The sequence below is a fragment of the Poeciliopsis prolifica genome, unplaced genomic scaffold (genome assembly GCF_027474105.1).
Source record: "Poeciliopsis prolifica strain line A6 unplaced genomic scaffold, Auburn_PproV2 SCAFFOLD012, whole genome shotgun sequence".
NCBI lineage: Eukaryota > Metazoa > Chordata > Actinopteri > Cyprinodontiformes > Poeciliidae > Poeciliopsis > Poeciliopsis prolifica.
The window spans coordinates 13,573,860-13,717,472 of NW_026562387.1; the positions used below are offsets into that span (position 1 = coordinate 13,573,860).

General features: G+C 37.6%; 8 protein-coding genes across 15 annotated transcripts; 4 read left to right on the forward strand and 4 right to left on the reverse strand.

Moving 5' to 3' along the window:
• Positions 1-2,002: 2,002 nt before the first annotated feature.
• LOC129364833 (transmembrane protein 236-like) lies at positions 2,003-4,861 on the reverse strand. Its single transcript, XM_055037733.1, has 4 exons — positions 4,590-4,861; positions 4,325-4,397; positions 3,682-3,805; positions 2,003-2,800 (listed from the first exon to the last, which is right to left on the reverse strand). Exons 1-4 carry the CDS (start codon positions 4,859-4,861, stop codon positions 2,052-2,054), a joined length of 1,218 nt encoding a protein of 405 aa, XP_054893708.1. The 3' UTR covers positions 2,003-2,051.
• A 1,432-nt stretch (positions 4,862-6,293) lies between these two features.
• hacd1 (3-hydroxyacyl-CoA dehydratase 1) lies at positions 6,294-19,838 on the forward strand. Its single transcript, XM_055037936.1, has 7 exons — positions 6,294-6,473; positions 9,072-9,189; positions 9,274-9,292; positions 9,394-9,482; positions 10,318-10,439; positions 15,288-15,466; positions 18,641-19,838. Exons 1-7 carry the CDS (start codon positions 6,355-6,357, stop codon positions 18,721-18,723), a joined length of 729 nt encoding a protein of 242 aa, XP_054893911.1. The 5' UTR covers positions 6,294-6,354; the 3' UTR covers positions 18,724-19,838.
• A 141-nt stretch (positions 19,839-19,979) lies between these two features.
• On the reverse strand, positions 19,980-56,146 carry LOC129364968 (collectin-12-like). The gene is made up of 10 exons (XM_055037926.1): positions 55,899-56,146; positions 52,922-52,972; positions 30,205-30,327; positions 25,623-25,709; positions 24,492-25,535; positions 23,916-24,413; positions 22,965-23,101; positions 22,761-22,870; positions 21,905-22,050; positions 19,980-21,812 (listed from the first exon to the last, which is right to left on the reverse strand). The coding sequence occupies exons 1-10, from the start codon at positions 55,903-55,905 to the stop codon at positions 21,802-21,804; spliced, it is 2,214 nt and encodes a 737-aa protein (XP_054893901.1). The 5' UTR covers positions 55,906-56,146; the 3' UTR covers positions 19,980-21,801.
• Positions 56,147-59,725: 3,579 nt separating this feature from the next.
• On the forward strand, positions 59,726-64,408 carry LOC129364971 (clusterin-like protein 1). 2 transcript variants are annotated; one of them, XM_055037931.1, is made up of 9 exons: positions 59,726-59,788; positions 60,302-60,393; positions 60,481-60,629; positions 61,622-61,792; positions 61,879-62,317; positions 62,399-62,527; positions 63,300-63,514; positions 63,767-63,947; positions 64,146-64,408. In XM_055037931.1, exons 2-9 carry the CDS (start codon positions 60,303-60,305, stop codon positions 64,154-64,156), a joined length of 1,386 nt encoding a protein of 461 aa, XP_054893906.1. In that variant the 5' UTR covers positions 59,726-59,788; position 60,302; the 3' UTR covers positions 64,157-64,408. The 2 variants fall into 2 exon arrangements, with proteins under 2 accessions (XP_054893906.1, XP_054893907.1); XM_055037932.1 differs by having other exon boundaries at positions 59,740-59,788; positions 60,382-60,393.
• Positions 64,409-64,825: 417 nt separating this feature from the next.
• tyms (thymidylate synthetase) lies at positions 64,826-67,782 on the forward strand. Its single transcript, XM_055037935.1, has 7 exons — positions 64,826-65,320; positions 65,867-65,940; positions 66,032-66,206; positions 66,722-66,823; positions 66,907-67,082; positions 67,161-67,232; positions 67,316-67,782. Exons 1-7 carry the CDS (start codon positions 65,089-65,091, stop codon positions 67,451-67,453), a joined length of 969 nt encoding a protein of 322 aa, XP_054893910.1. The 5' UTR covers positions 64,826-65,088; the 3' UTR covers positions 67,454-67,782.
• enosf1 (enolase superfamily member 1) lies at positions 67,451-74,211 on the reverse strand. Its single transcript, XM_055037934.1, has 15 exons — positions 74,031-74,211; positions 73,837-73,939; positions 72,587-72,702; positions 72,151-72,237; positions 72,033-72,059; positions 71,884-71,956; positions 70,844-70,882; positions 70,600-70,682; positions 70,398-70,520; positions 70,182-70,316; positions 69,693-69,734; positions 69,470-69,599; positions 68,612-68,711; positions 68,459-68,540; positions 67,451-67,864 (listed from the first exon to the last, which is right to left on the reverse strand). The coding sequence occupies exons 1-15, from the start codon at positions 74,109-74,111 to the stop codon at positions 67,772-67,774; spliced, it is 1,314 nt and encodes a 437-aa protein (XP_054893909.1). The 5' UTR covers positions 74,112-74,211; the 3' UTR covers positions 67,451-67,771.
• A 57-nt stretch (positions 74,212-74,268) lies between these two features.
• On the reverse strand, positions 74,269-99,584 carry LOC129364969 (tyrosine-protein kinase yes-like). 4 transcript variants are annotated; one of them, XM_055037928.1, is made up of 12 exons: positions 99,087-99,584; positions 89,147-89,453; positions 86,287-86,386; positions 85,232-85,330; positions 84,895-84,998; positions 83,673-83,822; positions 83,233-83,388; positions 81,705-81,884; positions 79,835-79,911; positions 79,475-79,628; positions 77,693-77,824; positions 74,269-76,910 (listed from the first exon to the last, which is right to left on the reverse strand). In XM_055037928.1, exons 2-12 carry the CDS (start codon positions 89,442-89,444, stop codon positions 76,702-76,704), a joined length of 1,659 nt encoding a protein of 552 aa, XP_054893903.1. In that variant the 5' UTR covers positions 89,445-89,453; positions 99,087-99,584; the 3' UTR covers positions 74,269-76,701. The 4 variants fall into 4 exon arrangements, with proteins under 4 accessions (XP_054893903.1, XP_054893902.1, XP_054893904.1 ...); XM_055037927.1 differs by lacking the exon at positions 99,087-99,584 and adding an exon at positions 98,055-98,236; XM_055037929.1 differs by lacking the exon at positions 99,087-99,584 and adding an exon at positions 96,420-96,664.
• Positions 99,585-105,287: 5,703 nt separating this feature from the next.
• On the forward strand, positions 105,288-112,911 carry adcyap1a (adenylate cyclase activating polypeptide 1a). 4 transcript variants are annotated; one of them, XM_055037740.1, is made up of 7 exons: positions 105,289-105,609; positions 105,777-105,881; positions 106,290-106,424; positions 106,972-107,076; positions 107,633-107,767; positions 108,281-108,401; positions 112,473-112,911. In XM_055037740.1, exons 2-7 carry the CDS (start codon positions 105,784-105,786, stop codon positions 112,479-112,481), a joined length of 603 nt encoding a protein of 200 aa, XP_054893715.1. In that variant the 5' UTR covers positions 105,289-105,609; positions 105,777-105,783; the 3' UTR covers positions 112,482-112,911. The 4 variants fall into 4 exon arrangements, with proteins under 4 accessions (XP_054893716.1, XP_054893717.1, XP_054893715.1 ...); XM_055037741.1 differs by lacking the exons at positions 106,972-107,076; positions 112,473-112,911 and having other exon boundaries at positions 105,288-105,609; positions 108,281-108,565; XM_055037743.1 differs by lacking the exons at positions 108,281-108,401; positions 112,473-112,911 and having other exon boundaries at positions 105,550-105,609; positions 105,780-105,881; positions 107,633-108,204.
• Positions 112,912-143,613: the final 30,702 nt, after the last annotated feature.

Here is a 143,613-nt window from a genome sequence, read left to right on the forward strand (position 1 = left end):
CATTTGCAACTTCAAAAGTGGAAAACAATCACTTCAGAGAAGATTTTCTTCCAGGTGTGACCAAACAAGAATCGACAACATAGCTAAAAATGTAACTAAACAGGTAGAAGTATTAGACAAAGACATCTTGCTATGTGAGGCTAAGAAGACGAAATTGCTATTTTATCATCATTGGTATCCACAAATTTATATATAAAATAGCGCAGAATTTTATTTAAAGTATTTCTGTATGTCTATGTTTCACTTATGTTTATTTCTCACATGAACCAATTTACGATTACTGCTCAGTTATGTATATTAGAGATGTTGGAGAAACATCATGTAGCAAAAACTGCTACATGATGAACCACAACACACTTTGCAGGTGTATTGTAGCCATGCCCTCTGTTGCTCATCTGTGTGGTGGGAATGTTACCAGGAAGAATGGCAGGAAACCTCTTCTCTCGGGTCGCACTTGGGAAAAAATGGTATGAAGTCCAATGTAAAAGGTTTGAGTGAGGGACAAAAACAGGCAGTACAAAGGGAAAATCTATGCTCTACATAAATTACACAAAAAAAGTTAAAATTTCCAGAGTTTCTTTAATAATCTTACCAAAATAAATATATCTATATTACAAACTCACACAGATGTTTTATGGATATTTTAAAAAAAATCTCATGTAAACAACTCTGTTTTATTATATGACACATATTCACAACAAATTATGATGGTTTAAAACACATAGCTTACAGTCATAGTCATACAACCATTTTTGCAAAAGGAGTAGAAAGGGGTACAAACAGTATATTTGCACATGGAGTTATTGCAGCAGTTATTTGACACTTGATGTGTCTGCATTGCCTGAGAGCTCCCATTTGGCCTGTGAAAAGTGCTATTTGATTTTTTTCAGCAAAACATTTTTGATTAATCAAATGCAAACTGTTTGGTTCCACCAGCTGTTCTGACATTTGAGCACAAATATTTTCACTTTTCTAAAACTATTATCTCAAGAAAATTAATGTGTTATTTTTCAACTAATGGGGAAATCACTTTTTTTAGGGAGCAAAACTACATGCTTTTTCAACACTTTGCAATTGAAAATTGTGTTTCAAATTCTTGCAAATTTTTCCTTACATAACTTTATTAAAAACAGAGCTGTTCACGGTTAAATTTGATTAGTTTCCCTTGTAAAGATATCCAAAGGGGCTCTAAAGAAGTTAATCTCTAACTGCAGTGGCAAAATATCAGTGTTTTTTTTTTAGTTTTTTTTTAAAGAAATCCAACCTATCATTTGAGTAACTTATCTACTTCCCTTCTTGTACAGTTTCTGGATCGCCCAGAGTTCTGGTTGCTCTATCATGATGTCTTCTCTTCAGCTCAGTTGGTGGCAGTTTCTGATATGAGCAACATTGGCAACTGCCCAGGGTGGCACCTCATCAGGGGAAGAATCAGACCACCTGATACGAGTAACATTTTTTGTTTTAAAACTACTAAAGAACAACATCCCATCTGTTTTCTTTCATTGCCCCTTTATCTTGCCTTTCCCTTTTCAAAAAGTGTTCATCAAATTAGTCACCTATATTGTCATTTTTAAAGGGAAGAGGTAGTGAACCAATTTCTAGTCACTCAGATCAAGTTAGCAAAATAAAGCAAAAAAAGTTTAATTTTCTAAAAATAATTCAGTCTAGATTATGCTACTAAAATAACATACAAATGTACTTTAAAGCTTTATACAAATCTGTACCAGGGCTGATAAGAAGTGTGGAGCCTTATAGTTGCTACATTGTCTCCAGTGTCACAGATTTCATTCAGCTAAACTGAACTTTTGCCTCCCTAATGAATCTTATTATTTAAAAGATCATTCAATTTAGTCCTTTTAGTAATTTATTGATATTTCACTGCTATGTAGTGGCTAAGTTAGAAAACTCTATGATATATATGGTGTATTTGCATCCAATTGTGATTTGCCTTGAATACCATTGATAAATATGAATTATAAACTGGTGGAACCCCTTTCTGAATGCCATCAGGATGCATTTCCTGACAGTGTTCTGTCTTTCCATTCATGGTCTCAAAAAAACATTCTCTCTGTGTTAAATACTCTCAGCTTGGTCATGAAGTTAAAGTAGACAAATGCCAGACAGACTAACAGATTCTTCATCAGATAGAGTACGGGCGTGACAAACCCGAAGAGGGCTATGAGGCCAACACGCACGAAGAAGAAAGGTAAGTCCTGCAGAGCGACTCCTAGAGAGGAAAGGAGTGGGGTGTTGGGCATGATCACCACACGTAAGCAGGACACATAGCTGAAGATGTAGATGGGAAAGACCCAGCCGGAGTAGTAGACCAATGGATGTCCTGCCACCCTCACCATCTCTACCGTATCCATCCAAAACATAAAGCTATCAACAAACACATCTGCTCGGGCATCACTGACGGACAGAAACCTCAGAGGGCCCGTGTAGGTGTATGGAGACAAATGATAAGCTGGTCCACTCATTGATGGTGAACTCAGTTCAGGAGAAGAGATGATAAATGGCCGGCCAGGCGTCCCATTTATTCCAGGTATGGCACCATTGGTTTCTGGACGTGTCCCTCCCCCATTGTGGTTCCTGTCACTTATCTGACTTGTTCCAGGCTGAAGAGGATTTGGCATACCTTGCCTGTGCATTGATGGCTGCAATACAGCCGGGCCAGGCACAGCTGGTCCTGAAACGGCAGCTCCTGACACAGCTGGAGTGATGGGGGATACTGGTGTTATTGGTTCCACATGAGTTAAGACAGTGGAGGGGATTTCAGCATCTCTTCCCATTTCATTATCTGCAACAAAAAAAGGCTAAATGAGAAAAATGTGTTGAAAAAGAATTCAACCTAAAGTCATACAAATGAAAAAAAAAAAAAAACACATGCAGTCATCTCACTTACAAAGACATGAAGGCTCTATTCACATCACTGAGTGAAATAACTATTTGATCATACATGACTTAAAACTTCACAGAAGTATCTTTTGCAAAGCTAGACTTTTTTCCTTGTTGGTCACAACTAAGTACACATTTCAGAACTCTACTTCTCTGTACCTTTAATACTTCTCTGAATTCTAAGGTTACTGCTTGGAAACGACAGCTTTTTAGGTCCTAGAAAAGATTTTCCAGAGTGAGTCTTAATTGATAGTCGCTGGTTACCCATCTTCAATTTTCTCAATGAAGGAGGAAATATGCATAAATATGCATGGTAGTCATATTTGAACTTTTCATGGCCAGTAGCGTGTTTGTTCTGGATCTTGAAAGTTCCATAAAATTAAAGCTTGTTCATATTTCAAGTGAGCAATCTCACAAAATCATGACGTTCCCTGGAAACAATCTGTCAAAGAGCCTCTCGATTAGCAACATCGCAAGACCATTTGATGACATCCCCATCAAAGGCCTGCGCTACCTTTCTCAGTCCATAGACTTACTCAACAGAACCAATCAGATCTGTTGAGATGTTCAAATAATAACTTCCTTCACTGTACTTTGTCCTGATAGGATTATAAGGGATGCTGGGGCCAATCTCCAGCTGTCAATGAGTAAGAGGCAACATACACCAAGGACAGGTCAGTAATCTATCACTGTATTCCATTCTGAAAAATCATCTAATATCAATAGGAGTTACCTCTAAATGGGCACATGACTGGGTATTAAAGGAGCTGGTTTTGCTCTCACCCTGTCCGGTCAATCTGCAGTGTCGGATCCTCTCCACAACATCAATGCAGATTAAGGAGAAGAAGACCAAAGACACGGGGATCTCCGTAAATGTATCATGTTTCATATTGTTGTTTATCTGAACCTGGACAAACAATGAGATGACAATAATGAGTTAGGGTTAGGATTGGTAATTGAGTTACAAATGACCCAAACCTTTTCATTTTAAGTCAGCAAGAATGACCTTGATGTGCTGCATTATATCTCTTGCACCTATGGTATTTGCTTGAGTCAGTAGTTCACATTGATGGAACACAGAACAAAGTTGACAAAGATGGCCATCTTAGCAGAATTTATGGCATTTTTGGAAAAGACACCGGATAAGAAAAAGGCCATAGGGTCAGTTCAGACTTTTGAGAAAACTTCACAAAACGGCAAATCAGGCCTGGACTGTAGCCAACAAGGAAGTGAGAATAGGCCTCATGGACAGATGATTTGACAGCACAGACAGGAAGAGGAACCAAGCTGCTTATCAGTCGTTTCTTAACCGTTAAGTTAGAAATGATTCCCCTGAGAACAAGGGGATTCTTGCTAATGGTCACCTTTGCTCCAAATGCCTCCAAACCTAAACAGATGTATCAAACAGTTCTCCGCGTGTTTTTACCTCAGAACTGGCAATGAGAAAGGCAAAGCACGGTAACGTGGACAGGATTACATATACCAGGGCCACAGGCCTCCTGAAGTGAGGACAACAAAAGATAAGAGAGCAGGACAGAGGCAGTTACAGGAGTTGCTAACTCATGGTATTTACATGAACTTAAAACCAGTCACTGGCCTGTTTTGTCTCACACCAACCAGTCTTGTTCCAGTCTGGGCTGCACTATGATCCAAGTTGATGACTACAAACAGTAAGAACATTGGAAACTTACCATTTCTTCCTCCCAACAAGAAACTTCTTTTTTATAAACACCAAGTACTTCATGGGTACCCACACCAGCAGGGCGGTGGAGGTGACATAGGCGATTGAGGAGGCCACAATCAGCCAGTAAGCTGTGCTGGTGTCGCTGGGGGGCTGTGCAGAAGCTTTGACCTTTGCCACAATGATGGCAAATCTCTGCATCACGATGAAGAGTGGCACACACAGGCCAGCAAACTGCAGCACCTCGCAGAGAGCAAACTTCAGTGTGCTCCCTGATCCCATCCTGTGGCAGATCGCAAAAAGAGAAGGAAAGGAGGGAGACGGTGGGGGGCTGTTGCCGCAGTGAGGCGACCCCTGCCCCTCTGAGGGCTGGTCAGGCCTCGGACTGTGGCATTGTCTGCCTCAACTAGCATTTTCCATACACCACAGCCTGAGCTCTCTGCTCAACCAACTGCTTACACTGCAGTAGGTATTGTGAATCACCAGAGTGATGCGACTGGCATTTAGTCAGTTTTTATATAGAAAACAAAGTTAATCAATTTCTGCACCTTGAAGGTTGGAGTTGTAATGCACCTAAAGGTAAAGATTTCATATACTTATAAACTATAGTAGACATCAGTGGATTTGAGATCTTTAATACAAGATTCCCAATTCAACAATAGCAAAAACAAATTGGCTCTCTTCACTGATGCACTGCCATCTAGTGGGAAAATCATATTAATGGTGAGCCATTAACACCTAACATGATCTGATGAACACGTTTTTTCTAATTAAAAATGATTTAAGTCTGTCACCAGAAGTGACATAGTGTGTTTTAATAAAAGCGTTTTCTTGTCATTCGAGGGAAACGAGAATATGTTGCTGAATGTACAACTTAGAGTTGACAACAGGGTTTCCCAAGTCCAGTCCTGTTTATCCTGCAACCTTTAGATGCATCCCTGCGTCAACTCACCAAAATTAAATGACTCTCCTCAAAGCTCTGCAGAGGCTTTGTAACAAAACATTCATACAAATTATATCTTGATTTGGAGACAGCTGCCTTCCAAACAGTAACAACCTCTTAGTCGTGACTTAGTGACTCGGGATTATTATTTTGCCTCAGGATATCAGGAGTCTTAGTAGACTTCATGTCTGCATGTTTCAGTTTTTACCTACTTCCACCTTTGAATGCGGTTTTTGTCATTTTTAAAAAAAAATTATATATACCTTCCATTGAATCCAGTATCTTTATTTAGGATTATGTTGTTAGCTGAAGGGGAAATTGCTGAATAAGTGAAACCTCCACTATTTATTTTCCTGACTCACCTTAAAATGTGCAAAAATGCCAATGCAAGTGTAATACTGAGTGTCAAGTCATGTATGTACAGTGCCATGAGCATCCTCCTCATGACACTGTTACACAAGAACATAGTGTTTTCAGTCAGAAGCTTCTTTAGTTCTCCGTTACACAGACTGCTACAGAAGATCATTCCTACCCACAGCCATCAGGATCTACAACGTTTGAAGACACTTTGATCGTCTGAGTTGAAGCATTTATTTCCCCTGTGGAATTAATAAAGTATAAAGAAAGACCCAAATGAACCCTCATGCTGTCGGAATCTGATTTTAATTACGCGTCCAGGGGCCCACCAGCAGGCCACGCACTTGCCCCATAGAGAGAGAGAGAGAGACAGAGAGGGGGGTCTCTGTGGGTGGCTAGATGGATGGACGACCCCACTGCTCCCCACCCCAGCTGTCAGCTCCCTTCCTGACTTCCCCACCCTGCCCCCGGTGCCATGGCGTCCAGCGAGGAGGACGGCACGGTGGAGGAGAAGGAAAACAACAACAAGAAGAGAACGAAAAGCGCCCTCATAACCGCATGGCTCACTTTCTACAACATCGCCATGACAGCCGGGTATGTCCCTTTATTCCACCCCCCTCTCTTCCTCCTGCTACCTATTAATAAGAAAGCCGGATAAGTTTGCCGCTCCCTAAAAAACTGTAAGCGTGTGTTGCTGTTTATAGGACTGAGCCTGTGTGTGTCAGCCTGAAAGTGCCTGTTCAGCTCGAAGGATTTAGCAGCTGCTTGGCTGCTGGAGTTGGTAGAAAAATATTTTATGGCGGCTGGTTCTGAGAGTAAATGACGAGGTTACAGAAAAGCCAGACGGGAGGTTTCAGAGAGAGAGAGAGGGGACAGAAAATGAATGAACAGTGGCGGGTTTAAAGTGACAGGCTGGTGTTGGAGCTGTGTCCAAATAGGGCTGACTGCATGCGGTCAGCGTCAAGGCCCACTGTGAGTCCCACGGTCGCAGTGATAAGTATAGCTGGACTGAGCTGCTGGTGACACTGGAACCCAGTCTGGGACGGGAAAGTGCTCAATGAGCAGATTTTTAAAAAACAACACAATATCTGTCAGGCTAAAGTAGGCTATGGTGTGTTTATAATATCAAAGCATAAAAGCAAATTACAATTGGTTAACTGGTTATGGAACAAAATAGTCCCTCACTTAGATGGTCCTGAAGTGTTTTTTTTTTCTTCCATTCAAAAGCTGTATATAGTGTATGTACAACCACAAACTTAAGTTCTATGTGGGTTCTATGGGCTCTCCAGCAATTTCACTGCAATGAGTAGGTCTGCAAAATATATCATCACAAATAGCAGAAACAGTAATTGTATTTTTACTGTACAGCATGCATATCACAAGCATACAACCACCTGGACTGCATTTAAATTTGCCGATGATGTACTTAGTGACACTCTACTGAGAAACTACAAATTATTTCACTGCCAAAACTGCAAAGGTTGGTTAGAAGCTTTTTGTTCAATTAAAAACCTGTTGTTAAAATAGAAATATATGATTCTATTTTTCCCAGAAGCTGGGTACTACTCCAATATTGAGTATATATTTGCCTAATTTTGGGCAAATATATAGCCATAATTTTGGGTAGGGTAATTTTTAATTCATAACACTACTTAAAGAGTATCATAAACACTTTTGAATTGTGTTTATTTATTGTGAGTGCATTGCATCATATAAATATATCACATTTTGTATGTTTATAGAATATATATATTACACTTGATTTATAGGCCCCACCCACTATCTTTTACGAAGGAAAATAAAAGTGTTCATATAGGTCAGACTTGTCTATGAGCCTCAGGTGTCCACATCATAACCTGAGATATTTATAGATTTTTAATGAAATACGTGATGGTAACTTCAATATATACCGCTGCAAACCCCTTTTTCTGAACGGTGCCTATGACACTGCTGTCCAAAAAAGAATGCAATACCGTAGCCTAAAAAGTCTTTGATTGTATTTTCCTCCTGCACACTAAAATCACAAAAGGGACCTTCTTCAAGGTCTGAATTGAACAGCTTCAAACACTCTTCCTCAGTTTCTCTTTTGCTGTCACTCAGATCATCTGGTTCTAGACTGCTTTTCATCCTCAGAATCAGAACCAAACATGGAGAAACAGTATTCTGTTTTTATGTTTTACTAATCTGGATCAAACTTCCAGAAAACTGCAAATATGCTGAAAAACAGAATTTCTTTAATTCAATGATAAAATCCCACCGTTTTTTTAGAATTGCATTTGATGAATAATTGGAATGTTATAAGGTGGAGTCAATTTTTCAACCTGCCATCATCTTCCCTTAATTTTCCAATGCAATGTAATGTGTTTTGGCTAGTTTCTTGCTTTATTTTTCTTCTAATTATGCACTCTCTGAATTGTGTTGTTGCTTTAGATGTGCTATACAAGTAAAATCGCCTTGCTTTAAAATTTTATATCTAATTTTGAATTCTGCAACAAAGGAAAACATCAGGCTTATGCAAGACTATGGAAACAGTCTGAATGAACCCAGCATGTTTTTGGAAAACCAAGAAATAATCACTGTAGTTTGAAGCTTAATAACTAAAACAGACTAAGAATAGGATCAAAAACTCTCATTCCATCAACAAGCTTGTTAAGAGAAAACTGTATTGAGGGCTGTGGAGAATCTTGCAGACAAATTTAATTCCAATGTATCTTTGTCTTTGTAATAAATTCCTTGATTGAGTTTGTATTTATGTGATAAGACAGCCACTCCTTTCCATTATTCCCCGATCAGCAGGACGTCTGTAAATGGGAAACATTTTATTAACTCACATTTTAAGCTGAATTTGACTCAACTGTATCACAGTTACAATTGAATTGGAATGTCTATTTATTTTTATTGAATTTGCCTCTATGTTTGGAATGTTTTGATTAAGTAAATCTGGAAACTGTAATATTTACTGAACAGCATGTCTATAAAGACAGTCTCTGATTTACATTAAGTTTTTGTTATGCAACACATTGTGATATATATCCTCCAATGCTAACTCATTTCAGAAGCTGCTGGTTGGGATCTCGTTCTTTATTCCAAATGTGTAAAAATGCCATCTGCCCTTAACAGATTGTTGTCTCTGAGGAGCACCATGGCTTTGTCTGGACAGGATTTATAGATTTGGGCTTGTTTTTTCTCCAGGTGGCTGGTTCTGGCAATCACAATGATGCGCTTCTACATTCAGAAAGGCACACATAAGGGTCTCTACAGAAGTATAGCAAGGACACTGAAATTTTTCCAGACCTTTGCATTAGTTGAGGTAAGTGTTTGTAATATAAAAAAAGTTTTATTTAATAAGTGAAAGACATTGTTAACTCCAATTGCTACCGTCTTTGTCATCCAGGTGGGGCATTGTGCCGTTGGTATGTGAGGATTGACTTCATATGTTTATTTATTTCTTCCTATTTCATACACTTTAGTATGTTCCCAGGTTGTGAATGTCTTTCCTTTGCCTCTGCTTCAGGAATTGTGAGGACTTCTGTGATTGTAACTGGGGTTCAAGTGTGTTCAAGGATTTACATGGTTTGGTTCATCACCAGTAGCATCAGACAGGTAAATATTCATTCCAATCAAACGATACATAAAATTTACTTTTCAGATCTTTGGGTTAGTGTCTCATCTTATCTAGCATACAGTCATAGCTGAACGTTGAACAGTGGCAGAAAAGCAATGTTTTTGTTGCTATGATTAAAAAAAATATTTATTGCAATGACACGTATGCAAAGAAGCAATACTTAGTACCTTTTCGAAACCTCTGCTGTTCACTTTGGCCGGTTCATAGCCTTTTCCCAATGACGTGTTGCTTTTAAATTTTCTTTGAGGAAGAAATTAAAATAGTGCTGAAATTGTAGTATAATACTAAAAAGAAACATTTTGCCTCTTATGGATTAATTGAAAACTTATATGTATACAGTTTATGTTCATCATTCTTTCCCTACTGGTCCATCATTCCTTCCTTCCTTCATTCCTTTTGTATCTTTCTTTGTTTTCCTTCTTTCCTTGTATTCTTTCTGGTGTCCCTTTATTCCTACCTTGTGTCCTTTGATTTTTTCTTTCCTTCCTGTTTTGTCTCTTTCCTTACTCTGATATATACTGCCTTCTTTTTTTCTCTCCTTGTAAATCCACATTTTAGCAGCCTAGACTCATAATGCTTAAGCATTATTTTAGTTGTTTTATTTCTGAATGGCTGATTATCAATCAATTTTAATAAACTTTGAATTGTTGGTGTATCTCTGTTTCCTGGAGGTGCATCAGTTGTAATTGAACATTTTTTAAATATTGCCTTTAGGATTATCCAGGAAGTATCAAAGTATTTGCAGTTAGCATAAGGTGTATGGAGACAGCCCTTATTACTGTATTGGACAATAACTTGTAAATTTTGTTGAAGATCCAGAATGAAGAAAGTGTGATCCTGTTCCTGGTCGTGTGGACTGTGACAGAGATTACCAGATATTCTTATTACACATTCAACCTGCTCCACCATCTGCCGTACTTCATCAAATGGGCCAGGTGGAGACACCGTCTCTAATGATTTAATATTGTAGTGCTGCATACTTTCTGCAAGCATGTTGGTCTGGTTTGGTAATGGTACATTCGTGTGTGTATTACTCATTAACTATCTTTCACAAAGAAGTAATGCATGTGTTTGTTATTGCATTTCATTTGCAGCAGCTATCCAACAATTGGGAACTAACTGCTCACAATGTGTAGAAGAAATAAACTGCATGCATTTTAAATGGACTATTTGCCAACTTTGGACTTTGCATCCCTAACTATCAGCAAGTACAACCTAAAATGTAGGAATGCTTCCAGTTGTAGAGGAAAGTCATGCTATCCTCCTGATGTATGTGATCACTCATGACGAGGTGATCCACCCTCACAGTGGCTAACCTGAAACCAGAGACGTCTGAGGGAACATCAGACGCAGACATTAGTGTTTTGACACTGATAGCAGTCCAAGCACACATGTCTTACAGAACAGAGAGAGCCAACAACCATCTGGCATAACAGTCTACCAAACACTTTTATATGATTTGAACCTTTCTGCATTTTATTATGTCACAGCCAAAAACTTGAACGTATTTTATTGCGATTTTATATGGCCGACCAGTACATATTAGCATAGCATAGCATGACCTGACAATGAGAATGGTAAAGACTCAGAGGTCTTTTAGGGTGATGATTTAGGGTGATGAACGTACCTTTCATCACTCTAAATCTTTAGCTCCCCCCTCAGATTCTACATCGAATTCCAGTCAAAAATCCAAAACGTTAACTTTACTCCCAGTCAGCAGAAACTTCCTGATGAAATTAAAAGCTTGGTTTAAACCTAACTCTGCCAGGGTATAATTTATGGCTAAACTGTATCTGACGACTTGCAGTTGTATTTGCAGGAAAAGGTGGTTGGATCTACAGAACATCGTTTTAAAAGGGCCAAATACAAATATGCATCATTTTTCCTTCAATTCACAGTCAAGCACTACTTTGTGCTGAAAGACACTGTGTGTACAACTCATTACCACAGAGAGATGTTACTCTTTGCACACCCTCTGAAGTTGTACCTGCTGAAGTTGTACCTGCAGGGACCATCTGCTTTATTATTTTGGGGGGACTTTTTTTCTCCCTTTTGCTCAGTTTCTGGTCTTGATTCTCTCTCTCTGAGAAAACCTCTCCTCTCCCCTGCTCTTCACGTCTTTCTTTAAGCGTGGAAGAGCCTGGCCCCCGGAGAAGGGCTCATGTTCAGCTGCTCCTGTTTTTAAGACCGTCTGTTTTGGTCATGGAATGTTCAGCCGACGTTTCTCTCACATCCGCAGAGACGCTCCCCTGAGTCTTTCTGCTGTCTCCACTAATCTCCGCTGTCCTGGCTCATACCATAGTATACTGTCCTATAGTACAGTGAAGCAGGAACTTTGGGCTGGATGTACGAACATAGTGACAGGACAGGAAACATCTTGTTTCTGACCATCTGAGTTTTGCATAGGCACTTTAAACCACCAGTAATGTCTCTATATTTTGCTTTCAAGGAACCCAAGTGCATTGTGGGGCTTTAGAGCTCTCTAGGTTTTCTAGAGGTCATTTAAAGTTCTTTGCATTCCTGACCATTGAAGAATATTGAGCAGCCTTTTCTTAAAAAATAAGAAAACTCTTATCACTAGCAGACAAAGTGTCTCACAAAAATATGTATAACTTTACAACCTTTTCACTTTTAACATGTGATACCCTGTACCACTGCACTGTATTTTACGGGGACTGACACAAAGTAGCACATGCCTGTGAAGTGAAACACAGGTTATAGAAGGTTTTAGAGCTAAAAACCTTTAAAATGTGTTTCTTAGTCAAAGCTTCTCAGAATCACACCTTCAATTCAAGCGTTTTTGCTATGTTTCTATCACCTTGCTCATCTCAAGACTGATTTATTTTTATATTCTTGAGAAAATCGTTCAAACTCAGACAGGATGGAAAGGATCTGTGCACATCAGTTTCTCAATCTTTTTACAAATTTTTAATTCAAATTTAGTTGTGGTCTTTGACTAGACTAATTCCAACTCTTGAAATTTTTTCAAGTTCTGCCTGTATATTTAGGTTTGTTGTCCTTCTTCCAGAATTACATCTTTTGACAACAATCCAATCACTTCCCTGTCTATGCCAAGGGAAAAAAAAAATTCAGTTCTGCGGAGTTTACAACAGTGTTTCACTTTCTGCCACATTCATTGTTTTACATGTGAGCCATAACGTTCAATAATGGTCTCCCCTGACAAAATCACCTTTGTTGTCCAAACTTTCAACTTTTATCAGAATTTCAAATGTCTTGTTTCTTGCCACATTTCTCTAAAGACCAGATCTGTTGAGTTTACAAGCGTTTCATGTTCACAATTGAGTGCAAGTTCGAGGGGTTTAACTACCTTGCCTAAAAGTTACCTTAACACCCAACAGATGAATCAGCTTTCAGTTGATCATCTTCTGTTATACAAGTTTCAAGCTGATGGTTCTTTGGAGGCTCCCTGGTATACATTTAATTTGTCGCAAAGTAGACATATTTGGTGCTTTTCATTAGTGTTGCTAAAATGATTTGAATAGTGTCATTGTGACAGGCTGAGGGAAAAGAAGCATATAAAGAAAGTTTAAGGGACATTTCATAACAGTAAGTCCCTCATGTTCTGCTCAGCAGTGCCAAACTATTGATTTGCAACAACAGTTTTAAAAGTGCTTTGTGTAAATTCAAGTGTCACTATGTTAAATACTCAAAGTGCATCCAGTCATGGTGCGGTTATTGTTGTGAACTGTTGTCCGAGGTCAAATTACAGCCACAGTCTGATCCAGCGGCTTGAGTTGCTATAAAACAGTGCCAAACCAAATCTCTGTCCTGCAGCTTCCTGTTGAGCTGCTGGTCGGCTCATGTGGGGCACAAATTATATTTATTACACTCTAAAAGAGATCAACTTACTAGCTTTTTTATCATTGCTGACCTGGCATGCTGATAAGCATCACACCAACAATCAAACCTTGATTAATTTACTTTAGTTGCTGAACTTCTACTGTTGTCTCATATAATATTTTATGTCTAAATACAAACAATAATGTCTAATGACTAAATGGTGAGATTCACACTGTGTTTGTTTGAATTTGCTGGAACTTCACAGCCACAGGACAAATACTAAGGAAAACAAGTGATTTTTTCAGCTGTTCCACAAAACACGTCCGTTTATTGAACAAGTTTGGTTAAATGTTGTTAAAATGTATGTTTGAATTTGCATTTCTATAGTTCTCCACAACTTGAACTTGCCGTTTCAAGTTGTGGTAGTGTTGAAGTACTGTTTATCTGCACTACTTGATTATTAGCTCCTTTATCTGTTAATGAAATTCAGTTTATTATGGGATGAAGCTGTTGATGCACTCAGCTTTGGTGTGAAAGCACAATGTGCCCAGATTACAGCCACAATGATCTAAAATGATCAAGCAAAATTGTATGACTGCTGTCAGATGTAGGGAAATACAATGGCTATGTCCTCACTGTAGTACCTGTTAGAAGGTAGGATACAACAGATAGGATTTGGATTTGAGGCTTGGCTAGAGCCTCTCCAAAACTGCTGCTTTTGTGGAGTTTTCCTGGTCTGTTGAGGTCAGTACTACCAAAAATGCTCCAAAGAAGGTACATCAGTTTACAGAGGACTTACTGATTGGTAAGTTACTGATTGGTAAGTCCTCTGTAAACTGAATTAATTCAGTGAACTAATTCATCAGTTCACTGAATTGATGAACTGATGAATTATGTTGATTTCAAGGTGTGATTGCGTCTTTACCTTTGAAATACTTTTTTTTTTTTAATATTAGGACCTGATATCCTTGTAGTCATTGTTGAAGATCATGTACTCACTTTCATGAATGCAATATTTTCTGTTTGGTCTGGTCTCTTAAGCACTACACTTCATCTTTTCACAAAGAAAAAGGCTTTGAGGAGCAAAGCAAGTTTAGGTTGTAGACTTAGGCTCTAAATTTTACCCTGTTCTCAATCTAACGGAGCATCTGTAAAATATCCTGAACAAGTCAGATCAGTGAAGGCCTTATGTCAGGTTTTGAGAACTAAAATGATCTGCTGGGAACATATTTGTGCCAGTTACCTTAGCACACCTTCACGGTTTGCTAGGTAACTGGAGGTCTATGTCACATTGTGACACTGGCGAGAAAAACACATTGTTACATATGTATATACAAAATAACAAGTTCTTTCAGTGCACTCTGCCATGCCATGTAGACATACAGGTCGTTCCAGTTTCATGCACACAGTCTCCAGTTGCCATATCACTAATTGGAGCAGATAACTTGGATCTAGGTCCTCAGCTCCAACTACAGAGCACTTTCTTTAATTTCATGACCCGCTGGCTGGCTTAATGTGCAGCAGGTTCAAGCACAGATAAACATTGACAATTCTCGTTCACAATTTAAGCTGCACATTTGAGTCCCTGGATGGCATAAATTAAAGGTTTTAATTATATAATTGGGTAAAGGTATTGGATGCATGCAATTTTTCTACATTTCTCTCTTTCCAGTTCCCCCAAATAATTAATCAAATAATTCCCATAATTACTATAGAGTGTTTTCAACAAAGCTTCACCTTCCATGCAAATAAAGAAAGTAGTGACAAATATTGAAATGTATCATAAAATATCAATGCCCTGTAGTTTTCTTTTTAATGACAAGTGGCTTTTAATCAAAAATAAATTAACCTATGAAAGACGGGGTGGTGCTGCATGCCAGTGTGTTCAAGTCTTCTGTGTGTTTATCTTTCTGTCTTCAGCTGGATTTGCTGATAACTTGTACTAGAATTGAAAGACATCCTGCTGTTTTTCTGTTCTGCAGATACAACTTCTTCATCATCTTGTACCCATTGGGAGTCGTTGGAGAGCTGCTCACCATTTACGCTGCGCTGCCATTCGTGCGCAGGTCTGGAATGTACTCCATGAGGCTCCCGAACAAATATAATGTGTCGTTCGACTACTACTACTTCCTCATCATCGTCATGCTGTCCTACATCCCACGTAAGGAGAAGTTTCTCTCTAATGCTCTGCACCTTTAAATTTGCTAATTCTACAAAACATGACCTCATTGAAAAAATGCTCACAAAACTAAGTCTAAACTTAACAAACTGGATCTCAAGATTGTTTTAGATTGTTCTGTTTACATGTAAAGCTTCTGAAACTACTGTGTATTAGAAACCACTGTACAACCAGTACTCATGATAGACATCAATCAAGGCTATCTAAATGTATTGAATTGCACTTTGTCATTACAATATCAGTGAAAGAATTCAAAATATCAGAAAAAGATCAAGAATTTTTGATCATTTTCTGCCTCCTAGAAGGCTTGTAAAGATTCTTTTTTGGTAGTTTGCTATATTTTGAATGTCATGCACTCAAACCCTGCATATATATTTGGCCAGTTGCAAGGACTCTTGACTCTCTGAAAATAGTAGGGACATTGTGTTGAGAAACAGGGAAAATAGTAGATTTTATTCAGCAGCAGTGTTACAATTACATATTTTCCTGGCGACATTAGTAATAAGTAAGTTTTTTGACATACATTGCAAAAGTCTGAAATTTTATTTCAGCTTTTTCCAGGTCTGGATAACTACGGAAAAAGACAGTAGAGAAAAAATCATTGTATTTCCAAACATTGTTTCCTGTTCCCATTACTATTGTGTCCCTCCCTGCTTCCTTTTGTTCTTGCATCCTTCCTTACATATGTCTTTTTTCCTTCTCTCCATCCTTTATACTTTTCTTTCCAACTCAGATTTTTTAAATCCTTGTTTCTCCCTTCCTTCTTCAAAGTCTTTTGTTCATTTTTTCCTCTCTCCTCTCTGTTTTCTTAATTTTTATTCGGTGCTTAGTGTATCAATTCTCTTATCTCCTTTCTGTCCAACTGTCTTTCTTCCTTGTGCTCTAGTTGTTCTTTGTTGTCCTTTTTTGTTTCATTCAGTCTCTAGTTTTGGCAGGTTTCATATGTAAAGCATGCCCCTCTGTCATCCATAGTCATATTTTAAAATGGGCACAAAGATGAGTAACTCACAAGTTTAAGTCCAGATATGGAAAATGTTTTGAAACCTTTATTAATGTAATCAGCAGCTCAAAACATAGAGCACAAGATCTTGAATGGAGTGACAGCACCACCCTCAGACAGGAAGAAGCAGTTACAGTCAAGTTGAAATGATGACTCAGGATTATTCCAAGACTATCTGTGGAAACAAACATTGAAACTGAATGTATTTCACAAATGGCCTTGCTTTTATTGGCAACATGACGATGTGTGTATATCACCATAGCTTAACTTTGATACGTATCCTTAAAATATTCACACCTTCTTTAAATTTTGACATATTTTGTCATGGTAAAAATGCAAACTTCATTGTATTCGATTGGCATTTTTTGGGATTGGCCAAAATAAAGTAGTGAATATTTACAATATTGAAGAGAAATTACCCTTATTTGTAAAAAAGAAAAAAAACGACCCTACATAAGTTATCTTTAGTTATCTCAGATTTTAGTTTATAACTACAACAATATAACAGCAATTCTTCTGCAGTTGCTTTAGATACAGTGGATTTCAGAGGGCTCCAAAATATAATTATATTTACCAAAGAAGACTTCAGTTTTTTAATTGTATGGTTCAGTGACAACATGTAACAGTATTCGTCTCAGCATCTCTTTTTAACTTCAGATCTATGCATTTAAATGCTAGTTGCCATTTTAGCATAAATAAACTAAAAATGCATTCTTAAATTTCAGTACAACTTTAACTCAAGCACCACTAGTTAGACCAGAAAACTCACTGTATAAAAGCAAAATAGAGTTACTATAGTAACTCTATTTTGTGGTTTTTGGAAAACCGATCAATAAACAGCTGATTCAATACGAAGTAGTCCCAGATTTTTTAATGTCTCTTCAGTTACCTCTGACATAAGGTAGAAAAGTTGTGTTCACAAGTTGTAGTGCTCACTGGGATTGCAACTGTTATCTTGCGAAGTCTGAAAAGCATTTCTTATATGGCTCAAGAACCAGAGTTAGAATTGCTGGAGTAGAGGGTCTTTGTGAATCGCAACCCTTTCTGCACTTTACTTTCTAAAATAGCACTTAAATGAAGAAGTTTGTTCCTAAAGTAATGAAGATTTAAATCATACAGACGATCAAATGTAAGCAAGTTTGTTACGAATGAATCAGTTTTGGGATTTAAAGCTTGTCTGAAAATAACTTGTTCAGCCTACTGAGCATTTGATCTAATGACTGGGTTGTTTAAAAAAAGTCCTGGTCTTGTTTAAACTCTCTCTGACCAACACTTGTTCAAACAGCTTTGTCACAAAATTTGTAGCCAAGCTTTTTTGATCATTTTCTGCCTACTAGTGTTACCTAATCACTACCATATATAATCAAAAAATAATTCCTGCCTGAAGTCATTCAGTGACTGAACTAAATCTACTACTTTTGAACAATTAAGTATTGTTGACTGGAGTGTGTTAACAGGTGTGTCAACTTATTTGCAGAAGTTGTGCTTCTGCAAATAGTTACAGATAAATTAACAGCAATTAATCTGTCTCCCAAAATGTCTGACAACTTGTATCTGACTTTAACCTTTTCAAGGTTTTCAATAAGATTGTATTTCCTAATCATTTCTGACAATATACCTTTACATGTTCTACTGTGTTTTCCTAATCACAAAAAGTCACAATTTCCAGTGTCATTTTTCTCAGTTTTAAATAATGTTGTGTTTCTATTGTGTCCCAATCGGAGTCTTGAGAGTATTGTGTTTTCTCTGCTGCTTTCTCCCACCTCTCATATCACCCACTTTCCCTTTTGTCTTATAGAACCATCCTCCTTTTCTTTCCCAGAGTTTATTAGTCAAAGTTATTTCTGGAATGCAGGGCAGATTCTTCCACCTGAGCTGTAGATCTCTAAAGCTGATCAAGTTGTCATTATCCTTTTGGCTTTCTCTTGTAAATTCCCTTCTTACTCTGCCTCTTTATTTAGGAGGAAACATATGTCCTTGTAGGTTTGCAGTGTCATAGTCTTTCAAAGGATTTAGGAGTAATAGAGTCAAAAGGCTGAATACAAATTTACACCAAAAGTAAAAACACTTCAGCAAGGTACCGTTTAGATGTCCTCATGTCAAATGTATTGTGATTTTTCATCAGTTTATGTCTGCACTGTGTTTTTTCTTCTTAGTCTTTCCTCAGCTCTACTTGCACATGCTGCGGCAGAGGAGGAGGGTGCTCCACGGTGAAGTCATAGTGGAGAAGGATGACTAGATGTGCACCATCCGTAGAGCCAGCCTGCCTCCACACCACCCTCACCTGACCTCCCTCCACCCACTCACCCCCAACACATCTCACCTTTTCTTTTTGGCTGTTGGCATTCTTAACTGCACGGGACCCGAGAATCAGCTGACAACCTGCCTGACAACCAGCAATGATGATGATGATAATGATGATAACGAAAACTTGGATAAATTCCTGTTTGAATGGTTATTTGGCAAGATGTTTACAGTTCTGGAGTTGTGTCTCAGCTCTGAGAGATCTGGATTCCTTCATTCACCCACTGGCTTTACACCATCTCATTGCACTGAAGAGAAACTGAGCCACATCACTGCGTCATGACAGGAAACATGAGAAGAAACGTGGAAGGAAGATTGTACGTTGTGTGCTCTGAATTGTCCCTCAGCCCAAGTAATTGGCAGATTTTAAAACAATGTGGCTGCACAGATCATGGTTCAAAAAGTTAAATAATACCTCAACAATAAATCTACATTTAGACAAATGTGCTGCTGCTTTTGTGTATATTTGTTTTACCTTTTGTGTAAATGATGCAATGTGAAATCTTAAACCACACACCGTCTCACTTCGAGCAAGCACAGCTCCAACTTAACTGTGGCTGCTTGGATCAGCTAGTGCTTTATTTTAATATTTTGATGTTTACTATATCCGCAAGACTTCCTAAGAGTCTATGCAGAGGTAATAGTTTGTTAAAGAACATTTTTAGATTTATGTCAGCGCTCTGAGTCATCGTTCTGCGTCTCGTTTTGTGTTTTAACATGTCCATACTCATAGAAAGGTAGCTAGCCTCTATCCTATTAAAGGTGCTATTGTTAAGATCTTTTCAATCTTCTGTGCAGCTGAAGGAGTAACTGTGATTGGAGTTAATCTGAAGCAGGAAAGCTGGATGTGAAATGACCCCAAAGAAAATGTTGGTCAATGATCTGCATGGACTGTGGTTAATCAAAGCGAATCAACACTTTTTGCTTATCATCTGGGTTAAAGAGGAGAAAATAAACACCAAATGTTAAATTTAATGGAAAAATATTTAAAAAGAAATGTGAAAATACCTTTTTGTGCAAAATGAATAAACTCAATCCTTCAACAGCGAAGAGAGTTTGTGATGAACTTCGGTTAAGTTGTGCAGAAATCAAACAACCATTACGTTTTAATGGATTTATTGATGAGGTTTTCCTTCATTGTTTTGTGATTTAAACCTGAGTGCAGAAAAAAGCACATTTTCTACAAGTAGAAAGGCTCAACATCTGTGTTTTATTGACACTGACAGTCCGAGAGATCCACCAATCAACTGGCTTGAGATTAGGATCAGCCAGTTTGTCCTTTATTCTCTATTTTTTGTTTGGCAGAGCAATTATTTAAAAATAGGTATTTCTCCCCCATTCAGTAATAGCATTTAAACCTTTTTTGGTCTTTAAATGCATCATTCAACATGTACAGGCACATTTCAGTAAATTCAAATGCCATTATATTTATTTCAGTCATAAAATACAGAACTTGATACTTTAAAATATAGATTCATTACAGAGAGTGGATTATGTTTCAGGCAATTAATTTAGTTAAATTTATACTTTTGGTTTACTGATAATAAAAAGGATTTTAACTGAAATATTTTATGAAGTCCTGATATATAGTCATTCAGAAAACTGCTGACTTGATAACTGTCCTGCAAATAGTAGAAATCCTTTGGATCTAGACTGAGAAGGAAGGAAAGTATTGTATTCCATTATATTACTGGAAAGCTGAGTGAAAGGAAAAACTGGTAGAGTTGAGCAAGCAACAAGGTTAACTACAGCTTACAGAGGATTCTAAAGCAAAGTTTAAAACCTGTTTGAGTCAGATTTCTGGGACGTGGACTAAGGCTGGAGTTAATGCTTCAAAAACCACCAGATCCAGACATCCAGGAAACAAAGTAACTCTTGAAGAACAGAAAAAATATCAGGATTGCCTTACATGGGTCAGGGAGAAAAGTGACAAGACTCTTTCTCCAGAGCCAGCAACGCAACCATCAAAGCTGCATGTGCTTTCATTACACCTCATCAAAACCACAGGATGATTACCTCCATGCCACACTGGATTGATGTAGTATTTTGTGCAATAGCAGCTGGGCTTGAGTACTAAGTTCAAAACTCTAGGAAGGGGACAAATACATGTGTGTAATGTTTTTTAAGTTATTAAAATAATTATAAAGAATTGCTTGAAATAAACCACTTCTGCAATGAATCTGCATGACCTTCATATTTAAACCCTATAAGTGAAACTTGCATATCACATTCTAATATATTGGGATGCAATTTTACCATGATGCTCTTTTTTGAGTTCAATAACAACCAGATAAAGATTTGGTACAAATGCTTTTATGCCCAAATAAAAAGAATCTTATAATTACTTCTTATAACATTCAGAACTATTAGCTCCAGCAAACAACCTACAGCTTTTTTCTCTCATATGTGCTGCAGTCCTCAGATTCACAATCGGCACATGAGACCTTAAAGAAGAAATCAATGCCTGACTGAATTAGGCACCGATTAATTTGATTGTGGCATTTTCCTTATACATGTACCTTCATTATATTTGTATTTAAATGAAAATAGTACATACACATTCATGAGGTTAGATACATGTTTCATTGAAAACAGTATGTCTGCTATGTGCTTTTTTTTACTTATCTTGCACGTTGTAATCTCTGAATTATACAAAATTACAATCCTTTTCACTTTTATAGCCCTTATACTTCCCTATAAAACTTGGCTAATGAAACAAACATTCAGGTGTTTAGTTGTACAAGTACAGGTATATAACATGTTTTATATAGAAAAATCAGTTGCTGATTATTTTTTTAACAGTTTCTCCTCCATTTGGATGTCCTGCTGTATTGCACTTGCTGGTAATGATGCACTCGAGTCTCCTTTGAAGACACAAGGAAAACTGCAGCCCCCGGACTCCTTTCAAAATCGTCTCTTTCCGCGCTCTGTCCAGACTGTCCACAAGCCCCTTCAGTCAATCAGTGCTGCAAGGATGGAGCTGAGCTGCTCACTGTGCTCCTTTATTTAACTGCTATGATTTTGCTGTAAAGACAAAAACAAGAGCAACCTTTAAAATTACTGCTTAAATGCAAGTTGGGCTGTAAACACAAGTCCAGACTCTGAAGCAGACTTACAGGTTTCCAGTTCTTTCTCACAGATATAGCTAATGAGATCTTCACAGAAGAAATTGTTCCATAGACCTTCGTGGATCAGACCTACACAGTCTTCCCCCAGCTCATGGCTGTGGCCCCAATTGTCAGGCTGTCCGGGCTTCCACTTCCTGCAAGTAGACAATAGGGGGCCACCACACATTATAATTACACCAGTATTTATTTACAGTAGCTGTACAGTGAGAGGCAGGTGGAAAAAGAGCACAAGTTTACCTCCACCAAGAAATTTGTAATGACAAAGGGACATTTTTGGCTTCACATTTGCGGTGTTAACAAGGATTTTTACATCACTACATTAAGCTTGAATATGTTTTTAGGGTCTTCTATATATTTTTATCATCCTTTATTTTTTTTTACATGTTGCATGTTAAGAGAATTGAATCACATTTTTAAATGGTTTTGATCTATTAATTGAACTGTTTTGTAAAGAAATGTATCCCAATGAATGTATCTTAGTTGCCAGTGAATAACATAACTCTTCTTAAATGTATAAATCATTTTATTGTGGTTTGTACTGGAATAAATGTTTTATCCCAATACAAGTCATTTGTATTGGGATATTTGTGAAATTTCAGTTTCTTATATTGATTAAAATGGACTTAAAGCTAAACTTGAGAAGGTCACTTTAAAAGCCAACGTAGGAGTGTCAGAAACATAATAAATCACAATGCTTACCTAGTAAAGATATAAAAGTACAATGGTGTTGTGCTTTCATGTACACCATTTGTACATGATATCAATGCAAAAACACACTTAATTAATTGGGATAACATCATTCTGGAAACAAATAAGAAACTCTGAATGATGATTTAACACTGACGTGAAAACAGGAATCGTTCCATCCAACCAGCGCCACGCATTCTCTTCTTCCCTGTCTGTCAGACCAATCCAGAAGAAGCCCTTTCCAACTATTTGCCCCTCCAACCATTTCTACATGAGGAAAAATAAAACAGTCAGTGACAAGTTGAACTCAAAACAGCAGCTTTAACTGTTTTTACATCTGTTGACCACATATACACATCACCTGTTCTTCTTTGTCACCGATGATCAGTAATGTTGCTAGTTGTGATTCACAGATTGCTTTTGAAACATCAAAACTCTCCAGGTCTTTGGAAAAGTAGTAGCACTTGTTTTTGTAGTTCACCCAACCAAGAGGGCAACCTGAAAAACATTAAGAGGTTCCATAATTAGTTCATAAGAAAATGCACCAGATTATTCTCTGATGAAAAAGTGTGCTACCACGAATAATCAAATGTTACCGATTTAATTTTATTAATTCAATTTAGTTTTACAAAGTGCCACTTCACAAAACAATTAATTTTGAGGAAAATTATATAGTAGATTAAATACAGACAAAATGAAAGATTCAAATTCCATTACATACATTCCAACTCCACTCAAGTTATACAAAACAATGCAGTAAGAATTAGTTTACTATACCAGTAAGGAAGGTTTTTTCTTGTTTTGTTTTTCTTTTTTTATGGAGCACTTCATTAAGCTACTAAATTTAGAGCAGCCCCTCCTCCAGAAGGGGCATGCGGCCAGTTGACTGCATTGCATCTTTGATGTTTACATACTGCGAATGTAGGTGGCAACAGTGGAAAAGAAAACTTTCTTTTAGCCTTGGATTTGTCTCCAAATAATGCTAAGGGAGTAGAAAAGTTGGCAATTACCTTCAAGATTATCATGGTAAATATTAGAGATTCATTCTCAAATAAAAGCAATAACAACCTCAACATCGTAGACTGAGTTTTGGAGAAACTGGGTCGTCGTCAGCAAAGAGTTTCCTTTGACTAAATCTAAAAATAGCCAACTGCATATTACAGTTCACATCTAGTGCAGGAGCTTTCCTACCAGGTAAGTTCTTAGCAAGTAGAAGTAACTCTAGGAAAGATTTACATATTAATCTTCATAAGCTGGCCATCGAAGAACAAGATAATGTTTGGAAGCATTTAAAGAAGAGAAAAGGTTTTACCTGGGGCTGACAGTGCACGAGGAACTGCCTCGTCCTGCTGTGACACTGGTGGAAAAGGCATTGCTGGACTTTGAATGGGGATTCCTGGCAGCCCTGGTGGTCCCACAGGCCCTGGGGGCCCAACTGGTCCAGGTAGACCTCTTGGGCCTTGCTCCCCAGCTGGTCCAATTGGTCCGCGGATGCCCGGTGGTCCTTGCAGTCCCGGTACACCAGTCTGGCCATCTCTTCCAGGAAGACCAGCCTGTCCTGGTTCTCCTTTAGCTCCTGGAGGTCCAGCTCTGCCTCCTGACCCTCGAGAACCTTTCGGTCCTGGACTTCCAGGTACACCCGGGAGGCCCTTTAACCCTGGGAGACCTGGTGGTCCCGGTGAACCCTGCTCTCCTCTAGCTCCTCTGAGTCCTGGAGGTCCTTTTTCACCTCTCTCCCCCTTGGATCCTGTCTGACCAGGTGGTCCTTGAGGTCCTCTGTCCCCTCTTGGTCCTCTTGGACCAGGCGGGCCTTCATATTTAAAAGGTAATTTTAAGTCAGGAAAAATTCTCAAAAACAGTTCAAGAAAGACTTCACCCGATTACTCACCCTGTAAAATAGTGAAGTTTGTTATCAGCTGTGAGTGCTTGGTGTCCACCAGCTTCATTTCCTCCATGACAATAGAGAGACTGGTGACCTCCTTATCCAAGCGGGCTGCCAGCTCCTCCTGTTGTGACCTCAGGCTGGATGCATCCATCCTGATGTCTGATACGCTGTCGTTAAGGTTCTGCAGGACATCTGAGTGACGGCCGATGGTTTCTGAGCAGCTGCGCAAGTCATTGAGGTTCAAGTTTATGGCTCCCAGAAGTTGCGTGGTGTGGCTCATGTTGCCCGTAACACGGTCCATAATTTCCTCCAACTCATCCACCTGCATCTCTACCCGGTCAAACTTTGAGGATGTGAGGTTGCTGAAGTCCCTCTGTCGGTCCATGATCTCCCTGAGCGTCTGGTCATGACCCTCAGCCAGCCTGCTGGTGTTCTGCAGCTGGCTGGTCATAAAAGCAAGTTGTGCCCCCACATCTTCCAGGCTGTCATTGTTGGCTTTAGCCAGAGTCGAGGCATTGCTCGCTACGACCTGCAGATTTTCCATTTTTCCACGAAGCCAATCTACGTCAGAGCGTGTCTGACGCGCCGTCTGCTCCAGGTTCTGATAGTCGTTGCGCATTTTGTGAATTGCTTGGCTGGTTTCATCAACGACCCGCTGCAGCGCTGCAATGAGGCCTCTCTGCTGGGCCTGCGTGAGGTTCAGGTTGCTGATGCTGAGAAGCGCCTGGCTTTGCAGTTTCACTTGCTGTTGTAGCTCCCTCTGGAGTCTGGCCGTGTCCTCCTGCAGACTCTCAATGATGTTGCCGTAAGACTGCAACGTGCCATTTACCGAACGCAGGGCGGCTGTGTTGCTGCTGAGACGCCCCCGAACGGTGCCCTGGCTGCTCTGAATCTCTGAGCCAATACTCTGCAATTGATTCAGCTTGACCTGATCGCTGTGGACGTGTTCCTGCACTGCAGACAGCTGCCTCTGCAGGGCCCAGATGTTGCTCTTGAAAGCCTGAATCTCTGTGGTGGTGTTCTCGGACTTCTCTTCCGTTTGATCATCTGAAAATGACCATCAGCACATTGAAATGCAGAAATCTCTCGCTGTCTCACTTTTGTATTCTTATATAACTTCTAGTAAATATGTACCAAGCTTTTTTAGATCTGTCTCGACCGCAATTATCTTTCCGCCATAGCTTGCAATACCTTCAGACACACTGTCGACTCTTTGCACCACTGCAAAGAAAACAAAGGGGGTAACATAAAGTTGAGTGTTATAACAAGATCATATTTCTTTAAACAGACCACAAAAAAAGGCAGAAGGACCTCCAGCTACAGACATCATCATATAAAAGAGCTCAGAGAAGGAACCAATGAAAATATCTTATTAATACTACAGGAATTCATCTGCATGTCTTGTAGGCATGTAATAAAGACTTTATTAAAGTCATCGCTTACATTAAGCAAAAAAAAAAAGACAAGAGGTTGATAAAAGAAGTTAGAAATTACACAACACATGTATGTGTTGAGGAACAGACAAATAGAAGAAAAAAATGACTCATCAAAAATACTGGGTGGTCAATGAGTTGGACCAAGGCTGAGGCTGCATGGAGGGACACAGGCCAGGGCCCTGGGGGACAGGCGCTGACATCAGGGTGTGGGGGTGAAGGGAAATTCTTCAGTAAACAGACGGATCAAAGACAACCCACTGGAGACAGACACTGTTGCTTGGGAGGCTCTTTGCGCCCCCACAGGCGACACCAGCGTTCATTTCCTCAGGAATGTGTCTGAGATTCCAGGGAAGCAGCCCACTTCTACCACCAGCCTCTCCAGGGGCACACTTCCTCCAACTGGGAGCAGCATGGGTTTTTCAACTGGGAGACTGTGTGCCCCAGCAGCCAAGAAAGACAAGATGCTGGGATGAGATGATGCTGATGCACGCCTAGCTATAAGTTGTGTTTGCAGTCCTACTGACAATAATGTTGCAAAATGAGTTCACTTCCAGAGCTTAATCCTTAAGGTAAATAAAATGCTGATCTTCATAAATCTGAACACATTCACAGAGCCTTGTAAATCACTGCTGTTCAAATTAAATGGAGTGTGTCTAACAGTCCACACACCCCAATTAAAATATTGGTTTGTTTGAAAATCAAACCAATATCTTGTTTTTTGTACACAGAATGAGATCAACAGCTTTTGCATATACAGTATACAGACTAGACTAAGAAGCAGAGTTTAGAGTCAGTTCTTTTATTCCAAAGAGAACACCCACTGGCAAAAATCTTCCAAAACTTTGTTAAAGAAATGTTCTTTTTCTTTGGGGTAATTAAAATGAACTTTTGGGTATAGTTTCAAACATTATGTTTGGCAAAAAAACTGAACACTGAGTTTCTCCAAAGGAACACCATGCTGACCATGACATGGGATTATATTTCATCAGGTGCTATTATGGTTTTTGCAAAGATGGATGAGGTTATGAATTCTTCCCAACACCATTCAGTTTTAATCCATACCTTCATTGGAAAGCACATTATTTTTTTCAGCATCACAGTGAGTCAGAGCGTACATCAAGTTGTGCAATGGGCCAGTCAGATTTCTCTATATAATCCATAGTGTTATGTTTGGGATTCTGAGATATTCAGCATTTTCCTCATGTACCTTTAGGCATACATTGACTTTGCCAGACCATTGCTGTGTACAACACATGACAAAATAATGAGGTTGAGAAGATTTCAGAAAGTACAAAACTTTAAAACAAAGTCATCGTAACAGTACTCATGCGTGAAATTAACCTTTTAGAGAACTTTTAACTGAATGAGGAAGTTTTTAACACATAATTATTTCACAAGGCTTTCTTTGAGCGTGAATGAAAAATTGCAGATACTTTGAACTTAACTATTCGCCTTCTTCTTTCTTTTGAATTTAAAAATATAAACTGGAGGTTAACGCCTCAACCATCAACACTGACGCAATGAACAACTTTTTTTCTTATTATTTATAATTAATAATTTTAATTAGCTATAGTTTCTGAAGATGGGTCTTGGTGTTTTAAAAATCATTAATCTGCCATAGAAAAATGTAAAGGCATATTATTTATTTATTTTCTACTTTCTTGTTTGATTTTTCAAGGTTTTGTGATGGGAGAACATCTTTAAACTTAGAGGATAATGACCTTTGTTTCCTTACATGTAATGATTTTCTTCTACTATGTTGTAAATGTGAGAGGTCAAACATATTAGGTTTCTCATCATGCAGCCAAGAGCTTTGGTGTTCAGTGAGCTTATGATTATAATGAGACCTCCTGTTTGCAGCTCTTTGTCTCACTAACGGCCTTCACGGTGGCCAAGTATGACATGACCGTTCTGTCTCAGCACTTCTTCATACACTGTAAATCATGACTGGAAATTATGACTTCAAATCTGTTAGAGTTACAAAAATAACAATCGCAGGAATCATTTAAGGGGATGTACCATTACCACGACTCACTGCGCCTTACTGGAAATATAACCTTCTAACACTGATGAATCTCCAGGACAAACCAAAGTGTAAGTTCTATGTTCCTTTTCTCAGAAGTGTACAATATGAAACTGTTAAGCCCACCCTGGTTGTGTGCAGCTATGCAGGCCCTGTAGTCATGCTCTTCTGGCTGATTGGTTTATATTTGTGTACCTACAAAGCTAAGGTCTACGTGTGAAATGTTTGCCCATGCTGTAAAACAAATTAATCAAATATCACCTTCAGTAAAAATGAAGTCACTTATTGATCACATTCCAATCACATGTACCTGTGAGGACTGAGCCCCACAGTGTGAAACTTCGCTGTTTTGTTTCTTGGGTTATGGATTTGGTCACTACAAAATTGTTGCCATTCTGTTAGAGGGACTATTTTTACAGTTATAAGGAAACGGTTATGATATAATGTCATTTGGCCAATTTGGATAGATTTTGAAGGTGAAAAGCCTGTAAAACATTTGAGCTGGACATCCAAAAACTCCACTTTGTGTAATTTCAATACAAATGCATTTTTTGAAAGTGACTTTGCAACAATTTGCAGACTGATAGGCAACTTTGTTTCTCTTCTGTTTCATTCAATAGAGCACGATGCGTTCCTTTTTTACCTACTTCATGTTGTTTAAGCTATGTCTTATCCAAATTACCTAGTAAACTGTCATTGATTTGACTAATGAACCAAAAAATTACCTTAACCACATTTATTTATGATTCAGCAAGGGGTTAATTATTTTCTCACATTTGTGTTGATTTGTTTAAATTGTCTTTTGTTTTATTAAAAAATTAAATGTTAATGTGAAAAAAGTGAAAATCTGTTCACAATACCATGTTTCCTTTTCATGTGTTGTACTGTCTCTAAGAATTTCAGTATAATTTGTTTGAAAAAAATTACTTGCTTCCCTCCTTCAGCATTTTTGTGCAGAGAAGAAAAATCCTAGACCCCCGCATTCTATTCAAGTTGATCTCTAAAACTAGAAACCTCAAGAAGTAATTGAATTCTTGTAATTTGTGCGAGCAGGCCCTTTAAATTTCAACTTTGAGTGACTGCCTTTCTTTCTTTTTTTTTTTTTTTATTCAGCTCATTTGTCTCCACCCCGTAACCTTCTCCCAGTATTTTTCCATCACCCCCCCAAGCACACACCTCTGGAGAACCTCTTAAAGGCTTTGTTGGGCTGAATGTCCTGATTCTGTTTTTTCCAGTTCAGAAATCAGTTCTGTAGTCTTTTTCCAAGTTTGAACCCGTAATGTCCCTGCTGCAGTTGTGTTAAACATTCCCATATGTAACCCTCATTACTTCAATTGGTGTAAACGGCATGAACTTAACATGTTTTAGAGGTTATCTCTGTGCCTTGACCGCCTGTAGGACGACAGTGCCCTACGTTTTGAGCAAAGTCAGTCTTTCTTGTTCCACGCTGCATGTTGTCATGCAGGTCTAATTGTTGCCAGATGGGCATCGGGTGAACTGAGTGCAACTTCAGCAGAACCCACCAAAATTGAGTTTTCACTCGTACAAAAACGCTGCGCTGTCAAAGGAACCACAGTTCAAATACACTTCAACCTCCAGATGGTGATGTCAGCAAGACGCAGACCCCTCTATGCACTTAACATGTGTGCTTCTCTCTGTTCTCCATCACTGACCCACACAAAGCGTATTGGTGCGGCTGCTTTGTTTCGATGCAGCTTGACCTCAAGTATAGCTGGAATCCGGAGACCTCCGTAGCAGATGTAAGCATTATGTGCCTCACTTCATTTGCTGAAGTTTTGAGTCTCGAAGACCTGCTGTATTCCAGCCTTTTAGGCCAGCTTATACTCATAGCTGGGCAAGTCACCAACCAGTTGCTTCATTGCTATCTTGAATCACACAGTTTTATTTTATAAGTCAGCTAGGAAGGAAACAGTGTTATATAAACCACCCCCAGGAAATCTAGACACATCTAAGACTTAACACAAAACAGGTCATTGTGCTAGACTTTTAAAGTTTTTGTCCGCTGTGATTTAAGCTTCCCTGTTGGTGAGCTGGATGAACAGAGCCTCTGTGGAAAAGTCTCAAAATAGAAAACATGCAAAACAAATCTTTAAAAAATTATAGACTATACAGATTTTGGTGACAATTTACTACATGATCAGATTTAGATTTCACTGATATTATACATAAAATGATATGATATGCATGAAAGGAAAAACTGTCAGAAATAATATGAAGAAGAGAAAACTTGTCTTACCTTTATATCCAAGAACAGCAACAGCAATAGTGAGTAGGGTGCACAGCACATAGAGCAGAGCTATGGAGGTCTTCAATGCCCATTCATTCTTACACTTTGTGCATTGGGTGCCCTCCTGGATCCCTGGGCGAGAACAGTGAATACCACATGATTTTGTGTGTTTCATACTGGAGCAAAAATGTTTATTATGGACATATTGTTAGAGTTCGAAGGCTACTAGGGGAGCTGGAAGTTCCACATCTGGATAAACAGAACTTGGGTCTACATTAAAGAGAGCAATGGTTCCCTCTGGGAATGGGTAGTGAAGGGAAGGGGACACAAAAACAGCCCCCCGCTCCCCAACACTGCCTTGTTTACACTCGGTAACATGCTTGTTTCCCCAAACTCAAGTTTCACTCAGCAAAGTCCCCGTAACTTCACAGTACTTTTGTTCAGCACCAACTCTGGCCCCTCCTCCTCGTCGCAGGATCAGAGTCAAATCAAGGTCCTTCGTTTTACGAGGGCACCAGTGGAATATTCCTCTTTGAGGATATTTTTCATAACAGATGAGTGGCAAGATCCACAGTGCTGCCGGGAACACAGCTGCATTTCATTTTCAATTCAGGAAGTGTGTGTCTGTGTGAGTGGAAAGGTTGGGAGGGCAAGTGTGTCTGTGTGTGAGTGCCAGCAGGGCGGAGGGGGGTGTTCCAGCTTTTATGCACCTGGAGTAGGACTTCCTGACAATTCTTAGATGTAGTATAAAGATATCAGTCATTCAACATTTGAAAACAGTGGAGCCAGCAGGAATCATACATCGTGCACATCAATTCAAGAGTGATGAGGTCGTGCTTCAATAGATTACACTCGCAGCACTGATTTGGTTTTGCTAGATCCCACTGGGACTTTAGATGCCAAAGTTAAAAGCATGACTAGTTCTGATAGGTGTAAAGGGACTGTTAATGGTCACTGAGAGTTAGGACTCAGTTAAGCTCCCGCTAAAGCAGGACGGGAAGTGAAGATTTATGGTGAAAGGTTGGGGGTTGGACCTGGGAGACACAGCGACGACTCTTTTTTACCATAAATCTTCCACAGATAATATTACCAACATAATAGGTGATTTTATATTTATTGATATTGTTTTTCTTCTGATGATTGACTGATATACAGTCAAATCCATCAATAAACAATTTACAGATTTGGGTCAAGTAATTCATTAAGAGCTGGTCCTTACCAGGTTCCGACATTATGTAAATCTAAACTCAACATTGTAAAAGCTCAAAACGAACAAAGTAAAAAAAAACAACAAAAAAAAACAAAACAAATTAAAGATCATGTTTTCTCAGGTAAACTGCAAGATAATTTGAGACCTAAACCTCAGACTGCAGTTTATGACTGCATTTGGGTTCTTTCTAATCTCAAACATGACAGAAAGAAGACATATTTAATTTGCTGCTATAACCACTGGTTGGGTTTTACTCTGTTAATTTGTTCTTATTTGCAAACACTAGCTGAAGGGGTTGTGCAAGAGAATACTTTCTGTACATTTAAAGTCATGTTACAAATGTCTGAAAAACTGAAAGAAGTTCAAACCAGAAAGTTAAGCCAACCACCAGAAAGTGTGAATTTTTCCATCTCAAAAAATTCCATTCATCTCAGTCATTTCTTTGTTTTCACAGAAACTTCCTTCAGGAGTAAAATCTCAGAAATCAGACTTATATAAAACTGGTAATAGCTAGTTTGCTATGTTAGTTAGATGTGCTCAAGTGGCACATGTTTACAAGTAAGTTGTCAAAAACTGGCAATTAAGATGATTGCCTTATTATTTAATATCTGTATTGGCCACTCATGTATGTTGACCTGATTTAAACTATTTAAAAACCCCATGTCTGACTGGTCTGAGTAGAAACAGCACAAACAGGAACTAGTTTGTGAAGTTAAACAAAAATACTCCAATTTGCTATAGCTAATACAATTTAAATAACTCAAATGCCACTAATCTACCCAGTTTATTTGGCAATACATCCTGATTTTTTACATATTTTGTCTGCATGTTGTGAACAAAACCTTCCACCTTGCTGCTCCACAAGGAAATTAAAACAAAAATATAGTGAAATACAGTGATTTCATTTTTGGCCACTTTGCCCCTCTGTAAATCAACATGTGAAGATTCTTTGGCAATTACGTCAGAAACAGTTTATAAAAGCGAGGGAAGGTTTTTTATCAACATCAGGCTCCACTATAGAAACATCTGCTACAAATGTGGGAGTGGGGCGAGTTACTCAGCAGAAATCTTTACTGCAACCAGAAAAGTAGATGCTGGGAATACAACCACAATAAAATGACTCCATTTTGGAATCATTCATATCCATCTGACATATATGAGGAGTTCTTTTATGCACACTTCACAATGAAGCATGCACATCAGCTCATCACCTCACAGAAATCAAGGCGCTTCTGTCCAAAGCTGCTGTTTCAGAGTAAACAAGCTGACAGTGTTTGTTAAATCTGTGGAGGCAAAACGCCACAAACACACTTTGTTGGTTATAAATGACATTTAGATGCTCTGTAAAAAGCTGGATACTTTTGGTCTGGCAGTCAAATACAACATGTGGCTGATAGATCAGAGATAAGGTCACATTACCAGATACAGGAAACAGACATAAGTAGAAAATATTTAGAAAAGGGGAAACTTTTTTTTTTTCTGGATGGGACATTCTGTTTTGATTCAACTCTAATAACTTCATGATCTCTCAGGTAGAAATACTAAGTACTTGAAAAGACCGTCAAGAGGTTTATTTTGGCTCTGGAGGAACTGCAGGGATCCCCAAATCAGGTGGGAGAATCTGATTAGAGGATCGCCTTAGCGCTCTCACAAAAAAAAGAAAAACAAAATTTGACTGTTCTTCAGTTATTTTCTAAAACTATGTGACGACTCTATACACAAAGACTTGCAGTTCAAACTGCACCAAATGAAAATGGAAACAACTTTGATTGAAATGGATTGAATGCATATGTAAGCCACACTTTTCAGATTCAGGATTTCTTTTGAAATTTGAAAACTATGTGTTTTTTTTTTTTCTTCCACTTCACAAGTATGAATATTTAGGGCTAGTGTTTTAGTCTATTGCATAAAATCCCCCAAGACTTAACGGAGATATGCTTTGGTTGCAATGTGAAAACCTTTGTGAACTTTCGCAAGACACTCTAATTACCTTAGAGGTCACATACAATGCTATGAATAACTACTTTATATAAAAATGGTAAAGATAGATTATACGATGACAAATCACCAGTAACTTATCATGAAATGAAAACAGAAACTCTGAAAAAGGCTGAGAGAAACCACAGCTTTGGTTTTTCATCGGCTGATGCTGACCTATCATCTTTCGCCTTTGCTTGCACATGCAGATGAAGTCAGGTCACACAGGCAATGACTTGAAAAATAACCAAGGAAGTCAAGCCACAGGCTGACAGCCACACTTTTACTCCCTAGCAAAAGAAAACAAAGCTTTGGAAATGAAGGGCCTTTTCTGTAACAAGGACACTGCAAGAGCTGGCTTTGACATGTTACTAACCTCACTTTGTCACTATGTTCTTTGGCTCATATTCACTCATTGTTTCTGCAAAACCACGGCGCTGGTGTGATTCAGAGTGTTCACCTTTGTGCTGTAGATGTATCTCCAAGTCTGTGTCATGCATCAGCCTAATTTCCCTAAAACAAAAGACTACCCAAACACCAACCCTCTGAAATGCCAAAACAAAGTCCATGAGGTCACAGTGATACATGAGCCTCTTACATTTAAAGGCTGTGTTTATTTACAGTAAACAGCGGCAGGAACGCTATAGAAACCATGGAGAACACAAAGCCGTGTGCTGCTTAGGTCACAGAAACTGTGATTTGGACTTCAGCCTTGCTAAACACTTTCAAGAAAGCAGAGAGCAAATCTACTAAGAGATTGGTAAGAAAATTACACCTGGCACCAAAAAGAAACAGCAGTTTAACACAAATTGCAGCAGTGGAGGAAGAGTTTATGACCGGAGAGGAGGTAACAACACCAGAGGGATGTAGAAGTGATGGATGTATGGTTATATAGAAATTTACACTAGTGAAGAAACATTCGTCTTTGGTTTTCACCGGTTCTGTGCAGGGTTTCATAGAAACAATGAAAGATATTTAAAAATTCCCACAGCTCCATTTCACTTTCTCTTTCCTTTTAAATTTCTCATTAGATCCGATGAGTTCATGCCACTTATTATGGGGATTAATAGCATAACAAATTTTGGACTTTAAAGACAAATCTGAGCCGTTAGCGAGGCGATTCTTTTAAAAACAATAATTAGGTACACATGTTTCAATTTACTATTAATTCTCTCTCATCTACGCAAATTTGGATTAGCACACATAGCACAAATATATTTAAGCTTTTGCAGCTGTATGATTCTGGTTGAGTACTGGAATACTTTTCTGATCAGCAACGGAAGAACCTACCAGATTTGTTGGTTTCCCAGAAGGAACTAAATTGAAAACAGAGTCCATGCATTTTGGGCAGAAGTGAGATCAGGAGTAATTCAACAATCTTAACATTAACCTGATTTATCTGTTTCAAATCCAATCCTGTTGTGTGTTTGGGATCATGTCAATGCTGGAAAAGCCAGGTGTGGCCATGTGTTCACCAAATGGTCAAAAATGTCACCCTGAAATTTGAGGTATTCAAGAATAGCCCCACATCTTGTCCATAAACAAGAATACACAATAGGAATCAGAATTGATTCTTGCACGTCTTAGAGTTCAGTATCAGTGTTTTTTCTTCTGAAAAATAAAAACCCAATGATACTGGACTCAAATCTACAGCCAACACTGTGGCATTAGTGCATAAAGATGCCTTTGTTTACAGGACAATTTCAGTTTCAAAGTCTCTCTGAGTGAGCAAACATCTTTATCCATGCTACAGATGTTTGTTCTTTAAAGTCTGGAGCAGAAGAATGATTGAGTTTCTGCAGGGATTTCAGAAAATGAGCAGAACATCATATTTGGCAGCCAGAGAGAAAAATGTTTAGATAAAAATCCATCATAGAGTGTGTCATACACTCTATCAGATATACACCATAGAGTGTATGTATCAAGCAAAGTAACCCCAACTCAAATTGTTCACTTCTTTTCTAATGTGTAATTACTCTTAAATTTATCTGTAATTTTGAAAACATTTTTTTATACTGCATCGATTTGCGTGGGAAGTGAATAACTGATCAAATCTAAAACTAATATAAAGTTAAGATTTGAATATAAATAGAAAATGTGAAGCACACTCAGAAATACCCACAATGAAAAAACACGCAGGAGCATTTAGCTGACTAGATTTTGTAGAAACCATTTAATATCGAACCAAAATGACAACCATCATGATGCAGCAGAACATCAAATTTGGATGTGTAAGAAATTCACCTGGATTTCCCTTCAAATCCAGTTTGACTCTTTCCCCTCATAAAATAGACTCCACCCTGTTAAAAAACCTCTATTGTCTATGTACTTACTAATTCTTAAACTATTGTGTTCACACTACTCCCAAGGAAAATAAAGACATGTTTGTCCTTTTGACAAATCTAATCTTGTGATGAGTCATCTAAAATTGTGTAATACATAGATCTTGCACACAGCACTGCCAAATCTCAGCGTGTCTGTTTCCTGTTGTTATTTTCCAAAATCTTGTAATATGTCAAACCATCTGTCCTTCGTTACTAAGATGTTTTACAGGATCTCTGACATAATGTAATCTGGGCCAAGTTGTTTTACAGTCAGAAGGCAGATAACGGCCCAGTAAATGAGTCACCCGCTGCTCAAATTTCTCAGTGGGACGTTAAAGGATTTTGCACTAAATCAGGTGGGGCCCCTGTTCATGTTTTTGACAAAAAAAATGGAAAACATTCAGGTGCTGGGTTGAGTGTCAAATTAGGCACTCCATGAGAATATTTACTCTGAGGAGGATTTTGTTATAGCAGTAATGAAGAGGAGAGAAAAATGTAGTTTTATGTCTTGAGACAAAACGCCTGTGAGTTCCTCTGAGTGTTTTGCTCAAATGGAGGCAGCAAATGGAAATATTGTGCATCCATGCTAAAAAAACGTCTGCTGGTAATATATTTTTCTTTCGCAGTGGAGGTCCTGGCTCTCAGGATACTTCCCCTAATAACTGTTTAGCAGCATGGTGAATGCATTATGTCCTTTCACATGCCTACTGTGCTCACTTCAAGGTTGTACCTGGAAAGTGACGCAACCAGAGGAAGGGCAGAATTGAGGCCAAAGTTCTGGGTCCCTCTCTGAGTTCATCGAAAAACTTTGGCGCTTTGGTGGGAACTAACACCATCCCAGCGTCTTGTGTGGTCCGGTTCAGGCTCGGTCTCTTGTATTGGATGTTATGGAAAACATACGCCTTCATCACATGAGACAGTCAGACATAAAGCCCAAGCCTGTCAATAAAGGAAAGAAAAGTAAGAGGTGTAAAGACAAGACAGCCAAGTTTAGCTACAAACAGAATGGACTGGGAGAAAAGCTATAAATTAGAGAAAGAAAGCAAAGAAAGATCTAAGAGTTGGACAGAGAAACCGATGATGGACAAACTGTGAAATCCATTCACTTCTGTTAAAAGAATTAGCCAAGAATCTCTCCAGCACCATAGCCACAAGTCAGACCAATCATATAAAAATTTAAATATCAAGAAAAACTTGGCACTTCCCTGACAGGAGATCTTTCAATGTGCCTCAAATATCAGAGCCAAGGTGAAAATGTAAAAAAAAAATTAAATAAAAAAATCAAGCTTAAATTATTTTACAATCTCCCACAAGTCCAGCCTTCAAGCACCTCTGTAAAATATGACATGAGAATAAAAGATGTACATGAGAATATTAAAAAAAAAAATCTATAAGGCCAACAGAACTAACCTGATAACTTAAACCTTTTTACTTCCTTTAATGTATCTCCCAGAGAGTCTGGATTGTTTATGTTTTTGCTAACTGAAGTCTCATTTGCCATATCAGTAATACTCAGCACTTAGGTTGAGGTGTTTACAGTTAGATTCACTACTTGTATCTAACAACCGGATAGCCCTTTAATAAAAGTGTACAAATTCAAAGCTCCAGAAAGCCAATGCCATTTTGTTCCCCACATTACAAGATACTGAGACTGTTTTTACATGGGAGGAGTCCAATATGAGATTGTAGCTAAAAAAGCATATGGTAAAGTTGTATCTTAGCTTACCAATAAGATAATTATCATACAAGTTGCAAATAAACTTTTAGTTTGATAAATAAAATTATTTACATATTATTTCAAAACTGAGTTGGTCCCCCAAATTTGTTGTGCACAGCATAGGCCCTGGATAAAAACATAGACATTTGCACCACTACTGAATAATGGTGCTAAAGTTTACATTAGATTTTCAGTTTCATATCCAACTTATTCAGTGCAGTTTGATGATTGTTTATGTCCACCAAACAGTTCTGAAACTCATGGCCATCGCCCACAGGTCACTTATTGGCCAGGATGAAATAAATCCGGAAAAAGATCCATGAGGTGTTAACCTAAAGTCCTCATTTTCTTTCAAGAAACTGTAATTGTATGTGCTGCAGCATTTGCAGACTGCAACACACAGAACATAAATTATTAGTAAGCCCAATGTTGCCGTAAACGTCCCTCTTCTAATGATACTGAAGTTGGCATCCGATCTATTGTTTCAAAATCTTTGCCAAAGTAAAGGAACATTTCACTTATTGTAAGGAATCTGGGCCCTATGTACTATCTCTGGTTTAAATAAATCAAGCCTGGAACAGTGATTCTTTAATATGTTTATTGAGATTTATTAAGCCTTTGTTACCTGTACAAGAAAATATCAACACAGTTCAACTTAACTGCCTCATTTAAGAATTATTCTGTAAAAAGTAAACATCAGTGATTACCCTGTTATTACACAGCTGAACAAAAACAACATGAAGCAGCATTACAGGAGATCCTGTACGATAAAGTCAGTTTTCTATGGTTGTTACTGAGGTGGTGCACAACAAACGTATCACAGCTTTTTGGTTCCCGTTGCAAAAAGCTGCTGAAGTTGGACTTATGAGGGCAGATTTCCACGGCTGTCAATCCAGAACAACAAGCTAAAAGATGGCAAAACTTTCTGCGAAGCCAAAGTCAACACTGAGGCTTGGAGTTTGATATCTCAAATCGATGTAAGAATAATCCAAAAACAACTTCATTACAAAATTACTCCCATTCAATTTTCAGAAGGCTGTAACCCAAATGTGTCTTACTATATAACCCAGTTGATATGAAAGGTAAAGAAGTCTTTGAAAAATAGTTTTTAGATGCTGCCTCCTCAAGGCTGCAGCAGCATCCAGAAATGTTCCTGCATTGCTTTCTCCACTCCCCTCCCACGAACTCCAAGGCCCCCACTCAACTCTGAAACTCAGCGCTTGCTGCAGTTAAACAAATAGTTCATCTTTCCCAAAAAATTTTTATCAACAAAGCAGTGGGCAGTGGGAATGGTCTTACTCAGCTCTGAGATTTGGGGCCCAGAGAGTGACTTGGGTTTTGGTTTCAAAGCAAAACATCGGAGCTTAAGCACTCCAAAAGTTCTAGTCCTCGAGTGAGTATGTGTACGTGATGTCCTTTGGTTTTGTGTGTGTGGCCCACTGCTTAATGACCATCACATTAGCATCCAAAACGTGATAGCCTGCCCACACTTGGCTTTAAAGGAAAAACAAATCTGTCAGCAAGGAGAAAAGTTAGTCTGAACTGATTCGAGGAAAGCAGGAAAGATTTTGATCTAGGATTCAAAACACAATTCAAAGGTCATTTAAAACTGCCAAAAAATTTAATCTTTGCTTAAATCACTTATGTCATACTCTTCATAATATCTCTAAAATTACAAAACAATATAAATGATAAATCTTTAACTGTTTGTCATAGCTTTGAACCCGCAAAAGCACAAAACACAAATTCTGGCTAGTTCTATCCGACCTCCTGCTGTTCGCTTCCAGTCTAAATGTGGAACCAACTACAAAGACCCCCCTTGCAGATGGAGCACTGGAAAGCAGTTCAAAGAAAAACAAACAGTGAAATGTCACTAATCGGAGAAAACCAGAAATAAAATAAATATAGTGACGTCCTCCCTCCGATGAGCAGCTGGAATAATAAGCCCCAGAATGGTACTTGGGGTATCGTTCAACTTGAGCGTTTTATAAAGGACAGTCTCTTCAAATGACAATTTACTATATGAATGTGTTTTTTAAATTTGAGAGCTTTCTTTTTTTAAAGTTGTTGTCCATTGATTTCAACATAATAAAAAGCTTTAAAAGAACAGTTTGTAACACTGAAAGTAACAACAAGGTCACAAGTATAGTGAAGATATTTTGAAAGACATGTTTTAATTACAGAAAAGGACAAATATGCTGGCCATTCTTAGCAATTTAGTCATAACCACAACGACAAAACAACAAAAACAGCTGAAAATACTTCACTATGACATCTGTCTTATTTCAATCTATAACTTTTATGAAAAAGTTAACTTGTGAGGAGGGGAAGAAAACTGAGAAACCGTTGCTGATGGTGCAATAATAGAGATATAGCTACATGAAGCTCTAAGAATCTGATTTTTAATGGACACTATTATGCAAAATTGAGTTTAAATCTATAGCTTAAGCCCAACCCGGACCAAAATCATATGCTAGATGGCTTTTAAAAAACCTACAATACATACAGCACAAAGAAAATAAATGAGAACGTGTGGTATAAAGTTGCATTAATCTACTTATTCACAAGGAGCATCCAAAGTAAGATGAAAAAGTTCATTAGACTGTAACAAACACAGCGCATTGCACAACTAATGCCATCACAGAACCTAAAAAAATTGCATTTGACTCCTCCCACATTTATAACAAGTCACAAAGTGGAGATGGAAGATACTAAACAAAAGCTAAAAACAGGAGAAGTAGCACTACTGAGCCAACAGAGTGAAAAGTCAGAGATCTGGAAGTATTTTAAACTGGTAGGTGATGACAACAGACACTGGCCACGTGCCTCTAATTAGAGTTAATTAGTCATGTTGAGTCGGGATTGAACACAATGTCTATGGCCTCAGGTCGTGATGGCTCTTTTAAGCCTCATGCAAATGACATAAATTTATCCAGCTGGATAAAATCAGTAGCAAAATTATAAACTTCAAAATCCACGTTTGAAAGCCCAATTTGACAACATCTAAAAAATAAAAATAAAAACATAAAAAGGGAGAATGTCTTCCTCTGCCATCCCAAAGCAGCCTCTGTTCAAAAGCACTAAAACACACTAACTGTTCTGATGCGATGTTGCCACATTAAACCTTGAACAGTTGAAGGAGTTATGTGTGTCTCTGGAAAACATGCCAGGAATGTAGTGGTCTAACAAACTGCCCCCCTCGAAGAAAAACGTGTCACCACATCAGCCCTATCCACCACAAACCCTGCCACCTGGACAAATAAAGTCCTCACCCGAAGTCTTCATGGATAGACTTCTCTATCCAATCCAGCGTTCTTGAAATTTTACCTCTGCTGTCATTTGTGGGCAGTGACTATATAACATTATGGTCACGGTGGAAGAAACCGCTCTGTGATTTTAGGGTTTTGTGTAATATCATCCAACAGCAGCAGTAAAATACGGATAAGACTGTGGTCTGGGTGCTTAAGCCCAACTGAATTTTAAATATATTTTCAGATTAAAACTCTATGGTGTTTTATGACGTGATAGATCAACACACACTTCATCGTGAAGTGGATGCAGCAGGTTGTATGGTTATCAAAACATTTTACAAATAAGAGGCTAAAGAGTGGTGTTCAGCCCCCTTTATTTGAATACCTTAAATAAAATCCAGTCTAGTTGCCATTGGAAGACACCTAATGGAAAGATAATTGTACAACTGACAAACTGCTCTACATAGCTGAAGCTATACATTTAAACGAGACAAATTTATATGAGAAAATATCTTTGATTTGATTATGATAATATGACAAAATCTGAAAAGTTGAATGACTATAAATTCTCTTGTGAGGCACTCTACAGGATGACAACACAAATATAAAGTATCACAAAGTGATGGTTATTTTTTCCGTTAAGGACAGTCTCAAGGAGGAAACCTCAGAACAGAAAGAAAATAAATAAAATCATGTATGATGATGTCACCACAAGAATTCATTTAAGGACACAAACATTTTTAAAACCCACATGCAGAATGTTAATTTACACAATTATGCACATTTTCCAAATGCTGTTACACCTCCACAATCAACAAGTCAAAACACAGGGAAAAAAAAGGTGCTAATCAGTTGAAACATAACCTTTTAATGCAGCAGGGTGGGTTTTTTACTGGGTGGGCCCTCTGACTTCTTCTGTGGTCTGATGCTGGTGTGTGGCAAGTCGGTGTGAAAGACAACAAACTGTCCTGCTGCTGGAAGAAGCGTCCATTCAGAGAGCCACACTCCAGACGTGAGGGCGGCACGCTCCTCCACTTCCTTGCAGTCAACATGAACCCTCTCAAGGCAAGAGGAACTGCCTGACATCTGGTTTCTGAATCATACACAAACCACACACACACACACACACACTGATAGCAATAATCAACTCCAGACAACGGGATTCAATTACTCCACATCACAGTTTGTTTAGAGTTATTAAGAAGTGCCAGAGGACAGACCTCTATCCAGAGCGGGCGTTTAAAATCTGAGTTTCAGCCATAGGTTGGAGACAAAAGTCATCTGTTGTCACTGTCACTAACAATACTCATGCTGCTGCAGTTTTGTACAGAAATCAGCAGCAAACATTTTTGATTTAGGAGAGATGCAGAGATCAATTTCAGGAACATTTTCAGAATAAAAAGAATCTCAGGATCAAATCAGTAGCAGAGGACATAAATCCTTGAAGGAAGGAGTCAGACTCATGACTGAAATACATTTTTCAGTCTCAGCAAGGAAATCTTGGCAGGACGTTAAAGTGAAATGCAATTCCATTCATACCACAAGAAAGACAAATATTAAAGCCAAAATGTCACTGCAGTCCTAAAGATTGCATGCATAAGTATGATCTTTTATCTGCTGATTTATTAATATTTAAACAAAAAATTTCCAAAACTGAACTAGGCACTTGGTGTAACTATCATGTTTCTGTTTTTTTATTCCTGGTTCAATCTGTTAAAATGGGAATATGTCTTGAATTGGGTTTACATGTGTGGTGAATGTTATATTGAGAGCCATACAACATCAACAAGATGATTTATGCAAATTTGTTCAGCTGTCTTCTCAGTTAAAACATTAATACACATACAAACAAAAACACACGACCTCTAAACATGATAGTGGAGTCATTTTACAAAGTCCTGCTTTAACTTAGATTGATCAAGAATTTTTTTTTTAAAATGACATTCTGTTTTTCTACTGCATAAATATGTCAAAACACAAATTTTTAGCCTCTATTAAAAATGGGGACCACGTGAGAACATATCACTTAAGTAAGACAATTGTTTTTTTTTTTTTGTTGTTTTGTTTTTGTTATCTTAAAAGGCAGGAAATGGCTGCAAGAGCATAGTTTTTCACCCTAGTACCGTCCAAGAAATAATTAATTGTGTAAAGGTACTGAATATGTTAAAAAAAAAGGTTAGACCTACATATTGCAACAAATCATAAGATAATTGTCAGCAAGGAAAGATATCTGTTAGATATAAACAGTGGGGATATTGGGATGATCAGTCTCCATAGCATCAATTAAACGCTATGCCAGGGGCTTGCTAGTAAGATGCCTTTTCAGACCTACCATAAAATTGTAAGCATGTTGAGTTTGCTAATAGCTACTGGCCAAATGAAATTGAGGTTGAGTTTGCAAACACACCATAATCTGTGTGTTGAATAAACTGACACTCTTAAGTACAACCAAGGATCAGTCAGTCGTTTTTTTTTTTTTTTAAGAAAACGTCATTCTGCTCGTGACCTTCATTGGCAGTAGTCATTCAGAAAATAGGCAAAATATGAGAGGGAGCAGCAAGTTCAAGAGTCATTAGGCTGCATCAAGGACTTATATATATGGAGGAACTGACTGCATTATAAATTCTTCAAAATGTCAGAAAGTGTCTTATAACAATTTGGTGGCCTTTGGATCTTTTAGCAGAATAATGATTTTTAACAATTGGACAAACAAACAGTTTAGAGACCTTACATATAAATCATGCTGTATGTTTCAAATGTATAAAAATGCATGAGCAGTCATATAGCAAACACATGAAACTCATCCAAAGGATTCTAAAGTATTCCAGCTAATCCTTTCATGGCTTTCAGAGCGAATTAGGTCAGATCCTAAAGTGCTGTTAATGTGCACACCGGCTGCTATTTCTCCACAAACAAAACTAAACTACCAGATTTGGAAACTTGGAAATGTTGAACAGATGGAATCACAAGACACAGACCTTTAAAAACTGAATGTTCAGAGATTTTTTTTCACATCAAATTATGCTGAACGGTATCAGGTATGGCATCTGCAATATAACAGAGATGTACTGTAGATTGAAGGATGTTTTTATTCATTGTTATTAAACATATCTGTATGATAAGAGCTGCGGAATGGCACCAGAAAATCAAACATAGTGAATTCCATCTGTCTGCAGTCTCATGCACATATGGAAAATGTGATAACTATTATACAACTGACAGGCTTTTGGAGTCAAACATTGCTCCTCTCCGCTTCAACTCCCTTTCTCCAAACCAGGAAGCAGTGGGTTGATTTTGGCAACCCTCAGTTGCCCTTTTCTCCTCCTTTCATTAACATCTTGGAGCATGAATACCAGATTTTGAGTTTTTTTATTGCCTACACTAAAAGAGGAAAAAATTAGAATCCCCAAACTCATTGTAAAAGTGTGCCTGTGTGTTCTGCAGCTGGAGGTGTTTGTGAGCACGAAAAAGTACCAGTTGGTTCGACAAAAAAGTGATGCCGTGTGCTTTTCTTGAGCTTAACTCACACATGTATGTAAAAGCACACACCCTCCAGGGAATACCAGTATAAGAGCTAAGGTACAAGCATGTTTCTTGCAGTACAGAGAACTGCAGCTTGCCAAAGCAAAGCATAAGCATTCCAACTGGAGGGGTTACAGAAACACAGGTGTCTTGGCAAACCTTTGCTGTTTTTTAATTACTCATTCAAAGAGTCAAGCCCAAGAGTTTGAAAGACACTTTATGGAGGCATTGCTGAACTTCTAAAACTCTCCCCTGACATCTGTAATGTGGGTCACGTCACGGACACCCGGGGTATTCCTGAGGAGGAACACACAGACTTTGCAGGTTTTCTTCACTCTTAATGGAGAGTCAGAATAGCAGGTGACACTCAGGGATCACAGGCTATGTTGAAAACAGCAGCTAATTAATAGCACATGCGTTCATCTGGCAAGCACATCACAGATCAACGCCTCCTCTTTATATGTTGCACCTGGAGTTTCTCTATGATGTTTTATATAGCCTAATGAAGCCATGCCAACGAGAGAAACATAAATGAAGTTAAAGGACAAAAAGGTTTATGGGACCTCTTGGAGCTCAAAAAGATGCTAACACCATTGTTCCCTCGCCACGCAGTCAAAGCTGTTTTTAGAAGTTTAATGATACATCAAAGTTGCATAACAAACCATAAAACGAACAACTCAACTGAGGTGTTTTAGATCCCACAAGAGAGGCTTTCTTAGGCCTGTTATTACATTATTCAGGTCATGGGTTTTGTCATCTTGAGCTGCAGAGTTGGAAAGGCCAAAAACACTCTCTGTCTCACTCTGTTGGGATCCTAGCGAGTTCTCTGGCCAAAAAGGTTGAATAAAGTCGCTCCAACAAGTTCTCTACCAGTCCAGGTTGTGAAAGACGTACAAAGGATTAATCTGATGCATGAACCAACTCAGCTAACTCCTGTCAATACAGTAAAGCTGTGCCTCCTCACTGCTTTACTGGACTAAGCCCCGGTTTCACCATGTGTACCTGATGGAGGCCCTCCAGTCAAGACTCTATATAGAAATAAAACTTTGAGTAGATCGAGACAGTAACCCAAGTTTATTGTTTAATATTTTCCTCATGGAAGAAAATATTGCTATCATTAACCTCTGGGTTCTCTTTGCCTTATTTTCTTCCCATCTTAGTCCTGACTCAGTGTTTCTGTGTTGAACGTCATCTTCACTGGGCTGTTCCACTAACAGACCTGTAGTTACCATCAACTTTGAGTTCTCATTGTTTTTCTTCCCCATAGAAAGCAAATAAACACTTCTATCTGGAAACATTCAAGCTTTGCATTATCGTCTAAATAACTTATCTCTTTGCAACAGTCCCTCATACTCGTCCAAGCCCATCCAATTACTCCCTGTTTCTTGTTTTTAACCAGCTGCCTTTTTTTTCCACCTCTCACTTTCCTGTTCTTTCTCCTGGGATAAAATACCATGGTGCCAGAACCTCTTACTCATCTTAAATCTATGAGATACGTCTCTCTATCCTGGGGTGTGAAATACTCCCAAAAAGCTTCCTCCTCTTTCCAGACATAATCTTATTGTTTATCTACAAGTCTGACACTTTACTGTCCAGCAAAAATAAAACAACATCCCCTAAGTGAAACTGAGATGCAAACACAATGTTGGACGTCTGACATTATTTATTTCAACTCACACTAATTCAGTGTACTTGGGTGTTTCTGTGGGAAAATAAATTGGTACCATCTGCTTACATTTGTTTTTGCTCTGTCTCGTAAAAGACAGAGCACAAAAGACAGTGATGACATATATTTGTCCTCGCTGTCCTAAAACGAACAACTCAACTGAGGTGTTTTAGTTAATGTCACAACATTAACGTATACATCTTTAGCAAAGTAAATGAAGCAAACAATACTGTTTATCTTATATGTATAGAGATACACAGTGAGCAATGTGTGCAAATAACAAATCAGGTACAAGTGCTAGTAATACACTTGTTTTAGTTCTTTGTAAGCATCAAAATTCTAAAAATAACGAAAATAGTTTTTCTGTAAAAACAAAGGCAATATTTCCATTAAAAGAACTGATCCATCTTGGTTGCTTAGTGAATTCTAGTTTGCGTGCCACCTCTGCAAAAAGGCCAGCCATTAGATTGTCTTGCTATTAATACTACTGGTATTAAAATGGAACTGATTGAAAAGAACAGCAACTCGGCCACAAAGTTCTTGGCCACATAAAATGACAATTTAAGGCCAGTGTGTTACCAGTAAACTTGTTTTTTTATGATTTTGGCCACTTTAAAAGCAGGAGGACCAAACTAAGAGCAAATATATTAAACACATATTCATTCTAGATGCTAAATGTCATAAATAATAATACTAACATATCTAAACATTAACCTTAAGTTACCTAAGGTAAGAAAAATAGATTATGACAGTTTTATGTGTGAACTGCATAAAGAGAAAGATAAGTGATCAAAGAAAATGAAGATCATCCTCACAGATGATTAATGTCTTTGCTGAGACATGCTGACTTTGAATTCTCAAAGCCAATGGAAGAAATTGTGGCATGGCATGCAGTGAAAAGGGGAATTTTACACCTCACAGATGTATTAAGCGCTCACAAGCAGCCAGAGGAAGAAGAACATGAGAATACAGCAGGAACCACACAAAAGGGCATAAAATCCTAATATTGCAGTCTGCAGTAAAGATGTCAAAGCATTACAAGTGCTCATGTTAACATAAGCATGTCTAAATTCCCATTAACCAGAAGGGATAAGGTGATGGGTGAGGTGTCAGTGTGAAGCAGGGGGTCCTCCCTCAACCACAGAGACCCCCAGGACTGATCCGAGCCGGTCTGTGCTGACACAGCTGGTTCAAGGCACAGACACCCCTCCAATACCGAGAACGACTGCAGGAATGTTCCAGAGCCTTGCTGGAGAAACCATAACAAGTGCAGGAAATAGATACAGTGCATTTGGGGTCCTGCGCCAGCCACAACCCTCCTGAGTCCAGCTTTTCCAAATCCACATGTGTGGGAACAAGAGACAGCGCCGGGAGTGAGACCTCCGACATCAATGCACATCCCATAGCTCTCGTTTCTAGTTACACTCTAAAGTAAGAGCATCGGTTTATAACTGCATCAGCCATCATGGAATTTATTGCTTATATTGGGCTTATCGTAATTTCTCTTTATTCGTCTTGACTCTTAACAGGATAACCTTGTAAGATTTTAAATTCACAATACTGCCCTGAATAAAAATGTTCTCATTCCACTTTATAAATATGGATACTCATCTGTTTAACAGAACTCTCAAAGCAAATTAAGTTGTAAAAACAGAGATGCTGCACTGCAAATACAGGCAACAGCAGGGAAGGTGGTGCTTGACCTTAGATGCAAGTGGTGCTTGGAACTTGGAATTAAATACAATTCATCCACAAATTGGATGAATTGTATTTAATGAATTGTATTTAATGCCGTTTTACGGTGCTCGACATAAAAATAGTTCTATGTTTTACGGTACCGTTGAGCACCGTAAAACATAGAACTATTGTTTTACGGTGCATTCAGACTAGCCATGTTTGGTCTGCTCTAAGTGAACTATAGTTTGTTTGCCTAGAATGTTAGACTGGTTTGGGGATTAGTCTTTTCTTTTCGCAAAAAGAAACAATTTTGACATCATTCAGTCATTTGTGCACATCACAGTAGCACTATGTTTAGACTGAAAAAGAAATGCACCAAAGAATGTCAAAAACTGTAATAAAGGAACTAAAGGTGAATATGAACCAATTAAAAACAGACAGTGTTATGGTTGCTGTTGCAGAAAATAAAAAGCGAATGGCAGTGTGGCATTTTGCAGATTTATTTCTGGGTTCAGAGGCACGATCATTGCATGTCTAATGAGACATACAAGAATCCCGCAACAAACAAAGACATAACTAGAACTTAATTGCTATAGGAAACAGATGAAGAGAATAACGGATCAGGAGACACAGGCGAAAAAGCTACATTAACAGAGAGAATCAATTATCTACATACATACAAACAAGAAATAAAACCTGACATCAAAGCGATGACTCAACCTATGGAACATAAAAAAAACAACAAAACACCCCAAAACATTAACATTGTGACAAAGTGTTATGTCAAGTCATATACAAACAAACGCACACATGCTCCCATCCCAATATGGATTCAAATATGTGACTTTTCAGCACGCCTGCATACTTGCCTCAGGATTGGACAAGCCAAATGTCCTGATTGGTGCAGTAGATGACTCACGTAGGTTCTTTGATGTAGTGATTTTAGATATAAAACATTTATAGACATACAATGTGCATAAGTGACATTACCATACTTTCTCTTTTTGGTTAGTGGTATTACTGCTGAAAGTGAACCACACAAGGGTTAACCAGTACCAGTATATTGGCCAATGACTAAACCAACCCAATTGGGCAGGAAGAGTTCAGCCAAAGCTGAAGGAAATTTGTTTTTGCCTAATTGACCTTTAAATGACAAACCCTCATAGAAAAATAAATATATTTCAGCCTCGAGTAGCATGGAAACAAGTCAAGCCTGACTTTAGCTTGGCAGGGCGGACAATAGAATAATCATATGAACTTGATCAACTTGTATATCAAACTGTGTGTCTCAAGGGAGCTGAAAAGGCATATGCATGTATTTGCATGTATTTGTGTACTTTTAGAGAATGTTCAAATGCCTTCAGGATGACGAGTGAGTCAGAGCGGTTCAGAGACATCTCATTGCTTTTAATGAGTGTGTGTGTGTATTGGTCTAATGGGCTCAATCTGAGTTCAAGAATCTGGCAAGTCTGCATATCAGTAAAACCGCTGAAGTCCCAAATGTACCTGTAAACATATTTCAGCACCTGGTCACATTGTGTTACATGTACATGTGTTGATGTTACACACAGCACATATTTCACAGGAACCTTTTGGGAAACTGGGAAACATGCCATACTTTACTAGAGTGTATATTTTATCTTGACTAAATAGAGGCCATGTCAGTAGGCTGCTTTCTATTACAAAACAAATGAGAGCATCACATCACAGAATGAATGCACATGATGTTCTCAGCAATATGTCTAAGATCTGTAAATCTATATAGATAGATAGATAGATAGATAGATAGATAGATAGATAGATAGATAGATAGATAGATAGATAGATAGATAGATAGATAGATAGATAGATAGATAGATAGATAGATAGATAGATAGATAGATAGATAGATAGATAGATAGATAGATAGATAGATAGATAGATAGATAGATAGATAGATAGATAGATAGATAGATAGATAGATAGATAGATAGATAGATAGATAGATAGATAGATAGATAGATAGATAGATAGATAGATAGATAGATAGATAGATAGACAGACAGACAGACAGACAGACAGACAGACAGACAGACAGACAGACAGACAGACAGACAGACAGACAGACAGACAGACAGACAGAATATAAAAACTGCGACTCTTCAGATATTTGGTTCGAACCAGTAAAACATTTTCTGAAATGTTTTTTTGTTTTAGAAAAAAATGTTTGTTACTTACATTTCAAGATTACCAAGTTAAGCATTGAGATTAATTGTGACTAATGGGAGCTGGAGGATTCTGCACACAGTAGATGTTCCTCGAGACAGAAGTTATTGTTCGAATCTGCTGCAGCCAACCCTAGAGGTTGTATTTTGGATGTGTTTGTGTCTGCTATCCAAAGTAGGAACTAAGTAGCAGACCAGTTTGTATACAAGAGGTCCAAGTGTGCAGCTGTATTTATTGACGGTGAGAATGTGGACTATCTTTTGGTTAAAGCCAGAGTCACACAGTTGGATCTATTGACCATTACAGCTTACTTGGAGCGCTGCCAGACCGGTGAGGTTGTAGCCTTGGCATGAGGCTAACCTCTACAGTCCTACATGACATTCTGTAAGACTAAAGTTTGTACAGGGCCTTCTTCTGATGCTAGCATGATAATTTAAAAGCAAGGAATTAACCTATGCGACAAATCTAATGTCTATATGTCAGTAGCTAAAACTGATCAATGTTTGCCTTCATGGTTACCAAACAAATCTTCTGGAGTTATTCACAAAATGTCCCGTATGGGAATATCAAGATTCATAGGAACTCTTTTTTGTTATCCACCACATAAAACAGTCAGGATGAATTGTTTGGTTTTTCAGAACTGAGACCTGACTGTAGAAACATTAACAGTTTTGACATGTCTGATCATTTTAAACATCCTCAGACCGTATTGAGGCTGCAATGAATTAATACCAAGAATGTCAAGAGGAGCTAACTGTTTGATTTCCCAAGAGAACTGACGCTAATAGCAGAAGAATGAAAGCTTGTGATGGTTTGCATGCATGCAGCATTGTTGTGCAACAAAGCCTCCGGAGGGTTGAGGCAGAACCTTGGAGCCAGCTCACCCAAACAGCTGCCCTGTCTCTTGTAGGACACACAGCAAAGAGTTCAGCGACTTTCTGCCTCTGCTTGTACAAACACGACGAGTTCATCTGAACAGAGTTTTAAAAAAATTTGCTGGATTGGGCTCCCCCCCCCACAGATCTTTAATGTAATACATTCACAGGACTTGCACATGCTCAGAGAGAAAAACAAACAGGACGCCTCTACTCGGATGACCGGGATGAAAGAGATTGCGTTCCAACACAGTTTAAATCCATCTTTTCCGGTGCTGAGTTGAGCAGATTTGGTTGTTGCTTTACATGGTCTCTGTGGAGGACCTTTGTCTGAACCTTGGTCTGAATGACTTACACTAAACTGTAACACCCTGCACACAGAAACACAGAGTTCTCCAAACCTGTGTTGAATTAACAGAATTACAATGTGACAATATCGATATGTCAGAAAAGTGGATAACATGTTTTTTGTGTGGTATTTGTGGTGAAGAAGAAAGCAGTTATGAGGAAGTTGGTGACGTTTGAGGGCTCTTTCCAAGAACTGTAGCTTTCTAGGGAATTACACTTTTCAGCTTCAGGGTATAAACTAGGGATGCACCGATTGCAGTTTTCTGGCTGATCACCAATTACAAATTTATTAAAAATCCTGACCTGCCAATTCCGATCTTGGCTGATACCAATTTTTTTTTTTTTTGTCTAAAATGTTGCTAAATGTAGCAAGAAAGTTGACAAGTAACCAATAGTGAGATGACTGTTGTTAACTGCAAACATATAGACCTGATCTGGTGGGACGGTCTGCTAGTCAAACCTCTCTCACAGCGGAGCAGAAGATAATAGTTGATTTAAATACCTTTGCCGAGGTAGATAAGATTGGTGGTTAAGATTGACTTCACGTATAAAAAATTGGAAACGGACACTGATAAATCGGCTGGCCGATAAATAGGAGCATCCCTAGAAAAAACAAATAACCCAGGTAAAAATTTACTTGAGAGTTTATACTGCCGGTAATGTGGAGAGGTATCACTTCTAATATTTTTCTGAAGCTTTGGATCAGGGTGTGTTAATAGAAGCATTTCAGATACAAGAACATTAGTGGAAAAAGAAATCAAGTGAAAAACAAAACTGAAAAATTTTGGCTGCAGAAGACCAACAAGAAAAATAACACCAGCGCACATGACAGAAAGTCAATAAATGGGACAAAAAAACAGTCCCCTAACTTTTGAACATGTGACTGATTAAAGTTTTAAGCATCTCTTTTTCTAGCTTCTCGCAACAGTTTGCTGTGTTTAAGTGCTGAAGTTACTCTGAATGTAATGAGTAACAACAAGGGAAGATTGTTTTTACAGCTGTAGTGTCTCTAACTATGGGCTTGTTTATTACAGCCCTGCAGAAACAAAAATGTGTTACCTTTGTTGCTTAAAAAATCCTTTGTTTTAAAACCGGTGCGTGTGTAAATTACTGCGAATTAATTGCTTCTTTAACAAACACCAGGGTAAATGTTGTCCTAAACATCAAAACAGACCCATAAAATTTTGTTTAAGCAATCTCGTTGCTTTTTTTGTCCCATTCCTATTTGGGTGAATCACTGGGCTTAATTAGCGTTGTCTACATGCACAGAAGAAACCATTTTTAAAATGTCTTGATCTGGTTAGCCCCATTAGCAGACTGAAGACCTGCTGTTAACTGAGCAGTTTCAGTCTCATTTAATAGCTAGCATCATAATCAGCGTTAGTACCAGACACAGGGCCTCCTGTTAAAATGAAAAGATGTATTACATTTTAATGAATAATATTAACGTTTGACTAAATGTGACATATCTTGTATAATTGAGGTGCAAAACATACTAGTTTATTGGACAAAAACTGCTATAAGCATGTTGCTGAAATATGCATACCTTATACAAAACGTTTTTAAAGCACCTTCTGTTTTCAGCTTTCAGCAATCATTCTTCTTCTCCTCAAGTAACACTTCTATGACCTTCAACAACTGCAGTACTCCGCCTGCAGTGAGCTGGACCTCACTACATTTTGGGATCATATCAGGTGATGTAATCGTCAGCATTCATGTTAGATATCTTTTGAGGTTCAGGCATACGACAATTTTTGCATCGTGTTTCTGAATGTAAAGTATGTAAGTAACTGTTTAATATCAGAAAAAGTTAAGCCCACACACTTAGTGTCTGTTCCTGAGGGCAGCTTCTTCGAAAAGCCATAAAAGTTTTATACTCGGAGCTCCAAGTGTGCTTGTTTCTCTCCACTACAGTTTTAAGACACACTTAAAACAGAAATCAGTTCCCACTCACCGAACCTCTTGTATCCAAAAGACTGTACTTCCTCCTCGTCTCCAAAGTCGTCTGGGGGACATAATGGGAAAAATACAGCAAAAAATTAATAGAATGCTGTTGTCATAAAAAATAAATAAAATAAATTAAAAATTTTTTAAAAAATTTAAACTTGGATAAGTTCATGAAGCCAAATAATTAAGATTTTTATCTTCAAATTAAATAATTTGTGCAGGAATGCACGGAAAACTTCTTGTCTTTGTGTTTGTGTTCATGTGTGGGGTTCAGTGGTCCCAGGAATGCCACCAATTGTGGTTTCTCTGGTTTGTTGACGGTAAACTCTAATTACACAGTGCCACACTACAATGAAAACCAGGACAAAAACATGGAGGGTAATGATAGGCAGATGGAGCAGAGGGGAGAAAGACATGGGTGAGAGGGGAGAAGTAAAAAATGTAAGAGGTGATGATCTGGGATGTCAGAGGGGATGAGATCAGATGAAGAGACGTGGATAATGACTGAATCACTTATTTGCTTGCGTTACTTCGTGGGTCTCTGTAGCAAAAGTTGTGGGTTTGATTCCAGCTTGCCCCTGTCATGTGCCGGTTTGCCAGCAGGCAATGAATTAGCAACTGAAGATGTAGAGTAAAGTTATTGATGTGCTAAATAAAATTCGATCCACTTCATAGTCACTTAGCGTCAGTGTCTTTCACATTGGCAAAGGTTTGAAGTTTCAGCTGAAACAAAGCAAATGGTGGTCAAAACTCTTGATCCTTGAATAGTTTCTTGTAGCATCTAATTGTATCTTCTCTTGGCTGCCTGTTCAGTATTTTGATTTAATTTATAATGATTTGATATAAAAGTTATATTCATCAAGTCCCTATACCCACTTATGCATGCAGGGGTCATAGGAGAGCTGTTGTCTATCTCCATTGGTCACTTGGTGAGACTGGTGTAATAGTTCTCAAACTTTATTGTTTTTATTTTATTTTTTTTACTTGTGGAGGTGTGCAATATAATTAAGACACCAGGTCTCATTTTATAAGAGCCATGCTTTAGAAAACATACTAAATAAAAAAATGTTAAAATTCTTCAGTTCAACTGAGATGTGCAGCCACAAGTCCTGCAAGTGACCATTGCAAGAATTGGCATTTTGTTCAAGTTCTGTGTCTAATATATTAGTCACATGTTTAGTATGAAGTTTCTTGAATCGAATTAAATAAATAGCAACACACAAAAAACAAAATATTTTGTGTTGACACGACAGCCGGAAAAGCGGCAATCATTTTCATTTTGCTTAAAATCAACAAACTCTTTGTTTTATTGACATTAAGTAACATGTTGAGGTGGAACAAATGTGATGCAATGACATTGAATGCAACTTGTAGACTAGACAGTCAAACTCCATCACAACAGAGTTTATATGTATGTAAACAACTGTGTCATCAGCTTAGAAATGGTGAGTACCATTAGATTCATTTTACCCCTAAATAGCAATGCAATTTACAAAAACTGTTGACTACGATACAGACTCTTGAGAAGCTCATTTTGTGACATTGAGCTAACAAGAGAATGAATCACAGAGTTAAACAAGCTGTTAAATACGTTTTACAAATCTATAAAAAGTGCAGCACAGTGGTCCTTGACACTCAAGGCTTCCACAAAGTCACTGAAAGTTTAGCTGAAGCAATGAGAGTCCACTGTTGCATCCTGAAACCAGACTAATTGGGAGACAGACTATTTAGTTGGCTATTTTATACGTACAGACTTCTGGCCAAACTTTTACAACAGTAGGATTTGTACTTGGTTGTCATTTAAACTAGCAAAAAGTATTGCATTTCACTTCACAGTTTGTTGAAAAGAGTCATTTCAGCCACAACTTTTCATGTCCATCAACTTATATTGATAAGAAACTATAGAGTATAGAGAAAGTCATTTAGGATAACGCCAGTGTGGCTTGGGCCAGAGTTAGGGAATCAGGAATTTAATAATCAATAAAAGAACCATGAACAATCCCATAGGATGTTTTTTCCCCTTAATTTTCTGGAGGAGCTGGTTTTGCAACTTTACTAACGTTTGCACTAACATTGCTAGTGGGTGAGTCCGATTATTTATGTTTCATTCTGTACCGTAAGTTGGTACATACCAGTTCTGCATGATTGTACAGTTGAAACCAGACATTTTTCCGATTTTCATTCACAGCCTGATTTTAAATAAGACTAAGTAAACTTTTCCTCTTTTAGATCATTTAAGAATACCCAAATTATTTATATTACTCAATGCCAAACAAAACGAAAGAGATGGATATTTTTTTGTTTTTTGTAGGGGTTTAACCCTCCGCAAGATTCTCAGAATAGTTTGCTGGAATTATGGTCTTTGCTTATAGATAAATGGATTGTTCATTGCTGAGTTTGGTGGTTGATATCCACATTTCATACCAAGACGTGCTCATTTGTGGGACAAATAGCTCAGCTCCTTCTCTATGTGAATAGAGTTTGCATAGTTTGAACATGTGAATGAGACACTTTCAAGAAATAGAACCCAAAATGATCCAAACATAGATCATCCTTCTGATATCTTCACTTATTTCCTTTAAATTTCCAATGTTGTCATTGAAAAAAACAATGTAACTCAGGTAATATGTTAAAGTTCATCCACAGGTATGTCTCTATTTTACTCAAATTCTGCTCATTGATCTGATGTTGACAAGTCTCCCACATCATCTGAGACTTGACAAGTTGCTTTAAGCCATTTTACTGTAAGCTTCCGAATTTAAAGTGAAATTATATGTCAGCCTGACTGTATGATTAGATATCTGGAATAAAAAGAAAAAAAAAGAACGAAAGAAAGAAACGTCCCCAGTCATCTAGAACTTCTTTACCAAAGAGCTGGTAAACATCATTACACAAACATATTCTCAGCTCAAAACAAAAATTCTAACCACAAATACATTCTAAAGATAAATAATCATGAAGCTGCTCCGCTCCGCAGTTCATACCTTTCATGGCGTTTCAATTGCTCGTTGAGGTTTGTAGAAGCGATGAGGATCTCAATCACTTTCTGCGCATCTCCGCATCCAGTGCAAAGGAGTTAACTTTTTCACGCTGAGAGCAACACCTTCCTCTCTGCCTGACACTCTGCACAGTTATATGCCTGAGCTCATGTCCGGCTCTGCGTTTAAAATTCCATCGTCTCCGATTTTCCGCTCGCTGGGGTTCAGAGGCGCTCCGGAAGCCGCACCGATGATCTGAGAGTCTTATCCTTCAGCGCTGCGCCGCGCGGAGCCCAGCAGTTTGCGCGGAAGCAAGTTCACCGAAGTAAGGCCCAGATGAGGGTCTCTATTGCAGCTGATAGTTTCAAAATAAAGCTCAGTCTAGCGACCACGTCAAAAAGAAATTTAGTGAATTATATCGTATCCTTTTTAGCCTTAGTTTAAAATTTTAACTGTTTGCTTTTAACAAACTACCTAAAAATCTCTCATGAGATTATTAGATTGATCTGTTATATAGACATATCAAATTCTAATCTTATACATATTTGTATAGCCTATAAAATTCAATATTTTATATTGAATTTAAGTTTTTGTTTTTGTTCAAATGATATAGGCCTAAATATTTTTAGTTTTATTATTTTAAAACTAAAATAATAAAACTAGAGTCTGTGGGTTGCCGACCTGTGGGTGAACCCCGCCCCTCGGCCAGTGACCCCTGGACAGAGGTCATGGACCCTGCAAGGAAAAGTGAGCACAGATGATGGGTGGATGGATGAAGTGTGTGCGCAGCAAATTATTGATTATCGCATCTGGCCACGTGGAGCATACTGGGGATCATCCACTAGAGGGCGTAACAAAAAGTAGCTTCAGGTCTGGAGAAAAAAAAAAAACTTTGCTAGAGAGGCAAATTATGGTGTTTGTGTATGTGGTTAATGTTATTGGGACAAAAAGCACCAGTCCACTGACTAGCTCAAAAATACTCATCTGGTTGTAATTTTGAAAGAGTAAAATGTCCAACGTCTGAGAAACGTTTGTTTTGTTAGCGCTTCCCTTTCCGGTGTTTTCCGCGGTATTCTCCAGAGCTTGACATGTTGCTTCGACATTGGAGTCCAGCAGTCTCCTGTTGCCCTGTCTCCTCCTGTTGGAGGACGAGGCTCCAGCGAGCGGGACTGCAGCATAAAACCCATCCGGAGATGAGTGGAACTGCGGGGGGGATGGCCGTCATGAATGTCCCCCAGGAGAAAACCTGGTACCCATTACTGTGTTTCAAGGACAACATTTGATTTGTGCCGAGTTCCTGTTTTTACATCATCTTATTTCTATACTTAAAAATGGCACATGAACTAATTAATAACCAGGAGGAGTAATAAATGCAGTCTACACATTTTGTAACTTTTTTTTTTTTTGACGTTTGCTAATATTCTTTCTGTCTTTCTGTCTTTATAGATCAGAAACCTGAAAATACATACCTGTCACACCTAATCTAAATAGATGAATGAAAAAGTTAAATTTAAAAAATCTTTGTATCTTGTCGATAACAATGTTAATAAAATTGGTGGAATACTTGTAATAAAAAGTGTGTGTGTGTGTGTAGGTGTGTGTGAGAGAGAGTTTTTTTATAGACCTAAAAGCCTGCAAAAATAAACACATTTCAATTATTCTTAATATGCAAAGATGATTTCTCTTTTTTACCCAGTAATAAATTTTATTGAATAACATTTTCGGGGACAGACAGATGACCTCCCGAAAGCAACCGAAATGATCCCCGTCTCATCACGGTTATAAAATGGAGTGTCCACCAGAAACCACTTTTCTTTAATTCTTCCAGGTGCTGTGATAATTCCAACACTTCCTGCGTCTGCAGTCTGTCCGGCCTGCAGAGGCAGCTCAGTGATCAAAGGTTGAATGCCCAGCTGCATCCCTGCAGGCAAATAGGAAGCAGTACAGCATGCATGCTGTTGTCTTAATATTTACTCATGATAATTCATGTTGACAAAAGTTCAAACTAATTAATTTAAAGTTAAGGATTTAGAAAACTTGCTCCCATTTATTCTTTATTCTATTTGTCTTCATTTCTTTCTCCAAGAGACAACAAAGTATGCCATACATCAGATTCCAGTCCAACCTCTCAATGACAAATACACTAATTGCTTGTTTTTCAAAAGGCTTCAAAATTGTTATTCCACTGTCAGTTATAATTGCAGCAGCAGGTTTGTGTTAGGGCTCAAAGATTGTGCTGAGATGATGAAAAGCAGATGCAGGGTCAGATATCTTACAGGTTCCTTCTGCTGGCTTTCACTCAAGGGTCTCGGATCTCATTTGCTGGGTCAAGGCTTTTCAGCAGCGGATCCGGATTAAAACAAGGCTCCAAAATGGCAGAGGAATTCCACATTAACCATGCAGCTTACAGAGCATGCAGAGGATATTCTGAATAGAAGTATGTCAACTAACATTTCTGAGCTGGTGGAAGGAGAGGGAAATTGATGCGGCAGGCTTGGATGACAGGAAACAGAAAAGCACCTTTCAAATAGGATTTCTAAACTATTTAACTCCAGATTTCTTAAACTGAGTCCAGTTAGTATCTTTGGGTTGCACATGGGGAAAAAAATGGTTCATACTCCAAGAAAAAATTTTATAGGTCTTAAGAGTCCAACAATTTCAGCTATGCAGCACGGGAACGTTGTGTGTGATAAATTGCTTGTGGCTTTCCAGTTATGGCTGCACAGCGTTGCACAGATCAGAATACATTTTTTCCTTGTGGCTGATTGCATGGCTCCATCTGTATCTGAATTCCTGTCCACCTTCTGACAAAAAACAAACAAACAAGCAAAAGAAAAAAAATAATTCAGGTAGAGTAGATGGAACTGAAATGAAATCACACATGTTTAAGGTCTTGTCATGATTATTTGGTGCACACATTGTTTGTGTCACCAGTATGGACTGAGGCTTCCTTGAGCCTGAGTAGTGAGGCAATTTGAATCAGAGAAACTGAATCAGAGAGAGACTCTACATAAATCTGCAACAAGTCCTACCACAGCTGTTCCCGGTCTTTTAAATTGTTCACACTGGTACTGGGTCAGAGTTGATGCTTGAGCTGATCCCACACAGATGATGTTCAAAGATTGGGGGACTCTGTATAGCACTTTGAAGGGCTTCAGAATTATGCAGGTATTCCATGGACACACATCCCATAGTAAGCTCAGATAAACACTTAAATGTGGGGACTGTTGCTTTCTGATACCAATCTGAAGACCTCTTTACAAAAAAATCAACCACTAACTTAGTTAATAAAAATGGTTTCTGTGACTCTTTCTGATGCCCACAAATCTCACTAAACATCCAGGTCTAGATCTAACTCTCTGTCAGAGACAGTAATGTTTGCCCAGAGGATCCAGGATCTGGGAGCATGCTAGAGAGAGTTAGAAAAATACTGGCCAACTGATGAACATGAGTTTACAATAGACATGTTTTATGCTGGAAATTAAATAAGTTGTTTCCTTGTCTCCCAGTGACATGTCTCTCTTGTCCTGCACATGTGGTGGCCTCTAAAGTAGAGCTTAGCCCCAGTCTGAGACAAAGGAAGTAGGTGCTGGGTCTCTGCAGGAGGTTGAGGCTCTCCATCAGTCTGTTGGAGATTTGACCTGAGGAAGGTCCTGCAGTCTGTTACAAGCAGGTATGTGCAAGAGACATGCATGTGAACAACTGAGCCTCGCAACTGCGTATTAATGCCGGTATTACGTTGATCTCTGGGTACGCTCCACACATAATGCAAATACATTAAGAGGATCTGTGGTGCTGAGTCGCTCCACAAAAATAGAATACAGGAGGCAGACTCTTCCACTCTTCCATCCAAGAGGACCTGGAGCTTTCACTCTAAGTCTGATTTATTCATCAAGGTAAAAATCTGGTCTACTCTGTTTCTGGTTCTGTTTTGCATAGCATTTAAATGAAAAAAATAAGTAAATTACCAAAAGCAGCAGCTAATAATATACAGGTGCTCCAAAGGAAATGGAATTGTTTGATTTAATGACTTCACACACATTATAAAAACCTATATTTTTGCAATGTTCTCTTCCTGCATCACTAGCAATGCTTAATAGTTATATGTTGTAAATTTCCAGAATACTTATGAAGTAATATAATTAGTCACACAAGTTGCATGTATTCCTACTATGTTGCAAATTTTTCATGTTTTGAAGGAAAGGTTTGAGAAATGGCGCCACCTTGTGGCCTCCCTTTCAGTATTCCTGCAATTTTGAAACAGAAAAATTCCACGTTTTTATCAGTTAAATGTCTCCCAAGGTTTATGTACATGTTCCCAGATTTATGTACAATGTACATAAAAAAGCTTTGCTTTATCCAACAAAAAAATAAGTGAAATTTTGCATTTTTTGGATGTTTCAAAACAGGATGAGGAGGCTTCTAGTTCAAATCCTGTGCATCACTAACATTTTCCTGTGTTCTGCTAATTCTCCTTCACTGAGTGAAGACATCCTGACAAGTAAGGTCTCTCACTTCAGCACATAACCTGACTGTAAAAAGGGAAAGAAAATCAAGAAAAACTTGATTGCTTCTCTGATTTGTGTAGATCTGTCTGCAGCTGGTGAGAAGTATGTGACTGAAGAGATAAAGGAGTCTCTACTCAGAGTGAAACAAGTGAAAGAAAAAATGGAGAAAGAACAAGAGAAGCACAGGCACCTGATGGAGGAAGTGAGGCACAGTGGAGACAAGAAAAGGGTGTGCTATTTTTTAAAATTATTTTTGTAATTTAATAACAATTATGCATGTTATTAGTGGATTGAAGTATTAGCTTCTGATGATAGGTTGGAAATTAAAGAATCAATTCTTTGTAATGATCATTGAATGCATCATAAAGTGAGAAATTATTCCTATAGGAAGAAGACTTAAAGTAGTCTATTTAATCTATTTTCTATTTCAGCAATGTGTCTAAAAAGAAAACAAGAACAAGCACAAAATGTATTAGTAGCCATTTAAAGGAAATCCGTATTTTGGCATGTTGTCTTTTCACCCAGAATGTTCCAATAGAAAGTTGGACTTCACCAGGTGCAGGTCATTTTCCTTACTTACCATTCAGTACTTTTGCAGTTTTAGTTATTTCACAAAATTAGTTATCGGTCACAGAGAGTAAACGTTGAAGAGACAAGTCAGCCTGCTGCCTTCAGCAGCTAACAGGAAGGCTAAATGTATTACAGCAGGTCAGTTTCAACTTCCTGTATTGGAACATGGAAGATGTCAGATTTAAAGTTTCAAAAATGTTAAATATATATATGTATGCATGTATAGAATTCTGAGATACAAATCTCACAATTATATACATATAATTCTGAGATTTAAGTTAGAATTGTGAGATTAAAGTTGGAATCCTCTAATTTTTTAGTGTTCTTTATCCTCCTTCATTTCTGATGCATACACTCCTAACAAAACTTATGATTTGTATCTTGAAAGCTTTGCCAGAGAAAGAGCATTACAGTTTTACGCTTGTCTTTTTGCTTCTTATCAAAGAAAATTATTATTTTCTGCCTCCTAAACAGCAGAGCCACAGAGAAACCACAAAGCAGTCAGAGAATCATGAATGTGGGAGCACAGCATGTGTAGGATAAATGAACCGTCTACAGATTTATATGTTTGCTGTTCTTTTTAGAAGAACAGGCTTGGCTGCATGCCAAACTCCTGGCTTATTAAGTGGTGTCTGTTGGGGGTTGTTTTAGGGGGCCATGCAGCTGGCCAGGGAAACGGAGCAGAAACTCGAGGAGGCCGAGCGGCAGTGTCGAGATTTAACTAAGTCTTTCTTTGGGGAATGTCGGCCTTGTCTGGAGGATTCTTGTAAGGCCTTCTTTACCTCTACATGTCGCCGTGGCTACGCTTCCTTTGTTTTTGAGGTTTGACTTCACTTTTAAAAAGTCTGGCTGAAAGTGACGATGAGGCGTAACAGGTGCTGACCTGAAAAATCTCTCTTTATTTACAGGTTGAGGAATTTTTTAGGAAAATGGCCTCCCAGGTTGATGCCACAGAGCTGAATTCAGATAAACTTCAGTCTGGTTCAGCTGAGAGCCAGATTAAAAAGGATGAAACAGACATGGAGCTTCTTCAGGCTGATGCTGCGTTCACTCAGCTGCTGTCGAACATCAGTGACTTATATAACCAGAGCATCAGTCTGATGAAGAATTTGCAGCATGTGCTTGGACCCTCCCTTCTCGAAGCCTTAACCTCAGAGCTCCAGTCGGGGTCTATCTCTGCATTGCCAAATGAATCTGACAGTCTTTTAAAAAGTTGGGGTTTGGATCGCATCTTTTACTCAGCATTTGCGTTTGGGAAAGATGTGCTGGAGGAATTGAGCTCCACGGTGGAGGATGTTTTCGAAGAGATTCAAGAAGCAGACAAATATTTTCACCACTCAAACAGAGGTATCTGACACATCCTGATGCACTATATCTGTATCTATTTTATGTGAGCAGAAATGACAAATTCCTTACTAATGTCCAAAGATGCAGAATCGCTTTCTTCATTTGGACAGCATCCAAATGGGTATCTGTGCCGAACGCTCCGCAGACAGGCATCACAATGTTGGCAACTCCAAAACCTGTGTGAGACCTGTGGAAAGAATCTCATAAAAGGTAAATAAAGTGCTGTTTCCCAGCCCTGTGTTGGCTTAATAAGTTAATTTAACTAAACTAACTAAAATTCTACTGCTTTCTTTTACTATAGAGGATGTAACAATAACCATGATGAAAAGAGTTATGATAACTTTTTGATGTAGCTGCCCCTTGACCTTTTATCACACATTTTTCATGTTACAATAAATGTACTATGTTTTATATTCAAATTTGAAGTGGTGGGTTAACAGAAAGCAGAGCATGAAGTGAAAAGAAATGACAAGTGGTTTTCAAGATGTTTAAAAAAAAATCTTAAAAGAAAATGAAACAAAAATTGTCTCCTTGAGCCTTGTGCTTCCTGTGAGTTGGTTCTATGTCAGGTTTTTATGTCATGAAGCTTATATATAAATGGTAAAATTTACGCAAAAGGAAAAATAACAAATATGAATATTGAAGGAAAGTGGAGGTTTTATGATGCTGCTGGGTTTGAGCTGAAAAAAAAACTTAAATAAGTTCGCTATAAACTTCATACAATTTTTATTATATTGGTTGAATTGTGTTTTTATCTATACAATTATAGTTTTTGCACATCTGTGGGTGTTGTTAAGTTTGAATCATAACAGCACAACCTCAGTCCTATTCATTAGAAAAAATACACAAAAGTTCACAATGGTATAAATAAGATGGACTTAAAGATCCCAGAGATGTTTTGAACATTATGACCCATAGGATTTAATAATAAAGTTTGTTTTTTACCTCAATTTTATCCTTCTATTAACATTTCTGCTCACAGAGTGTCCCCGATTGCAGCAGCTGCACTCTGAGATGGAAGAGATGCACACCCTGCTGAACGCCTCTCGTCTTCAGTATGACGACAGGCTGCAGCTCGTCCACAGACACACAGCGGACACACAGAGGTGGCTTGGGGACACCAGGGACAAGTATGGCTGGATCAGCTGGGCAGCCAATGACTCAGGGGCTCAGAGCAGCAGCTTCAGGGTGATCGCAGTACGTCTGCAGAATACTTAGAAAAAGTATCGCTTTTCATTCTCTCTTTTTGGATTGCAACATCAATTCTGGAGAGATTTGCCGTTTATCAAGGCAAATCTCTCCAGCTAATTCAGTATCTGATGTTTTTGCAAACATATTAATAATACACAAACATATTAATTATGCACAGTCTCTTTATTAACAGAAACCTAAATAAGCTGTTCTTATTTAAATAGTGAGATGATGCAGTTGTACTCTGATTATTTTCAGGTGAATCTGCAGCAGCAACTAAGGACTAAGAGCCATGGAGCTGACATCAGTGTGGTTGTGTCCATATTGGATTCAGCTCCTCTAACTGTATCAGCCCCAGCTGATCTAATGGTAGAGGATCCTGCTTTCATGGAATATATTGCTGACCATGCTCTGACACTCTATAAGCAGCAAATAAGTGGTAAATGTTCTTTAATTAATGTTCTTAATTCCCATGATGCACCATGTGTCACCTTAGAAACCCCTTAAATCAAAATGAAAGCACTGCGATTAAAACCTCTTAGAACTTTAGATTGTTTGATGCTACGATTGATTTTTCAGTATCTCAGTCACATTGAACAGAAATCAGAAATGTTTGTTTATTTATTTTTACTTACAGGAATGAACTGACCACCTCCGCTTCTGAACAAAATTCCTCTGAAATGGAAAAATATCTGCAGTCAAGTCCACTCATCTTGTATAATTTGAAGTTTATGTCACTAAAACAAATTGGGAAAGCTTTTCAGCTTCTTGCCTTTCCATTGATAGATTTTGAATTGCTTTACAGTATACTGTCTGATGCACTGATGGCTATTTTTCCTTCTTTATCATCAGCATGATCCTCAACAATGACATACGGAAAATAAAGAAACTGAAGAATCACATCTTGAGTCACTAACCTTTATGCAAGTTAAAAAATAAAATGGAAATAAAATCTATCCGTTTTGGGGTTGTATGGAGCACAGTGAGGGATTAGTAGCATTCCAGAACTGAACTTGGGCACCACCTATTTTCGCAATAGCACAATCACCATCATACAACTTCCATTTTTGATGTGTTTTTATAGTGCCACACTAACGCAGCATTGATAACTTGTTGATTATTAAATAATGTGTTGTGTGAAATGCTATTCTGTAATACCATGTTCATAAATTATTGGGCAAAAAATACTAAAACATAGCAAAAGTTTGTTTTCTCTAGTGACAATTTTTATTTATTTATTTGCATAAATAAATGCAAATAAATATTTGCTTTTGTTTATACAAATGCAAATAAATAAACACTTATTTATTTATTTGCATTTGTTTGCAAATAAATGCAAATAAGGCGAGCTCTCTTAGGTCAATCAGAGCGATGTGGGGGGAAAAGGACCTCGGGGCAGGGAACCCCACTTCCACCTTCTGGCTCCTCCCCTTCTTGTCGGGCCAATAGGAAGCCCTGTATTGCCCGGCAAATTTCGCCCGGGAAATACAGACAAACACCCGGGTTCTTGACTGTTGGTGACTGAGGAGGCTCGGACTTTGCTCCACTACCGAAGCAAACCTCAACTTTAATCTGTAAACATGCCTGCAACCTCTGAAATACACACCGAGGAGCTGCGCAGAGACGCCGCCTCTTGGACGGACGAGAAGCCAGCAACGGAGAAGGACGAGAAGAAGTTCGGCTTTCTGTGCGATGAACGCGGATATTTGAGTCTAGCAGAGTACATCATGGAGCACGGCTGCAGGAAGGGAGACCGAACCGGGACAGGAGTCCTGTCTTTGTTCGGAGCTCAAGTCCGATACAACCTACGAGGTACAGACCAGCTTCAGCCTATGTGCGTCCAAACATAGTCGTGCTATGAATGAGTGAATGAATGAAAATGCTGCACAGGTACAGAGATGCAGTACAGGGATTAGGACATTGAACTTTGGTGATTTTTGTTCAGTTTTCCGAAAAGGTGATAAAATTAGAGTTTATGGGAAGATAACCAAGGCGAGGCTATTACAGACTTGGAATGACAAAGCTGTGCTCTACATACCCAACTGTGGCTTTTACTGTTTTTTGGTACACCTGGCCTAGTCAAAGTCCAGACTTGGACTAGGGCTAGGCTAGGCTCGCTGGGCCTGGCGAGTGGGGATTTGAAGAAAAAAAATCCCCACACAATATTTTGTTAATGATGTAATAAAGTCAGAAAAGGTTAAAGGTGTGTGAGGATTTTATTTTATTCAAAACACTAGAGTTCCCTTAGGTCAATCAGCGGTATGAGCTGCAAAAGATCTTAGGATTGTGATGTCAAAGGCATTTTTGAGCATTTGCATTATTAGCAGTTAATCTGTTTTGTTTTTGTTTTCTTTGCAGACCAGTTCCCCTTGTTGACAACGAAGAGAGTTTTCTGGAAAGGTATCCTGGAGGAGTTGCTGTGGTTTATCAAGGTGAAGATGATGTGAAATCCCCACTTGATTCTTCATTTTCTATGTTTCACCAGAGCTAACGAGGCTGTTGCATTTGTTTTATATGCTGCAGGGATCAACAAATGCCAAGGAGCTGTCAGAAAAAGGAGTGAAGATCTGGGACGCCAACGGGTCCCGTGACTTCCTGGACAACTTGGGCTTCACAGAAAGGGAGGAGGGGGACCTGGGGCCTGTGTATGGTTTCCAATGGAGGCACTTCGGTGCAGAGTACAAGGACATGCACACAGGTACTGCACTGTTGTAAAAAGCAAAGCTATTAGAATGTCTTCAATGCGATGTTTAATGTTTGACTCATAAAGTCCACAAAAGCACATCATATGATGATCTTTTTTTAAGTAAAATACATTTTCTCACTTTGATTGTTTAACTTTAATGACATATTTAATCTAATTTGTTATCGAAGCACTTTAACAGTCAACAGTCTACGAAAAACAGAACCTGCTGCTGTTATGGTACACTGCAGAGAGCTGAACTGGCCCATCCTTCAGTTTTTGTTCTATTAGATATCTATTATAAGCCAATCAATACACACTTGTTTTTTTTTTAATGAAACATAAAGGTAAAATAACTAAGTCCATGAACTGTATGAAAATATCCCTTTTTCAAAATACCTACCATTACTGTATGCCTTGAATTAACCTTAAACCTACAGTAAACCTCTTAAGAACTACAGTATGTCTGCTGTTATTTTTAAATTACAGCTTTTAGTCTGAATGTGTTGATTCCTCCGCTCTTTCAACAGATTACACAGGACAAGGTGTCGACCAGCTGCAAAACATCATTGACACCATCAAGAAAAACCCGGAAGATCGACGGATCATCATGTGCGCCTGGAACCCCAAAGGTAAGTCAAGGTTACAGTTCTTGTTTTTTGTTTTGTTTTTTCTGCTGTTTGTTTTCTGATATGAACATCCTCGGTGTCTGCAGACCTCCCCTTAATGGCACTGCCTCCCTGCCACGCCCTCTGTCAGTTCTACGTCTGTGACGGGGAGCTGTCCTGTCAGCTGTACCAGCGCTCCGCCGACATGGGCCTGGGGGTGCCTTTCAACATCGCCAGCTATGCACTTCTCACCTACATGATTGCACACATTACAGGACTCAAGGTACGAGCGCTGCACAAGCTTCATTTCTGTTCAATCTACAGACGTGTTGTCTAACGTCTCACATCTCGTTCCTTGCAGCCCGGTGACTTTGTCCACACCCTGGGAGACGCTCATGTCTACCTCAATCACGTCGAACCTCTGAAAGTGCAGGTGGGTTAGATCAGTCAGTTCAGCTAAAACATTTCTTCAGTTGCGTTTGATTTCTGATTTATGCAATCTGTTCAAATGTGCAGGTCCAGAGGGAGATTCGCCCTTTTCCAACACTAAAAATCAAGAGAAAAGTGGAAAGCATCAATGACTTCCAGGCGGAGGACTTTGAGATCTGTGGCTACAACCCACACCCCACCATAAAGATGCAGATGGCCGTGTGAGACCTGAAATTGGCCGTGTGTGCCTTTTAATTTTGAAAGACTGTAGTTCACACAAGGCTTTATTTTGCCTAATTTAGGGGAAAAATGTTTTTTTTTTGTTCCTGAAGTTTTCTACTGTATGTTTGTACTTGTCTATTTTTTTCTTTCCTGTATTTTAACTGATAAATTATCTAATTCTGTAAAACATTTGTGATCAACCTGATAAGAAACAAACAAATCAAAAGAACCCTCCAAATTGTGCGTTTTACAAAGATTTGGTGATTTGAGAGAAATTATTTAGAGTGAATATTTAACAGTGAAATGTTGATAATAAAGTCCTTATTTGTTGATTTGTAGTTTCCAAACGTCTCCTTCCGGGTACTCGTGTCTCTTCACTGATGATTCCAGCATCTCACAGGAATAGCCTGGATCCTAAAACCAACAAGAACCACACAGATTCAGTGACTTGTAAAAGTATTCACACCTCTAAACCTTTCCACACATTTTGTCAATTTACAACTACCAGCCTAAATCTATTTTAAGTGATAGACGAGACCAGAAAATAATAATGAAAGATTCGTGTCTTGGTACTCAGCCACCCTGAATCAATGTTTTGTAGAACCACCTTTTGCTGTGTTTGCACCTGCTGTGCCACTGCCTGACAGAAATTTTTAACCAATCTTAGCAAAATTGCTCCACTTCAGTCAGCCTGGACAGATTAATTAGATTTAGGCCAGGACTTTGACTGGGACATCTTTACACAAGTATATGCTATGAGGTAAATTGAGAATGGATTTGGTTGCATTTTATTTACACTAAAGGGGTCTGACTGCTATTATATGTCAGTTTTTTACTTTTAAAATATTTTGTAAACCTTGCCACATTTTTCTTTCCCATTTTCAAATTTGCAGATCATAGTCTTGGTCCATCACATAAACAAAATAAACTATGCTAAAGGTAGCACTTCAGTATATTTTCATTTTTCAGTCAAACATGAAACAATGAGTTTTGTTGTGATTTCTTTACCTTCGGGGTCAGATAGTGGGCGTTTTGTACCACCGCAGGACTGGTGAAGTGTTCATGGAGATGGTCAACATATTCACACATTCTGCAAAGGCACCAAAGGTTTTTGAGACGGTGCCGGTATTCATGGCAGCCAGTAATTAAAACACCTCTCACCGGCCGCTGAGATCCGCCGACACGCAGATGTAATCAAACAGGATGAGGTGCTGAACCAGTTCACACAGACCGACCCCTCCAGCATGAGGGCACACAGGCACTGATAAAAAACAAACAGTTGCACAATGCTATTTAAAAACATGATAGATCCACTGATATGAAGAAACTGGAGCAGACAAACACAGTTGTACAATTAATAGTCTTAACTTTGTTATTCAGTAACATTGCAAGATTATTCAGCACTAAATAGCTACCATATGGATGGAATGATCATGTTTACACAGTGTAATTATCAGTTTGTACAAAACAAGAATGATTCATCTCGTTGACTGTAATACGCTTCTGCAGAATGTAGCCTTTTGAAAAAGGTATTTAAAGCATATTTAATACTTGTCGATTTGCAAAAATTACTGTTCATCCTTTAATCTGGCAAATGTGCCTCATCATTTTCTAATTTATTGGAAATTACCTGCTTCAATGCTCCTCAGTTGTGACTTTGTGCCCTCATTGTTTTTCTCTCCCATTTAAAGTTGTCCTTGTTGAAATTAACTTTGTGCACTCTACTTTTTTTTCCATTGAAAGTAACTCTGGTTTGGGGATTCTGTATTTAGCTAGACGAACTCTTTCACAGAGTAACTGCTGCCGCTCTTGCTTCCTACAGAAAGAACTCTTTTATTACTGCCTCCATCTTTTCCTCTGTCTGCTTCCTGTTCTCTTAAGCACCAGTCTGTCACTGCAGATGGGTACTGCTGGAGATGTCCATCTCTCATCTGATGCCTCAAATCAACAAACTGCTACTTGAGCTTTGCTAATTGCACTGAATGATCCATGACTGAAGACAGCTGTCCTGCTTTTTACCTTTGAACTTGTGGGCCATCAGCAGCACAGCCAGGTTTTCATTGACGCTGCCCAACCGGCAGCTGTCTATTTGAACAAACTGCAGCGCTGAAGCTTGCAGGAACTGCTTGAACATCACTCTGTTGTGACACTGCAGAATAAAAAAACCCAAATTGTTATACTGAGGAACAAATCTAGTTGCTTCACCTAATTTTAAGTGCATAGGAAACGCTTGAACTCCAACCTGCTCGCCTGAAGCCACTCCAATCCCAAGTGGAGCCAAAGCCTGACAAAAGAATTGTAGAGATTATTCACTTCTGATCAAAGAGGCATTAATAAAAAAGACATGTTAAAGTTCTGACCAAGGATACTAGGTTTTCATAATGTTATTTGTAAATTCTTGTATTTGAAAAATATATGAATTTATATCACATTTGTTCATATTTATTCATTTTTTAAATTATATTCAGTGATTTTTCTAAATGACAAAACATGCAGTCTTTAAATTAGCTTAAAAAAAGCCCAAATTGAAACCGTTCTAGAAGTGCATGGCCTATGCTAATATTGCATTTCAAAGCATTCCAGACATAACTAATCCACAAGCAAGTTAAAAACTCTTGAAAAAATAAAAACAAAAAGTTTTGAAATAAACTTAGAGACACAGCTACAATGAAAAACAATCCTATCTGGTTTAATGTGCTGTTAAATATATATTTATGAACATTTCTCTCACCTTAGAAATAGCAGCATGACCCAGGATGTCATCCGGAGAAGTGGGCTCCTCGATCCACAGAGGTCTGACCTCTGCCAGTCTGGCCACCCAGCTGATGGCCTCGGCTACGTCCCACCTCTGGTTGGCGTCAATCATCTAACACAAACATATTTCGAAATTAAACAATAAAACTTCACTGCATCCTTAATAGTGAAATGAATAAATAAATAGCCTTACCAATGTGTTACTAGGCCCAATCATCTGCCTGATGAGACGACACCTGCGGATATCGTCCTCTAGGTCAGCGCCAACTTTCACCTTAAACCGGGTCCAACCGTGTTGAAGAGCCTCTGTGCAAAGCTGGAGAAACAACATCATCACAACATAAAAACGAGACCCTCCAATGTGTGGAGACGCAGCAGGTTGTTGTGCGGTCCACCTGTTTGAGCTGTTGGTCTGAGTATCCCAGCCAGGCGCAGGAGGTGGTGTAGGCAGGATAACCCTGGCTCATCATAAGGTCCTCTAGCAGGTGAGAAAAGTCATTGCAGTTAAAGAGTTTTGCTCACAACAAATCTTCGTGAAGATATTTACATTAACTAAAAGTGATTAAGTTGGAGCCAAAAGAGGTTTTTCAAGTGAAATCCAATTTAGGGGCGAAATTAATGGCTCTTCTGTCTGCTCACCTCTCTGCTGCTTTCCCTCCTTTGCATTTACAAGTATGTCTGAAAAAGCAAAAGGGAGCAAATAAAGCCGACTAGTCTCAATAAGAAAAGCAGTGAAGAGTTTACTGCCTCTCGTTAACAGATATAATGACTTAGACATTTTAAAGACACATTTACACACTATTTTTTTTTAGGTTGGACTAATTTTACAGCATAAAACAACTTAAAATGCACAAGTTAGAATTTGAAATTATGAACAAGGGACTTTGAGTGAAATTTTTTGAAAAATCAAGGGAATTCATGTTAGCTGATTTGTCCCTCTTTACTCTAATTGTGACGCATGTTTAGGACCATAGTGCTATAGGACCATGCAGCTATGTTGACATCATCAACCATCTGACCCAAATAATCACCCTCAGAAGGAAAGAAATCCAGCAACCACCCAGGTGCAGGCTTTGCTGTTTTTCTCCCAGACATCTAAGTGGATTGCAACAAGTGAGTAAAATAATGAAAATCAAGGACAGTTTATTCAATTTCACCCCAAATCCACCGCGAACTGGTTGGAAATTGGACACAGCTAAGTGCTTCAACAAGACATTGTGGCAAACAAACATCAAAAGCGGATTTTTGAGTCAATAAAGCAGGTTAACATTATTATTCAGGAAAGTTCAAACCCCAACTACATTGAAGATATGTGGGTTAGGTTTTAAGGCAAGGTCTGAACAAGAAACCAATCAATGAATATAAATTTAGTAAGAAGTGTGGTCAAAAATCCAACAGGATTACACTGGATGCTTCTTGGTGGTAAAGAGGTTGTTTTGTCTCTCTGGATCTTTGTATGGGATATTTATCCAGATATCAAGGGACATAAGTTTGTATACTTTAACTTTTATGTGCAATTTTCAACCTGTTTGAATAAGAGAAAGTCTACAGCAAATTCAACCTTGTGAATCCAAATATTGTATTTTGTCTTTAAAATCCCCAAATCAGTGCAGATTCCTGTATATGACTGGATGAAAAGCTCTGACCAAAAGGCCAAGTAGTCCTCTATCGTGTCTTACCAAGAGCTTCCTCCTCTGTCAGCACATCGGTGATGTATCTGAAGTCAATGCAGGAGATTATCTGTTTCGGATCCTGGATCGACACACGACACAATATTTGTTCCCGGTGATCACATCCTGCATGCCATTCAAATTTATCTCACACTCACCATGTCGACCAGCAGCTTCCACAGAGGCTACAGGAAAATAGCGACAGTCGGCTGTGAATCTTGAGCCTCATTGACAAACTGTGAATGTTATCACGAGAGCCTGATATGAAAGTCCCACCTTGCCCTCCACCCGAGCCCACAAGTCCCAAACAGCATTCAGGACAGCAGCGGTGGCCAAGTGGATCACGCCTTTCTCTGGACCCAGCTATACCAACCAAGATAAGGTATTGCAGATGCTTTAATGAAAGCAATACTTTATATTTGATCTCCAATAGGGTGTTGTTTAGATTTTACAACAGATGTGAATAAAGGACAGCCTGAGTCCCCATAAAAGCAGGAACATTTATGACTAATTTTTTACCCGTTTGAGATCTCATAGATCAGAGTTACTGTTTGATTGGAGACAATAAACTGAGAAATCAATAAACTATTTCTTGAAAAGCTGCACCAAAATCTCCTTGGTTACAGCATTAATCCTCTATGAAATCTGAAAGCGAATTTCATACAACAACCAAATTCAAAATCTAAAAGCCTTTATGTGTTTAAGCCTTTACCCATCTTATTTGGCCATCACTCGTCAGCAGCCGGTAAAACCCCCGAAAGTTGCTCACAATGTCGTGCAAAGATTTCCCAACAACCAGTCCTGCCAGAGCCCGGACGGCACACACCACTGCAGGAGTTCAAATGGAAAAACACTGCATTAGAATGCATTAATGTATGTATAAAGGCTACCACATTCTGCAAAGCACGTTTAAATATTTTATCCAAGGGAGATCTAACAAATGCACGGACTGACCACAAGGTGGCACTGTTGGTTTTGACAAGAGAACAGAAAAGCTTTATTGCAGCAATGTTGGAAACACACCCATTCAGAACCTGTTAGTAAATTAGATTTTTAAAGCCAGTACATCATGTCTTTCATCAATTAAAGCATTATTTAAACTCTTCTTAATAACCAGTGATAAATAGTATTGAATAACAATTATCAAATTTGAGGTTTTCCACATATGTATTATATATTACTTGGTGATGACCTCCAGGTATTGGAGGTTGGATGGCTTCTGAGCCATTATCCTGATCTTTGTCCTACCTGATACATTTGCTTTCTGATTCAAGCCAATATTCTACCTGGACCACAGCAAAATTTTCAGTCGGGAACAAATTGCAGCTGAAAACAGTACAGTGACTCCAAATCTGCCACTGGTACAAATATTGTGGGTTCACAAGTTTTTTGTCTCACAAGGAAAGAGAAAATTGTGGATTTCTAAATAAAAGATTCAAACAAAAACTAACTTGAGAGAAATTTTATAAAGTTTCTTAACTTATTTTGAATGAGTTGTTAAGGTTAATAAATCAATTGTTTCATCGGTGATTTTGAGAGATATTTCTTCTCTGAATACTCAAATTAAATATCTGTTTTTTTCCCCCCCTAAAAGTAAATTATTTTATTTCAATGAAAAGGTTCACTCAAAAAGAATATTTGTCAAAATAATTGCCGAAATATTTATTATACGTTTCAGAAAGGGTGCATATATTATTTCAGTTTAAATGTCACAAATAAAAAGATTTTATATAAAAGCAGATAGATCAGACTTGTGAAAATTCTTATTCGTATCTTATATGTTATATATTTTTCTTGTTTTTTCAGTAGGCCTATTACTTTTCCATACGATCTCTCAATCTTGCTGAAATCCAAAGAAGTTTAAAAATCCGAGCTTCCTGCAAGCACTTGAATGCACCACAAAGTTAAAGCTCTGGTCACGTGCAACGCCGTGACGGTCTGCAGAACCGCCTCAACTCTTACCGATCTCTGTTCCTTTTCCTAAAGTGAAGGTGAGCCCGAAACCTTTCAGTCCACTGTCCGTGTCCAGAACCACGTAAGCGGCCGAGTAATCCGGGTCCGTGTGCTGCAGCGTGGACAGAAAGCAGCGCACAAAGGCCTGGTCTGTAACTGCATCTGAACCTGATCTGCTCGATGTTTGTGCATGAACTTCTCACCATCGCATCTGAGCCGTGCTGCTCCAAAGACGTAGGAAATCTCACGTCCCTTACAGTCAAATGAGTTATTTTTTGCAACATTTTTGCACTCAAATGAACAAAGTCTATGACAAGGGTTCACTGTCCAGTCACCTGCAAGTTATAATCCCACCCACTCCCTCGCCACATCGCCATTGGTCAAAAAAACCCACAAACCACGATTTAAAGAAACATATCAAGTTGTCTCAAGACGGGCATATTGCGTGTAAAATCAAGTTTTTATTCTACAAATTCCACAAATGATTTCCCACAGGTTTACTCCTCAAAACGCATTCTGATTTTATGGTACAAAGCCCTCATTGCAAGGCCTAATACAATCCTGCAGAGTCCATGAAAGAACATGAAGAAAAAAGAAGAAAAAAAAAAAACATTAAAAACATCCATTCAATGTCTTAAATATAGTGTTTGCAGAGTCCTTTTGGTTACATAAACAGGCAAGTCCAAAGGTTTCTCAGCAGTTACAGTTTAGTGGATAAAAGGCTTTGCGTTCTTCAAGACAAAGGGTCAGCAAAGATCTTCATACTTGGCTGGAAGCAATGTTTTATGTCATGATGACTTGACAGAAAGCCTTAGTCCTTCGGTTTCTTCAGCAGCTCTTTACTGTAAAAACCCAACTGGTGAGACAATATATAGAACGGTTGTAAAGACTGAAAATTCAGAACACAAATTACGGCTTGGTTGGGCGGTGAGCAAATAGAAAGTCTCCAAATGACATTATTAGACACTAACTGTAATGTAAGAAAATGTATATTATAACAGAATGTGAAAATGGAGCACAGAAAACACACAAAGGAGATAAGATTCAGTTGTGTAAGATTTCCTTTAAGTTTTATCACCCCGAAATGAATGAAAATGCATGAGATTATCCCCCTGAGAACTTCTACCAACAAAATATATTAACTTGTTTCTGAAATTGCTAATATAACAAGTGGTACATTTACGAAATCTATGGTTTAAAACTTGATCACAAAGGCTTTTACTGTGATAATAAAAGTGATAATAAACAATTTTTTTGGCATCACATCTGTTCTTTGTCACAGAAACATTGCTATGAAAATAAAACCTAACCTTCTTCAAATGGGCTACTTTCAAACACCAATTCGATGACGCAATAATACGGCTAAAGAACAAACAGTAAATACATTTAGTAGTACTTTAATTACATTTATATTTATCAACGCTCTCATGGAGTGGAAAAACGCTGAAACAGCAAACCTGATCGGAGTTTATTATCGTTACTGTAAATCACACTCAGAAAACGAAACAATTATTGCTTGTTCAGGATTTTAGGATCACAGTTTTCTACTGTGATGTAACAGCTGAACAAAGCAATTGTATTACAAGTTGTAACGTCTGCAAAACTGCATCGAGGTTGTTCACATTATTTTGTCAATCTTACAAATCTGGGTGTTCCTTATCACTCAAAAAGTGTTTCATTCTTTGAAAAGACCTTCACTGTGTAACAGAGCCGGGCACAGATCATCTTAAACACAATCCATTAGATTTTCTGATGTTCAAGACAAAATTCTAAGTTGATGAGGCAGGAGGATATCGTCTGTATGTTATTTCTATGCATTATAAGCCAAATGATCAAAGAGTGATATCAAAATACAAAACAAACTTAGCCTACCGTTTCTGAAAACTGCTCTGATGTCAGCATAAAGTGAGAAGGGGTTTTATTGAAGACTATGGTGTAGAAGTAGTTGAGTCACAGAAATCTTTAGAAACATAATGTTGTCCAACAGAAAAATAGTTGGGACTAAACAGTGATTGCTGTTGAAACAAAATGCATGCTGCATCATGAAAAACGCCACAGGTGAATGAGTTAAGTGGCGCACAATCAAAAGTGGACCCTGTAATACTGATTAAATGCAGCGAGTTACTTTAAATTGGATTTAAATTGTATTTTGGGTGTATAAATGGTTTTGACGTTGAGGTATATCAGCCTGGGTAAAAAACGAATCATAAATGACTTGTGTCAGGATTGGGGACTAAATATTTGGATTCAAACATTGCTACTGCAAAGACTGGACACTACAGCTTTTCCTCTGGCCTGTTTCTCTCTTTACCACATACTGAACTGGCTACTGCACTTTGCCCCTTCTCTTCCCTATAAGTGTAGGGAATACCGACTAGACCAAAAAAAACAAAAACAAACAAAAAAAAAATGTGCACTTTTTTTTATCTAGAACTGAAATAACATTCCATACCTTTATAGTTGTTGTGAACTGAGAAAATCAGGGCGAATATGTTCAACAAAAGGAGGCAAATTGCTATAGTAAACCATAGAAACTTCAAAATTATTTCAATTAGATTTCTTTGTGGTTGTTAAATCACAGCTTATTTCACAGAAACATAACACTGTGTGTGGCTGGTATTTAAACGTGAATGTGTATGCCCATAACTGCAATCATACATATTGATAAAATCTACAAAGGTAAAAAAAAATTCCCTCCAATAATTGTACCAGATGTGAGAAGTTAAAAAAATCACATAAAAAAAAAAATCTGAACAGATAATGGAAGAACAACAAAAACAAACAGACAAAAAAAAAGACAAAATAAAAACAATGGACACAAATTAAGTAGAGTTGTATTTAACAGTCTTTAGCAAAGCCTCTTCCTCCTTATGGCTATAGGTTTTCTCCAGGCTGGTACTGAGGCTCTGTGGAGGTGAAGTAGTCCTCCAAGAAGGATTGCAGGTACTCAAAGGTGGGCCTCTCATCTGGCTCCTTCTTCCAGCAGAGCATCATCATATCGTGCAGAGACTCAGGGCAACCTGGTGGGCAGGGCATGCGGTAACCCCGCTCCACCTGCTCCAGCACCTCCCGGTTCACCATCCCTAAGAGGAGCGCCGTTAGGATCAGAGATCTGGACATCCATGACAGATGCTTATTCAATATCATTAATAATCACAAACCTGGACGTAAGGACAATTCTGGACAGTCTAAATGTACTTGATGCTGATAAAAAAAAATTGTGTTTCTTTTATTCGAAATACACAAATTAATTAACATAATTAATTCCAGACATTCCTGAGAGGTTTTAGAATATTTCAGCACATCTTTGGTATTAATACAAATGTTTATGAATTTTTAAAAATGTTCCTGAAGCTCCTTCTGCAAATTGTACTTTTTGCAATAATGCAACATTTTCTTTGCTATATATCAAGCTTGAAACTTGACATACAACAAAGACATTTCTAAATAAAACGTGTAGTTTAAACATCTATTTTGTGTGTCTGAACTAATCTCCTCAAAACGCCACATTAGACACTTGCGAGGTGATCTGTGACTGTACTGCGGGAAAACGAGATGCAGAATGAGTCCGGCAGATGGCCATTAATAACTGAGCTGTTCGGTCCCCTGATCGCCTCCCACCAGATGGCCTCATCTAATCTAAAATCTGACCATGTGTGTGTCAATATCCCCTCCTCCTCCCCCCTCACCGCCCCAGTGCCCTGCAGAGCCATAAACAACCACCTTACACAAAATATGGGACATTTCACTTTGTTGTCTGACATTAATAACAGCAGCATGACAACACCTGACAGACTGGAGTCAATCTGGTGCAGTCATAAATCAGAAAGCGACTGTGTGTATGATGGAGGAGTGTGTTGCTCACCTGGATAGGGCACCCTGCCTTTGGTAACTAGCTCAGTGAGGAGGATCCCAAAGGACCAGACGTCTGACTTGATGGTGAAGCGACCGTACAGAGCAGCTTCAGGGGCCGTCCACTTGATTGGGAATTTGGCTCCTGTGGTGGTTATGAAGAGGTGTAACATCAGAGGCTGTCCTCAAAAAATATATTGCATAATCCGTAATATATTGCATATTTTACTTCCGTCAAATTTCGTCATGACTCGACAAAGGTTGATTTATACAATGCCTTACAAAAGCAGTCAAATCCGATTACAAACACAGGATTAATGCATTTAATTAAGAATTTAACCAGAACAAAGTAGCAAAAAAAAAGTGCAATAGAAGAAGAATTTATGTTTTATAAATGTTTTAAAGCCATTATTCACTCAAGGGACTGAATATAGATTCAGTCCCTTGAGTCAATATTTGAGGTATGTCTCTGCCAGTTTTGCACATCAAGACAGAACGTTTTGCCCGTTGTTCTTTGCAAAATTTCTCAAGATCAGTTAATTGTATGAAGAGTTTTAAAACAGTCAAATAAGGTCTGAACCACAACAGGATGCTTTAGTTTTGCAGCTTAGGGTTGTTGTTGTGATGGATAATAAATGAACATTTCAGTCTTTTTGCAGGTTTTTCTCCAAATCAGGCGAATTGTTTGTAGAAGTACACTCAGCTGTTGGCAGCAGCAGCTTGTCTGACCAAAGCATCTTCTCCCACAATTGTTGTGAGAGCCACCATGAATGTCTTGGCTACTTTTCTGTTTAAGGCTCTACTTGCCTTTTGTGTCATTTGAGGTCTACAAAGTTCTAGGAAAAAATGTTATTAGCATCCCAAGGCATTTTGGCTTGTGACCTAATTAGGGTTTACAAATAAAGTTGTTTTCTAGTTCTTGAAAGGTTCCTGGAGTCTTGGCCTCACCAGATCTTTAACCTTCACTTTCCTCTCTGGGAGTCAGTAAAGTTGTGCCAGAAACATTTGGATCTCTGAGTTGAGGTTTTTGGCCATGTCTTAGCTTGTGTGCAGTTGCTCCATACTTTTTCCTTTTCTAGATAACTGGCTGAACATGTCACTTTGAGGGGTTCAAAGCTATTGGAGTTACTTCATAACCTACCCTAACTTTAAACTGACCCGTCTGCATCATTAAAACCGCAGCATCCTCGTTTTCATGATGCTGTTTCATTAGTAATGTTCTTTGACAAACTGTTGGGGCTTTCAAAGAACATTTGAGCTTATAAAGTGAAATTACTCACAGCTGGACTATGTCTATAATTCAAATGACTTCTGATAGATAATTGGTTGTACTGGACCTTATATGAGGGTCTCAGATTAGGAGGGGATGACTACAAATACACAACAGAAATTTAAAATTTTTAGTTGTGAAATGTGTTTTAAACATTAACTTTCTTACTGTATCCTACTTTGTGTTTGTCTATTACATAAATTAAAACATACTGATTCCAGGATACAACATGACAAAATATGGAAAAGATTAACAGTGCAGCACTGCACAAAATTTTATATGGTGATCTTAGAATGAACAAGAAAAAAACATGTAGAAAAGGAAATGTCTTCTAACTGGTGCCAGAAATACTTTATTTCACAGTGTGTGAAAAGTGCAACTAATCAGAGCAAATAGCAGCATCTGGTTTCCACTATTAGCCTAATTCACCATGATGGGAGACCACATACAGCTCTCCTGTATTTTCCATTCCTACTCCACACACACAAGCTGCTTCTCTGCGTGTGTCTACGTGAATGTACCAACCTTGCCTGGCTGTGTACTCGTTGTCTTCTATCAGCCTGGCCAGACCGAAGTCAGCAATCTTACACACCAAGTTATCGCCCACGAGTATGTTTGCGGCGCGCAGATCTCTGTGAATGTAGTTCATCCGCTCGATGAAAGCCATCCCGTCTGCAATCTAAAAATAAAATATCTGCGTGAGTCATTTCAGCTCCAAACAATGTCGGACATAAAACACACAAAGCAAAGGCAAAAAGGGAAACCTGACAGGCTTGCCTGTTGTAGCGGTTCTTTTTATAAACGTCTTAAAATAAAGCCCTGAAATCAGCCATGCACAAACAGAGGCTCTTTATTTAAAGCGGAAACTGTAGGTGTTTGTCTCACCTTTGCAGCCATGTCCACCAGCGTGATGAGCGTCAGGAATTTGCCATCACCTTCTTTGACGAAGTCAAGCAAGCTTCCTGGAAAAGCAGCAAAGAAGAGAAGCTGTAAAAAGGAAGGTGTTGATGTGACTGCGTGAAATAATCCTCATGCTACAGCAGAAATATTATTTTTGTCAGCTTTGTTCTATATTACACGAGCCCATTATTGAGTTAATGCTTAGTGAAAGAAACTGGAGGCGGAATTTTTTGTTATTGGAAAACAATTTTTCAATTTAAAAGTGGAGTAGTTGAGCTACAAAGTGCAAATATGATCTTATTTTAGAGTGTGTGTGTTTGTGAAGTGTCATTTGGTAAATAAGGAAACTTTTAATGCAAAGTTCCCCTAAAAGTTGCATTGAAAGTCCATTAAAAGTGCCAACTTTGCATTAAAATATCATTATTCATAAATCAATGCAAAGTTTGCACTTTTAACGGACTTTTAATGCAGAAAATGAGAATGCAGCAGTTTCTTGTTGCAATTTGCTTTCTAGCAAGCAAGACTATTTCTCACACAGAAATTACAAGCTTTTGAAAAATTATTTTACTTTGAGTTTTTGTAAGTATTTCAACATTTCGAGCTTAAAGTTGCATTTCGAGCTTAAAGTTGCATTTGCACTTAAAGTTAATTATTAGATTCCTCAAATAATTATTTTCAATGTGTCTATTGGGAAAAGCTGATGAAATACTTTCCCTGTATTTTATCAGCTTATCAGTTTTTTGTCTTTTTGTTTCAAACCGTACAAGACTATACACAGTCTGGTGTAATACGAATGAAGTATCATTTATTTTTACAATGTCTTTGCCGGTTTTTGATTAGAACACATTATAATCCTGCAGTTATAATGTCCAAGCATTGCTTCTAACCCTACTCACAATAATTAGCTACACTGGCGACTCTTTTCTTCTTGCTGTCAATAATTTCATTCTCGATCCAACCACCGTATACAGGTGGTACTGGAAAATACTTCTTAGGTCCAAATCACAAGCTGTGTTGGAAAAACTATCTGTAGTCCATATATTCTTTCCAGTAGGTAAGAAAAAAAAGACATTCGTAGTTTAACACACAATACATATTTAGTCATGAATTACTTATCAGTCATTCTGAAGCTTTCTGGATATTAATTCAAACTATTATGTTGATTTAACTCAAATTATTTGAAAATTCAAATAAAAGGAAGCCTGTTTATGCTGTTGTAGGCATAAAAGTCTGGCAAAGCCTTCTGGGAAAGTATTTAAATTAGGCAGAACTTCTGATCTTAAATGCTGTGAGCACCACAAAATCCAGTTCAAAAACAAAGTGGATGTGACTCTGATTTAGAATCCAATTCACTGAGAGTAAAATAAAATATTTTCCCATAATCTGCAACTGAAAGTCTGAAAAATATTAATGCAGTTTATTTCTCACATTGAAAACACACAATAGATGAACAAACTGTATCCAATTATAGAGTGGTGTATGTAAAATGATAACCATTTACCCTCATTTAATCTAACTAGCTCTAACCCCTCCCCACCTCCACTTAAAAAAAAGTGCTGCTGCAGCTGAAGGTGCAAAAACCTCCAACAAAACTGCTGCAGTATTCAGTTCCAGCCTTCAAGGAATCACAGGGGGCTCTCAACCAGAACAGCATATCTATTAAAATGCCTGTAAAATATAAATTCTTCCTTCAAGGAAATCTCCATGCATTAATCTCACTCATGCTGTAAAGATTGGTTTTATGATACTTCTCTTTTAAAAGAGAACTCAGTAGAATTGCATAAAAATAAAGCCGGGTTGTGTTTTTTTTTTCAGCGGGGGAAACACCCGATGTTGTCGGGTTTGTTCCGGTTACCTTTGGACATGTACTCTGTGACAATATAGATGGGCTCCTCAGACACAACAGCATAAAGAGGCACTAGTTTGTCATGTCTGAGTTTCTTCATGATCTGAGCTTCCTGCAGAAAGGCCTCGGGCGACATGGTTCCCGGCTTCAGCGTCTTTATGGCCACTTTGGTGGTGCCATTCCACGTGCCTGCAGAGACAAAGACAGGAAGCAAAGTAATGGAAGTCACAGGGGGAATCAGTGTGAATAATCGGTTGGGAGAAAGGCTGTATCATTAATTAGGTCTTATAATTGCTCAGACGTGTGCTGTCATGCAGCTTTGAGCAGATTCAACCTCAGTTAAGAAAGTGGCAGAACAAATGGGGTACAAAATTCTTGCTTCATCCCTTATTTATCTTTTTCTCCCTCTAAGCAATCACACTGTTTTGTTGTCACATACAGTATAATATTTTTCATCTACATTCTTCCAATCTTTCCAAAGCTCTTCTTTTAGCAATTTTCTGTCAAAGATTATTCTCATTTTAGAATAATTATTTAATCTTAACCTGATTATTTAATCTTTAATTATTTAATCTTTAAACTGACCATCTATTGGACATCTTTTGTAGAAACGATTTATTTCATTGCTCATCTAACGACTTAACGTCACCAAATATTTATCTCTCTTTTTTCTTATAATTATCAGTCTTGAGTCTGAGGTAAATATTTGAAGACAGCAGATAGGGGTGTTCTAAATTGTAACAGATAAGCTTCAATCCTAACAACCTAGCAAGGTCATGAAAACATTATCTGTCTGAAATGAAAGCTTATGCAACAAAATTTTAAAGTCACGATGAAGGCCTTTTCAGCAGCCTTGGTCAGTGTGTGAAGTGTGTATTCTTGCAATGTCTGTAATGCTGCATCTCTTTTGTTGCTTTTTCAGGTTGCTCATGTATTGCCTTTATTTAGTTCGGAGAAATATCTTAAAAATTGGATCTTTTTTAGCCCATAAGTCAGGTCTAAACAAATAAGCTTAGAAAACTAATCCGATCAACTCTTCAGCAACATTGTATTCATAAATGGATCTATTTGTCCAGATGTTTTCAACTTTTGACCCTGTTAATTTTTTTCTGACAGAAGAAAACATCTTTTATGCTAAGGCTTACTGATTGTGTATCCCCAGGAACTGAGTTAGATGTTTGATTGATGTTAATGACTGTACAGAAAATGAGTAAAAGCAGTCAAAGATAAAGCAAGAGAAGTATCTAAAGTATCAAATGTACAACTAATAGTTAGGGCCAATTTAAAATGAGCAAATAGTCGGCATCCCTGGATTCCACACGTAAATGCAGCAAGATGGTTTAAAAGTTTTGCACAGGTCTGTGGCATCAGCTAATCTGACAAGAGGCAAAATGTTGAGATACAGAGGACACAACAAACAAAGGAAGCAACTGCAGGAAGTGGATAACTCCCCAGTTTTGACACCAACGGAAATACACTACAGACACAGGGTCTCCTTATTATCTACATCCACTGCATGTACAAGCTTTGTTCTTACCCATCCACACTTCTCCAAAGCATCCCTGGCCCAGTTTGACCTCCAGCTGCAGCGACTCCCTCGGGATCTCCCAGGCATCTTTCGCGAGCCCCTGAGTTTGAGGCTTGACCGTGGGGCAGACCGTGGTCAGCTTGTGGCAGAGTCCGTCTGCATGCTCTGCGTTATGGAGATAAAAACTGCTACAAGGATGCACCGCTTTCACAAAGCTTTTTAAATCACAGGAAGAACCTCTCTGGGGTCAGAGTGAAATCAAGTGGAATCACAGAGACTTAACCGGAGGCGTCCTCAGGCTGAAGATGCGGCAAATCTGACGGTAACATCGACTATTATTAAAATTAAAGAGCATTCATCTCCCTTGGCAACACAGCGAGATCTGTGGCACAGAACAATTTTCTAGATAATTCTCCAAGGTCTGACTGCAAGGAAGGACAGGACCATACCTGTGTAGTGTTTGACGAGCTTCGGCAGGGTGTCAAACTGGGCTCGCGTGGTTATGTAGTATCCCCCGCTATCCAGCTTGCGGATCTTGTAGTGCTTTACATTGTCTCCTTTGGCTTCATCCCAATCCCGTATGGACAGAGAATAAGCACCTACGGGGTGACACAGGAAGGTCAAAGACCAGTTTGAAAAGTTTTAAACTGGGCTGGGACAGTGGTATTCTGGGATTCTTTTCACAAGTGGAGAATGAATCAGTGGATATATGCCAAAGATTTATGAAAGACAATTGTTCAAAAATTTATTTCTAACCTTCCCAACATACTTTAAGTTGGAACGTACCTGTTCTGCTCCAGAGTTCACAACCTTTCCTCCAAGATCACCTGGCTTTAACACCATTTTAATGAATACAGTTAGCTGCAACATAGCTTACTGTTGCAGGTTTCAGCAAACTATTGTGACATCCCTGTTTGTAAGCTAAACTTGTTCACTTTTTCTTTCTTTTGTCACGCATACATGTTTCAGATTATCAGAAACAAAAGACTCTTTTGAAAATGATGATTTAATTTTGTATTAAAAAAAATCTATCCAAATAATCCAGGATCTATGTGAAAAAGTAACTCCCTCTAAACACAATAACTAGTTTTGCCATCCCTTAAATTCTTGTGGAGGGCTTTAAAAATGAGTGGATTGTTTTAGGTCATGCTACAGCACCCCAAATAGATATAAGACTACTGTGCATGAGCTTAATATCACAAACTTATAGTTAGACATTTTTTTTTTCCATGATGTTCTGGTAGAAAGCAGAATTCATTGTCCCTTCAATTACAGCAGTTATGCAAGTTCTGAAGCAACAAACCTTCCTAGATCACCTCACTACCTCCATTATGTTTCAATTTGAATGTGAATGTCTTTTTCTGAAATGCTGTGTTGGTTTAATACCAAAACACATCTTCCAAATTGGTTATTTTTGTCCCATCAGTTTACAAAATGCAGAAATTGAAATTAGCTGTTCAACTGTATGACAAACTAACTACAGCTGTTGACATGCTGGCCATCCAAACAAGTTGATCATGAGAGCTAAAATAAGTCTCTAAAAACCTTAAAATGTCATCAAGAGGCTTACAGTAGACTTTTGCTCTTGTTGAGATGAGAGCACATACCAGTAAAACCAGAAAGAATCGTAGACATTGAATGAAAAATGTTCAAAAAGAAGGAATGACTCACCTTTAGTTGTTTCACTTTCCCGAACCAGGAAAGTCCCTCGATTATTCCCAGGGTTGAGCAGCAGCCTCTCAGCATCTTTGCGCCCCATTTTGCCAAAGTACCACCTGTGAAACAAAACAGCATATGAACAGAGAAGAGACTAGAAAAAAAAGAAAGGAAAAGAAAAGAAAAGGAAGCCCAGCAGATTCTGTCTCACTATGACTGGAAAGCTCACAGAAAAGGGTGTGAAGTCAATAATGTTGGACTACACTGAGACATCCACACTCATGCTACAGCCACTACTCTCTGACACACACTCTGCAGACAGAGGATAGGAGAGGCAACAACCGAGTCTTACTCTTCAGCCTGAATGGAGTCGGCGGGGGCCACATAATTGCTGGGGATGTAGCCCTTTTTCCCGGTGTTAATGGAGCGAGCCTCCCACCAATCTCCTTCGCTGATGGAGAACAATGACACGGGAGAGAGCACATAGACAGTTTGTTCATTCAACTGGCAACTGTCAGGACTGAGGCTTATACATATATATTGCAGACTGACTGAGAGCAGCAATGAAACACTGGTAATGGTAGTTAATAATTTCCTGTCCAGCTCTATAATGAAAGAGGTTCTGGTAAATCTAAAAAACTGGGGCATGAACTTGGTTCTGAAAAGACGTTAAAGAAAATGAAATAAATCTGCTTCTCATTGAAAGTGTGCAGCTAGTTTTGCTGTTGGAGCTTTGCATACAATGTTATACAGCATACAATGTCAATGTTTTTGGTTGGACAAGTTTGAATTTGTTGTATGCATACATACACTCCTACAAACATCTGACTAAGGTCCCTTTGTTGGTCTGGTTTACTTCTACTAATTGTTTTCTGCAGAAATCTAAAAGTGGTGATTTATGACCTGTGTTTTTATGCCACAGGTTTGGCCTGTAGGAATCTTAGCTGGTTTTAAAAATTTTATTTCAGAATCTTGATGACAGCAGACATTTTTTATTGCAAAATCAGTTTTGATGTGTTTAAGATGATTTAACGTATCTTCAAGTTTCAACTGAATAGCTGTTGATTTGAGGTAAGCAATTTCCTTTCACCTGAGAGTCAAATTTTGGGTCAAATTGTGAAAAGTCAAATTTGGGCCTGCATCAACTGGTGAAAATCCACATTCAAATTCAAACTTATGCACCCAAAAATAATTAATAAACTCTCCTACATGAGTTAGTTGTTTAATCCATCCATTGTGGAAAAAGAGTAATTCAAATACATTGTTAAAATTTTAAAATCATAATAAACTTCATTTCTATGATGAGTGTATGTAGACTTATGACCACTGCAAATCATTTATGAACGCTAAATAGAGCCAGATCTTCCATGGAAACAGTTACTGGCGAGAAACTGAGGAGATTCTTACGTATTGTTGATGATCTGAAAGCGATCCCCCTTTTTAAATGTAAGATCATCTGATGTTCTGGCTTCGTAGTCATACAAGGCAACAAAGAAGGTGACGCCACCTGAAAATATGAAAACAAAACCCACAGTTAAAACCCACAGTGGTTTCTATGCAACCACTGTGTGTTTGCATAGAAAGCATTACAAAATATGCCAGTGTAAGACCGCTGAGACAGATACAGGCACATTTGGCTAAAGTGTCAGTATTTGGCTTTTTGTGTAATTTTGCTGTATAGGTACCAGCTCTACATCCACAGTTGAAACCAGATATCTATATAATCTGTATATATAAAAAAAACTAATGACATACTAAATTTCTCCTGTTTCATGACAGCATAGATTAACATTATTTGTTTTAGTTAAAGACCAGAAAAGAATATTAAGATAGCTTTATTACATTCTTAAATATCCAAAGTTTAAATAGACCAAGTATACTAAACCCTTAAACAACTTGGGAAAGCCCAGATGATGAGAATGAGTCAAATCTATGTTAACTTTACTCAACATTTGACAAACATCTCATATGGGGTTCCTCAAGGTTCAATTCTGGGGCTCATCTTATTTTACATTTACATGCTCAGATTATAACAAGTAGCAAGACAAGTCCCCATTATTGTGCTCTACATTACAATATCACCAGGTGACAATTAAGCATTGAGTAGATGCATAAAACTAATCAATGCACAGATGTGCTACAACTTTCTTCATTTGAATAGAAACAAAAGTGAATATTTTTGCACCTAAAGAGGAACTATCAAGAGTCAGCACACAGCCTTGGTTATTACAGCTAGAAACTTGTGATCAGGCCCAAAATCTGTGTGTAGTGATGGACTCATACTCAAACTTCAGAGACACATAAGGACGGTTACAAAGTTGGCCTTCTATCGCCTAAAGAATGTTTCCAGGCGAAAAAAAAAAAATCAAACTAATATTCCTGCAAGATTGCGACAAACTCGTCCATGCAATTATCTCTAGTTGAATTAGTTACTGCAATTGGATCTTCAGAGTTGTGCCCAAAAAGTCAGACAACTGCAGATGATCCAGATCGCTGACAGCCTAAAATAGATACAGTTTAGTCAGACAGTGAGGGAGAAAAAGTAAGTTAATTTATATTCAGTGTACGTAAATATCTGGCATCAGCTATAAAAATGACAGATTGAATCTGACAATACCATTGTTACATAAGTCAAAGAAAATTCTATATATATATCCAACCTGTCTCCAGAAATATGACATTTCTTTGAGTCATAATTCAGATCAGGTTGGTGGCTTTGATTTATTAGAACATGACCTCAAATGAACCATTAAAAGCCACCTGTCATTATTACACAGTATAAATCAGCTTTTTCTTTGCATCCCATGACAACATCCTGTAAATCAACATGCCCACTGTGCAGCAGCCTTCCCACATGGAGGCCTTTCATGACAACAATGCTGTCAACAATAATCCTATTATCACCTGCAGAAAGCAAACGGCAACCCAGCGACACGTCTAAGAGCAGATAATCCAGCACCGGGGAGGATTACAACCGAAATCCCATCTAACAGGAGAGTTTGATCATCAGGTCTTTTCTCTGTGGATGAAGGCTGACAGAAAGACTTGTATAAAAATGTATCAACGTAAAATAACAATGACACAGAAGCAGGAGGTTTCGGTACGAAACAGGATTAGTTGCTTGTAAACACCTCATTCAGTATTCTATGAAAAAAGGGCCTAAAAACATAATGAATAACCCAAGTAACAGTTAACTACACGTCTAAAGACACAGTTCTTCATATTTCTCTGGGGACTCCAGTCTTCACCTCCCCGTCCAGGTCAGTTCTCTAAATTGAAATGTACATGCTGATTGGCTGTTCTGAAGCTGATGGGAACTAAACACTGCCTCTTCTTGTTAGAGACAGAAGGTCTCTAATAATGTAGGGAGTCCATACATAAAGGGTTTGAAGACAGAAACAAACGTCCAGTCCTGGCTGCACGTTCTCCAATCCTGAAGAAAACAAACCTCAACTTTTGGGTCAAAAATTCTAGAGAGAAGCAACACTGTGGTTAATAAAAATGACACCATCTCCACAGTAAAACACGATGATGGTAGTATCATGCATCAGTGAAAATCTGAGTTTTAATAAGGTGGCTGAAAACATGAATATTTTTAAATACTGGTCAGTTTTGGGCAACAAAACTTCAGGAGCCCAGTTGTTCAGTATAATTGTGAGTCAAAGCATATATCCAGATCTACAAAACAATGATTTAAAAGAAAGAAAATTCATTTTGAATTAGTTTTGTTATCAACTCTAAAATATAATCTGAGGTTACCTGAAAGGCCACTGACAAAATGTTCTAACAATGACACAGAACTGGAGAACTGAAAGTAGAGTCCATATGTGAGAAGCTCCTACCAAAAACACGCTTTTTGAAACTAAAACAAAAAAGTCATTCAACTTAATATTAGTTAAATAATATATATACTTATGTAACCAGGTTACTGCTGCATCTTTGGTCTGTTTTCATTTTAAATGTGCAGGAATAGGATACAGTAAAGATGTTTTTGACAATTACTAATGAGTAATCTTTTGCAGTTTTCAAACTCACTGTATTAACTCACAACAATGGTCATTAATGATGTGACATTTGGATGTTTTTGTCTTTAACTGAGAAAACAATATTGGATTGGCTATAAAGTGCATTGAGCAGCTCAACAAAATGAGTTCTGTCAAATGTCAACATTGGCAGCTGATTTCAAGACATTTCAGTCTGTTGAGAAATGTAAACAGGTAGTAGTAATGTGATAACGTAAAGCTTCAAGAAAGAAAACTCTACTCACTAGAGACGGCACCAGAGAAAGAGTTGGACATGGGACCAGAGAAGGAGGTCGACGCTCCTCCAAAGGGCGTCATGGCAGAGGAGGAGCCTCCGAATGGGGTGAGGGCATGGTTGAAATTCAGAGCTGCAGAGCTGGAGGAAGATGTGGGGGCCTGATTCTGCTGCGTCTGCGTCGGGTCTGGCCCATAGTGACCGACGTGAGGCACAGCGGTGGAGGTGTTGGGGTCAGACCGTGAGGAATTGTCGGTCTGATACTTCATGGTGGGATCTTTGTTTTCTTTGCTCTTCACACAGCCCATCGTCTCAGTCTGCACAGACAGACAAAACAAAAAGAGATCATTTTAACACAAACACAATCTGGAGAAGTGCACAGTGTAGCGTGAAAAGCTATAAGAGGAGGAGTCTGGATTAGGAATCGTGACATATGGTTTGCCAGCTCTGGTACAAATGTTATGAAATCAAAGTGTAATGACCTGATATTTCCATGTTAATCATTCTGTTCCTGCTTCAACCACTAAGACTTTAAGCCCTGTTGTAACTGGGACATATGGAGAATTCTAAATCTGCTTTGAATCACAATTTTGAACAGAGCTACGAACAATGAGTCTCTGAATATTCTGAGGTATAAACTAGAGAGATAACATGTGAGAGAGCCTCTAAGTTTTATGATACTACACTTTTACTCATGTCAAAGAATGGCGTGGTGAAAATTCAGACTATCATCTAATTATGGATGATAGGCTGATGTTTACAGATACCTTTTAATTGGATCTCTTTTTTCTCACAACTACTAAATATTATTCAGAACAATAACAAAATGAATCATCACAATCACTTTGACAACTGACTGTGAAATCCAAAAAGTCAGATTATGGAGAATGCCACAGCTATAGGATGTGGCATTGAGTCTTTATGTGTCTAAAATATTTCTGAACACTCTTGTAACCATTTGTTGTTATAATAGATTATATTTGTCATGATTTGTGTTATTTTTTACTAAAAGAGGATAATAACAGAAACAGTATTACGGATTGCCCGCAATTGTCTGTTCATTTCTTTATCATAGATCTTGACATATTTAATACATTTTTCTGTGTTTATTATTGCTAGGAACGTTCAGCCACATTGTTTTATTCTTGTGTTCTGTTCTTTGTGCATTTGGATTTAGTTTCTCAGGTATGTTGATCTTAGTTCAACATCCTCTGTATTCATTAGTCTCTCTCCCTCAGTGACCATACTGTACTGTTACCACATCCATTCCAGATTGAATCTAATTAGTTAATCTGGTTACTTTGACATTTTTCACCCCTTCCCGAGTGTTTAAGCTCCTGGTTTTTCATTCCTGATTGCTGGTTTAATTTGTTACTCTGCCCATGCTCCATGTCCTGTTCACTTTGCTTCACTTTAGTACCCTAACAGTTTTTTTTCCCCCTCATCAATTCTTTTGCAATCCTTATTCCAAGCTCCTGTTTGGATTCTTATCCTACTCTCAACATACAAAATATAACAAAATCTTGTTCTATTAAGATAGAAGTAGAAACACAAGTATCAGTAGTGCTGACTAGTATGATGGTACACTGGTGAAGCAGTAGTTGCAAAGACATCAGGCTACTTTATTACTGAGTCAACATCATGCAACGATTAGTCAAAGAGGTGTAGCATTCTCTCATTCTGCAGCCATGGCCTTGATGTTAGGAGGCTGTATTATGTCTTATCTTAGAGGGGGGTGCATAATTGAGAGTTCACAGAGTTCTTCGCATTTACTGCCAACTAATTCAACAAAATGGGTATTTTTCAAACATTCTAAAGCAGTTTGCACAAATAAAATGTTGCAGGTGCTTAAATTGTAGGTTGCAACAACGGTTGTCTTAAGAAAAAACAGTTTTAGACGTAATAAGGCACTACAGAGGTTTCTAAATAACAGATTTCTTACAAAGGGTTTGAAGTTAGTGTGGCTATAAATCCAATGTCTGACTTCAGATGTGCAGCCAACATGCTGAGAATGTTGGCACAGAGAAGAGACGTACAGTTCCTGAGCCAGACGCTGTTCCAGCCTCAGGATGAAACAACTGTCATGGAAAGCAGAGACAGGCTTCATCCTGTCAACTACGGTGGGGTCTAAATTTCATTAGAAAAACTGATGAAAGTCTGCTGATTTTGTTCAGGGCTTACTGAGTCAAGATGACCGGAAAACAGGAAGACTTTCCATCCTTTCAACTAAACCACCACCGTATTAAACATTTTATACTATATTTACACTATTTGTGTAGAACAGAAATAGTGGTAGAAAAGCTGAACAACGAAAGTCTTATTCTTCTGCCTAAACCACATTTGTAAAAACTCAATCTTGTGAAATGACACAAGAAAAGTAAATCCCAAAGACACTTCTGCTTTTATGACTTCTGGGGGAGAATGTCTTAGACTTACAGGGTGAATGTTAAAGAAAATATCTCAGTTGGTAAAACAACTAAATACAAATCAAAAACACATATTGTACCTCTTGAGTCCCTGACAAAGATTGTGAGAAAAATGCACAGAAATAATTGCTGAGATGAAGAACAGACATTAAAATACTTTTGTAAGTTTATAAATCACTGAGTGGCTTAACACCAAAACACATTAAAGATTTTGCCAATGTGTGAACCCACCAGACCATTCAGGTGTTTTGGTTCAAGTCTATCCGTCCCTGGAGTCAGAACCAAACGGTGGAGAAGAGACATTCAGTTTTTATGCTTCTCTAATCTCAAACAAACTTCTAGAAAACTGCAAAACAGCTAAAACATTTGTTCAGAGCTTCCTTTGATCAATAACAGCTGGAACATCATCTGTTTTTCAACTTTCTATTGTCTTTCCTTACTCTATTTCCTTTATTTTGCTTGTTTACTGTTTTATTTTTCTACTATATGCAAAGTGCTCTGAATTGCCTTGTTTCTGAAAATGTGCTATAAAAAAACAATTGTTTTGCCTCTAAATCCCTGTAGAGAAGTCCAGTACAGCGAGTTCAAATAAAAATTCATCCAAGTGTTTGTGTAGGTACAAATAAAATGATTTGACCTTTCCGTGTGCGGAGCAGGAGAAACGGCAAAGTGAGACCAGCTGAATGAAAGGGGGGCAGCCAGACACACACAGTGCCAGCTCTCCCAGCTGGAACTACTAGGAGGATTACAAGGGTGGAGGATTTACTAAAAGAGGATAATAACAGAAAACAAAGTAAGAGTGACCACCATGGTCCATGGGGGTGTAGTCATTTTGGCCAAGCTCACCCTGCCTGAAATGTCACATTGAAGTCTGACTTTGCCCAGAGCTAAAGCCAGACAACTCACTGTCAGTCGGATAAATCAGACAGCTGTTGCATAACGACACTGTTTTCTTTTTTATATCTTCAGTTCAACAACTGAAGAGTGTGTCATCCTAGACAGAAAATGTACAAATTTAAAACTTCTTTACTTCCTGCCTGTAACACTGGAGTTAAACGTCAGTCACAAACCTGTACAAGAGGAAGTCAGTAAAATACTTAAATATAAATAAAATATTTTGAACATATGTTCTTTGAAGTGTCTTCTACTGATGTATAAAGAAAATTGTATCCCTTCATTCATCTTTTGATCATAAGTGGAGTGACTGTAAGCTTGGCAACATATGTTGCCGCTAGCATAATACATAGACAGCACTATGCTATGTGTCCATTGGTTTGATGTTTATTCTATATGCCTTGATATTTACATACAGCTTAAAACTATCAGATATTTTAGATCTTCTAGGAACCTCAAAATGATGTCATCTACATCACTGTCATTCCTAAAGTTGAAACCCTCCTCCCTCAAACCCTCACCAAAAGGTGATCCATTCATTACATAAGTGTAGTTAGTCATTACATAAGTCTAGTTAGTCTGAATGACGACTGCAAGATGATGCCGTGCCTGAAACTGGTTTAGGACAGGGACGAGGTGAAGTGACTCGTCTGGTGGAACAGGGAGAATTTCCTCTCAGATGCAGATTTGCTCATACTAACATTTTCACCTGAATTTACCTCATTGATGAAATAACTAAATGAGGTGAAAGGTCACTCGGCACATTGAGACTACGACATCTGCAGGATGTGGCATTGAGTCTTTATGTGTCTAAAATATTTCTGAACACTCTTGTAACCATTTGTTGTTATAATAGATAATATTTAACATGATTTGTGTTATTTTTTTATATGTATAAATCGGACAGATTTGTGTAATTTCGACTATGCAGTTTCCCACCGGCAACAATTGTTGTCCAGTATAAAACCTACATTTTCACTAACATAACCAACATAAATATCATATCATTTATCATGTGTGATATTTATAACACATCATAAATATCATGTGTTATGTGTGTCACTTATTTTGCAGGAAAAGAATTTGGGATTAAATGGGTTAATTAGTATAAGCTGCTCTCTAAAATTTCAAACAAATTAATAAAACATAAATAGGCAAATACTAGACCTGATGCGATTGCTGCTGCTACTACCTCAAATAGGAAGGCTAATTTGAAATAGTCATATAGTACACTAATAATAATAATAATAATAATAATAATAATAATAATAATTGCAACAACAGCAAAATGTTTTAAATAAAAATTTAGCAAAATATTGAAGAACTAAATAATAAAATTAAACATTATCATCATTTAAAACAATAAATGATAAACCCTATATTTAAATCTAAATTTTAGCTTTACCCAAACTACCAGGAACCAACTGAAAAAAAAACATCATCACGATACATTAAGTACAGGATAACAAACAAATTAATTAATATATAAATTAAATTGCATCTACTGTTGCAATACAACTTTTAGAATGATGTTAAGCAACAAAAAAATTAAGAAGAGGAAGTGAATTAATAATTGTAAAATAGATCAAAATGAAAAAAATAGCAGCAACACCATTCTCGTCAAATATTAACTATGGGATAAATAATAATGATTCCATTCTTTCCTCTGCAATTGTATATCCAAATGTAATGAAATATTAGTTTAGTGCAACAAAGTAATTGAAAACAGAAAGAGAATGTGGAATCACATCTGTGTGCTTGTTCTTATTTGCCAAGTTTTTGCAACTATGTACTATAATATATCTAAAAGCTCAAGATGTCCCTTTGCTGCACATGAGGCAATTTCTGACCAGTACAGCCATGCAACTGTTGGGAAACTATGATGTGCTGCTAATTATAGCAGCTTATTGTAATTGCGGACAACATCCTGCCCCCAGGATGATACCATGACCTACAAACATAAGAAGACACCCAAGTCTTCCCAGATGGCGCCAAACACAGTGACAAAGGAAGGAGAAGAGTTCAAACAAGGAAGTTGCAATGGCAAGAAGTAAGGATTTACACAAACTGAAGCTCTTTGTGCTCTTTTTTTGCTTCACAGAGACTGAAAACCAAACATAAGTGAGCTTGACATTGAAATCAGCCTGAATCGAAGTTAAGCAATCAGGAATGGACTGTTTGAAACCTTTTCCTCCAAGCATAGATCTCTTCTTGTGCAACCAAACTCTGCACAACACGGCTGGGATAAGCACTTGCCAGTAGTCTCTCCTTAATAATCTACAAAAACAGTCAAATATGTGCAATAAAAGCAGCAATACCTTTCCAGCTAGTGCTTATTTTCCTCCTCCTCATGCCTGTGTCCAGTAAGAAGTGTGGCAGATTAGGCAATAATTTTGCTTAATACCTCTTCCAGTAAGGTCGGACTGCCTGAAGAAATAACAGGGATTTAGTCCGTTACTCAAGGCCCTTAAAAAAGCAAAGACTTGCTGAGATCTGCCTCTAACTGAAAGCATTTGCATTCTTTTAAGGATGATTCTTTGTTGAGTAATAATTGTTACCATTGTCATGTTTTCCAGGAAAAAAACTATCTATCTGCAGACATCCTGATTCAGCCCCAGATGTCTGGAGAGAAAAAATCTTTCCACAAACATCTGACATTCACAGAAGATGCTGCATGTCCAAAAGGCTCTCTGACTCTTGACCCTCTGTCTTTGGTGCTTTCATTAGTCTCAGAGGCAAACTCTCATGCAACTCTGTGAGTTTGATTCACTAATATTGGCTCTGATAATTCACACTCCAGTCAGTGTGCAGTGACAGCATTGGAGGGATTTCACAGAGGCTCCGGGTTGTGCACGCTTAACCAAAAACATACCATTGTGAACAGAAATCCATGGCCAGCTGCAGCACAAAAAAAAAATTCAATGTCTCGCTGAGCTTTAAAGCTAGGAAATCATTCTTTGCATATCCAAGACCTTCCTGTGGTTTCCTTCTTCCATTCTAACCACAGCGTGAGCAGTGAAAGCAGGATTTACAAAATGTTGATAAGACTGGGAGCTTTTTTTCTGGCAGAAACTCTTAGGATCACAACTCAAATAATTTTTTTAAAGTTCACAGAAAGAGCAAGTTGGAGGTATGAGAGAAATCCTTAACTATAGTTATATATCTGTGAAATGCTGGCCCACACCAACACACTACCTCCACTTATTAGCTTTATTAGATAAGTTCATCATGGGTGAAATCTACATCTTCATCTCTACTGCTCACGAAAACATTGAATGTCCTTCCAGATGAGACAGATGAGGTTTATAACAAGAAATTGTTGACAAGCATTTATTTCCTTGTTTTTGGGCAAGTTTATGTAGCTGGTGTAATCAATTTTAGTTGGTAAAACCTGACTCCTAAGGGGGCAATCATATGTAAAACACTGACTTTGGTGAGCTTTACACGTTATGTTATTCCCTCCTCAGAAACACACCAGGAATATTGCTTTTATTCTTTCATGTATAAATGCAACACTTATGAAAGGCTCCTCCCCCACTCCGCTCCTTCAAACTAGTCGCAGCAGCAGTAAGCAAACACCTGGTGAAAGTGCACATCTGCAGAGCTTATTATATAAGCTATTTCTCAGTCCAGTGCTCTGATGAACATTTGTAAACAATTGATAGAAGAATGTTGTGAGGATGTGATGAAGATAGGAATTTAAAGATACATAGGCCTAATCTCAAGATGTTAAATTATTTAGTCAAAATTCTTTGAAGTCATTCTTGATATATACAACTGAAGGTGACATTTTGATCATTCTAAATAATTATACTATGTGGCTGGAAAACAAATAATACTGCCCCTTTAACAAAGCTTGTAGAGTTTCGCTGAAAATACAAATGAGCAGATGTAGCAATGATGCAAGCGCACTGTGGATTATTAATGGTCTGAGAGCTGACTCTAAAATAAAACAAGTCTTACTGTTTCAAACAGATTCTTCTCCTCTGGGGTTTAGATCACAAGACATTTGGCTGGATGACAGCCCGGCAGCTGAGCTTAAAGGAAGCATGAGACCGGAGTTCCTCCATCCATCAGCCAGCGCTCCGACTGAAAGCGTGCCCAGCTGTGAGTACAGACAGGAAGGCGGTCTGTGGAGCCCTGCTGAAGTTCAGATCTGCAGCAGATGCTGGCTGCAACTGAGCCCCACATTAATTTTAATACCTAACACACTACATCCAAGTAAGCCTTCAGAGCCTTCAGAAAACCATCACTAGCGAGTTTATTTTGAGTCTTATAATGGTTAGGAATTTCTGGTTTAAGATTACCCTGCTATTTAGACCAGATTAGGGCAGATTTAGGAACAAAAGTACAATTCTGTTTTGCTTTTTTTGTATATTTTGTGTATACTTAAGTGAACTTTGTAATGTTTTATTGTCTATACCTTGTAATCATTGTTTTGTATGTAGTACACCAGTGTGCCTGTTGGTCAGGCCACTCTTGAAAGAGAGATTTTATCTGACTGGACTCCCTATGTATATAAAAAAATATTCACATAGGAATCTTTCCTTTTGTCATTTTGCATCATCAACATTATCACAGAACATGGCTAGTATGCAAGAAGACTACAACTAAAGACTTTGACATCAAGCTCACTTTAGTCGCTAGGCTGCTGAGAAAAGGCACATTTTCCAAAATAACAGATCTCACGGGAATGCCTAGATGTGTAAATATGGCCTCTTTTTGGAATCTGCAATCCTATAATGGGACGACACAACCAGTATCATAGACTATTTTTTGTAACAAATATTAGAGAATGCAGATGGATCTTTAAGGTAACATCTTTTGGCACAAAAGGAATTTGGCTACATGAACTCAACTCAAGCAAGAGGACTTAGTACAAATATGTTCAACTGTATGTGGCTGCTAATAAAACGGTGTGGTCTTAATATGTCACACGCTACCGCAAAGAGAGATTGTTCTCTTATACTTAAAAATAGCGTGTTTGTGCATTTTAACACAAAACATGTTTCGTGTATTGTGCTCCTTATTTGATTTAAGTCTCTGTTAACATTTGCTATGTTTCTTAAAAAGTGTAAGTGAACGTAAAACTTATTCACATGATCATTTGCACTATTTTCTAATTTAATAATCACAAAATAGTTTATCGTTGTGAAGTGAAGGAAAAAGAGCACATGATATACTTTGTTTACAATATCTGATAGGCAATATGTGAATTTGTATTCACATGGACTTTATCTTTGCCTCAGTAAAATCCAGCACATAAGTCAAAAAGCTTTCAGAAGCGGAGGTACTGATTAGGGTGGAATGGATTCTTCAGTGTATTTGCAACTGCCTGCTATCAGTCGACCGAACAAGAAATAAAAATTCGGATAAAAGTCTCAAATGTAAATAAAGTGCCAACCTCAACAAATACATCTTGTGCTTTGGTCTCATGTTTTCTCAGCAGAAGATCTTACTATACATATCATGTGAATCACCACCCTAAAATTCAATCAAGCAAAACATAAATGTTGCAATAATGAGCCCATATTTACTTCACTTACTCATTTGCTTCAATATTCAGGTTCTCTGTCTGACTGATGAAGTGTCACTCACCTCACGCATACACATGCTTGGAGCCACCCAGCATGTGTCTATGGACTCACAATGGATTTCTTACCACATAAATTGGCAACACGCAACTCCTGCAGGTCTAAACTGATTCTCAGACTGAGATTGAGAAAATGCATTCAACTTGAGCGACACAGCTAGGTCCCATAGTTCTCCCTTTCCTGGAGATGTTCTACTCTGACCCAATGCCAGGGTGACAAACATCACCCTGTCTGTGATAAGATACACTAACACTCAGCCAGATAAGAAAACGGACGACATCAGCTTTAATCGCAGCACTCCCAACTCTCCAGGTCCAAGCTACCTTATAAGGTTTGAAAGCAGCTTATTCAGGTAGAGTTGTGCAAAGAGCTGTTCAGGATGTGACATGTTACTGAATCATTTTAGTAAAACAGTTCTAATCTTAAGACATTCTGTGGGGTTTGTGATGATGAAAGGCATAGAGAAAACCCCAGCTGTTGAAAGAAATATATACATAGCCTATATATAATAACCCTGATGTTCCAGAGGGCTGAATCAGCATGACTCACGAGTGGGTTAAGTATTTAACAGTTTACCAAAATGATAAGGTACTTTAGAAAACCCATTAAAAATCAGATGTTTCAATTGTAAATGTTTGAGTTAAACACATTGCAATGCGGTAATAAAATGAGTTGGAAGTTTTCATTTACAGCTATACTCCATAATGATATATTAAGGTTCCTGCTTCTTGTAATAAAGCTATAATTATATGCAATTTTCCAGATTAAATTTTTTCCAGGGGAATTGGTGTGTTTTTTTTTTCCCCCACTGGGATTAAATTCGTGCGTTGCCTTTTCCTTTTCTTACATATAACACATTGGTGAATAAAACACAGTAGCATATCATCAGCTCTCAGTGTTGGCAATGCTTGCAGTCCTTTGTTGATGACAGGTCACACAGCGGGGCAGCTGGCCCTTCTTGTTTTAATCATCCTGCTCTGACAAAGAAACAAATCATTACATTTCTTCTTATTCTTATTCTTATTATTGCCTTTACCTTCCCGGTCCGTCCAGTGTGGTCTTTCTCCCTATTTCCACCACTTTCTCCTCGAATCAATTCGGGACAAAGTAAATCCGAGTTATTCCAGTCGGGACCGATCCGCCTTCATCCCCACTTCATCCATCCAGCGGTTTGGTTTTAAGTTAAATCAAGTGTTGCAGTCCTGGAGGCTGGTGTTAGCGCTGCAAGAGGCTGTCATGTTCCTTCATGTGGAGAAATCAGTGAAGGGACAATCCTGCAGAGGCATGGCTGCTGATGGAAAACAAAGAGGAAGGAGGAAAAGTGGGATCCTGGAGTATCCCGGAGAGATGGAGCCTCCTCTCCACTTCCTACTACCAAACTTCCATCAACCCCCACACAACAACATGGCCGACCCAGCCTGCGGGACTGGAGCCACGCAGCTGGAGACGCAGACACGGAGCCGTCTGGTACCGCTGGTCTGAGCGCAGCCGCGGCGTGAAATTTTCACGTGGAAAAACCTTGAGCTGAGTAAAATAACAAAGAGAGGAAGGGAATTAGATGGGTGAAAACAAGCAGACCGGCACGTGGAGAATTTTTAAAATCCCCCCAAAAAAAGGAGTAGTCACTCGAACCGTTCCCATTCACAAATGTAAATTTGTGGCGCCCTCTGCTGGTTTTGTACATCTATTGCATGCATGTCAAACAATGTTGAGTGAGTACTGTACTACCTAAAAGAGCATTTCCTATATTTATGACCAGCTTTGTATTTTTTAACGCATGCAAAGTGCGATATATTGTTCAATATGTAGGTCTTTAGGCCTTTTATGTTGAAATTTATGGAAACAGTCTTTGTACAGAGCTATAAAAATAAAATCTGAATATTTTTCTAGAAATCTCTGGTGCTGACCTAGTTAACGCATGCAACTAAAACACCTAAGGACCATAACAACACTTCAACCAAGTCAACCAATGATTCCTCATTCAAGGAATCATTAGCATCCTTCCTTGATCCAATACCCAAAGAAACATCATCCATCAGTCCTCAACAATCTGTTCCCATGACATCCCTTGTCATGAAGGTCCTAAGGAGACTCTTTTTGACTCCCACTTGAATGAGTAGTCAAGTTTGATTTAGGGCTCCCATGCCTGCAGTGGCTGACCAGGTAATCAGCAGCCAAGGGGTGATACCAAGAACTATACTCTCTCCAGTCTTTTTTCACTATACCTCAGCCTTTGAGTACCAGTCTGCAGATGCTGCTGTGTCAATGACCTACAGGAAGCTGTGTACAGAGATATGGTGGTGATGGAAACCATTATCTTATCTTGAATGTGAACAAAAACATAGGAGATAGCTGTAGCTTTGAGGAGAAACGGGAATAGATCAAACACGATTTCCATGATGGGAAATCAAGTGGAGGTAGCAACAGAGTGTAAGTTCAGTAGAGAGTGCTTATCTAGACAGAAAACTGACAACAGCTGCAACAGTGAAGCTGTTTACAAGTAGGGATAGGGCAGACTGCAGTTTCTGAGGAAGTTTAGGTTGTTCAGTTTTTACAGAAAGACATTGTAAATCTTCTGGAACTATGTCATGCAGAGAGTAATCTGAACCTCTGAAGCTGATAGTGCAAAGAAGAATACTGTGGGGAACCACAAAGCTTAGTGGTGGAGCAGGAGCTCCATGCAGAGGAGCATCTGTCCTTAATGCAGTTGTCCCCAGTTTGATTCCTATCCCTGGGAATTGCTGCTTGTCTTTCCCTTCTCTCTGTGCCCTTCCTCCTGTCCAGCTACTGTTGAATACAGGCCTCTAGTTCCGTGCAGTTAAAAAAAAATTTTTTTTTAAAGATGCTTTATAAAATGAAGCATATAACAGACAACTAAGCATCCTCATCAAACGGTAGCTATACTGACAGAGAAAATTTTCAGTCAGAGATATTTACGGATTTTGTAAGGATTTGGGTTATTTTGTGTTTATTTATTTAGGTTTCTGTGTTCTGTTGAGACATTAAATGTTGAAAACCTTGTCTTTGAAGGTTTACTGATAGGGTATTATATTGCACTAATTATTTTAACCTTCATTGTACTTCATAAATTCTGTTCACTCTCTTGTCTGCTTACATTAAATGATGACTTTTTATCAGAAATGTTTACCTACAGGACAATATACCAGGAAGTTTAGTGTGGTTAATGAGCTATTCCTGCCATTAATTTATCTATTATGGTCCCTGTGTATTGACAAATCAAGTCAATTATCTTGCCACCTATGAATTCTTTTGAGGTATGATCATTTTTAATTTTGAGTTTATATGAAAACTCTACCATGATTTACTTAAAGGAGATAATAAAGCTGAAATTGCGAATATAAACATATTTGCACATGGGATAAGGAAGTGTGGAACGGTTGTATGTCTGATGAAAAAAAATTAAAATTTGTGGCGACTGTGGTTGTGTGGCAGAGTTGTCGTCTTGCAATCGGAAGGTTGTAGGTTTGATTCCAGCTTCCTCCTGCCACATGTCGATGTGCCTCTGGGCAAGGCACTTAACCCCAAATTGCCTACCGGTGTGCGAATGGGTGAATGTGGCTCTAGTGTAAAGCGCTTTGAGTGGTCAAAATGACTGGAAAAAGCGCTATATAAGTTCAGTCCATTTGCATTTTTAAACTACTTACTGTACAATCATGACATCCGTCTTTTTGCAAGTGTTGTGTCCTCTTTATTGAACAACTTTAGGAACAACTTTTTTTTTTTTAGAGTTTTTTAATCATCTAGCCTATCCAATAATAATGGTAAAAATGTTTGTACCAGACTAACTTGGTAGGCTCCATACTTACATTATTTCTTTTGCACAATATTTCCCCCAGTAAAAGACAAGGACAATAAAAAGATTGCAGTTTAACCTCAATGTTCAGAAAACATCTAACACCAAAATAATGAAAGTTGCTTGGTCAGAATTCACCAATCTATATTTTTATTAGTCAAAAACAAGATAATGCATTTGAACAAATGTGTTGTGGGAAAAAAGGGCAAAAATGTGTTTGAATTTATGTTTCTTTTTATTATTATTCCTACTGTGTCTTTTGTAAGTTGTCACAAAAGCACCATAATACCATTAATGCTTTTGTTAGAAGAACAAAATAAACAGTTGAGAACAAGCAATGAATGAACAGTCGACTCAACAAGCACAAATCTTCACATTAATTGTAACAATTTATAACAAAAGGGCTTCCTTTCTCAATGTCAATTCCCCACAAGGTGACAGAGGGTCCACAATGTGAGCAATGCCACTTTAACCACACACCTTTCAAACTTGATAACCAAAAAAAGCTTGTTCTGTAACCACTTGAGCGAAGAGACAGCAACATCAATAACATTCTTCAAACACAACGTACCAGCGGCGGAGACAGCTGAGGCTATTAAAAGCAAACAGAGCTAAAATTAGAATGAGTCATATGTTCCTCTGCTGTCTTGTTTGAAGTGATAAAGCTCAGTTTTACTCCGTGTGGTGTAATATGATTACTGAGACCTCAGCCTCTGAGAAAACAATAAGAAGACACATCTGAACAAACAGTGTATTTATTTTGCAATAGTTATCAAAAAACCTGGTGCAATCATACATTATGATTAATGAAGTGTATGGCAAATATAATATGCAACAGTCAGCAGGTTATCAGTATTGAACATACAGTAAGGGCTTTAAAGGTTGTAGTGATTCAAGCATTGGTTTATTAAAGCTAAACATTCATATCTGCTTTATGCAGGCTGTAATTAGATCCACATATCCTGCAATAATCAGAAGAAGAGCTTATTAAGAGATGATTGAAGCTGAATGAGTAATCATCACTTTACAATGATTACTTAGATTCATTTCAACATAAGATAGTCATGGAAATGTTATGATTAGCTGCTTCAGTCATAATTACATGGTTAAGTGTCCAAGAGACAGTTGACCTATTTTCACACATCAGAGCATGAAGTATATATTTGCGTCTAAAGCAGTTAGATGATACTTTAGCTAAGTCTATGCAATTTTGATTTAAGATTGGTAGCGAAACAGGCTGATTTTCTTGATCTGTCTTAGACTTGTGATGCATCTGTGTGCATTTTCTTCCCAAAACCACTGGGGTGCAGTGCTCACCCAGTACAAGAAGCAAGAGTTAACCTTTAAGACGTTTTTTTTTAATTGTTTTTATTTTATTTTTTCTTCTACATATTCCTTTTCTTTTATCTCTCAAGAATTTAAATTAAAGCATTTCCTTTTAGCTAATCAAACGATCACATGACGTCAAAGAGCGGAGAAGACCGAAGAGATCTGAATCACCTACTAAAGATTCAACACATGGCCATGATGATGCCTGTGCAGAGGAAAGGCACATCTGACTTCTGATGAATGCGATAGACGGAGGAAAATAAATTAAAAAAAGCCAAGTTAACATGAGTTTTAATCAGAGTTTTGGTCTTATATAACTTCACACCTCTGCCCACAACTTTGGGGAAACACTATAGTCTAATTTTGCGATAGCAACTCAAAGATGTGGAGTTCAATGGGGAAGCTTGGTGTTATCCTGCCTGATCCATTCTAACACTAGATTTATGTGTCGGTCTCTTTTGTATATTGGACAAAAGAAATGAACTACATGACCTAAACTGTCACCCACAGAAGAAATAGATTTTCAGTTTAATAGTGTTCAAAAACCACCCAGACTTAAGCCACCATGACTGGAAGCAGCTTGAATACTGGTGTCACTGTCCACAGTGTCACCAGACAGGGAGCTGAAAAAGGAGATTGAAACTTTTCCACAAATTCAACACCTTCAAATTATATTTGCTGCATTTGTTGCACAAACAAATAAATTAAATCAAATGTCCAGCTTTGGTAAAGATTGTGCAGTTGATGTTTTGACGCCAATGAAAAGCATCTAATTGCACTGCAACTTGCTAAAATTCATGCATTTAAATATTACTGGAGGTTTATGTATGTTTTTGAGCCTGTGTGGAATAAAGAAAACACACAATAGATTGAAACTTGTTTAATAGTAAAACATGGGTCTGAAACCTGTGGATGCCTAAGACGCTCTTTCTATCTTCCAAAATGGCTCACAAAGAGCCAACAAATGTTTTAAATAGACATAATATGAAAACTAATGCAAGTTTTAGAGGTTTTCATGGAATAATTACACTGAATTTCCATGACAGAAGGACTAAAAGTACCAGTAATATTTGTAGACTTATTCTTCTCTGTCATTAGCTTTGAAGATGTGTGTTTTATTATTTTATTTTGCATGATATTTCAGAACCCTCTTTTGAAGAAAACATGCCCATTTTCTTTCTTCACAAAATCTTTGAGAGTGGGAAAATTCAGGTGTCACAGCAGCAAGTTGAGGTAAACAGAAACTTGCAGGTAAAAAGTAAAAAAATAAGAATAAGAAACAGTAAGAACAGATTTATAGCATATAGAAAAAAAAAATGCAGTGCAGTTCTTTAAAAAATGGCATAGTCATATTATCAGTATTATGTACATGAGGAGGGATATGTTTATACGTTTTCATTCATTTTGAAACTAAAAATAGAAATTAAAAGGTGTTTTTTATTTCTTTGAGACTTTTGCTCTCACTTCCGTTTTACCATTTTATTGATATTTTGTGTATTTTTTGTTGTCTTTTCAATATTTTTATCACAGCTGTTGTTGTTTTTAAAGTGATTTATTTAAAAAAAAGTATCTTTTTTTTTTAATGACTAATTCTATTATACATATTTATCAAAAACTTTTGAACAATAAGCTTCAGTATTGAGTTATGTGAACTGCTTAAGTGGTCAGATGGAAACTTAAAGGAAACATAATTGAAAGAAGCCTGACAAAATAAATGACTTCCTCTTGTTTGTGCTGTTCTTGCCTCTAAAGCTCATTTCAGCACTTCCAGTTGCGATCAGCTCCTCTCCTGCCCACAATAACCTCCGAAGGCCCGTCACGTGACGCCTTTTTTTTTTATGGCGTGACGTCAGCTGTTGACATTAATTCAGGGTTTAATTAATGATGATGTTTGAATTGAAGAGCCATTCGCTCTGTTCTTTTTTTTTTTTTTTTTTTTTTTTTTTTACGAGTCGGCTCTGGGTCTTTCATTGACGCGGAAGACGTCTGCGCTCATATGGGACAGAGAAAGGGAGGGGTGATGACGCAACCAGCCGCCTCCACACCCCACCTCTAACTCCCACCCCTTCTGCCAACATGATAAGTGCAAAGAGACGAGCCTTTCCAATTCATGGATAAAAAACCAAAAGAGAGGTAACTTCATAAGACTCAGGAAAGTTTTGACAGAGACGGTAGCTGCTGCTGTTGTGGAGTTTTATTTATTTTTTTTTTTTATTTTGTCCCGTCCATGAGCTACTAAAAAAAAAAAAGAAAGAAAAAGAAAGGACGCCCGGTACGCTGCACAATCCCAACAAGGACGCTGAAGAAACACTTCCCAGAGAAAGAGAGAAAGAGAGTGAGAGAGGCTGAGATAGAGATCCTATCTCACTCTCCTAGCTGAGGTCCTCGGAAGAACGGGTCTATCGTCTCGAAACTGGTAAGAGGCGCTTTTACGCAGCGTAAAAGTGATTTTTTTTTTTTTTTATTAAACCATCTTCTGATTCTGTTTATTTTTTTCTTTCCATGAAATGTAATGTAATCCAATGCTATCCTTAGGATAGTCTCATAGTTAATTATTTAATTGTATTGAATTTTTTCCCCCAGCAGGACCATGTCTAGTAAAGCAACTTTAGCACTGCTCATCTATGGAATCATAATGCATCACAGCATCAACTGCTCGCCTGTAGGAATAAGCTTTCCAAGTATCAGGTATGTGGTCATTTTAGCACTTATTTATTGGTAGAACTGGTTGAAAATCCCTCTGCTGTACAAGCGCAGCAGCAAGTACGAGATCTACAAGTTATGTCTCTGAGTATTACAGCTTATTACAGGATAACATCAACTGACAGACAATCTATAGGGATGAGACACATTTACCAGGGAGAGGAGGTAATGTAGTTTAGGCTGCTGTGGCACAGCCTTAGGCTGACCTGGCAATTAATCGATCAATCTATCTGGATGTATAATTAATAGGAATTAAACTGGAGCAAGATGGATACAATAAACAGCTATAAGACACTGTTTCCTGTACAGTCACTGTTAAAATATAACTCTTTCAAATTACAGTTCGTTTAGGTTGTAAAATTATTGTCTTCTTTTTTAAACATCAAATTTTAGACTTGACAGTGGGCTTTATGATGAGGGTGGTAACTCCTTGCCCTCCCTGGATTATGATGGAGATCAGTTGGAGGTGAGAAGCCCCTCTTCTGTCACAGACGACGTCTTCACCATGTTCTACCCAGCAGAGAAAAGGTGATTTTGTTTTCAACAAGCAAAACTGGAGAATAAAACTGTCACTCATAAGTGTATGAGACATCCCTGTTGAACATGTTGTTTCTGTATTTCTGTCTATGTATCTGTTCTGTGTAAAATCAATGTATCGTCAAAATGTTTCTGTATTTCTCATGTATTTTATTTGTTCATAGTTTAATTCACTATTTGGAGATGCCTTTGACAAGTTCAGTCAGAAAAAAGCTTATTTAAAAAAAATTAAACAGAAGATAATTTAGAATTTTAAAATTCTAAATTTTAAATTAGTTAATTCAAAATTAACTAATTTTAAATATCATATACATACCATCTTCACATTAAACTACAATATTTTAGATTAATAAACATAATTAGCAAAATCTCATGATTTCTTTTCAGCAGTTTCGCCAAATTTTTATTTGAAAATTTGAGCTAATTCCACCAAATAAGATTATAGGATGGATATTGCTGCCCTGTATAGTTTTAATATGTGCCGCTACATTTAGTATGTGTGGTGATTTTTACTGTGTGGCTATCTATATCATCCCAGAATGGAAAGGCATGCAGACGGCATGTTTAATAAAGCCTACAGGAAAGCGCTGGGTCAGTTATCAGCAAGGAAATACCTTCATTCTCTGATGGCAAAACGTGTAGGGTAAGAATCTTCCTGTTTGTCTCTTTTTTTTTTCTTTAAATCTGCCGTTTCTCGTTCTCTGTGTGTCTTTGTTTCTGTGTGCTCGGTCTTTAAATGCTCATAACTCATGCTGTAATGTGTCTGTGCGTAATTGTTTTCCCTCAACGTGATACCAAATATGTGCCCCCACCCCTTTCTACTAAATCAGCTCACCATGAAATCACCAGGAACAGGAGAAAACTGTTCTTTGATTAATTTCTGAAATGTTACTTTTTAAGCTGCCGTAGAAAAAGCAGTAGGGGAGAATTAAGTTGAAGAGTTTTAGATTTATTTCCCTCTGAATAATTTATGGGACTAAATCCCAGTGGATTTCTGACTGATGGAAGGTGGGTGAATGTAGTTTGTGGAAAATGCACACTGAAAACCCTAAATTTGGTTAGGATTCTTCATTCAAGGTCTTCTCCCGACAATCTCAATGAGCCATGTTATCATTCCCTGTTTAGGATCATTGAAATGTACTGTATATGTGCCCAGCACAGACCCTCTGTAACACGGCTCCCTGTTTTGTCTCCGGCAGTGGGGGAAAAGCGCTGGACGACAGCTCGGAGCCCCTCTCCAAGCGACACTCAGACGGGATCTTCACAGACAGCTACAGCCGCTACAGGAAGCAAATGGCTGTCAAGAAATACCTGGCGGCGGTCCTGGGGAAAAGGTACAGACAGAGAATTAGAAACAAAGGACGGCGGATGGCGTATTTGTAGCATCTCCCACTATGCCTCCTGAGTATAGAAAACCCCTCTGCCACCCTCCCACAAAAAAAAAACAAAACAAAAAAACAAAACCCAATGTGTTCAGTCCCAGATGAAGTCATTTTGGAGGTTTTACCAATCAGTGGATCGCTTTTTGTGTTCCTAAGACATGTATTTATGTATGAACTAAGCCATTAAATGAATATTTTGATAATATTGTTTTCATTTTGTACTTGAAGCACTTAAGGATACACTTATTTCCAATGTGGACCAATTTTTGTTCATTTAGAGAAGAAAATATGTCTCTTGTCTTACATGAATATCTGTTCTGATAGTTCTGTCTTTTAAACCTTTAGCAAAGGCATAGAAATAAGAGGGAAATAAACAGCTTAAAAGATAATCAATGCATTAAATGCTGCTTTTCTTTCTTTCCTGAAACATGACATTAAGAGTTTAGTTGTCTTTATTCACAACAGCCTTGAAGACATAGGTATTCACCATATCCTACAAGCGATAGACTTTGACGCCCTCCCGGACGGGGATGAGCTTGACGCTTTTTTGGGAGACTGGCTGAAACAGTTTTCTCCCGAATTTGCGGTGAGTTTCCGGCTCTTTCCCGAAACTGAGACTTCTCAAGTCTCTCCTTCCTTTTTGTCTTTGTTTTATTCTTTTTTTCTCACTTTGTGAGGTTGTTTGAGACTCTCGAATCAAACTCTCCTTTCACCTCATCTGTGCTTCTGGCTCACAGACAACAGGAACGCAGGTTGCTAATGATGACTGAGAAAAGGAAATTGGTCAATTTGACGTAACCTTTGAGGTTAAAGTGACAGCTTAGACTTTTTAAAGAGAGTTAATGTAAAAATACTATCTACTTTACCGGTAGTGGAAATATGCTGCACATTAGTGAGTTTGTAGGAAAGTGATTATATCCTCGGAGCAGTAGAGGGGTCTGGCCACATTAACACAGATATTTTGCAAAACAAAAACTGCTGCATTTGCATATCATGTCCATGAGCATATGAAGTTTTGCCAAAGGAAAAACAAAATGAATAAGAAATATTTTCTAAAATGAATACTTGAGATGTTTATGTGTGTGCTAGATAACTGAGTGTAGCAGACTTGATAATGTAGCTGCCCACGTTCAGCCTGGCCACCTTTGTTTCTGTACTAGATACTACAACAAAAATGAGGCGTATTTGAATGTCTCTCCACGTGTGTCACATTCTCTGGACTTTGTTGTTAATAATTGATAATTGAGAGAGAAATATTGTAGCTGTAGCTGCAGCTGTTTTAGGATTAATCTGTTGCCTAACACAGCGTTAGCCATGCTTAGGACATTTTCCTTTGGAAATGCAAAGTATTGTTGACATTATTACTGCCTGTTGGCACAGCAAAGGTTTTGCAGGGTTGCTAATTGTGGAATCCCAGAGACAGTGCAGATGTGAATGTGATCAAAATCACACGGGAAAGAGTACTTGTAGTTGTGTAGCTAAATTGAAGTTTACAGAGACCCAAGTAAAGAAAATAGCCCAAGCTAAAGGCCCTATAGTTTTTTTTTGTTGAGCTTTTTTATACTTTAATGACATGCTAGGCTAATGTAAGCGTGGCTTCTCTATATTTCACAAAAGACCACTGAGAATTGTATTAGTTGGGGTTTCAAGTGAGTTTGTGTACATGAATGAAACTCTGAGTAAGAGCAGTTCTCCCACATTATAAACCAAATACTTCATATTTGGTTTATAATTCATATTTTACTAGAAAGCCTTTAATTATAATTCTTATGTGCCTTAGTGAAAGTGAATATAAACCTTCAGTTTTACCCCGAGGCTCTCCTACATATCTACCTTGAGGTCAAATGCCATAGCAGCATCACCTTTTTATGAATTTGAATTGTGAAATATAATATTTTGATCACTGGCAAAACTAGCTGCAATGACTGGCTAAAAAAATTCAACCACCCTGCAGATCTCATGCATCATCTGTACCATAAATATGTTTGAATGCTACTCAGATATCACTAAAAAGACCTAATTTTAACAATACTTAATCTCATAACATGATGCAAAAGCTCAGTCTGCACTGAATGCTCATCACAGCAAAAGTATGTTTCCCTCAAACCTATTCCACAACCCTGATCCCAATGCACATGCACTGTTCATATTGAGACAATCAAAACTGGCACATATATTTCAAAATCTTGATGCTCTAAAAATTTGCTTGATTTCCTCTCACCGTGACCCATGTATTTAAAGTTTTTTATACCACCTACAGTAAAAACAAACAAAAAAAAAACAAAACAAAACATGTAAAACCAATCAGAAGAAATCCATTATGCACAATGAATACATAAATGAGAAATTCAAACAAATAATCAAATTAAAATTATGCAAAAATTGATCTCACTGTTAAAATAACTGTAAAGTATCTCAGCTTTGGTGAGAATAAAAAAAAAAGATTACACTAGCTTTACCAATTAAAATTAAAAGGTCTTCATTTACCAAGGTAGCTAAGTTAAGATTGTTTGCTTTTTTTACTTTTGTAAATTACGCCTTTAGTTTTCATCTAAAAATAATTTAATCAAGCATTATTGTTGTGTTGTGTCTGAGAATTGGTACACATTAATTAATCCACTATATATTAAACATAGAAGGTTATTATCAGTAAATATAGTGCTGAATCACCAGGTGTGAACACTTTTATAGTGTTTTAATGAGATAAAATCAACTAAATCCTTCCTCCTTTGACACTTTTTATTAAGTTTCTACTGCTCTTTGGATTTGTTCAATTTTCTACAAATTCATCAAGATGTGATACCTTTCTGCGTCAGACAAATAAACATATGACTATTTGTAAGTTTACAGTACCTCACTGAAATGAGTCCATGTCCCGTTAAATTCAGATGATTTCCAAAAGTAGAAAATATCAGATTTGAGAGAAGGAACAGAGAAATCTTTTTTACTTTTTTTTCAGATTTTTTCCTCCCACTTCAGCAATGTTTACAAAGAGATCCTCCACTTTTGACTCTTGTAAAGTGCCAATGCTTTTCTATCTACCAACTTCAATCCAATGTGTTTGGAAATTTTCTCTCGTCTCTTTGTCCATATAATGAGTATTAATGACATTTCAAGCATAAAAAGCAAACAACAAGCAGAAAAATCCCCAAAACAAACAGTACTTGTTACAAAGTTTTCTCCATCAGTTTGTTCTGTGTATGGGACATACAAAGTGATTTGAACTCTGGATCTATTGTGCTTCCCTATTTTCTGTCATGTGAACCGCTGTACAAACTCCAAGCAGACTGCATGATTAAAATAATTGCACCAGCTCATTGCATCTGTGCAGACAACTAGATGGTTTTGCTTGCTTTCTGACTTCTGCGTACATACATATCTACCATTGCTGGATGTTTTGTGCTCTGTTCTTCTCACTTACACTTCTAAACAAGTAGTTTGTTGGACCTTGTTTTGAATGTACTTTATTGTTGCTCAATTTGATGGAATCTATGAAAGCCTATTATTACTTTTTAAAGATAGTTCCAAATAAGCATCTTATGATTTCCGCCTGCAAAGAGAGGCACAAAAGCTGCCATAAGTGATGACATATTAAGGACAGAAAGCACATAAACTGAGAGGAAGCAGGCAATGTATCTTCTGAGTTTCAGGCTAAGTTAACCAAACCATTATTCACTTCCAGGTGAGTTAATCTGAAATATCCCCAAAAGTACATTTATTTCAGAAATTCAATACAAAATGTCAGTTTCAGGTATTAGATATTGTAGATTCATTACACATGGAGTGACAGATTTCTTTTCGGTTTGATGAAAATCTAATAAAAAAAAAAAAAAAGTATTTAGAGTGAACTAATTTTTAAAAAAGATAGTTGTCCAGCAGATAATCATTGCTATGGTGTTCAAATAGGGCAAGCCACAAAACCATATTTCCAAAGTAGCTTGCTATTTAAAAAGTTCTGCAGGCAAGTCTATCAAAAGAAAGTTGAGTGGAAGAAAAAAGTACATAAGAAAGAAGTGCACAACCAACAGAGATTATGCAGCACAGAAAGGCTTTGTATAATTGTGGATTTCATCTCGTCTGTTTTATAGGTTCTGGTGTCCTTATTCCTCCTATTGACAGTGCTAGATTCAGAATTAAATTGCTGCAGTTTTAACATGTCACAATCATCCAATGGTTGATTGTGCCATCCCACTACTACTTGTGCAATTTTTCTACCTCAATTTTCTCTTCCACTCAGTTTTCCTTAAATGTGAGAACAAGCAGCTTCTCCAGTGGATTAGCCTCCTTTTAGGTGTCAATGATTGCTTGCTGAACAACTGCCAAGTCACTGCTTTTCACTTTGATTGTGTTTTCTACAACCTTGCATTTATCTGTTAAAAGTTTAATGTAATGTTGAATTTTTTTGTTTTTAAATATTGAATTTTGGGATTTTATACCATGCATGCTTAAAATTAAAATATACAAAAACTTTTCAAGATATATCACTCAATGTGTAATGAACCTGGATAGAATATGACAAATTTTTAAAATTTAATTTCTGAAAGAAATCATCTCATTGACGATGTTATTATTCATTAATTTCCTGTATGAGGAATAAAAAGAGAACAGGATTAAAGTTGTTCCATCCCTCTGTTACTGTATCAATTTTTCTTTACAGGCTTTGTGACGCAGGGGAGCAGTTTGCAGCTGTGGTGCCTTGCATCGACTGTAACAAAAAAAAAAAAAAGAAAAAAAAACAATAAAAAAATGCCATGAATCATGGATGGCTATTTAGTGGCCCTACAATGCTGCACATCTTTGGCGCACACTTCATCACTAATTTTTTGTCATTTTCGTCTCTGTGTTTGATAGGATCTTTAGCTGCTTAGGCATAAAAAATTCCTCCTTGCACTGCTTTTTTGTTTGGCACTTTGTTTTAGTGCTCTATGTTTGTGTGAAAACAGCGGGGGACAGGGAAGGTGGCAGTATAATAATGAAAGCGCCAATAGCCTTACGAAAATGAATTATTCTTCTGAGATACATACATATATATATATATATATATTTACTGTGTGGAAAGTGAATATTAGATTACTATAAAGTTTGAGTCAATAAATGTCTGAAAAAAAAAGGTGTTGTACGATTTGTATGAATAAATTTTTGTAAACAACAAATATTTTGTCCAATCTTTGAAGCTAGTAATATTTTGAGATGTGAATTTATCTAAAGATATGTCGTTTTTCAGGTGAAATATGCCCTCTATTCTTTATGGGGTCTTATAGAATGAAAGAAAAAAAAAAAGATCAAAGATGAGCTGTGAATCAAGAGCAAACAAACATTCAAGTTAAACTCGTTCTTATACATTAGGATGGTATAGATGTTCTGTACCTCAGATATAATCAAGAAGCCGAATTAATAAATTTCAAAAGGGGAAAGAGAGGAGTTAGAGTCTGTCCTCCCCATTTTTCTCAGTGACTCAGTGGTTTTTGGCGGAGGAGCGTTGACACCAGTTGGCCGGGTGTCTGCCTCCATTTGGGACAGCATGAGTAAAAGGGAGACGTGGGAGGGATCACCCACCCCGCGCCACACGCTGTCTCGGTGCACTTTACACCTCCCCTCCTGCAGCAGACACCGTCGAGGGCCTGTGGGGCCTGGAGGAACAGTTGGCCGTGCTTGGCTCCATGGAAGAGAGCAACAATATGAAGCAGAGGAGGCTGCATACGCAGGCATCAGGGGATACATGTGTAAAAACACATTTTCACAATTTATGAACGGTAAGAACTTGCAGGACTTGCTTTTTTTTTTGTCACATCCAACAAGCTGGATAAGCAAACAAATTTTAACTTTGGAAAGATTGCCTATCTTTGCCGACTTTATTAAATCGTGACTTACTTGTGATTGACCATCCGTTTTCAGTCAAGTGTTATCGGGTCACAAACCCAGATTGTTGCCTGATCTGTAAAATTAAGAAATTACTTCAATAGAACCAGTCTGACACACAAGAAGTAGGCAAAAAGATCTGAATAAGCAACATTTTTTTACATGTCAGAATGTAAACAAATTCAGAACAGATTAGAAACTAAGTTGATTACAATTTCATTCTAGATGGGGTTACAAAGTCATTTCCAAGGCTTTGGGACTAATTAATGTGTGTCATTTTCCTTGTGCTAATAAAGTATTTTTGAATTTTGAATTGATTTTAAATGAGAGCCATTAAACAGAAATGAGAAAAAAAAAAACATGAAATGTTTTTTAATCTATCACAATTGGACTGCCTTCCAAAATTTCTGCAAGAAACCATGGACAACTCATCCAGAAGTTCACTAAACTAACATTGCCTTTCAGAAAATGAACAGCATAACCGCAGTTAAACACGGTGGTGATGGAGTGATGGTTGGGGATTATGTTGCTGGTTCAGGACCAGAGAGACTTGTCATAATTGATGGAACCATTGAACTCTGCTCATGGACAAAACCTGAAGAAGAAATCTCAGAGATCCATTTGTGACCTTGAGCAAACTTACATAACCTGCTCATTTGCTGAGATCATCGTAGCCCCGCCCACTGCACTTTCTGAATTCGTTCATATTGTTATATCTCTCAGATTACATGGTGAAGAGCAGCACAAAACTTTTTACATGTCATCTCACAGAACAGTCACATCGACATATGGCTGTTGAAAACACTCATCTGCATTACTATTTTGAAGAGAGACTATCTTAAGTGTGAATGTAGACTGTAGGATTAATCTTCATAAAACCAAGAAAAAAGTATATAGACACTTATTCCTTTGCATTATTTTGGAAAAAATATTTAGGGTTATAGAAATAATGACACTTATCCATGCTAGATTGCATATTTGTGGTTGAACTGTATTATATTCCACATTTTTTACTCTATAACAATTCAGAGACATTGGACCGTTCCTCATGAAAAAATACTATCAAGAAGATTAGAGAAGAATACAGAAAAAACAGAAAAACAAACTGATAGCGTGCTATAACCATTAAGTCATGTTCTATTTGAGAGATTACTTGATTCTACAGATTTGGTCAAAGTTGATTAGTGAATCATCAAATGTTAAAAATCCCCTTTTGGATAGCTTTTGTCCCTTGAAGAAGATGCTTGAAGAAATACCAGACTGCTAATTACATTGTTACCAGATTGCTAACAATCCTATAAAAAAAAGGAAAAAAAGAACTAAAGTTTATATCCTGTTGTAATGCAAACTCTGTGGGTGCAGAGGTGGCATTTAAAACTCCACCACCCACCCTGGTGCCATCCACTCTGTTCTTTCTTCACCTTTTTACATGTGTCAAGGAAAGACATAAAAAAAAAAACACCTTTTAGGTTGACATTAAAACCTTATCTGGGTGTCTCCTGCTACCGATAAGTTATATTTGCAGAAGGTTGGCGGGATGGTGGTCTGCGTGGCCAAAGAGGCCCGCCACGGCCTTGTGAGCTCCCTCTGAGCACATGATGACCCCCCACTCAGACATGAGGCCATGGCTTAGATTTTTTTTTTTTTGGTAGCTGCGTCCTCAGTTCTCAGTGGAGCTCACAGAGAGGATGATCAATGGGAGTGATCTGATTCCTCCGGCCCGTGCCAGACCCTTTCTTAACCTTGCTAACCCAATCAGCTGCCGTTGCCAAGCAACCAGTCCCGGGAGGATGCGTTGGGAGTGGGTGGTGTGTTGGTGGCCTTCGTGAGAAACAAAACATCACAAAGGATGCATTTCTCTCAGACGGATTCGGCCGAAGCTCTGGTGTCTTCTGCAGGCTGAATGCTGCAAACGGGGAGAGTCACCCAGTCTCCCTCTTCCTCTCCCTCTCTCTGTCTGTGGTGGAGAGAAGGAAGACGTTGAGTAATGCAGTGATTCATTACAGTGTACAGACAGGCATACAGAGTGTAACTAATGCTTTTGCAAGTGAATCACACGGAAACAAAATGAACCAGACATAAAGCAGATAAAAAGAAAACAACAAAATGCAGAAATTGTTACAAATATGGAAAGTCGTAAGAAGTTACATGAGGAAACACCTGCAAACATGAGCACAAGTTAAGCTGAACTAGTCAAATTAAAAAATGCATAGTAAATAAATTAATTAATTAAAAGGGCAGTGTTGGTTGTTAATTTTCCAGCAAACTTTTTTGGTTTATTTTATTTTGTCATGTCAGTTACATGGTGATTTAGTATAAAAATGTAACCGGAAGTTGGCAGCCATATGGGTACTTGGTAGCAATCTGAGCTACCGGCAATCTACACCTGCAACATCATGACATTTACAGTAATTTATCAAATTTATGTGGATGGAAATAGATGGCACTCCATTAAAATGTATAAAAATTGATTGAGACTATACACTGTCTGACTGAAGAGTTTATGTTGAAATGAAGAATTGGATCAAACAAAGCCAATCAAGCAGTTATTTCTAAAAACATAATTGTTTGGTAATTTAACTTTGTAAATCCCTCACAGAGTTTGATCAGATTTATTTGGTTGTTATAGATGTAAACTCACGATTTTACTCCTTCACTTTAAAAAAAAAAAAAGAGAAAGCAGCTGCCCATCTAGCTTCATTGTTGAAACAGCAATGACAGGAAGACTGTGGAAAGACACCCATACTGTGTGACCTACATCAACCATTTAAAAAGAAAAAAATATGCCCAGGAATTGGTCACAGATGGAGACAAAACCCTACAGAAGGAATAGTGTGTCCTGATCCTGCAAATTGTTACCAATCTTCCACATTTCTTTACCTGTGTGACAACAGCAAATCTGTTGTAACGCTGTGAAGTAAAAAGAAATACTTTGAAAAACATTTTTCATACCAGACTGGCGTCTTTCTGTTGCCCCCTCAACGTGACACTTCTTTTCAAGGCCAGAAAAACAACATATTTTTCCCTTTGCTAATGAAAATTTCCAGCGATAAAAGAGTAACCTTGATGAAGTCAATACATTCGGGCTATTTCATTTGACGCCAGTCTAGTACGACTAGAAGATACTGTATTTTTGTGTGTAAAGCAGACATTACAAAGCCTGTTGGATGAGCTGTGCATCATTACAGGCAGCTCACACTTTCTACAAGCCTTTGTTTGCATCCCACAAACTTGTTCTCTGAAAATGGAAAAAAAGATTGAAACTTGACCATTTGGTGAAAAAGCTTTTTTTCCCTCTCTCTTCGAGAGGAAATGTTTGTTCTTTTTTAGAAGTTCTTGCTCAAATTAAAAAAGGATAAAATGAAACATTTTATTTTAGCTAAAAATGACACATTCACCACAGAATAAACTTTTAAGCTACTCACAACTGAACAAACAAACTTTGAAATTGTTCCATTGATAAACATGACTGAAGCTGAAGGATAGCAGTTCTCAAAGACCAGAGTTGGACACTCGTTACAGAGATTGCGACAGTACCAAACAGTTTCCGCAAATATTTTTTTTTAAATAGATGTATTTCCTTACAGAAACTTCTCAAAATTCTTGCCATATACTCACGTAGCCGAGAACATTTGGCATAACTTCATAGATAGTTCACGATAATCTAAGCCAATTTATGAGGAAAAGGAAACCTGAAATCTAACAGAGGAAGGAGTTTGATCAATTGGGGCATTATATGTAGAAGAAGATATATCCTGGTAAAAAAAATAAATAAGTCCAGCAATTTTCATAAGAGTGGTGTTACGGACTAAAAAGCTTCATCATATAATGTTATGGTTAAGACTGCTGATTTTGTCTTTGTTTTAATAAAAATTAAAATAAAAATGAAAGGATTTTATATTTTCTAAATATGTTGTACCATAGAACATATTAATGTCGGAACCAGGAGGTCACAACAGAACCCAGAAAAACATCTAATCCACCACAGGCCTCGCTCTCAAAAAAATGTGAAGATCTCTCAATACTCTCAGCTGCAGACTCTTCACAATTAGCCACCTGTTTTTCATCCAGTAATCAAGTTCCCAGTACATAACCTCCTACCTTTCATTTACTACCTGCTGGATTATACTGTTTGCTTAGCCTCACGTTGTTTTACTTGTCCTGATTTCCTTCCTTGTCTTTACCAAAGTTCTAGATTTATTTTTATTGAAAAGAAGTTTACTATATCACACCTCAAGTAGGATCTGAATCTGGGTCCAATAATAGCCAACACTAATCCCTAACATAGTGTATATTAAGACTCATTACCTCCTCAGCACAAATGCATAATGACAGTTTTTGTCGATTTAGCCATCCTTCCGTCATTAAAGAGTAAAAAGTTCATTGCACGCCATGCTACATGGTTGATTCTGTTTATCTTATTTTTTTTCACAGCAGCTGGCATGTGTCTTTTATTGATCGCTCTGAGAACCCCACCGAGCAAAGTTCCACCCCAAAATCATAAATACCCAACATTTCGCAACTATATTCCTTTTGAACCTTCATCTGCAGTGCACACCGTTTGCCATTTATTGAGTTTTTCCTCCAGCTTTTTGCACTGTGCCTCTCCTCTCCACAGACGCATGCAGCACATCAGAGCCCAATTAGCACTCTCCAGCATAAGACGTCACTCACGTCTGGGGGCTTAGAGGCCAGAGGTTGGGGAGCGTGTTCCTGGACTCGAACTTGAGCGCTGTACTCATTACTGAGCTTGTCAGGTGACCCCTGATGTCATTTTGCTCACATTGTTAGAGATGCTGTTGGTCTCACAGCTAGACTGTACTCACACTCCCTCTCACATTACTGCACCATTAATATGTATCCACTGTCGTCACACTATCGATCGATCCATTAGCAGACTCTGTTTCTGCATGAAATCATCGCGCAGAGATCAACTTTGAAACTGCAAAGGAATAAGAAGCTTCCAGATTCTTACGAAGGCTGATGTTGAAAATAAAACTCTTCTCTCCAGCTCAAAACTTGCTTGTGGCCACAAAGGTAGACATAAAAACAAACAACAGGACAATAAATTGTCATCTCGTAGTAAATGTCAGTTCTTGATGCCCATCGTTCACCTGACACCAGCAGAATTGTGGTGATGAATCAGTTCACCTGCTTGCTCTAAATCCTGTTAAAGTTAGAGTTGAGTTAATTTATCTTCCCTCTGCTGACGTAGAAAAATAACCTGTGCTCTGCCACAGAAAGACTCGCACTGCAAACAATAATAAATGATCCACCTCCAAAAATAAAATAAACAATTCTGTTGCCTCCAGCAGCAAGACACATTTCTTTACCCTACCTTGATAACTTTGTTAATCTCTAGCCTTCTGGTTTTCTTAAAAATCTTATAGAACAATACATTATCATTTGGAAATAGACAAAGTAATAATATCTCTAGGTAAATTTTGATTAGACTTTCATACCTATAACCAAGTTTTGCACAAACATTTTGTGCTGCAAAACAGTAAAGTATAAATCTTTCCAAAGAAAAAAATCTATTTTGTAAATTATTTTTTTCTAATTGTTTTTATTTTGTTGTTGCTTTATTCAGTTTTCTAATGTGTTCTAAAATGTAACTTCTTTGAAGGAACCACTCTTAAATGTCACATCACTTTTGGCAGATATTGCAAAAACCCCTTGATGTTAATCCTCGTATTTATCTTCGTCAAACATTTTGACCATTACCCTTCCTGATTGATGTAAGTGGCCGCCTCATATTATTTTACGGATTCCTCTAACTCCTCTAAGCGGCCCCCTTCACAGCAGCACCTTAATAAATAGGTGACGAATACAGAAGGTAATCTGTTTTGACTCTAGCCTAAACATATCTCTGAATTATCTGAGTAATAGTTACATGACTGCTCCAATCTGTTTCGTGGAAGAAATTAATTTCCTGTCATACATGATTAGGAAGCTCATTCTGAACCATATCCAGGTCAAAGTCGAGTAAATGAGTCATTCATCCCGCTTTGGGATTTTACACATCATTGACGTTCCTTTGGAGTGAAGTCATCCGTTTGGTAATAGCAGTAAATGTTCAGGATGATGCTGATTTTATAGTTTCTATTAGATTGCAGCAAGTAAGGTTTAATCTCCTGAACGGCTCGTTTGTTTACCTAAAAAATGAGTCAGTGGGTTAACCATCATAAACAGATGTTGGACAAATTTGCACCTCCGCACCAGTTGGGAATACAATAACCTCTTGTCTACAAAACATGCATAATTACGTGACTGGTCACTGATTTAAAGTAACCCCTGGCTATTTGATTAAAGTGCCTTCATAGTCGCCGTCTGAATGAGTGTGCTATCACTCTTGTCATCTGCGTCGCCTGTTTCGTATGTATCTTTAATATCTGCAGGGACTAAAATAGAGTCACTATCTTTAGCTGTTCACAGTTCATCTTTGCAGTCAGTGACTGCTCCTGAAATAAAAGTCTCTGTTCGTAGTGTGGAAGTGTTGATGAGGCAGTGGGGAGCAAACGACTGAGAAAGCAGATGAAGGATGTTGATAGCATAGTTTTGTAGCTGAAGCTAAAGCCATGAGCAGAGCTGTGGCTTAAAGTTTTGGAAATTTTATTGCCTAGCATACAAAAAATGTAAAAGTACCCCCACTACAGCTTTGTTTTTGTTTTTACCTTCTTGGAACACTATAGACCATCAAATAGGTCTTGCTATCTCAGACAAAAAGTTATTTTCAAGTTATGATTTACTATGTTTTTTTTTTGTTTGTTTTTTTCACACAGTGCCAAATTGGTTTGGATACTTTTTTAAAAATCAATAAAATCATTGATTTTAAGCCACATTTTATGCAGACTGTCTTTGTCTGACATAAAATTAGTTTGATGACCTAAATATTTTGCGACAAAATAGCAGAGCAGAAAAAATTTAAAGAGGTAGACACTTCTTCGACAAAATCTCAGAAGCATGTATAAGAAATTTGGCACAATTGTTGAAGAATCTGAGATATGTGCTAAATAAAAACAAAAGCAACAACTTTATGATTTACTTCAAGTTTGAGGTTATATAAACCCCAGTATATTGACCGTTGCATATTGTTGCTTTTCCAATCTCAGCAGAACAGCAAACCACCTCCATTACTATCCAGCAGTGAATTGTACAGCTAATCTTAAAGCTTATTTAAAAGACAGAGCATGCCATATTTTGTGAAAGCAGTTTTATTCTGGTGGTCCATAAGATTTTGAGATCCAATACTCCTGGGTGTTATTTACTGTATATGCTTTCCCTTTAATATTTGCCATGCAGCATCAATGAGAACCACAATCATATCCTGTGGTGCTGTTTAAAGATAAATATTTGTACTGCAAGAGTCAAGGGAAATGGCAAATGAAACTGTTAAATAAATGGTTAAATGTGAATAGTATATGCAGAATATTAGCCAGGTTTTTGTTTTCAAACTTTTAACACATTTATATATATATTTGACCAAAAATGTAGGAGACACATTTTTACAGAAATTATCACTGGAAGTAATTTTCTCTGCTCTAACATTACAGAGTGCAAGTAACACATTATGAACAGAAAATAATTACAGAAAAAAATATTTCTTTTGCTTAAAATTTTAGGTTTTGTAATTTCAAATTCGTTTTTCAATTACCAGAATTTCCACATATGTTTATATTTTTGGTCTGTCTGAAGACATCACTGAAAAATATTAAATCAGATGTTATGATTAGTTACTAAGTACTAAAGTTATCTTTTTACAAAATACTTTTTGAATCTTACTTGAGTAATTTTATAGTCGGCTACTTTTCTCTTGAGTCGGAATGTGTTGAATGCGTGTTACTCTTGCCTCAGAACAACTTTTAGCTACTACCTACCTCAGCATTATATATAATATAGATAAATATATGGTGTATTGATGCCTTTGGCAGCAAGAATAGTGACTCACAGCAGTTGACTTTACAGTTAACAGCTTTGACTTACAGCTGAGAAGTGCTCCAGTATTTACATTTTCAAGATGTAGTTTTCATTTAAAGTCAATACAGTAACGTGATCTGAGCTGCCATGAACTGAATGGTGCATGTTCTGGCAGAGACATTTTCATTTGGTGAATCTGTAATGTAAGCCGGGGCAGGTAGGCGTGAAGTTAACCTGCTTGTCATTGGCTCATATAGCCTTAAAGTTTATGGCCAAAGAAAAGTGAAAATCAGGAGTGAGAAAGCCACCCTGAAAACATTTTATCACCAGCTGTCAATCTAACTTGCTTTATTTATTACAAAGCATTAAATAAAAAATAAAAAAAACAATAAAATGGAAAAAAGATGGTGGCGACAGTGGTAGAATAATGTCAAAAACATTTCTCCATGGTGTGTTTCATGGATAGAATTGTTTCCTCATCTTTAGCTAAGCTTGAACAAGGACTTCTCTCATTATCGATCCCTTTGATGGTGGGGTGTTTTAGTGTCAAATGAGATTTGTCTCACCATTAATAGAAGTAATTGGCAGAGGCTTTCTCTCGGTAATTTACTCCCAGCCAGTGCCACATTGCTTTATGGTGAATAATTGCTCCTGTCTGGCTCACCACTGTTACGGGCAGCATAAGTGTAGGGCCCTTGCAACCGCGAGGACAATGATCCTCCATCCGCCGGGCTCAACCTCCATCTATTGTAATCTGTGCCTATGTAATGCTTGGAGCTAAGCTTTCCCCTTGGAATGGTGGAAAATAACAGGGTGTCAAGAAAATGTGTAAATATTTGATGTAGCAAGAATTGATCATGCTTTCAGTGTTATTCATCTATAAAAGCTGGATTCAAAAGTTCCCCTTTGAAATTGTTTGTTCATAAAAACTATACCCCTCCAAAGCCGCCTGAGAATAAACAAGGGAAGCAAATCATACTACTTTCTCATTAAATAAGTGTAATGAGTTCTTGAGACAACCTCACAGCACAATAATAACACAGGCACAAAAACATTTTAATAATGTGGAGCCGTAGAGTTTTTATTCCCCTACAGATCCCCGTCACATATCCTCATTGTTTACTGATGAGCTAATGTAAATGTTGCTATGAATATTAAAGTGGAAAGATTGTTTATTCATTGAAATCTTGAAATGGAAATGACTTCCATAAAGTATGTATTTTTGGTTAGTATCTCTTTTATATATGTTGCATTGGTTACTTTTGTGTCCTTATTTTATTGATTGATGGGTTTTTATTCTATTTTTTTTCTCTATTATTGCTTTGTGAAACAGTTTGGTCATCTTATAGATTGATATTTAGATTAAACTACATAGCTGGCAAAGATAAAATAGTAATAATAATAATAATAATAATAATAATAATAATAATAATAATAATAATAATTTATAAGATTAATTCTTATTGAAGAAATACTAAAGCAGGGACAAAAATGTTTTAAAATGATTAGCAATGTGAGGACTCATAAACACCTACTTCTAGGCATTGGCAGCAAGGTTGTTTTGATGAGATGTCAAAGAAGATACCACAGTGACTGGAATTTGCATAGAACATACAGTAACACAGAGCTGCTTCTTCCAAACCTGATCCTGCACACTGCCAATCAACTGGCTGAAAAAAGACTTCTGCAATATTTCCACTCTTACAAGAAAGACCTATTTGGCCATCTGAAAATAGGTCTAGTTTCAAAAACCAGAGAAATTCAGGATTCAGAAATTAAATGAGCAACATCCTTGACCTATGCCTTGTGCTTCAACATTTTAATTAACAACTGATAAGCGCTTTTCTGTGGGAACCGCTATAAGTTGTCAGGTGTGTTCTTGGTTGGTTAACATAACCCCAAGTTGATGAAACTGTTTCAAGAGAAACAAACAATTTGAAAACAACCCAAAAAACACCCTGCAATTAACAACCACAAAGTCCAATGTATTTAATGGGGATTTTATGTGATGGACCATCATGATGTGGGGCAAAACTGTGAAGTAGAGGAAAAATTATATCTGATTTTAAATGTCTTCACATACAAACATCTCATCAAAGTACATTCTTTCATTTAAAAGTCACTTAATTAGTAAATAGTTTTCCCTTTTCCAGTTTATTTGTTCCCACTGTGAATACAGCTGCCCTCTGTGAGCCAAACTGGGTTTTCATGGAGCATGAGTCAGTTAATAATTTCAAGATAAGATTATGGCAAGACATAGCTGTCAAAGAAAACATTAATCAAAGAACACGGAGCTACTTTAGAACAGTTAAGATCAAGAGCATATTTATGTCTTAAATTGGCCGAGACTTCAATTTAAATAAGTAACGTTTGTCAAGTTTTGAACACTGATATGGGTAGACGCTCTTTGTCCAATCTAACTACGCCTGAGCCATTTTGTAAATGAGAATGAGTAAATATTTAAGTTTTTAGATGTGCAGAGATGGTAGAAGTATACCCCGAAAGACTCTTCTGCAACTACAATGACAGATGGTTCTACCAACCATAAAATAAGGGGTCTAAATGCCATGCTTTTCAGATTTATTTTTGTGAAGGTTAAAAGCTAAATTATTTTCTTTCTATTCCACTTGCTTTGCTTTGTGTCAGCCAGCCATAAAAGTCACAATAAAGTTTGCTCCTGTGATATGACAAGATATTAAAATATTCAATGGGTATTAATTATTTTCCAAGGCAATGTAATTTACCTTTACTTCCATTATTTTTTAGTGATTGCACCTAGAACATTTAGTTAAGTAGGATGTGCAGAACTAAAGAGGAACAGACCCTTATGGTTTGGCTGACTTTGGAGTCCTTCACTGTCGGCTGGCAGTGTCCCGGTTATACATGCCTCACAAATTTTTAGCTCAGAGGAAGGATTTGAATAAAAATGTCATAAATGATTGAGTGATAAGCTGAGTCCCTGCCCTGTTGACACTCACCCTTCTTTGTGTGTAATGAGTTGGCAGACTCCTCTCTGTGGAAGTTTGATCGTGAAGCTGTGACCTTGCTGCCTCTCAGTAGCTTCATCTGGGGGATGAGGACTTCAGTGAAGAGATCTGTAGAAATTAGAAAGCAGATGTGACTGTAGACAAAGTGGTGTTGAGCAACACACCAAACAAAAGATCATTCATGTCAATTCAGAGATTTCCACTTGTTTGTAGATGAACTTTGTTGAACTGGGTCATACTCTAAAGCCTAGACTGAGCAAATTGATGAATACGTGAGACCTGGGGTGTGACTGACAGCTCTAGCAGGTGGAGTAGAGTTGTTTTTGCTGCTTGCACCACAAGCAGTCGACACCTGTTTGCCACAAATTCAGCAAACAGGAAAAGAAAGGTTAGTTGGGTTAACTGATTATTTTGTCATTCAGTGTTGAATATTTTCAAAGTATTTTAATTAGAAGAGTTAGTAAACAGGGGTTTTGGCAAAACACTGAGCTGCAGTGTTGTTTTGGTGGCTAATTGACTTGAATTTAGCTCTGGTCAAAATTGTGACCAGGAAACAATTTCACTAAACTGTGCCAGATATTCAAGCAAACCATAAGTGGAATATATGTTTAAATATATGTTAGAAATGTATATTTACTTCAATTTATCCACAATTTAATTGTCATTTAATTTCCATTACATCTTGACTTAAGTGTGGAATTTTTTTATTGGCCTCATAATAATATCTTGGTATTTTCTCAGTTGGTTATTTAGCTAACGCTGAAATGTGTGAAAAAGTTTCAAAATATCAAAACGATTTGTACAAAGGTATCTGTCAGGAAAAGGGTACAAAGTATACACAGCCTCGTATAGAGTCATATTCAGTAAATTAGGTTATGTGATGAGGCTTGTTTATCAAACTGAAAGAACATTTTGAAAATAACAAATAGGTTGCAAATTGCAAGTTGAAGACTTTTCTATGACCTCTTAGTCACCAAATTCAAATTACTGAAGTTACCAAAAAGGACTTTATGTAATGACATTATGGGAACTATATCATTTGAGGGTATTCCATGGCAATGACTTAATGTAATTTATGGATCAGCTGCTCTGACTGCAGTGAATTTCACAGATGAGGTAGGCGGATAGAGAGGATTGAGTGTGTGAGGAGGCTCATGACAGCGACAGGCTAATTTGCTCATGTTCATTCATTACCTTCATTAAAGTTTGAGGGGCAGCGCAATGCTCACCCTCTGATTTACTCTGTCAGTCAGAGCTATTATTGAATGATCAATTACTCATTCCTCTTCAATCAGTGCTGTGCTTATAGCTCAGAGAGAATGCCTTTGCCCAAATAATGAATGCTAAAACAAAAAAAGAGGATATAAAAGGATATCAATTAAAAGCTCCAACTTATTGTAGTCAACAGGACAGACTTTCTCTGTAACAGATTTACACTTCTGAGTGATACATTTGCAGTGTTGTATCCCACCCAACAGCCCTGTTGCACAAAATTCCTAGAACACGATGGTCACAAAAATATATACTTAAATACACAAACAAGTTCATATCTCGATTGCATAAGACGTAGGAGTGTTATAACACAAATCGGCACTGGTTCTTTTCCCACCAAGTTAACATTTTTAAACTATTTTGAAAAATGCCATTCAACAAGCACATTAAGATAAGATTGCAACTTTGGTCTGAATCATAATAAAACATCTGGCGATCAGTTTCTTGAAAGTGATCAAGTCTGTAGCTGTACAACATAGTGCAGCTGCATGTTAGCATGCATGTTTGTTTTTAGTGGTTAAAATGCTAAAGAGATGTGGAGAGGGTTTAAACCCCTAAAGGGATATAGTTGTTGAACCATGGTGTGAACGTGCAGCAACGTCTTATGTTAACCAATAAGACAACAAACTTAAAAATAACAAACAACCTGCAGTGCAGTTTCAAGAATTTTCACAATTTAAACTACTTGCTCATTAAAATTTTTTTTAATTCTTCTCCACCCAAATATTAAGGTTATATCTTAAATAGCTGATTAATAGAACACCTTCTAGTGTGTTACAGGAGAACTCAGCAGAGCTTCTTGTTTCTGATGGCCTTGAACTGGAGCTGGGTGTCAGGCCGAGAGCTTGATTGGAATTAAGGCTCTGCAGGAGGACCCAGCAGTGTTGGCCACAGGAGGCTAATTGGTCTTTGGCATTTAGCACATTGTTGGTCGAAGCCAACAGATACAACTCCCTGCATGCTTTGACTTGTTGGTTTGCCTAAAAGAGCAGTAAACAGCATGAAGGGAGGCATATTTTGTACATTTCAACCAGAGCAATTACACGACATCGAGCTTGTGTACATGTAAACATGACCTTATTAAGCAGCCTTTCTGAAAAAGCTATTAATAAGTTGTTAGTTGAAATTTATTTTTATTTTTTCACATTTTCTCACTAAAATGAATTTGAGTATGGTTTACATTTCGCAATACGAGGTCCAGATTACCCTGGTGCAGATTTGATGGAAGAATTTCTATAAAGTTCTGGAGGCGCCTTGTCCTCTATGCCAAGTGGTCAAATTGTTCTTAAACAGGGGAAAAAATTCCAGCATTTCTTTTAGTAATGATTGTAATGACAAGGCCATATTGACCACTCCTTGTTTCTGTTCCAAACTAATGTGTTATCTAAATCAAATCAACCAGTTCTTACCTAAACACAAAATAAAAATTAAACTACCTATAATTCCTACAGAAAACTTAATGTTCTGGTGAAGATTAAATTTAAACCCACTGAATTAAAAGACTTCAAAATCCCACTTACTTATAGATTAAATATGTTTACGATCATTTCTATTTACCTCCAAATAATCTCTGTGTTGAGAAAAAGAACCAAACAGGCTGTCAGTTGTCCACATTCATTCTCAACATGGATATGGGATGTCAGAGCTGATGGGCTTTGACCTGCTGGAGTTTCCGGTGAGAGAGCAGAACGGATCAAGTCTTCCTGCAACCCCATACTGGGCAACAAGGATCTCACTGAGTCATGTGTGTATGTGTGGACCTTGCTTCCTCTTGGTGTGACCGGGTTACCACAGAGCTTGTCAGTTTCCATAAGCTTGGTGTGAGTGGGTTCACTAAATAAAGCTAACTACAAGTTTGTGATCATGGTAAAGATCAGGAATTGGCGTGAGAAAAATATAATGCCAAGTGATCAATAAAGGAAACAGTCTAAATGTTTCGAGCTTTCAGTATGTCAGAAATATTTCTCTAACGGAGACAACAGAGTAGATGCTCCTTGTCCACAGATGAATCAAATGAGTAAGGCCTTCACCAGGCTATTTTACCTTTAAATATTTATTTTTTTATATGTATTCTTGTCTGATGTGATGTTAAATTTTTTTAAGTTTGCATTTTTTGCCTCGATCTTGACAAAAACTGACCAGCTGGGGAAAAAGAGATGTGTTTCTCAGTAGGGCATTCCAAGCTGGAAGGAGAAAGCAAGCCTCACCTGTCTTTAGGGAGAGATATATTTCACATGGCTCAGAGACGGCCGCGCTGCAACGAGATGCATTGTGCCTCATTATGTTTGAGGAGGATGAGATGAATTGAGATGGATGTCAGCTTGGGCTACTGAAAGTTCAAATGTCTTCGTTTCTAAATAATGGTTTTTGCATGGAGGGTACAGACCTGGAGGCTGAGGTGTATCACATTATTGGTGGAAATTGGTAGAAAAGCTTACATCAGTTGCGATTTCTGTTACACATCGACAAGAAAGAAATGGACGCTGATTAAATACATTTAAATGTATATTAAACTCATATCGGCTGCGGTTGTTTGCAAAGTGCATTTTCTTGACTACATGATCCATGTGCTTTAAAACCACAGTATATACACACAACTTTAAAATCTATTTGCCTTTTCTTCATTGTATTTAAAGACAAAGTAAGAAGCCTCACACACTGGCATTATTTCTTTTAGAAAATGATGTATGCACCCTTCTAGGCTCATCAGTTATTTTAAAATCCTGATCTCGACATCAGGCGCTACTTTTAAATGTATTGTAAGTCTGACACGTTAATTAAACTGGTGGACCAGTTTAATTAAACTAAATACATAAATAAAACCGATACAGAGATAGCAGAGCAGGTCTAAAGGAAGATGACGTAGCATCGAGCATGAGTCAGAGAGCAGAAGATAGAAAACTAATGGATGAAACTTTATTGCCTCCAAGCTTTAAAAAGAGTAATCAATTTATTGAAATTAGACACTTCTTACACACTAAGACTACAGCAAATAGTTTTTTTGGTTAAAAGTTTTAACAAACTCCTTGTTGAAATTATCTTCTTTAAAAGAATGTGTTGTAAAAAGTAAGTTTATTTCAATAACTCAATCTTGTTTCTGTTAATTATAGCTTTCTGCTTAGAGCTAATAAAAATATTCATGGTTAAAATATTTTATCAGAACCACAATTGAAAAGCAACACAAAAATGAAAAGTAGGTTTAATGCTTTCTTGAAGATTATTTTCAAAAAGTTCTCGTAATCTGGCAATTTCATATTCTAATAAATGCAACATGATAGTAGAGATTGTATGGGACATGGTGTCGGCCATTGCTCCATCTATTTTCTATTGTCTCTTAATTAATGACAATTAGGTCTTTGATACTTTCAATCTAAAAACGTATATTTTTGTGCTCTTTAATTACTTCCTTGTCCAGGTGCTTGTTCCGTGTCGACCTGCTGCGTTCTTTCGGCTAATTAGCTGCTTGTTTCTTCAACCAGCTCTCACGCTTGCAGTCAGCGTAACACAATAGTCTCTTGGGAGAAGTGTTGACCAGTTGGGCTCTGCAGAGGAGGTGTTGCTGCTTATGATTGCATACCAAATAGCAAATAGGTTCATCATTTTCCATTCAAATAAGCAGTGAAAAAAATAGCTAAAAGCTGCTTTGCAGCCATATATTTATGTATTTAAATGTATTTAAAGGACATATGCATTCTCTGTTTGGCTTATAAACTCTCTCAAGAGTTTATAAGCCTTACATGCATACATATTCAGCATGCTATTGCTATTCCTTCTCTCTTTCGGGCTAGCTAACCTCTCAGTCTGTGTCAAGCCTGAACAAATAAAACTCAATCTTTACATGTCATAGAAATCTTTCAAAGCAGCCAATCAGTAAAGACATTTCTTGCAATGATTTCAGTCAAGGCTCAGCTTTATAGGAAAATATAATAAAACACAGTCATCTAAGAGTATTCACTAATGTAATGACAGCATCACCATACCAAACCCACGCACGCTCATCTATTCAGCAAGGCCCACCGCTCCTTATTGATCTAACCGACTTATGAATGTACAGCATTGTAAAGATGCATGTTTGCCTCTCTTCATCTGTGCTGAAATTACCTAGCACAGGATAAAACTTCAGAAAAAAAACAAAAAAAAAACAGCCTGAAAAGTGGAGGCCTGGTGGTTGTGTGAAGTTATGTTGCCACCTGCTCAAAGTATAAGTATGTAAACCTTCAAGTTCAGCTTTGTTGGAAACCTCAACCTGCTTCAAACAAGAATGAACTGAGGAAAATGCTCTGTGAAGTCAATTGCCATATTAAGATATGACATGTCATTAAATACTCCTTTGCTTAGTGCATATTTGTACTCTTCTATTTGTATTTTGCAAATTATATTTTCTGAAAACTGAAATGAGATGAATTCAAAAGTCAGTCAATTTTCATCCTCTTAAACCATGTGGGAGAGCACAGATTTATAATTAAATTCAGTATTAGAGAGGTGATTAAAGACAAACTGGTCACATATCGAGAGTTTGGATGAAGTTGGACTACCAATGAGATAGAGCGCAGGTGTTTTATGACAGTTATTAAAAAGCAACAGCTGAGCTCCCTGATCAAGAGCAGAGCTGCAAAGGCATCTCACGCTGTTGAGCTCCACAAATACGATGGCATTGGAATCTGATCAACACCAGCTAGAGCAACTACCTGCCATTTAATTATCACAACTCCTGCTATGTGGGGAACTTTTAATTAAATTGTGGAAGAGGAAATTCACAGCATGTAAAAACACAGGTAATACAATACATAAGATTTGATTTGGACAGACTATTGCTTAGGATGCTTCAGCAAAAATGTGTCCCTTTAATAATCAAACACATGAACATGTTTAGTGTGAAAGTCAGCGAAGATAGCTGAGTAATGGAACTTGGATTTTTTCCCAATTTGTCATGTGGAAACCACAATCTTCAGTGTATTTTATTGTGATGTCAAGTGACAGACCAATCCAAAATAGCACCTAAATGGGAATTGAAGAAAAATTGTACACAAACTAATGGAGTTTGTGATCCTCTTTAAAAATTGAACTAACTTTAAATGTTCTTCAGAACGATTTCAGAATGCAGATATGCTGGATTTTATTTACTTCAGAGTAAAGAGAGTTGAACGCAACAACAAACATTTTTATATTTCTTTTTGAACTAGAAAATCGAAGCCATGTTTTGATTTTCTTTTTTTTTTTACAAGACACTTTGTGTCAATCTAAACTGTAACATAAAATTCTACCAAAGCACAGAAAGCTTTGTGACTTTAACCACAAGTTCAAGGAGTCTGAATACTTTTGTAATACAATTGTATGAAACCAAATTAATTTAGTACAAAGTACTCTAGAATCACTGTTAATCTTTTGTCTGTGTTGTTTTGAGTTAAAGTGAAGTATTAATGGAGATCTATGTAACATTCAGATGAAACAACCATTGCAGATTTGAATAAAAAATTGTGTTATATCACTGGGAGTTTTTCAGCAGGTGCTCCCGCATTCAGAAATGACCTTCGACTTGCACACTGACTTTCTATCACAACACAACACACTGGGTACTTTGATGGTGCCTGCTGCAGTGCTGAAACAACCCTGCCTTTGTGGGTGTTGCAGGAAATCAACTCCTGAGATAAAGGACTTTGATGTCCGAGGTGTTGAGAGCAGAATCAGCAAGCCAACAATTTTAAATCAAAATATTATATTACATCTAAATTATTAATCATTCTTTGAGGATTGGGACTTAAAGGAATGATAGAATTTAATTTGATATTGAAATATTTGCATTTGAGACACTCCATAAGGATTAAGCAGAATGCATCTGGACTATAAGGTGTCCACAGGTTTGATGGTGTCTTGATGTGTTTGTGTCCCTCGTCCTTCTCTTCTGTCTTTGTGAGGCTCTATTCCACTTGATGCTGAAGAAAGTTAATGTTTAGACTTGGCAAATATGGGATTGGGATTATGGTTTTGTTAATTTTATTATAGTAATGCAACTATAACATGAAAGATATTATTCTTTTGCAGTCAAAAGTTCTTGTTCTGATCACCATTTTGATTTCTTTGCCTGTTTCCTCTTTCCAAAGGCCAACAATCCAATTTGCAGCTGCATATTTTACAATTTGTTTGTGCCTCCTCATTGTGGGCTTTGAAGAGACTTGTCGGGAGAACGCCCCCTCATAAATCATTCATGAAGCAAACACCCTATTGATTCACCTGCTGTTTAATCTTAGCCGAGGTGCGATATTTCCCTGTTGTCAAAGTCACCGTTACCTCTCGTCCGCTTCAGCTGTCACACAAAATTACCCGATCTACCCCGGCTCCACATGAGGTGAGTCCCAGGATAAGGAATGAAGATTAAACACTTGTGTTAAACAATAGCAAATGAGACTTTCAGAGCCTGGGACAACTTCAGCAGATTTACCTCGACAAGGACATTGTAATGATCATGTCACCTCTCAGGGACTAAAATTAAATCTCAATCACATTTTCAGATTTAAATTTTAAATGTAAAAGTAAGAAGTACATCATGAAAAAGATTTAGTAACTAACCGAACAGTTCATACTTAGTGTATATATTCTTATATATTTTTACTATAAATAATAAAAATGCAATGTAAATGTGGTCTTTACAAAGGTCAAAATATCTGAAAGAAATGCTGTATCTTTGCACTATGAGTCTCTTTTCAGGTTATCCAGATAAATTCAGATTTAAGATGTTTGATATAAAGTACGTTTAAATAAATCTGGACTTTATTAAATTTATTTCTCTCTCGGGAGAATATTCCGGAAAAGGACATTCAGTCTGCTGGACAGACACAAAGTCTTGTGGTGCAGGATGACAACATGGCGGTCACATCCCATCCATTTAGCTGAATTCAGTCAGCATCATTCACCACCTACTGCTCGACTAATTGGCAATGAATTTGGGTACTGAATATTTTATATCACATGTGAGATCAAAACAAGCCACTGGTTTTCAATAATATTGTCCAAAAAATGGCGTGGATTATGTCTTTTCTGCAGCAAGGGAACACTTGCCCTGCTAATGACATTCACCGGTCCATCAGCGGTGACCACTATTTGACCACAATGGTCGGATGAGGAAACTATGGAGGAGCAGATCTATCATTTCCAGGCATAATTAGCCAGGAAAGCGAAGCATGTGATATATAATTTATACAAAGCATGTTGTCATCATCATAAATCTTTTGGAGCCAGAAAATAGACGACTGGGAATAGCATTTAAAGCTTTTAGCACCACAACGGAAACTATCACATTTCGAGCTTTAAATTATTTTCTGACCAATTTTGAGGAAATATAAGTATAAAATGGGAAGAGTATTGTTCTAATGACTTTAGAACAACAAGAAAATGTGATTATAATGTTGCTGAATGTTGTGGCGGTGATTATGATCAACCCACTTTCTTTCCTCACCCATTTCTGTGAAATTTTCCATTTCCTCTGAAACATGACAAAAGTCCATCAAGATTAAAAAGAGACCTTCCGACTGGCTAAATATTTTTTGCAAATGATAGATATCTGCATAACATTAGAAATTTGTTGTCCCTCCATTATTATCTTCTCTATCTGGGGTCAGATTACCGCTGTAGCAACTCAAGCATTAGAGGCCCAGACTTCCTTCTTCCCAACCATTTGGTTCAGGACCTCTGGAGGAACCCTAAGACTTTAGGGATCTAGTGATTGTGGATCAGTAGATGATTCAAGTCATTTGTTTTTCTACTTTGATTCTAGAACTTCTTGGCCTTATTTGGTATTCGCTGTGTAATGTTTCCTCACTACAAGAAATCGTCCTTTCATGGTTTGATTTGAGACACTTGTACAGGCAGAAACTGCAGACACTAAAGAGAATTTGAACAGTTTTGATACAATTACAGATTCACAGGAGAAATTCAGAATCACACTAAGGAGGAGAGGTAAGTTATTATAAGATTTTGGATGTGTGAGAGATGATAAAAATTATGTATGAGGTTTTCTAATTTTGACTGGAAAAGGTGAGTTTACCCACAGAGGCTGAGATCGGTAGGTGGTAGTGGTTAATGGTAATGATTTTCTGATTCAGTCTTTCATATTTCATTTTGTCTACTTAGTTAATCATGAAATATGTATTTGTATGTCCATAAATGGGATCATCTTAGGTGAGTAGTACCAGTGTAATGATTCGGTTTTAACATCAATACAATGATTCTGTGAGTAAATTCCTAAAATGTAAATCTCTGCTTTCAAAAAGGAATGCAATAAAATGACTTCCTGATTAGGTAAAATAATGTCCCATGTTATTTAAAGAGTTTTATCGTTAAATATGAAATAGGTTATCACTTTACAATGTCAAGTATTAAAACAATATTATTATTAAAGTTTTCATTTAATCTTTCTATTTGATATCTTAGTAAATAATATTTTAAAGTGACATGAAATATATTAAGTACAAATATTAAATACTTGCTGAGACATAGAAATGCTGGTGGATCACAAATGGAAATGCTTCATAGAGCCTCTCTTAGTCACACTTGCTCTGTTGACAGAAACATAATATATATTATTATCAGAGTTTGAAAGTCTACATCTAAGCAAATAAACCTGGATCATAAAAACTGTGCTCACCCAGATGATCAAATAAGCAAATCATATTCATTGAGATTTTCAAACAAACCTCCACAAGGCACAATAGCATTTATTGTCAAAAGGAAATTTGAAAGTCTTCCTATGTTCATTTAATTTCACCCTGACCAAGATTAGATAAATAATATAACGGCAATATAAACCTAATTGCTGCTTTTAATGATATAGTGAAGATGTTTAAGGGTTTTCAAAAGATCTGGTGAGTTTATGCAGCAGCAGTTTGAAAATCACATGTGATTGTATCTTGTTCAGCTTCTTTTACTGGACATCCAAGAAAATATCATTGTCCTCGGTCCTTATTAAAATTCAAATATAGTTTACATAAATAATAAGTATGCTCTGTGTGTTGCTATCAGCTTTCCACAAGGGATCAACAGACTTCTTGGAGGAAATGTCAGTGTCTGCCAAATATTCCACTTGTTTGATGTAACCATTGAAAAATCAGACGCAATTTCTCTGGAGTAAAAACCAAATTAGCAACTCAGTTTCCATATCAAATGTTTTTTCAGTGTTGCATGTCGTGATTTGTGTGCATTCAGAATAGAAAAGAGTTGGCATTCAGAGAGGAAATAGTCTTGTTTCTTTTGTCATTGATTTGCAAAACTTCTGTGCTGAAATAAAGTGAAAGGAGGTTGTCATCACTTTAACACCAGCTGTGACAGCTTGCAAAATTTTGAATGAAACAGGTTTCATATAGTAGATTAAGAATCCAAGCGAATTCTTTCGCCGCATAATTTCATTTTCTTACTTTTTAAGGTGTTAAAAGATATTTTCTTTCTTTGAGTGGTTGCTTGTACTTAGACTCCTTGCCAAATAAACATTCTTTTTTCTTAACTTTGTTCATAAAAAACAGAGTTATGCAACAACTGTTATAATTGCAAACAAGGGAAGTAAGTTTTTAAGATGCTGTTGAAGTTTTTGGGATTGAAACTTCCATGCATTACTGGTTGGCCAAATATAACTTGCTCCATTTTAAGTAGAGGGTGAACTTTTCCATCAATTCCTGACATGCTAAGGGTCAAATCAACACAAGATATGAGGTAAGATATGAGTCCTCAGGGACTCGGGGAGTCCCTGAGGAAACATCTCAGAACATCTTGTTAGGAAAAAACTAACCTTGCAGATGGATAACTAATTGTGGAGAAAAAGAATCTGCATCTGATCATTCAAATCTTTTCATGTACCACTGAGCATGGAGAATGGTGGTTGTTTTTGTCTCTAAAGGATCCACCAGGCAGGTGCTTGAGCCTGGTTGCTTCTAATTGCACTGAGCTTCATTTTTTACAGGCTTTATTTACTTAGCAATGGGTCTTTTTCTGTATTGATTTGTTGAAGTGGGGTGTTTGATTCAAAAAGATGCTAATGGTTTTTTGGAGTTTTACAATCAAACTCCGGCTATTATTCTCAACCTCATGAATAAATGCTAAATGACCTTATTATGAATGCATCTTGAGACTAGATTGATGCATTTTCAGTTGCAGTATCCATGGGAGCATTTTTCACATTTTAAATCAATCTTTCTTGGTTTTTTTTTTTTTCTGCTTGTGACTCTTATTTATGCACATTCACAGAGAGTGACACATGTGGATGCCTTTGAAATCAGGTGGGTATCCTTCGAATGTGAGCTCTTCACTGATGGACCATCTCTCGGACTCTAATCCTCTTATTTACATGTAGGAGCATGTCCCTGGCAAAACACCAGAAATGGAGTGTTTGTGGGAATCCAGAGTGCCTGAGTGTTTTCATAAAAAACCTACTCACAATTTTAAGATATGCGCCAATGTCAAAAAACGTACAAAATAAATATCACATCTCATCTCGCATGTGATAAGTACAGAGTGAACCAAGCTTATGAATGCAAACAGTTAACAATCTGAACTTATGATACTTATTGTGTTTATCCAACAGAGTAAATGTTAAAACAGACAGAAAGTATCCAATACCTTATTCAGTGTGAGCTTTTTTTTTATTTTGTGTCACAGTCATTTTCATAAAATACTTAAATCTTGAGATTCATTCACAGAATAAATTTGAATCTAAACCTTTCATTAAAATGAACTTTACATGATTTTATATATTCAAATATTAACAACTGCAGAACATTTCCACATTTTACCACAGTGAAACAACAATCTTCAGTTTGTAACAAAGCCATAAAGTCTTGACTTTCTTTGTGCATCTTCACTACTTATGTGATGCATAACACATGCATATGGTTTTATACTGTACACTGAAATGCTGAAAGTAAACTGTCCTAGTCTTTTCAGCCCTCCTACATGCCCTCCACTAACGAGGATAATGTGTTCACGTTTGCAGTGTTGAAATTTTTTACACATTTCCTTTGCATGCAGGTCGCATTTCCAACCTTGTCACCTGACCACAGAAGCACCAAAAAACATTACTTTTTTTCTTGAACTATTTAGTAATTATAGTTCAAGAAAGAAATTATTAAAATAGTTCAAAATTCACAATTTGGAAGTCACAGCAAATGTGCGAATGGACACTAAGTATGAAAAATAAAGGTTTTGAAATAAATCCAACTTTATCAAGAAGATTGCACAGATTTTATTTTCTGTAACAAACATTGCCATGTTCCTGATCCTCCCACTTGCAAGTTCCCCTGCAGAGAGACAGAGGGACGTGTCCACCTTGTTTTCAATCACTCAAATAGCCGTTTGGTGTCTTGTTTCCCCGTCTGCTTAGCTAAACATGTGTTTGACCACTGACATAATTTTCACACTTGTGAGTGCGTTTGCTTGCTTTCTCTCCGTGTGGCAGCAAGTAGGAGGAAAACGCAAATGTCACCATTGGTATGGTGTTCCTCAAAATGCACTGCATGCACAGATACTCACAGGCTTATGCATATGTTGGGATATAACACTAGTTGAATGGTATACAACATGAAAAGCATGATTACTATAAGTGCTTCCATAAGGAGTTGGGAATAGCTAGCAGCCAAAAAAAATATTTTTGTCCAGCACCTCCACACATGCCAGATCCTTCTTCATCTCACTTCTTTTCTTGCTTTTTAGTGCTTGTTTTCAAATTCAAATTCAAAAATACTTCATTAATCCAAAAGGGAAATGAAATAATGATGATGACATTAAGATGACACCTGCAGAGAGGAGATGAGACGAATAAAGTCCAGTTTGACATTTACGTTATGTTGTTTTCTGAACGGAAACCAATAAAAAAGGAATACTCCTATTTGTAAAGGAAAGCTAAATTGTTCAACATGCTGCTGTAATACCAGCCATTATTTCAATAATTTGAAGTTTATGAAGCAGCAGAACTATTCCTTCAGTAAGTTTCATCTATAGATATTCAAATCCAAATCCTAGAGTTACAAATCAAAAACAAAAGTTCATCAAGCTTTATTTATTTTGTTTGCAAGGAATAAGTACATTTATTAAAAGGAATTTGCTGAACACAGGTTGATCAAAGTCTTTGACTGTCATTGAGAAATCATATTTGAACCTTTGAACATAGTTTGAGAACCTGTAAACTACATTTTCCACCTGCAAACAGACAGAAAGAAGGACTTAAAAATACAAACGTCACTTTTAAATCACACTCAATTAACAAGTCATACCTCACAAGGCAATGTGTGAAAATGAAAATCTATTATTTTTTAAAGTTATGCATCAAAGTGTCTGAAATCTTGATTTCCTTCATTTTAGAAGGCTGTGAATTAAGTAGTATTTCTGAAATAATAAAACATGTGACAGAATTCAGAAAACAGCTAAAGTTTATTGTACGAGGTACAAAACTTTCTACCCAATAGATTATTGCTAATGTATTTTAAAAATAAATCATTTACATAGAGCACTGCTGTAATTTGGTTTATATTTCAGGGTAAAGGGAAGTGTGCGGGTAATGAATACTGCATGAGACACTCAATTGACCTGTATGGGTTAAATTGCCGACTGCTTTCATTTTTAATGTTTTTTTTACACTTGAAGTCTTCACTAAACTGCACTTAAAACAGTGTTATCCTGCCGTGTTATAGTGTTTCTAAGCCTTTTTCACATGCTGCCTCTGTCTATTGGCACACTGATCATTATTGTCTTCTTGCTGTCAGTGGAATCATGGACATGTTGAAGTATCTCTTCTTACTTCACACATTCACTCCTCCTCCTCGTCTAAACCTCCTTCTCTCCTCCCACATACCGACCCCGCTGTGTAGCGGGACAATCATTCTGCTGCCATTCTTTTCTATTTTCTCTTTTATGATCCATGCACTCATGTGAACATCCAGGCCTGCACAAGCAACAAAGAAGCAATGTCACAATTGTTTGTTCAACATTAGTGGTAATTCAGTGACCCCCTTTTTTTGAATTCTTCATTGAGTTTGCTGTTTGTTCACGTTTAATGATGTTGCTGACAACTGTGTTGCCTGATCCTCAGCTAAATCTGGAGTGCTAATTAACCAAGCTCTCACTCCTGATCTGACTGCTCCTCCTGTTAAATGTTTCAATGTAAAAAAAAAAAAAAAGAAAGCATCCTGCTCTTTATTTTGATCTTACTAGAACAGCACTTAACTGAAAACATTTTCTAATTCCTGATGATTCATATTAAATATTTTACTGTTACTTTTGTCGTCTTTAAATTTGTTCCAGGCATAAAATCGCTGCACGTCATTACTGTGCTATTTTACAGTCCTTTTCTTTTTGTTTCTTTAATCTAAGCCTACATATTTGCTTTTAGAGGATAATTTTCCATTGTTCACCATTTATGTGACCCATTCATGTCTAGAACAAAGAAAGCAAATGAAATAAAACATTTATTTAACACCTTCACTTTCCTTAAATTATTATTCCTTACTAGTTTATTTAATCTCATTTTGCCAAAGCAAAAATAAATTTGAGAATGAATGGCATTAGCACTTGTTCCAAAGGAATTACTATGAGAAATTTCATTAAAGTTATAGGTACAAAATAAGAAGCTTTTTTCCCCCTCTCTTTTTATGCAATTTTTCTGAAAGATCTCAGCAGTTTTGTGGAGGATCAGAGAGTAAAATAAACTTTATAAATCTGCATTGGATTCCTGGTTGAAATTACCTTCTCTCTGTGGAATAGTTTTTTTTATAGGGTGCTTCTTTTATTAAGTACTGTACGATGAGCACTGCTTCATGTGACTATTAAATTAATTCTGACACCCAGAACTTCTAAATTATTTATGTTTGATGATTTCACTGTAGCTCTTTTTCTCTCCCTTCCTGCTCTGATGACTTCACTACAGTGAGCCACAAGACATATTCTGTCACTACTTGATCTGTTTCCTCCCAGGAGAATTCAAACATATAGTTCAGCATCTGTTTTCATCTTAATACGAATGTTTATTGCATCGTTTTCAATTCTGCTGCTTCGTTGTTTCAGGGAATGAACAAACTGTTACCAGATCCAAGGACATTTGAGATGCTTGAATCAGTCTAAAATGTTTTTGTGCCCTGAAGAACGTCACTCATGTCTTTTATGAGTGACTTGTGTGGAGTGCAATGGAAAATTACTAAATATTAGGAAAAGAAAAAAAAGGCACAGTCAAAGGAGCTGCGATGTTAAAGACAGAAACAGCCCGACAAGGAATACACCTACAGCGAACTGGAAGTAGTTAGATTAAACTCTGTGTGATGTCGCTGTTTTTTTTAACACCTGCATGTCACAGAATTTCATTCTTATCTTAGATCTGCAAACAAGATTTATTCATATTGTCATGAAAGATGTTATTATAAACTGCTAGAAATCTCAGCAGCTACAGGAGGAAAAGCCTAATAATTACACCATGTTATAGTTAAAGAAATTCAACTTTATCAGTTGACCACCAGAAGTTTCTGCAAGGAGTTAGTTATGAAATAATGGGTATATGCTGTAGTATTTGGAAATGGCTTTACTACTTCTTTAAAAAAAAAAAAAAGGTTTTAAAAATGTTCTTTGGAGATTTTTGTCTATAAAGATAAAGAAAAAGGTGATTTTATTTGTATTGCACATTTTCAGCAACAAGCCAATTCAAAGTGATTTACAGAAAGGAAAAACAAACAAAGTAATAAACCAAAACAGAAATACAAACAAAATAACAAACCAAAGGAAAGAGTAAAAGAAGAAAAAGCTAATAATGTTGAAACAAAGTAAGTAAATTAGATTTTCCGATTGACAGTTGCTAGACAGGTATAAATAAGTATCTCCTGGTCAAATTCCTTTTCTGGTTTGGAAGAATATGAGTCTAAAACGTAGTTGCTTTAATAATAATGCATGCAGTGCGTGACTACAGATTTGTTGGCTGAAAATCTCCCTTTTCTACTAATCCCAAACATGCTCAATTGGATTAAGACCTGGTGACTGTGGAGGCCTTTGAACTCTCCAGTAGGAGGACAAAATATTATATTGAGGACAAATAATGAAGCTAATTAACAGTTTAAACATCCTTGTGTTTTAATGAAGCAGATCTATATATCCAAATGCTAAATCCATGAATGATTTATTTTCTCTCATTTTAAATTCATTTACATTTCGTCATTAATTACTTGTTTGTCTGTTAGTTCCGCTCCCAAGGCTGCATTTTTCAAATGACGCAAGAGTAAGAAAGGATGTTAGTCTATTTTTGTTTTGTTGTATAAGCATATTGATAAAAGTCACTTTTTAACTTCTTTTTTTAACTTGTAGAAGTTTATTGTCTTCATATTTAACTTACTACTTGGTAATTGTTTTTCATTTCTGGCATCAAATCGTCAAACTATGTTCAAGTTTCCCTTGGATAGTCTAATTACATGCAGTATTTTCTGAAATTTTGGGGTGTTTTATTTTCTTCAATATAATCTGCTCTAAACGTAATTAATTTAGAACATCTAGAAAAAGAAATTAGTACAATATCACGTGGAAATGTAATAATCTACAATACTTGCAAGAACTCGTCAAAACCCATAAATACAAATAACATAGAACAATCAATTCCCTGTGTTTCATAACACAAAACTCTCTGGGGTCTTAAAGGTGTCACTGCTCAGGCCACTTTGATGTGTTCATAAATGTTCGTTAAAGCCGAGTTGTTAATGTTTTGATGTGATTTTGCTTGCAGTGTTTGACAGCACGAATGAAATGTATTCGGTGAGAGTGTCGTTGCCTCTGTGGACATGGAAGTGTTTAGGCCAAAATGATTAATTAATGTCAGATTTCCACTGTCGATTAATTTACTCTCTCCCACCCCACACAGACAGCCTCTAATGAGCTCTAGAGGAGGAGGACCGTGGAGGAAGTACAGGTGGCAGCTCTCTAATTATATCCCCAGTGGATGACTACATTACCCAGGTACCCTAAACCAGTGACAAGTGGGAGGGAGGGCTGGAGATGGGCCATCAGTGGGATGAATCATTCCCAGTAATTCCACAGGAGAATTGTTATGTGTTTATGTAGAGTTTATTACAGCAGCCATTTTGTCACAATGATGTTCTTTTGTTGTCTTTTACACATTATAGCTACGTTTTGTGTATTTCGCACTACCAGACAGCAAAGATTGGCCATTGAGTGGTGGATAAGGTTTGAGTGTAACCATCATATCTTTCAATCCTGAGATGCAATTCCATCTTAGTAACTCCCAGAGAAACATTTTTAGATGTAAACAAATGGCTTCGTGCAGACACTTTTACTTAAATGGGATAATATTATCACAAATTAAAGATTTGACTTCATCTTTCAATCTTTCATTTGAAAGATGAAGTTAGACCCTTCATCTTCCAACGAATAGGGAGACTGACCTGAAGAAATTGTTTCTATATGGAGCTGTTTCATGGACATCGCCTGCAATGGTCCCCACACATTGACATGATTCAGAAAATGGTCCATCAGAGACTTTACTACCTTTGGCAATTGAAGACATTCCTTCCACAGCAAATAGTTCAGAAACACGACTCACCTCACACCAAAACAGCTCTCAACCACAGCTGACACACCCACAAGGTGGACAACAATAATTCATCAGCTTTATATTCAGAAGCAGGCGATGTTAGAAAACTTTGAAGTTATTTAATAAATCAAATGATAGAAATTAAGCCAGAGAACCACAAAACGTGATCCGGAAAAAATAAAATTGATTATTTATTGCTGTTCGAACTTACTGTATATCCAGACGTTACCTTATTCAACTGCGTAGCTGTGGACAGCGTGCTGTTCAACTGCGTGCTGTTATAAACTTAGATGCAACAGTTGCATATAAGGACTCTGTTATAACATTTTCAAAATTCCCAAAAGTATGTTATTTGGCTTCTCTGGTTTTATTCTTCCAGTTTGTACACCATCCAATAAAACCTGACGGGATTTAAATTTTATCTTCCATCAACTTGGAGTTCATCTATTCGCCATTGGACAGTAATCTCTCAATTTTCTTTGCATTCCCTCGATCCATGACTCCAGTCTTGTTTCGGTAAACAGTAGTTATCATTTTGGAAATGGTCACTGGAGCAGGCTAAAGCCTTCTTGGCAGTGATTTATGAGCAGAGAGTCAGGTCCCATCTGTTCCCTGTCCACGGGGGATGTAGCGATAGCCAGCCAGTCTCCTCCACCCTCTCATCTCCACTCCTCCTTAACACCCAGCGAGAGGATAATGAGAAGAGGGAGACTGTCCACCTTACATCACCAGGGCACCAGGCATGTCTGAGCCCCCGCCTTTCCATGTGTTGTTCACTCAACCATCATATAAACCAAGAGTCTCAGCTGGACGCATGTGATCCCAGCTTAGGAGACATCCTTCAAAAGGAGATGAGCTGCTTGACATATGTCCCAATGACAAGCACCGGTTATTATTCTTCATCAGTCAAATACTGAAGCACATAGAGAGTCAGTCCAGACAAATTACAGGCATTAATTTATCTGAAAAATGTGCTCAAAGCAGAGAAGGAGTCAGAAGAGGTGTTTCCGATATCTGATCAGGATGCCCCCAGGGCTCCACCCTTTGGAAATTTTTCTGGGATGATAACCCAGGAAACACTCTGAAGTCACTGGAAGGACAATGTATCTTTTTTGGGCAGGGAGAAACTTTGGGATCCCCCCAGAATGAGCTAAAGGATCTTACTTGACTGAGAGATGTCTGCAGTTCCCTGATGGACTTGTTTCCAA

What these genes read in the sequence shown, in the direction of transcription:
- LOC129364833 (XM_055037733.1), bottom strand. Translation starts at nt 4,861, where the DNA reads ATGGGATCAGGGAGCACACTGAAGTTTGCTCTCTGCGAGGTGCTGCAG. An exon ending in TTCTCATTGCCAGTTCTGAG is followed by an intron (nt 3,806 to 4,324) that starts GTAAAAACACGC and finishes TTGTTTGTCCAG; the next exon opens with GTTCAGATAAACAACAATAT. An exon ending in CTGCAGATTGACCGGACAGG is followed by an intron (nt 2,801 to 3,681) that starts GTGAGAGCAAAA and finishes TTTTTGTTGCAG; the next exon opens with ATAATGAAATGGGAAGAGAT.
- hacd1 (XM_055037936.1), top strand. Translation starts at nt 6,355, where the DNA reads ATGGCGTCCAGCGAGGAGGACGGCACGGTGGAGGAGAAGGAAAACAAC. An exon ending in TCACCAGTAGCATCAGACAG is followed by an intron (nt 9,483 to 10,317) that starts GTAAATATTCAT and finishes ATTTTGTTGAAG; the next exon opens with ATCCAGAATGAAGAAAGTGT. An exon ending in CATGCTGTCCTACATCCCAC is followed by an intron (nt 15,467 to 18,640) that starts GTAAGGAGAAGT and finishes TTTTCTTCTTAG; the next exon opens with TCTTTCCTCAGCTCTACTTG.
- LOC129364968 (XM_055037926.1), bottom strand. An exon ending in TGCTGTTCTTGGATATAAAG is followed by an intron (nt 25,710 to 30,204) that starts GTAAGACAAGTT and finishes TTTTCTTTGCAG; the next exon opens with TGGTGCAAAGAGTCGACAGT. An exon ending in GGAACGATTCCTGTTTTCAC is followed by an intron (nt 22,051 to 22,760) that starts GTCAGTGTTAAA and finishes GTCTACTTGCAG; the next exon opens with GAAGTGGAAGCCCGGACAGC.
- LOC129364971 (XM_055037931.1), top strand. Translation starts at nt 60,303, where the DNA reads ATGAGGAGGCTTCTAGTTCAAATCCTGTGCATCACTAACATTTTCCTG. An exon ending in TTTTCACCACTCAAACAGAG is followed by an intron (nt 62,318 to 62,398) that starts GTATCTGACACA and finishes TAATGTCCAAAG; the next exon opens with ATGCAGAATCGCTTTCTTCA. An exon ending in TGGAAAGAATCTCATAAAAG is followed by an intron (nt 62,528 to 63,299) that starts GTAAATAAAGTG and finishes TTCTGCTCACAG; the next exon opens with AGTGTCCCCGATTGCAGCAG.
- tyms (XM_055037935.1), top strand. Translation starts at nt 65,089, where the DNA reads ATGCCTGCAACCTCTGAAATACACACCGAGGAGCTGCGCAGAGACGCC. An exon ending in AGTCCGATACAACCTACGAG is followed by an intron (nt 65,321 to 65,866) that starts GTACAGACCAGC and finishes TTTTCTTTGCAG; the next exon opens with ACCAGTTCCCCTTGTTGACA. An exon ending in GTGCGCCTGGAACCCCAAAG is followed by an intron (nt 66,824 to 66,906) that starts GTAAGTCAAGGT and finishes CGGTGTCTGCAG; the next exon opens with ACCTCCCCTTAATGGCACTG.
- enosf1 (XM_055037934.1), bottom strand. Translation starts at nt 74,111, where the DNA reads ATGTTGCAAAAAATAACTCATTTGACTGTAAGGGACGTGAGATTTCCT. An exon ending in GGGCTCGGGTGGAGGGCAAG is followed by an intron (nt 72,060 to 72,150) that starts GTGGGACTTTCA and finishes ATTTTCCTGTAG; the next exon opens with CCTCTGTGGAAGCTGCTGGT. An exon ending in TTGGGCCTAGTAACACATTG is followed by an intron (nt 70,317 to 70,397) that starts GTAAGGCTATTT and finishes TGTTTGTGTTAG; the next exon opens with ATGATTGACGCCAACCAGAG.
- LOC129364969 (XM_055037927.1), bottom strand. An exon ending in CTTTGGAGAAGTGTGGATGG is followed by an intron (nt 81,885 to 83,232) that starts GTAAGAACAAAG and finishes TTGTCTCTGCAG; the next exon opens with GCACGTGGAATGGCACCACC. An exon ending in AGGCAGGGTGCCCTATCCAG is followed by an intron (nt 76,911 to 77,692) that starts GTGAGCAACACA and finishes CGCTCCTCTTAG; the next exon opens with GGATGGTGAACCGGGAGGTG.
- adcyap1a (XM_055037740.1), top strand. Translation starts at nt 105,784, where the DNA reads ATGTCTAGTAAAGCAACTTTAGCACTGCTCATCTATGGAATCATAATG. An exon ending in ATAAGCTTTCCAAGTATCAG is followed by an intron (nt 105,882 to 106,289) that starts GTATGTGGTCAT and finishes ATCAAATTTTAG; the next exon opens with ACTTGACAGTGGGCTTTATG. An exon ending in TTCTACCCAGCAGAGAAAAG is followed by an intron (nt 106,425 to 106,971) that starts GTGATTTTGTTT and finishes ATATCATCCCAG; the next exon opens with AATGGAAAGGCATGCAGACG.